Consider the following 121896-nt stretch of genomic DNA (forward strand, 5'->3'; position numbering starts at 1 on the left):
TCAGAGATTTGTTCTGTGCCGTGGTCGTGGAGACTGCATCTGCAATCTGGCTTTCTGGCTTTTCGAATTACAGAATCCCCGACCATGAAATGAGTTATAAAAAAAAAATTGAAATAGGGGCCTATTCAAATAAAACTCCTCCAGTAGGACGAATTTTTCAGTCTAATGCGTAGCCTGCCAGCCATGCTTCCATTTCTGGGAGTTCAGAGCAGTGGCATGATGGCAGTGGCTCAGCTCACTGACACTGGGCCGGGCATGGCCCGTCTCCTGCAGCATCACTAATCGAGGCCAGCACTCAGCAGGCAGTGCATCGACTGACTGCCCGCGCCAGCTCCCGCCCGAGCTCCAGGCACATGGCACACGTGAAAAAATGCATGCAAGCAGCAGGCACAAGCGCCGAGACAACGCAGCCATTCCAGCTTCATGTCAACACTAACAACAGAACGCAAGTCTACATGTCTTCAGACATCAGTATAACATAAATCTAACATTGGAGAAGTGCAGGAGATCTTCAGTAATGAAAAACAAAGCCAAGGTAATTATCACATTAACTAAGTATACCATAATTTAGTAAACTTACTTACGAACCAACGCCGAATCCAATGAACGGTACGTACAGACGACTGTCCGTAAAGACGTGTGTTACTGGTAGTGTAGTGTACGCCAATTTCTCTGTTCTCGATTTGGTGTACGCATTCAATACGTATTACACGAACACATGGCAAATATATACACGGTGTAAATTGATGCACCCGATCATACACAACGATCACCATAAACCTGCCGTACATACAGTGTATGTGGCACGGTATCGTGTAGAGGCTCGCTGATTAGATTGCACGCAGCGCACAATTTTTAACTTTACGTGCGGTGTGTAGGGCTCACACGGGTAACACCCCCAATTTTTCCCCCGAGAGACGTGTGTTAAAATTAAAAATTCAAAACATTCTTTAGAATAGCCGGGAGAAATGAGGTTTCATCTTCGGTAACCGGAAAAAATGAGATATACAATTTCATCCATCAAATTTCCAAAGGGGGTTCTTCAGCTCAAACTCTGTCCAAAAGGGTTCGCAAAGCCAGACAATATAACTTTTTTTTTCTGTAGGCACCTATATGCACCCAATACTTATCAATAGGCCCTATATAGTCCCTTCAAATTTCGTGAGAAAGGCTTTCATCTTCCAACCAAAATGCAGTTTGTAGAGGAATTCATACTCAATATCTCCAGCTATTCAGTTTTTGTTTTTTTGCCAAACTGCATTTCTGATTTTTGATTGATTTTTTTTCTCTTCATTTATTTTATGCGGTCAGGTATATTCCATTATACTAGTATTTGTGGTGTGAGCCCTCATGTTTGTGGAGGACTGTTCACAAAGAGAAAATCTCTTTGGGAGGACTGCACTATTTGGGCACTTGAAAATAATGCGAGGCACCATGTTTAAAAAAGAAAATGTTTGTATTCAAATATTGAGGCATTTATGCATATTTATGACAATTGTCATGGTTAATGATATATTTCGCTTTAAATTCATAAACTGTGCCCACCACTGCGGTTGCGGCCTATAATATTTGCATAATCATGTTGCTATATCATAGTTATGCACATTATGCTTATTTTCTTCATTTTCTCCTCTACAGCATTCAATATAGACTGATATCTGATCCGATTATGAAATACACTAAGCCACATTACGAGATGATTCAGACATGAATCACAACAAAAGTCTGGTAATAGACCGTCTCTGTATATAGTGTATTAGAATTCATGGATCAGGACGGTGTCCTTTTCTACCGCTGCTTTCACCATAGGAGCGAACTTATTCGTCAGTTTCTTTGACAGGAATTCGCTCAGCATTATTGTTGCTAGATCTAAATTGTACGGGAAAAGCCTCCGGCAAGCTTATACTATGTATCATCACGAACAATATTTATATGCATAGATTATTTTCTCCTTTTTCTCAGTTGAAAATTTTCTCCAAAATAAAGGCAGTGAATGCAAAGCGGAAAAGAAATAGACGGTGTCACTGGAAAAATAAGTTTGAATCTAAAGTGGACATTTTATGAAACTCCTATTGTAAGACATTTATCTCTAATGCATGATTATTGCAAGTATATACTGCGCCACAAAACTCAGAGAATTGAGACACTTAGTATTCAAAAGTAGCGCGCAGATCATTTCCGGGGATCAAAGTCAATGATAATTTCAGTCGGAAAGATTCATAGAGAAAATATTAATGTTTTGACGCCCATGCATCAATCTATAGATGGCAACCTGGGCACTACATGCACCAGGCCACAATAGGTCTATATAATTACGACATCTTTTGCGAAGTCTGAGTGACAAGCCCGATTATACCAGTCATGGTATATAGGGCCTACATGTTATGCCTAAGTATTCTGTAGGACAGCAAGGATAAAGGCTTACAAAAACTGTTTTGTGTGTGTGTGTGTGTGTGTGTGTGTGTGTGATTACTGATATATAGCCAAATAGATTGTATGCTCATAATATGCAATCTCGTTGTTGCTATACAGCATTCCAACTAGGGACGTGGAAGATAATCTCTTCCATCTCTCCGATTCCAGTATGAAAAACACCGAGGGCGCCCTCACGATTTATACAATAATTTAGAGTTGTTGAAATAGAGAGGTTACAAGTATAATATCTGTACCTGTTCGTGTTCTGGTGAAAAAAAAAAAAAAAAAAAAAAAAAAAACGACGTTGCTTCCGGCAGAGACGATTGAGTGGTTACTGTACCGCGAATAGTCAGGCTAAAGTAATTATGAAATAACGGTATTATTCCCTTCATGCTGTGCATTCCTTGCTTGATTGAAAAACTTCAAAAAAAAAAAAACTATAAATAATTGGATTTTAAAAATTACGCTCTCTCTCTCTTACATTTTACACAAGGTCAAACATAGATGAGATTGAAGTTGCGAATGTATAATTGAGAATGATGATTAATATAGGCCTAAATATGCTATTCATTGCCACTCGGTTTTATCGTGAAAATGTATGCACGAGAAACCACTGTATACGTGTATACATGAACTGCTGACATCATGTTGTTTCTACATTGCACTACATAACACACGTTTATATAAACAAACACTAAAACATATAAGAGAGGATCATTTGACGTTCCTATCCTAATGTTTTGTGTTTATCATCGAGCAACAGCAAAGAAGAAAAAAAAAAACAGAAAAAGGAAACATGCTCACTTCACATGCTCGCTCGCTGCTATAGTGTCCTCCTTACAGTGTTGTCTGGTTGACTATAATGAATTCCAGAATAATTTAATCCGAGCCGCATGACTCCTTGTTCAACTCCAGTGATCAATTATTTATCAAAAAAAAAAAGAACTTTATACAGACGGGAAGAATCTCCGGGTGGAACTTTCAGAAAGTCACGGATTTTGTTCTTTTTTGATATTTGTAAAATATTTTGCATTTTTGTACTCTCTTAATTTCTAGGACTTAAATTTTAAATCTTTCTTACGACTTAAAATATTTTAAGTCTTTAAGACTTATTTTAGGTGGCTTCGATTAAAAGTTGAGTGTCGAAGCTGTTCGCAATCTAAATCTAACAAGGGGCCCGTTGCATAAAACTCCAACCGGATTTTTTTCCGGTTGAAATCACAAAATTCCGGTTGGAAGCTCCCAACCAGAGTTTTTATGCAACAGATTTTACATTCTTAGGTTAGCAACCTTAAATAATTCAGGTTGGGCGAATCCCAACCTGAATTTCTCAAGGTTGCTAAAAAAGTTTTATGCAACGGGACCCTGGACTTAAACTTTCAGCCAATCAGATGACTTGTAAATGACGTCATGCGCTATCTTGAACCGCCTAAAACCGGAATTGGCGCTGGCCGTCACTTTGCTTCATGCGATGCTAGATAGCGTAGTCATACACACACATTCAGTGCACAATATGTGTATGTATGGTTGAGGGGTCTAGATATCGCGCACGAAAATTTGAAATGCTCTTACAATAGAAGTTATTCCATAATCGTACCTGAATTTCTCAATGAATATCACGAAAATGCAGAAAAATCACCTCCCAGAATCTCCTGATGATACGATGACGGAGTAGTGCGCTGTCGCCGTTTGTATGTCGGACTTTTTTTTATGCGTTCACCTTCTCGGGGTATGTAAAGATCGCGCAGCTGCCCTATGTAGTTTCATGCGTGAAAGTGTCTGCCCCTCTCTGCGGCTGTAGCGTGTTTCGGCTTTCGTAGATTATCAACGATCGATCGAACAAATTACGAATTCTATCGGCTACGATCATACGAACGAGACAAGCGAGACGACCCGTCTAGGCTACAACATCCTTAAAAAAAAAGATTTTAAGCTAAGGTAGGTAAATTATAAGGTAAAAAATTGGAAATTTAGTGAAAAATTTGTTCCAAAAAATTGGAAATTTTGTGAAAAATTTGTTTGAAATCAAAATTTCTTACCTGCTTTCTTCTCATGTTTAGCGGTTGTCAGGTATTTTTATTCCATGGGCGTATCGGCAAATTTTGCGCTTAGTCCTACGCGTAATATTGCTTGCTATACGCAGTTACGCTATGCGCGATCATTAAGTCCCTGCGCGAGACCTAGTACCCTTACTATACTTGTACCTTCCATGTTTGCAAACAAACGCTATTGACTCGAACAGTTGAGTTGGTCTTGAAGGCAGAAGTCATGCAGGCCGGAGTTTTTTGAGGGCATGATCTGACGGAAGCTTGACCAAGTTGCTTAAAGGTGAGCATATTACTGTATGAATGCTTAAGAATGTGTTTGATAACTCTGGGACTCAGTAACCAAAGATAAAAGATGTTAAGATGTGCACGTACTAACCGCCCTACATTTTTGGCGAGTTTGAGCCTTGCCGCTGTATCCAGCGGGGGTCGGGCTAACTCGGCCCACGGGACATCTCGTCCCACCCGTCGAGGGTGGGCCGAGTTGTCCCACTCGTTGGTATCGATAGTGATCGTGAGCGCTCGTCTGTGTTTGAGTTTATTTCGTCTTTATGACGTCTTTTCTAACCGTAATTTTTATGAAATTGTGCTCAGTGGTTTCTGTAGAGAATATTTGCCAACTTTTGGGGGATACAATGACGTAAAAATGAAATTTCAGACGTTTTTATCGCGGTTCGCGATCCCCATAGGTTCACGTTCATTTCGCGCGGTGGGCTAACTCGGCCCAGCTAAGCTTTGGCTGTTGTTTTGTCAGTAAATCTCCGTAAAACTGTCAATTTCATCATGTATGAAGGTGTATTCAGGGTTCCTTCAACTAATTTCATCTTCGAGGGAATTTAATTTTGCACATGTTTGGTGAAATGATGGATATTTGTTTGCATGATTTCATCTTTGCCGTGTCCGCACCGCTCCGGTCTCGCCACTGCAGCTCGCTCACACACACAGTGGCAGAGCTGAGCTGGCAGCGCCATGCCCACTCGGGGAGGCGCGGCGGCGGGGCGCAGCGGGGCGCTGCGCGTGGGGCGCGAGCGGCAGAGGGAGCAGCCGGCCACTCCGTACCCGTATCCCCAGTAGAGAAGAAATCAAATTATGTAGCAGATCATTCAATGTGAACTACATGAAGGTCATTATATGCATTTGATTTTAACTGTTAAATGTTTTGTTGTTGCTGTTGTTGTTGCTGATTTTATGTATAGATCTGCGTTCTACTCAAAAGTTATTTCTGTCCAATAAATGTTACCTTTTTTCTTAATAAAAACAAACAAGCAAAAGTCAAAGGGGTGAGTCTGTTTATGGGCATTACCGTGGAAATTAATAAATTGTTTGATATCCAGTGGTCAGTGATTTGACCTGTAGATATGGATGGTTTGGTTGAATGGTTGATATCATGAAACCGGTAATGAAATGTAATGCTAGCTAGATTGGCCTTGTTTATGATTGTAGGGCCTACCTTTTGTGTGTACTTTCAAAAATAAAAAGGAATTGTTTTTGTTTCGATGACATTGCCATTTTTGCCATGGGAATCCTTACCCTAATTCAAGAGAAAAATCCTCTGCCACCTGTACCTGCACGATAATGGCCAACCGTCAAGTTCTTTTTCTTTTTTGTAATTTTCTTTTTATATATGTACTGTATATACAGTGTATATCTCTCTCTCCCTCTAGCTATGTTATGTATACTGTGATGATCTATTGAACCAAACTTGGACTTCATTTCTTAATCTTTTCCATGCCTTAGCCCTGTTATATGTGTTAATCTTTTACATTTTTATTTATTTGTACAAAACAAGGCTGATTATAAAATTCTCAAATCCTTGCTTGTCCTGCACTCATACTGTTGAATTCATGCACATTTTTTTTTTTTTTTTTTTTTTTTTTTTGACAAGCAGCAAAGATGAATAGCTTCTCAAATGGTCTTCCTTCTCAAGCACGGTACTCAAAGTGTTACATAATTTGCAGTCATGGAGGGTCACAAAAGAAACATTACAACATGCACTGGTAGGCATTTTGGTAAGGTCATGCATATAAGCTCTCATCTTCCTTCACAAAAGAATCTGTTGTTTTGTGGCCATTGCATCCTTTCGATTGTTGCCCTGCCTGCCCTTGATTACAATGTACCGGTACTGCTCTTTCCAAGACTGCAAGATCACAGCAAATGTTGAATAATATTAATGTGAGCATGTAAAGTACATTTTGTTTTGTTTTGTCATTTTAACATCTATTACTTTATTATTTCCTCTCTCTTTTTTTTTTTCTTGAATAACAGAACATTCTCATTTGACTTGAAATAATACCGGGTACCTGGTAGTAAACTTGTTGCTTTTTTCCTTGTCTATTCTTCTACTCCGGAGGGATCCTAACCAGGAATGCAGGTATTGATCAGCCTGCCTGTTACATTCCACAAGTCCTTCATTATTGTACCTGATTTCAGAATTCTTGTACGTGGCAGCTTGCCGGTTACCATGGTCACACAGTCTAGTTCTAAGTAGGAGCCCTGCTGGAATGTGACTCCTGATGAGCTTATTCTCCATGTATAAGTTGCAGCTGAACAAACTTGCTGGTATGTATAGGCCCCCATCATATTTCTAGTACCATAGCCCAATTCTAAACTCACCTTTGACTTCACGCCAAGACAGACTGCTGTACATTTTTATTTTGTCTGTACTATTTTCATGAGAAATATGAAAATACATGTAAATTGAAATTGAAATTGAGAGTAACAGGAATGGAAGAGACCAACTAAAATGTAAAAATCCAACTCACTATGACTACAAAAGAAAATAAACTGGACGAAGGTGTCAACAAGCTGAGGTGAGAACTCATTTCTTCTTTTTCTATGTCACTGTCGAACATCCCAATGTAGAGGCCGACTGCGGACTACCGAACTTAAAGGGGCTGTACAGTACTGGTTGTGGTAGGGATTCATGTTTTGAACATTCCTAAGTGAAATGATGAAAAGCCTCTTATGAAATATGAAAGAGCATGTAATTTTAAGAAGGATTCAACGTTTATTTGATGAAAATTGGTTTTCAAATGGCTGCGATATCCAAAAAAGTGCTAATAATAAAAGGCGACATGCCCCAACTTTATTAGTATCTCTTTGTTTCACCTTGTTTTTGGATATCTCAGCCATTTCAAAACCGATTTTCATCGAATAAACTTTTGATACCCCTTAGAACTGCATGCTCTTTGACATCTCATAGAGTGGTTTCTGAATATCTCACAAAACGTTAAAAGCTAAATCTTTACCTCGTCCAGAACTGTACACATCCTTTAATATGGAATGTTAAACAAAAGAGTAGGTGTGGTGTGAAAGGGATGAACACATGAATGGGAAAGGAATGAGGGCGATAAAAAGAAACAGCATACTGGTCAATGAGAATGTGTGTCAACCTATGAACCTATACAATTACAAACTGAACAAAATATAATGATCTGAGATTAAAAAGAATGAAATAGCCAAGAAGCTCAACAAATTCAAGTTTGCTGTCTTACCGTGGGCCTACAGGCCATCATAATACAATTTTAGGCGCAGGTAAGAAAAAATGTGAAATATTAGCAAATGTTAAGCTTTGTCGAAAGTTCTAGGTGTTACCAAAAAAAAAAAAAAAAAAAAATTCCACTTTTGATCTTTAATGCAATGTAGTTCCAAAACTCTAACTATACACAGCCCAGTCGCTGTACATGGTACGTCGCGTTTTCGCATAGCGTAACAGTGTCTGGTCGGGCTATTCCAAAACTAGTACTAGAGTACAATCTCAGAGCTTACCTGGTCATATTTTCCCCTACCAGGCCCTACTACTACTAGCAGTATCCATCCTGCACAAGTCTGCATGCAATTCAATACCACAGAGTTTACTGGTCTATCCTGCCACAGAAGTAATACCTGGTACTTGGGTGTAAAAGAAAGAAAGAACATACCTGTATTAAATGTAAAATTAATTTCAGGGCCAATAGTATTCATTGTTAGTAGCAAGGTGCAGTCTATATGACAATTCAATGATAAAGTGATGAGTTAGGTTGCTACATAGATGTTTTTTAATGCAAGTGATTGACAAATTGCCCTACATCGACCGACGATGTCAATAATTATCTCTATAAATCATCATATTTACATAAACATTTATATCGATGTTGTAGGGCAATTTGTCAATCATTAGCAGTGACAACAGTATTTCTGTTAGCAATTATAGTACATTGAATAAATATCACTTTGAAAACAGACTTCACCATAGTACTAGTAAATCATTTCAGACACAAAAAGGTGACATTTTCACATATCAAAACTCGTATTATTTCACAAATGTTACATATTCGTAAATTAAGGAGCAGTGTCCCAACATAGCGAATAGTGTCATCCGAGTCACGTGATAATTGCCAACAATACAGCATGCATCCAAATTGTTATTTTATGTGTGTGTGTGTGTTTTTTTTTTTTTTTTTTCAGTATCAATCATTAATAATAATAATAACGTTGATGCTGGGGGATAGACAGAAAAACAGCAAAATGACAACTGCAAACTGCATGAGGTTGGAATACATATTATTGAGTCATCCTGGAAAAAAAAAATCAGAAAAAAATAAAAGACAAAAAAAAAAGAGTCGAGCAACCCCTATATGCCCAGCCTTTAGCAGAAACCTTGCCCTTTCACCTTGGCATTGGCTGGCGGTAGCACACCAGCTCAGCCCAATTCACGCAACGTTGCAGCAAAAAACACAGTTGAGTTGAAACAAGTTGCTCCCTCTCCAGCTCTCAGCTCAAAGTTCAAGACAATGGATAGGAAAATGGCAACTGACTACTGCATAGAATTTAGTACTCACGCGAGAAAATTGGGAAGTGCAGCAAATGACGCCTTTTCCTCCAATTTCAACCACCGCCCGTATCCGTAGCGACGTTTACGGAGTGGCTGGCTGCTCCCTCTGTGCCGTTCGCGCGGGTGCCCCGCGCCGCCGTACCACCCCGAGAGTGGGCATGGGCATGGCGCTGCATATGCCACTGTGATGTGTGAGCGAGCTGCTGGTGGCGAGACCGGTGCGGTGCGGATACGTCAAAGATTAAATCATGCGAACAAATATCCAACATTTCCCCAAACATGCGCAAAATTAAATTTCCTCGAAGATGAAATTAGTTGAAGGTACCCTGAATACACCTTCATACATGATAAAATGGATATTTTTACGGAGATTTACTGACAAAACAACAGCCAAAACTTAGCTGGGCCGAGTTAGCCCACTGCGCGAAATGAACGTGAACCTATGGGGATCGCGAACCGCGATAAAAACGTCTGAAATTTCATTTTCACGTCGTTGTATCCCCCAAAAGTTGGCAAATATTCTTTACAGAAACCACTGAGCACAATTCCATAAAAGTTACGGTTAAAAAAGACGTCACAAAGACAAAATAACCTCAAACACAGACAAGCGCTCACGATCACTATCGATACCAACGGGTGGGACAACTCGGCCCACCCTCGACGGGTGGGACGAGTTGTCCCGTGGGCCGAGTTAGCCCGGATCCATACAGCGCTGTCCATCCCTGAAGCGCCAGTGCTAACGTTAGCTGTTCATGGCTAATTAGTAATGTGTCTATCCAAACATTGTAACAAGTTACATGAAGGCTAACGTTATACTAGTATTGTGGGGGCTCTATTTCGGTGAAACTGCAAGTACAAGTGTAATAATACAGGGACTCTTATAAAGCGCCCATTCTACCTAATGATTTACGATGTTCAAGGTGTCTTGACTGAAAGGTAAAGCTATGGGCATAACAGGCTACTGTAGCGTAGGCCTAACTGTCGTCTAACACTGAGTAACAGTAACAAGTTAGTGTCAGTTCACCCCTTCCTACACTCTTGTAAGGTTTAATTTATCAATTTCTACGTAGAAAGGCACAGTTCTAGGCCTTATCATGCCCTATGCTGTGATAAAATGTAGGGCATATGCTGTTAGATGGGTTTTATTTTTAACGTTGTGTTTAGGCCACCAATAGTACGTAGACCCTATATGGGCGCTACAATAGAACTGCGACCAGCCCAAACACGAAGCCCCCTGTGTGATGAGCGCCCCAGGGTTTAGGGCGCCAATGTTGCAATGCCAGTGCAGTGGCGTCAAGCTCTGAACTTTAAAAACTTCTATCGCATGGGCCGTATTGGCTGACATCACCAATTTCTATTGACTCCCATGTTAAAATAGGGGGTCTACAATTAATAAACAGTTTCTGTTCCACTGCATGACTAGGTCTACTGAGTCTGATGTCACAATGAACAATTACCTTTGGCGTGTGCACTCAACACTCTTACTATCAAGCGTGCATCATGTCACTCATTTTACTGGAATAATCAACTTCAATGCTACTTGCACTCGGCTGCGTACATGTGTATGTAATGTGAATGTGCTACTGATTTGCATTCCATGAAAATACTTCTACTATTATTACTACCACTCAGTAGTAGGCCTGGACACCTAGGCCTTATGGTTGCCATTTCTGCACTGAAATCAAGACTCTTTCTTGAACTAGTAAGTCTGTTAGTGTTATTGTTGAAGGCGTTGTATGAAACAAATAATGTATGGAATTAACTCGTGCAATGGAACAAGATTTCGCACCTGGATAAAGGTAATCTACTCCAGTCTTTCTCTTTGTAGCATAATCAATGTGTGATCTGTGTTTGAGTAGAAGGATCTAGACTTAAAAATTCTACAGATCTACACTTCTGGCTGAGATGTATGCATTAAGCATCACATACACCAGTGAGAGAATGTAGTGAAGTTTTACAATATATAAGGCCTTTTTTTTATTTTTTACTTTTAATATTTTTTAAGATAAAGGGAATGCAAATTACCTGTTATTTGTATAATTTGTACTCCAAGGAGTACTCTGTCAGGACTATCCCTTCTTGGTGTTTAGATATGCAAGACATCCCTGGTATTTCTAAAAAATTGATTTTAACGATAACATCTGAAACAAAAATCAGAGATATCGGTCTCATTTTTTCCTCCAGCATGAAATACAACCCTCGAGACCAATAAGAAATAATTAATTACATAAAAATCTAGAAGTGTGGCTATGACGACCGTTTATACCCCGAAGCATATTTGTTTTCTTCCTTTTTTTTGTCAAGCGTTTCTGTTTTTCATTTTCCACTTCCTTATCACTGATATTTCACAGTTTTTGTGTTTATTTTCAGATCAATGCGGACTTTGCCCAGTTGTACCGAGAAAAGTGCAGGAGATGGTGAACAGATGGGGGCCATTCTATGTCAATTTTATGTTATTTTATGACATCGTAAGAAGATGTGAAGACATGGATGGAGACAGTAAGTCCTTCCGCCAATCCTCATAGATCTTGTGGCATTGATTATAATTACTGGAACAATTTCTGTCCAAAGTGTAAGAGTAAAACTTACTCATTTGTTTATGCTTCATTGCTATTACACATTTCAGGAAAGTGAATGTGCACGAGTTTGCTCTACATAGACTGATATTGATAATAAGTCGAAAACTGAATGTTAGGGATTGTCAGAGCTGATACAATACGTCATATCTAATATGTTAAAGAGAATGGGTGAAATACTTAAAGTTGAAAAAAAAATTGTATTGTGTTCCATTCTATAGGAATTTTGTGGAATGTCACTACTTGCAGCGATGCTTCACAGACCCAACATCCCCATGTAGAAGAAAGGGAGAGGACCTCTCATGTTCCCGAGGGATGCCCAGCAGTACCTGGTGCAGAATGACTATGTGCCTGTAAGTACAGTATATGCTTAATGTTTATAGACTTGAAATCAGTTCATGATCAAATCACTGAGCTTCCAATTTTGAGAATTATCAATATGCATGTTTCATTGGGCTTTTAAGTACCAGCTCATGTTTAGAGAAGAATATTTGAGCTTCGTATCTTACAAAGCAAGACTCGTGTAGAATCTGCATGTACTCAGTAACATGTGGAATTTAAAAATCTGAATTTTCATGCTGTCGTGAGAAATGCAAAGTTTTCTTCTCTGATATATCAGTTTTTTTGAAGCAATTCTTCTCAAACAAACTTTAGAACATTCAGCAATGAGTATTGTGAAGGGGTATCTACCGTGTTTTGACAGTTTTCTTTTAAATTCATTAAATTACGAATTAAAAATGCATGCTGACTTCTATTGATTTGTAATAATATGTACATCAAATATCTTATGAGTCTGGAACATGTAAATATCAAGTAGGCCCCACCCCGATGATGGCAAAAAGTAATCTGATTTCTGGGAATTTTTTTCAAGGCTTTGAGATTTACCAGATCAGTGAGACAAAATGTTTTAAAATAATATGTTCCAAAATATATCAGAAATATTTACTTGTACATCACAAACTAAAAGTTATGTGATGAATATGTTATTAGTACATTGTATTTAAGATCAATATGTAGAGTTATATTTTAATATTTTTTTCCCTCCAGAGTGCCCTCTCACTGAGAACTTAACTTCCCTCTATGTGATGCAAAGTTTATTTGATAATAATTGCAGCCTTTGTCATTTGCTCAAACGATTCAAGTGAAATTTAGTTCGAAATATCAGTACTGCTATACATGTTTAATCTCTTTTCAGGTAGGAACCAATGTTCATGGCATTGCTGATGCAGAGACTCCAACCCCAGCCCCAAGCATCTTCTGATCTGGAGATTCTCCCACCTGAAAGCCCTAACAAACGGGAAACGCCAAGTTGATCCGCGCGAAACGTATACATCACGAGCGAGAAGCGCAAAGTTCAGTGATGCTAAAGATGCCACCTTCAGCCAGCCCTGCTTAGTCAGATAAGGGAGTGACTAGACGTACATCCAGTATTTTCTCATCCTGGACAAGACCATACTAAGTCCAGGCTGGAGATGACCGGAAGCAAGAATTTGACAGACTCTTTAAAGCCCACTGTGTCTTCATCGTCAAATATGCTTGGGTGCTTGAAGCATTCTTTGATTTTGTGGCGGCATATTCATGTACTGCTACAATCCCGAGTGAGGGCTTCGTTCTGGGCATTAGCCACGAACTTCAAGAACACGTCAGTGTATGATGCTAGTAAGATTTTCCGACATTGTGCCACAAACCCATGCACACAAGAAGCATATCTGACTTGCCCTGATGTGCAGCAAAGTTTTCTTAATTTTCGGTGAATTCTTAAATCAAAGTAACACAGGTAAAATGCTGCAATGTTTCCTTTGAAGATACTATCATGCATAATGTTTGACTCATGGATATTGAGTTATGTTATGTGTGCCTCACTTTTCCATTTATATTGAGCTACAAATCCATGCACACAAGAAGCATGTCTGTCATGCCCTGGTTGTAGTAAAGTTTCCTTGTAATTTTTTTTTTTGTGTGCATTTTTAAATTAAAATAACACAATAAGGAAAGTTAATGCCGCAATGTTTCCTTTAGAGGTGCTATCATGTATGTGTGTGCCTCACTTTTGCATTTGCATTGCTACGTGAACATTTAAACAATATTTCAAGTTTTTATACATGTCCAGTTTCAATTTATTTATTGTTCATCTTTGGCTTGTTTTCTGTATATTATGTCTGGTTGATGATGAAAAAAAAAAGTAATGCCAGATCCGCATTGATTTAAATTGAAAGAAGAAAGTTTAAGTTTCCCTGAACAATTTTGTAATTATTCAACGATTACCTAATTTTCATCACTCCCACAGTGTTGTTGAGCCATTGTCCATCACATTTATTGAGCGCTGATTTGTTGCTATTTTCATTATGACATTGTGGCTAAACACTTTAATATGAAACTCTCTATTTATAAAGAAATAAACTTTGGTTTTCCAGCCAAAGTATGTGCTTGAACCCACGAGGAAGGATAGATTCAGCGCAGATGGGCACCTTAAACAAATTTAGAGCATTTGACTTGAAATTTGGCACACATGACCATTATGGTATATAGATATGGAAACAATGTGGTGAGCAATGCGTTGCCATGGTAACAGCTTTTTTTTAAACCAAAAAACATACAAAAATATTGTGGATTCAGCTAACTTCCTTTAGTCTTCGAGCATTTAGCTAGAAATTTGGCACAAAAGACCACTGTGGTATGTAGATGTGTAAACGTATTCTTTCGTAAGTGTCGATCAATGTGTTGCCATGGTAACGGCATATTTTGAATGAAAATCATACAAAAATATTGTGGATTCAGTTAACTCCCTCACTCTTTGAGTAATTGGCTTGACATTTGGCACATGCAACAACTTTAGCATATAGATGTGCAAACTTAATCTTTCATCAACGGTGAACAATGCGTTGCCATGGTAACAGCATCTTTTCACTAAAATGCATACAAAGATATTGTGGATTCATGGAACAACCTCAGTCTTTGAGCATTTAGCTTGAAATTTGGCACACCTGACCACTATGGTACGTACATGTGCAAACTTAACCTTTCGTCATTGTTGATCATTGTGTTGCCATGGTAACAACATAGTTTGAATGAAAATCATACAAAAATATTTTGGATTCAGGTAACTCCCTCAGTCTTTGAGCATTTTGCTTGAAATTTGGCACATGCAACCATTGTAGTTCAGAAATATGCAAACTTCATATTTCATCATTAAACAATCTGTTGCCATGGTAACGGTGCATTTTCCATGAAAATCATACAAACATTTCGATTCTCCTGTCTCTGTTTAGAGCATTTTGGCTTCAAATTTGGCACATGTTACCTCTACATTACCTAGATGTGCAAAAAATCTTTTGTCAGTGTGGAAAATGTGTTGCCATGGTAACAGTATATTTTGCATGAAAATGATACACGAATGTGAATTCAACTAAACCCCTCACCCTTTTAGCATTTAGCTTGAAATTTGGCACATATGACGGCTATGATATAGGGCCTATAGTTGTGCAAACTTCATTTTTTTCTTAATGTCCAACATTGTGTTGCCATGGTTACACAATTTTTAGTAAAAACCATAGAAATCGTCAGTTTATCTATCTTGCTCACTCAGTTTTTGAGCAATTGATTTGAGAGGTGGAACAGTGCATTGCCATGGTATTTTTTTTCTTTATTAAAAAGTAAGAAAAAATAATCCTGGTTGAGCTAATTCCCTCATTTGTGGGTGGGGGTATATTAATCACAATGAGTGATAATTCTAGTTAAAAATTCAGATTGCATCACTTCAACATAGTGCTTTGTTACGAGATATGACATCAAAGTAATTAAGAAACTAGTGGTCCATCTCACTTGAACAGTCTCTTGAGATGGTTCCCTGTCATCAGTTGAGATTGATTCTTAAATATCAATAGATTAAGCAGGAATTTGTATATTCTTTTGTCAAACATTTTGTCTACCAAAATGCAGTATGGAAATGTACTTATGTAAATCCATTTCAGACAATCGATATTCAAGGAATTTTAGAAGTAAGTTTAGAATGTTAACTGTTATTTGAGCTTCTTAATGTTTTAAGGTGAATTTACTTCAGAGTTTACATAGATCTTGCTCCCTACTGTTATATGTAATACAGTTTGGATTCAATTGTAAATTTTCCCTACGGAATAGTGGAAAAATTAGGGAAGTCTGGTAAGAAATAAGGAAATGTAACACGTTTTCAGAAAACATTTCTTGACTAGTCCGTATGAATATGCAAATACATGCAGGTGAAAAGTGTAAAAATTTTGAAGGAATGACATCATCAATTCCCTCATTTGGACGTTCATAAAGACTGGACAAGATCTGTTTTCTGGAAATGTGTGAAATTGAAAAGAGGCATATCTTCCTTATTTCGTAGCTGATTTTCATAGTCTTTACACCATTCTGTGTAGGGAAATTTCTTCTCTTTTCTAATTTGATTACACTAATTTTGGCCTTTACTTCCCTCTTGATTAAATTTATACTATGCATCATTCCAAAAAAATCAAATAATTCTTTAAATTGCATGCATGGGACGTACAAAGCGTGTAAATCTAAACGTCAACTTAATGGAGGCTGTATTGTTTATTACACAGCATCATTTCTAAAATTTAAGTTATTAGAATTCATATATAATCTTACATTTGTTCATAGTTTCCATCTTACGACTTAACGATGCTCACCAGGGAAAGAAATACATAAAATGAAAGTGAATCAAGTCGTATGGAGTCATCTTGCAAGATTTAAAAAAAAGTGAAAAAAGTAATCTATTTGGCAATGAAGGTTACAGTCGTCTAGTAACTTGTTTACAGAACACAGTGAAAGAAGCATCAGTAACATGAATGTGAAGATGTGACCATCTGAGACTATTGCAAAATATGCTCTGTTTTCATCATGTCGTATTTCATTTTTTCTGGAGCCTACATGTGTATGACAATCATCTCTATATTTTGTAACTTATCGATGTTTGTGAAAAATGCATCAGTTTGATTTTGTTGAAATAAATAGACCTTTACATGTGAAGAAAGTGCATCAATTGGCTGTCATTTTCAGTAGTCTGAGTTTAAATCCATGATGGATTTATTTGAAATAAATCCAAGGAAGGCTTAAAATAAGTCTTTTATCGTTTAAATCCAAGCTGGATTTATTCTAAAAACAAGTCTAAGAAAGATTTAAATGTAATCTAATAAGACTTAAAAAATAAATCCTATAGACTTGAAATTTAAGTCGAACATAGACTTAAATTTTGAAATCCTAGCTAAGACTTACTTTTAAGTCCTAAGGTTTTGTCCGTATCTACAGTCCGCTAGGACTTAAAGAAATAAATCCTTAGGACTTAAAAATAAATCCTAGAAATTAAGAGAGTATTTGTTTTTGTTTTGCTTTGTTTTTTTTTTAAAGAGAGATCTGTAATAAGTGTGTTCTGTGTGATATTGAATACGTGTATCACACCCTGATTTGCTTTGTAGCATCAAAATACCCTATATATTTTGTTCTGTTTCTAATTGAATATACTCACTGTTGTTATTTAAGCACTTCAGAGAGGGAGAGGGAGAGAGAGAGAAACAATCTCTCACTTTTACATACGACAGCTAGACCATCAAGTTCTTCAGATGCATATTTTAGAGGCTCATTATCACTTCGAATTTGTGTCTAAATCAAAACGAACACTCACACGCACACACACATAATGGCTATATCTATGTATAAATTATCATACACACGTACTACACACACGTCGTTATGGAAGTAACACAGTTGATGCCAGTAAGCAAGCTCACATGATTTGTAATTTATATTTTCTCTTATATTTTTATTTGAATAGACAATATACAGAAGTATTACATTTTATTAGTTACACCTTCAATTATTCATGACAACACGTACTACAGAAGATAAGTGTACATTGATTTTCACTGTATAGTTACAACTTGTATTATTCATGACGCTCACGCAATACTATTGAAATAGCGCTTTGACAACATAGAATTAAATAATTCTTAGACAGAGAGAAAATGCTTCATCATAATGTTGCTGTGAATAACTAGGAAATAAGTGAAATACAATATGAATTATCGAAGTCTGTGAAACAACATCATTATTTTATATAAATACTCGACATCAGCTTCCCATTAGCGTCATTCAGTATATAATTAGGAAAAAACACATATAAACATTAATATATAAAACATGTATAAACATATTGTATCAATTATGACAACAGTAAAAGTGGAACCTGAATTGCGTAAAACTCGAGTTCAGTTAACCATATTCATGCAGAAACAAATCATATACTGTAGTTACGATGAAACGTTAAGATAAATTCGTTGCTGTCATTACATGAAATTATAACTAATAATTGGTCAATTTAAACAGGTAAAGAGCTATGTGCAGCAACGATTTACAATGCTATAAGATACTATAGTAATAAGCACTTTAAAAAATATTTGCATGTACACGGCAATGAGCTCGAAAACTGTTGTGAGAGAAGAGTTCACGTTGAGTCATTAGCATAATAGACTCCTAGCTTCTTATCCTTCCTCTTCCTCTTTCTCCACTTCCATTCCAACATCCTCCCCGACGGTGTTTCCCGTGTCTGTGGCACTTTCACTGCGATCTTTTCCCTCAGAGTCAGTCGGTGAAGTATCGATACTGTCATTGACGCTTGCTGTCGTCTGCTCCACCTCATGTTTCTTTTTTGGTGATGTCTTGGCCGACTCTACTGCGTCTCGAATCTGGACTGGAACCTGCCTCGTAGAACTGCCTGTCTTCGATGCGGTGATCGACAGCACGCCCCTTGTGTCATAGCTCGACGTCAACGACCCTTGTGAAAAAGTACTGCAGTAGTACTGCAGTACAAGTATTGCAGTACTACTGCAGTACACGTACTGCAGTAGTACTGCAGTACTAGTACTGCAGAAGTACTGTAGTAAATTGGACACTTTACTGCAGTACTAGTACTGCAGTACTGCAGTACCAGTACTGCAGTACTACCTCACTTCTTCCTTGCAGTACTAGTAGTACTGCAGTACTGGTACTGCAGTAGTCATTGCATCAGTAGTACTGCAGTACTGGTACTGCAGTACCAGTAGGCCTACTGCAGTACCAGTACTACACAGCAGTAGTACTGCAGTACCAGTACTGCAGTACCAGTACTGCAGTACCAGTACTGCAGTACTACTGCAGTACTGGTACTGCAGTGGTACCTCAGTGGTACTGCAGTACTACTGCAGTACTACTGCAGTACCAGCACTGCAGTAGTACTGCAGTACCACTGCAGTACCAGTACTGCAGTAGTACTGCAGTACTACTGCAGTACCACTGTAGTACTACTGCAGTACCAGCACTGCAGTAGTACTGCAGTACCAGTACTGCAGTACCAGCACTGCAGTAGTACTGCAGTACCAGTACTGCAGTAGTACTGCAGTACCACTGCAGTACCAGTACTACAGTAGTACTGCAGTACCACTGCAGTACCAGTACTGCAGTACCACTGCAGTACCAGTACTGCAGTAGTACTAGTACTACAGTAGTACTGCAGTACCACTGCAGTACCAGTACTGCAGTAGTACTGCAGTACCACTGCAGTACCAGTACTTCAGTAGTACTGCAGTACCACTGCAGTACCAGTACTGCAGTAGTACTACAGTACCAGTAATGGTACTGCAGTACTCAGTACCGGCACTGCTGTAGTACTGCAGTACCAGTACTGCAGTAGTACTACAGTACCAATAGTGGTACTGCAGTACCGGTACTGCTGTAGTACTGTAGTACCAGTACTGCAGTAGTACTACAATGGTACTGCAGTAGTACCAGTACAGGGAAACCTGGGAAAAGAGGATATCTTATTGGTCTCATCTGAATTTGAAAATATTGAAATAGTAAACATACAGTATGCCTATGTTTACAATGAGGTACCGGTTATAACGAGGAAAAAATGGTGGTCCCACCAACCTCATTATAAAAGGGTTACCCTGTACTTCATTACTGCAAATGAATATACATGTACAATTACAACGATAAACAAGTGACAATCTATATCCGCTTTCATAGCATACATAAACAATCAATAAAATATAATACAATGTTTGTTTTCTTCTAGAATTCAAGTACTGAGTATACATGAAACCCATGTATGTTTTTCCCTGTAGGCCTACACCCCATCTGGGGCCCATATGGGCCAAATGGGCTTTGCCAATTTAGTTCCATATTTTCCCCATATACAGCACATGGGGCCCACATTGGTTTTGTCAGGGCAGGCATGTAATCTAGAAGATATTCTACAGTGTAAGTGTAGCTAGGTTGAAAGGGAAATTTGTTTTCCAAGGTGGAAACACAGATTTCTCTCATGTGAATGTTTGCAAAGTAATGAAATAACAAAAAACATACAGTAAATGTATGAAGATGAATTACAACAGACCGCTTCTGCAATTTAGTCAGATTTTATGCATGCTTTCTTCATAAAATTGAACCTTAACAACCACAAAGCTTGACTGAAGGCTTGCCCAAACCAGCAACAGCCAGGGGAATTCATGTCTGTGGAACTCGGTGGAAGGGAGCAGGTGAATGATATGCTTCATTTCTAGGCTGTTGGAAAAGAAATATCCGTAAGTTGTTATGTAATACATTACAGAAACGGTTTGTTGGCACAAGAGATGACACTTCAAGCGCTGACAGGAATAATGATCAATATGATGTACATGTATTACGAAAACATGCAATCCTGATGTAAAGTTAAGTTGAGAGGAGTAGAGAACACAAAGAACTTAAATCTGAGTAGACTTGATGTAGCATAAAATTTAAACTATTTATTATGGAAAGTCCAGCAAATGAAGGAACATATTCACAATGCATGCAAGAAAAAAAAAAATTGTAATGTTCTGTCAATATCTTGACACAGTACATGTATAAGGAATTATATGTATTTTCAATGAATAAAAATGATGCATGAAAAAATTTCCAATACTTGGTTTGATTTTACAGTCCAAGTAGTAGTACGTAGCCGACTTGATCCTGACACTTTTCCTTTTCATTCAAGAAAACACAATCAACATTCTCCTCATTTATAAATAAAAAGAGAGAAGAAATGTCACTGAATGTGATAAATGTCCCACCATAGTCTACAATCACAAAGGCGACAGTCAATCTTTTTCTTAATTTCCAGCTGGAGCCTCTTGCACACTCTTTGTCCTCCTCCTCGTCTGCATGTTTCCTTTATGATCACGCGAGTTGGAAATCCAGTGGCAAGCCCAGTTTGTGGTCTCTTTCTCGCTGGTATCTTGCATCCCTTTGCTTGTGCATACGAATGTATCATGTCTGCAGTAGAAAAGATGATAGAAAAAGAAATGCTAAATTGTCAGTACATACCTGTGTATACATACATGTATTTCAAGATTGAAAAAATGAAACATCATGGAAATTTTATTCCAAGTATCCAGATATTGAATCAACCCCCTCCCCCTCCACATTTTGGCGACTACTCCGCCACATGAAATTTTTTGACTGCATCGTTCCCTGACTTTTACTTTGAAGTCTTGCACATGTTTTGATACTGTCATGACGCTGCGTGACGTTTTATGTATGCCTGTCAGACTGAAAATGGCTCAAAACGTTTTTCTCATTTTATGTGACATTTAATTTCATATAAACACTATGTTCACTGTTATTGAATTGATTTGGTTAAAAACTAACAACAGATTACAGAGGACAGAGGTCAAGGGAAAGAAAAATGACACGTATAGGCAACACTTTCGAATACTAGTATTTTGCTCACCAATATCTTTCTACCAGCATAAGAAATCTCCAGAAGCTAGAAGGCTGTCGAGCTCCTGGAAAGCTGCCTTACTCTCGAGGGGGTAATGGCGGCATCGTAGTCTCCTCAGCTCACCAATCTCCATGTTTACTGGTAAAGCAACCTGCTGTGGTGGCGCTCTGCAATTTGAATGTACACCTGCTCATGTTGGTCTAGCCTCTCCAATACTTCAAGCCTATGGAGAGTGAACATCCTCTGATCTGAAAATGCAGATGAAGAAAAGCATTCAAAAGATTAAAGACGTACTGTCGTGCATACTGTCGTGCATATTTTGAATTGATTGTAAGTGCTTTGGGCCTTGTGGGAAAAGCGCACTATAAGTAATAATAATAATAGTAATAATAATGCTTCACAATGGATGAAACAATTAACCACTGGACTGCAGCAGGCTTTTACGCACACTGAACACCTGGGTGCTGATGCATAATAATGCATGTGTATCTCAAAACATGCCTTTCAGAAGGCGAAAGATTGGCCAAGATTATATTGCTTGAAATATGAAATAGTGAGGCATCATCCTCTCCTGATCTGCGATACCTCCACAAATCCTTCACAAAGAGCAGCTTTACTTACTATCATCAAAAGATTCATCAAAACCCTTCTTCCCACTGTAGGTCGCCATTTTGAATTGAGACTCTATAGAAACTTTCACCTTGGAGACCAATCAAAACCCTCACAAATCACAGCTAAATCACTGATTTTGGGGGGCACCTGTTGCCCGTACATTCAATCATGTCATAGGGGAAGGGGTAGCACAGCGCTGAGGCTTCAAATTGCACATTATATGAAGACGTAATATTATATTACATGCTCAGCACACAATGGAATGTTGCCAAGGATATTACATCGTACGTGGTCCGCAGCCAAGTGGTTAAACCCACAAATCTCACAGAAAGTTACTTGCAAAATGCTTGTGATGGAGTGAAGAGGTGTATCCTAATGGTTAGACTGAGCTTTAGCCTTTAGTTGACAAGAACTTTTGTCACAATCATAAGGAATTTGACAAGGAATGTCTTAAATCTAAACGTATGTCTCCTTACAGTTAGCTGCACGCGTAAGGAAGTGCAAAATCAAATTCTGAGCCTCTGTGTCCAAATTCTCATTTTTGAAAGTAAAATGAGGAAAAGGTCAACTTAGGTCTGAACGATCTAATAGTACAGCCAGGTTCCCAGTCAGTAGTTGTGGCTATGGATGTGACATAGGTTTTTAGGTGGTTACTATTCAGGATATCTGGGCAAAGGTATGATGCAAAGTTGATTGTCGAGTCTCGAGGCGGCTGAAAACTCCCCCGGCTGAACTTAACATACATGTAAATAGATTCTAACGTTATATCTTATGGTAAGGGTACCACCTACATTGTATCAGCAGGGTACCTGCTTGACATCGGCACCCTGGCTCCCTGCGTATTTATCATGGCTGTTTGCGTACGAACGAAAAAGTATGCGCGGGATTACAGTACGTGTCATTAGCTTTGAAAACAATAAAAACGAAGAAACGCAAATCAAACTCACATTGAGTCACAAACTAACAAACCAAACTAGTAGTAGCCCTAGACATGTTTCACACATTACACATGCGCTCAGTAACGACGCATGGCTGTGAAATTGACGTGTATTACCTATGGAGGGAGGGTTGCCGATCGCTAGAACTAACGTTGCGCGAAGAAAACGGATTGCGTGCACTAAAATTGCGCTATTTTAAAACGGAGATTTAAAACCAACAAGACGGTCACGACATTCGAAACTGTAGTATTTATGGCATATTTGAGTTCAGATTTAGGCGAATTTGTAATATATTTTTGGAATAAACAAGCTACAAATCCAATAGGGTGACGATAGGTGGTACCCTCAATCATACACACAATCAACATGTAGGGTATATACAGTTGAACGTAACTTACCATTAGCTGCAAGCAGCTTTGCTTGATGTGTTGATGCAGATTTTCCGCTGCCCCGTTATACTACAGTCACTTCCTCATGGGAACAACAACTTGAATATTGGGCATTGTCCTTTATCCAGTCCACCACAGGACCTTTTCCAACGCTGTCATCACAGTCACAGGGCATAAAATTTCTTCGTTCTCTGCGCTGCCATTTTGCTTTGTACGCGTAACGTTTTTACAGAATTTGAAAATGCAACTCAACGGCGGTACTCGACTCGTTGCGTAATGTACATACACTGTACTCGCATCGCGAGTGTGCGCGCACGCACGCGCGCGTAGCTACTACATGTATAACCCCACTCAGTGGTCATAGAAGCAATATGTGCGTGCGCGCGGGCTGGCGATCACACGTGCACTCGATTGGCGCCACAAAATACTAAGTAGACACGAATGGGGGGGGGGGGGGGGGCTATCAGAGATCCGGTTAGTACATTTTCGGCGCATCATGATAGAATAAAACATAAGAAATTTGATCGGATTTCAACTCCTTATGTGCCATGGTGGAAATCCCCTGTGTGCCACGTTATTCTGAGACACGGAGGTAGTCATGCTTACAAAATTCTGTTAGGATGAGCATAATAGTAGGCAAGGTGAACGAGGTACCATTTTGTAGACTTGCCGCTTTTCAAACACGGAATTTCGAATTTACACCACCCATGTTTTTCCCATTTTGCAGAGACCGCGTATCCTTCCATGTTTCTTTGAAAAAAAGTGCAATAAGATACCATCAGATCTTCCTACTATTAATTATCAAACATAATCATTTCGTGTGTGTAATTTTTTAGGTCAGCCCACAATGCAACAAGCAAAAAAAAAGCACTCCAACTTTTTATTAGGCGACACTCGTGGCTAATATGAAAATTGGAATGCGTGTAAAACTAAACATTAACCTTTCCATTTCAATTCAATTAAATTCATTTATTTTCCATACTTCTCATGAGCATTGTAACAGAAATCAAACCAGTTCTTAACTTTTTTTTTTATAATGTGTGGAACACAAAATACATGGTGTTAACACAATAATTACATGTAGTGATAACTGGTCAAAATCGAAATCGAAATGGGGTTGATTAAAGAGAAGTATGACGGGACCTATATCTTGTTTGGCTGTAAGCCCCGAGTAATCAGTGTTTGCGCAAAAGAAACGGAGAACGGATAGAAGTCAAGACCAGATTATGTCATGGTGCCAAATAAGAAAATGGAGGTAACATTTGTAGTCCCGACTTCCAGTTCTTTTGCTGGTTAGCAAAAATATTGTACGAATATATGATTATAGCTGAAATAATTAATACAACTGCGATCTCTCCGGTTGACAGTAGCGTAAAAAATGTTAAATAACGCAATCCTGTCGCATTTCTATTTAATTTAATGGATGTATACAACGCGAAGGGATTTTCGGGAAAAGATAAAGAAGCATCTTTGATCCTGGGCGCAACGATATGTGTGAGATTATACAGCCAAAATGATTCATGAAATCATCGCATTCCCGCTGCATGGGCACCAACAACGTATACAACCGCGTCGCACGTATACTCTGAAATCATCGCGATCTCGCCGGATGGCAGTAGCGTATACCTAGTTGAATAACGCATGTTAAGCTACGTAATCGGTGTTCAGAAGAAGAAACAAACGCATTTAACTATTTGAATAGATCTGGGTTTGTTTATTATCACAATTTTAACAACGCAGTTTACAATGCAGATATTTCTTTCCTTCAGAATGGTCTACGAAGAACAGATTTGCGTAAAATGGATCACAACTTTCTGAATTAAATCATGTCGCATATTTTTCAAGAAGGGATGTACAAAACGCGAAGATATTTTCAGAAGAAAATGAACAACGCATCTTCAATCCCTTCGGGTGCAACGATAATAGGCCTACATTGTATGAGATGACAGCCGAAATAATTTATGAAATTATCACATTCCCGCTGGGCACCAACAGCGTAAAAAAAAAAAGAAATCCCACAAGTTACGATAAACGACACATAATGTTATGTTACTCTAATCATCGCGATCTCGCCGGTGGACAGTAGCGCAAAAATAGTTGAATAACGCATGTTAAGCTACCTAGTCGGTGTTCAGAAAAAGAAATTAACGCATTTAACAATTTGAATAGATCTGGGTTTGTTCATAACCACAATTTTTAACAACGCATTTCACAATGAACATTTTCTTTCTTTCAGAATGGTCTATTATAGGAACAGATCTGATGTGTAAAAAGAATCACAACCTTCTAGATTCATTCCTGTCGCTTATTTTTCAAGAACGGATGTACAAAACGCGAAGAGATTTTCGAAAGAAAATAACGCATTTTAATCCTTTCGGGCGCTACAATCATAAATTGTATAAGATTTACAGCCGATGTGATTCATGAAATTATCCCATTCCCGCTCGAAATCAGCGTAAAAATGCCTCGCAAGGTCCGGTAAACAACGCATATGATATATACTTTATTTGCGCTGATGTTTAGAAAAACTTAAACACATTTTATGCAATCTGATTTTGATAATAATAATATAAGCCTATGTTTCTCAAGAATGTAACGTGCTCTATTATATTCGAAGAGATTTTGGAAGAAAAATATCCATTTCAACCCCGACTTTTTTCGCCTTATTCACAAATAATTTACCTTTATTCTCTCGATAATAATTACCCATCCATGTGTGATAACAATGCAAAGGATGTTCTAAACTTTCATCGATGGGTATATTATGACGTCGTGCTTATGTTTTTCTTTGTTTTTGATGCGTACGGTTATAACGAGGTACCGGCTGTAACGAGGTAATATCGCCGGTCCCACGGACCTCGTTACAGCGGGGTTTCATTGTATCAATATTTCAATGAAGAATGTTGGTTTAGGTAATGTGCTGTTTCTGCCATTTACAACAGAAATTTCTGATAGTGTGTGAATATTGGGTTGTTTTATACTGTCTTTTTTTCTATACATGTATAGTACTTTGCTGTTTCAGCCATTCACAACAGCAATGGGTTGACTTATCAGTGTCACCCATAGGGTGTGAATCCTTGATTGAGACCAATACATGATTATGATATATTGAATAGAAAGGTGATTTTGTTTTTGAAGCAAAGACTTTAAGGCCGTATGGAGTCAATGATAGCAATGTATTTAGATGAACATTATGTATCTTGACTTACAACTCATGATTTTATAGTCGCCTATATAGAATTTTCAAGTGTATTGTCCATTGTTTTATTTAACATGACATGATAATTCAAAGTATTTTTTTTTAAGGGTGAACAAGAGAATTTAGATATTGGTATTAAGTCAAGGAACACACCAAATGAATTGAGGATGTCCAAATGTTTGAGGATGTCCAAATTGTGATCTTAAGACTTAGGGTATCCATTACATCCCTGAATAATGGAACTATTTAGACAGCCACTCTGCTATTTGAGATTTAGGTAAATATGAATGGGGCTTGGTTAAAAATACTGTACATTACAAGTTAATTTCCTATGCGGTATAATAAGGTTTGGCATGTTGATGAATATTTGTTCTAAGTATTTGAAATGTCTATGGTTAACCTACGGTATGGTATTTTGTGTAATAACTCATGTATGAGCCATGCATGTGAAAGGTTAGATTTTGATCCAAAGGTTAATGTCATGTATCACGTAAATTACCATCAAGTGGATGGTGCAAGATGTCTTACAAGGAAACACAGTAACCCTGAAAGTAATTTTCTGATGTCAGTTTACTGACGATGTTATCATCAAAAGCGAGGTTAGAATACAATAGAACATAACAGAGCATGTTTGTTTTCATACAAAGAGCTATACAGTATAGTTTTATAAGCATGTGTAATTCTATTTTTCTTTGGGTGGGGGCCAATAATGGCATGTACAAATTACAGTGCTATTGTAGAATGTTGAGTATTTCAATGCTGCTATGTTAATGAAGTCAAACATTGGCAAGAATAAAGTCTCTTAAGGGCAGGAACCTCACACTAGTATAATTATGTCAATGTGTGATTTATTTTGTGACAATGTAAGAACAGTAAAAACCAATTTGAGCTAGAATATTTACCTTACGGTGTGATTTTGTGCTGCATTAAGTCATTGATTATAGGTTTAAGACATTGAAATGGGCACTTCTTGAAAAATTACTAAATCTGGAAAAATTAATAAATCATGCATCCAGAGGTTGGCAGCTCTGTTTCAGTCAAAATATGATTTCTTGCATAGATTGGAATATTTAAAAATAGATAGCGAATTCTTTTTTTTTTTCTAATGTGAAAGTTAAATTGCCCCCGTCAGTAAAGATCTGGTCTGAGGTTAAAATAGCGTTAACCACAGGTACTACCAAGAGGTTTGAGTTTTAGTCCATTGTATGATTTTTTTATAGCAGAAATAAATACATGCATGAGCATCACTTAGCTTCTACATAATTATTATTGCAATAGCTATACTTAAACAGTAATGCAGATTTACTTATAATAGTAGTACCGACAATAAGCCACTTCAAAAAAAAAAATCAAAAGTACTGCAGTACTCCAACTTATAAACTGCAGAAGAATCATCAATAAAACTACCTCTCAAGTACTGCAATACTACTACAATGTATTGTGCTGCCTCAAAAAAGTACAACAAAATTTAAATGAGAATGGCATGAGTACTGCAAGTATTTCGATGTAAGGTGCTGCGATTTACTGCCGTATATATACTACCATAGAAGTACTGTACTACAATACTACCTCAAAAGTACTGCAAAATAACGAGAATGGCGTGAGTACTGCAAGTACCTCGAAGGTACTGCGATTACTGCCGTACTACCATACGAAGTACTGCCGTACTACCATAGAAGTACTGCAGTACTACCTCAAAAGTACTGCAAAATTACAATGAGAATAGCGTGAGTACTGCAAGTACCTCGAAGGTACTGCAATTACTGCCGTACTACCATAGAAGTACTGCAGTACTACCTCAAAAGTACTGCAAAATTACAATGAGAATAGCGTGAGTACTGCAAGTACCTCGAAGGTACTGCAATTACTGCCGTACTACCATAGAAGTACTGCAGTACTACCTCAAAAGTACTGCAAATATACTATGATTACTGCAAGTACCTCAAAAGTACTACGAGTACTGCAGTAGTTCTGCCGTACTACCATAGAAGTACTGCAGTACTACCTCAAAAGTACTGCAAATATACTATGATTACTGCAAGTACTTCAAAAGTACTACGAGTACTGCAGTAGTACTGCAATAATACTGCAGTATTTCCTGCAGTACTTGAAGTACTTTTTCACATGGGGAGTCAACGGATGCGTTCTCAGGGAGCTGAACGTTGTATCTGAAGTGCTTGCGTCGCACCCAGCCACTCATTTCATCTCGTTCGTCAAAATGTGCACGAATGTTGAGCTTGCGATCGGTCACGCTAACCTGGACGTTTTCTGGCGGGAAATCGCCGATTGGGAGGGATAGTTCGAAGCGGTCGTCAGACTTTTCAGCTGGTGTGACAGCAGACGATGACGATGTCAAGCATTCAGGTGATGATGCAGAGTCGTGCTCCTCCTGACCTTCGACTGAGAGAGACTTTGATGTGTCACTTGGTTTCTGATCACCAACTTGTGTCTTGTCCGAAGTGGCACTTTGTGTTGTAGTTTTAGGACGTCTGTTCTCTGTAGTAGAGGAATTGTCTTCAGAACATGGGTCCTTGGTACTTTTCGCCATATCTCCCGATCCTGCCAGATGTAGAAGGAAACTCGTTAAGTCGACTGGAGAACATGGGAGGCTCTCGTCAGGGTGACTGGTAGCCAAGAGATGATCGGGAACGAGTCCGTCGAGAATTCTCTCTCTTCTCGCTCTGCGGAGCGGATCGTGATATCTTCTCAAGGGACGAGAAGACAACGAGAGAACTGGTCGACGACGTCTGACCGGCATCATTGAGCGGTAAACTTGGTCCAGACCCCAAGGGTATTCCTGGATGCCTGCCTGCATCGTACAGTCACAATCTGCAAAGACGGGAACGAAAGCTTGACTCGGAACGATAAAAGTCACCATCAGTACAAACACTGAGTAAAACGGTCTGAATTATGTCGATTGAAACGCAAGATGCTGCTTTCTTTCGTTTTCAGGAGATAATGATGAATGGTTGAGAAATCCGGCGATTTTATATCTTTGCAGCCACGCTCGAGAACCCGCAACAGCGTTCTGGAATGTTTCGGTTATTGTGCGCATTGACTATACACGGTATTCGATGACGTCATTCTGCGTACAAAGATAGTCGCCCGCGATCCGTGTGGCAAGGTCTTGAACGATCTGGAATGATCGATCACACAATTGACATACAGCGCCCTCTACAGTTAGTGATCACATTTTGTGGTGATGAGTGAATGGAATTCATTACGATGCCAAACTCTTTCTTTTTGGTAAATCGATGTCTTCGTTTCTCTTTTCTTTTCTTACTCTTTTCTATCAAGTCCAACCAAAATTCCCTCTCTTTCTAACCTCACACTTTCTGTAAAATTTCTTTCGGAATAAACCACTGGCATTTACCATCCACCAAGCATCCACCATGTACGCCTATAGATATAATTATCGTATAAAAATGAGAATTTTTGGAAGCCTTACGATAGTTTTCTTTTATGGTTTCTCTTTAGAATAGACTTTGAAACCGACTCTACGTTAGAACGTTAGAAGGAGTCCATCTGTGGCACCTTTTAAATCAACTTAGGTTAGTAAGAGAATTCACGACGATGCCAAATTCTTTCTTTTTGTCAATTAATCTATTCGTTTCTCTTTTCTTTTATTTTCTTTTGACGTTTCTCTGCCAAGGTTAACCACTTGTTCTCGCTCTCTGACTTAATATAATCTGGAGAGACTCTTTTGGAATAATCCAACAGCAGTTACATTAGGTATACGCTTTGAAAGAAATCCTGTAAGTATGTGATTAGCGTATAAAAATGAAACATTTTGGCAGCCTTACGACAATTCAATCTTATGGTTTGTTTTTAGAATAGACTTTGAAACTGACTCTACGTTGGAAGAAGTCGATCTGTGGGAGCTTTTAAATCAATTCTTGGAGATGTCATACTAATGACTTATTTTATCAAAATATTATTTTTAGAATTAATGATTTGTATTGTTTAAATTTAGGACAGTTTTTGTACAAACTAATAAACCGCTTACTCCCTCTTGTGTTTAATTCTATGTTATTAAAAAAACTGTACATTCATACTCCACCAGACAATCTAATGAATTTCATTTGCCATCGTGTAGGACGATCTTTACAAAATCTATATTCTCTTTTTCCGGACCCAAATTCTGAAATTCCCTTCATGTAAGTAGCAAAAAAGAAGCTCCAAGTTTCAATACTTTTACTTTTAAATTAAAGATTTTTTTTTTTTTTTTTTTTACTAATTCCTATATCAAGGAGGATTTGTATCTTTGAAAGCCTTTTAATTTTGTTCGATTCATTTAATATAACACATTTTTTTTTTACACAGTCCGGGTACACAGTCCATATCTCGGTAAGCCTAGTCTCATATGTGCTTTGGCATTGACCCTTGAACTCTTCCTCCTTTATCTGTCCTCCTCTTCCTGTCCCCTTTTCTGTCCCTTTCTCTTTCCTCTTTTTCTGTCCTCTTTGACCTCCTGTTTATTCTTTTAATGTGCATGTAAAAGAGAGCTGCTTTGTTTCTGTCTGTGTGTGCGTTTGTGTGGGTATGATTTATTTTATATTTCCTCTGTTTCTCAAGCAATAACGTATTGTCATATATATCGTTTGACTATTACAACTATATCACACTTACTGCTCACGAGGGGACTGCATTCTACAATCTATGCTTTTTAGCACTTCCCTCCATTTCCGACATCTCTTCTCTGATACAATTCAGCTATACAGTTTGCATATGCATTTAATTATACTGTTTTTTTTTTGTTTTATTGTAAAAAAAAAGAACTGTATTAATTTCGCTTGAATATGCAAACGTCATATTGTATTATATACTTTTGTCGGAAATGAAATGAAATGAAATTCTAGAGTTGTGTTAGTTCATAGCATCATGAATAACGTTTTTTTTTTCTTCTTTGTTTTGCATTTATTATAACTATGCTATGCATTTATTTGAGTTGATATTTTCTTTGTTAATTTCACTTTGCACTTAATGTACACATGTATATATATATATATATATATATATATATATATATATATATATATATATAATTACATGCATGTATATGCATTAATTTGCCGTGACCCCTACCTCTGTTTCACCTCCCTCGTTCTTTTCTTTCCAATTTTCCATTGATTATCAAAAATCCTATAATGACTTCGCCCGATGTCTGTCTCTACATAATTACAAAATGAATACACTTTCCTTAAATGTTTATTAATCACGGTACTGTATATCATCAAGCGTTCGATGCACTCCAAAGAAACATATTTTGAAGGAGTTCATGAATATTTCAACAAGCCGTCCTTTATGCCTTATATGCCTCACGTGAAATATATACAAACATGACAGAATCGCTTTTGGAAAACGAGAGTAACAACAGATTTGCTTTGTCCAAAGTACTTTCGTTGGTATGAAACTTTTTTTGCAGCACTTTCCGACACCAATTTCCTTAATCACGATCTAAATTAAGCTGTTTCGTTCTTCCCCTCTGTTGTAAGGTTGTTCTGTCTAAAAATCGTATCATTCTCACTCTTTATACAATCACAGCCATGCATCAACTTTAAGATACAATAAGGATATTGCTTCTGCGAATCTGCGTCAATATAAAAAGGAATACGCACACACACACACATGTACACATACCAGACGCGCACACACACATAAACATACTCTCACACACGAGCCAAACACACACAGGTTCCACTTTTTATATAACATATAAAAAAATTGTAATTGATTCAACCCAGACTATGAACACGTATGTAATATATAATTGATACTCGTTTGGGCTTTGTTATTTCAGAACTACACTCAATATAGGGCTTTATTTTTTTATCTAACACAACAAACAAAATGAGTTCAAATATCATTTCTAAGAATTAAATGTGACGATTACACTTACGATATATGAGACATACACATTCTGGAACACAATATTCTTTACGAAATCATTAAAAGTAATTTAATCATAATTCTCCTGAAAATGATCAGCATTTCTCATTAGACATATTGTATTTTGAGGTGAAATATGAATTATATAGCTTTCATAGACAAAACAATACTGACAAACTTTTATAGGTCATACATCATCAATAGGGTACCCACAATATAATTCCCCCCCCAAAAAAAAAATGGACACAAGATTTGATTTTCTTATAACCATTCCATGTGACATATGAGGTGAATCGCCACCGTCGTAAGTTCACTTGCACAACATAAAAAAGTAAAATTTCCAGGGAGGTATACGTATTGAAACAATACACACTCCACTGTTGAATAGTACATGAAAAGAACAACATCATACAACATCATCAATATGGTACCCACAATTTACTTCCAAAAAAAAATGGACACAAGATTTGATTTTCTTATAACCATTCCATGTGACATATGAGGTGAATCGCCACCGTCGTAAGTTCACTTGCACAACATAAAAAAGTAACATTTCCAGGGAGGTATACGTATTGAAACAATACACACTCCACTGTTGAATAGTACATGAAAAGAACAACATCATACAACATCATCAATATGGTACCCACAATTTACTTCCAAAAAAAAAAATGGACACAAGATTTGATTTTCTTATAACCATTCCATGTAACATGAGGTGAATCGCCACCGTCGTAAGTTTACTTGCACAACATCAAAAAGTAAAATTTCCAGGAAGGTACGTATTGAAACGATTACACTCCACTGTTGAATAGTACATGAGAAGAACAACAATAGATCGTCATATAGGCATGATACTCAGAAATTGGCCAAAATTTTAGTAAAGTATATGAAACATACAGTATGCCGGAAATATTTTGTAATTGTCGTAGGTTACAAATACGTCATCAATTTGATGGAAATCATTTTGATGGAAATAAATGAACTAAAAAAAGGTACCCATACAGTGCGTACAAAATTATACATGTACTCCGACATAATTCTTTTAAAAATTGGACAGAATAATTAGCTACATTGTACTGTTTTTTAAATAACCATGTAACATGAGGTGAATTGCGATTGTCGGAAGTATCCTTGCACAACATTAACAGGAAGGTGCGTATCAAAATCATTATACTCCACTGAAAAACACACACACACACACAAAACCCCAACATCATAGGTACCGACGCTAGACCTGAAAGGATGCAGAGAATGACCAGACTTCAGTAACTATAATTGTATGAAACATATTAACCGTCGTACATGTCGTATGTATACATCCACAATAAGGTATACTCACACAGAGTATTTTCAACATAATAAAAATGACAATATATAAAAATGACATTAGAGTTACTTTTTTTTTATAAACATTTAATATGAGGCGAATCACGACCGTCGTAAATTCACTTGCGCATAACATCAACATCAATCCAAGAAGGTACCTATAATACAACAATTACACTCCACTGTATATTATTTTCAAAATTAATGATTTGTATTGTTTAAATTTAGGACAGTTTATATACAAACTAATAAACCGTTCTCTCAGAACTGATCACTAGTCGCACGTAAGTTGTTCGTAACTTTACGAACAGCTTTATGAAACAGGGCCCAGGTCTCATATGTGCTTGGCATTGACCCTTGAACTCATCCTCCTTTACCTGTCCTCCTCTTCCTGTCCCCTTTTCTGTCCCTTTTTCTTTCCTCTTTTTCTGTCCTCTTTGACCTCCTGTTTATTCTTTTAACGTGCATGTAAAAGAGAGCTGCTTTGTTTCTGTCTGTGTGTGCGTTTGTGTGGGTATGATTTATTCTATATTTCCTCTGTTTCTCAAGCAATTGTCATATCGTATCGTCATAACATCATAAATAACGGTTTTTTTCTTCTTTTTTTTTCGTTTGCATCTATTTTAACTATGCTGTGCATTTACTAGTATTTGAGTTAACATTTTCTTTATCAATTTCACTTTGCACTTAATATACACAATTATACTAGTAAACATGATGATTATCCATGCATGTACATGCCATACTTTGCCGTGACCCCTACCTCTGTTTCATCTCCCTCGTTCTTTTCTTCCCAAATTTCCATTGATTATCAAAAATCCTATAATGACTTCGCCCGATGTCTGTCTCTACATAATTATAAATGCACTTTCCTTAAATGTTTATTTATCCCGATACTGTATATCATCAAGCGTTCGATGCACTCCAAAGAAACATATTTTGAAGAAGTGAATGAATATTTCAACAAGCCATCCTTTATGCCTTATGCCTCACGTGAAATACAAACATGAGAGAATCGCTTTTGGAAGACGAGAGTAACAACAGATTTGCTTTGTCCAAAGTACTTTCGTTGGTATGAAACTTTTTTGCAGCACTTTCCGACACCAATTTCCTTAATCTCGATCTAAATTAAGCTGTTTCGTTCTTCCCTTCTGTTTCATCGAGTGTAAGGTTGTTCTGTCTCAAAATCTCCAATCGTATCATTCTCACTCGTTTTACAATCACAGCCATGCATCAACTTAAAGATACAAAGGATATTGCTTCTGCAAATCTGCGTCAATATAAAAAGGAATACACACACACACACACACACACACACAAGTCATGCACACATATAAATTACCAGACGCGCACACACACATAAACATACTCTCACACACGAGCCAAACACACACAGGTCCCATTTTTTATAAAACATAAGTGATTCAACCCATACAATGAACACAATTGTATGTAATATATAATAACATTATTGATACTCGTTTGGGCTTTGTTATTTCAGAGCTACACTCAATATAGGGCTTTATTTTTATCAAACACAACAAACAAAATGAGCTCAAATATCATTTCTGAAAATTAAATGTGACGATTACACTTACGATATATTGAGACATACACATTCTGGAACACAATATTCTTTACGAAATCATTAAAATCATAATGCTCCTGAAAATGATCAGCATGCATTTCTCATTAGTCATATTGTATTTTGAGGTGAAATATGAATTATATAGCTTTCATAAACAAAACAATACAGACAAACATTTATAGGTCATACATCATCAATATGGTACCCACAATTTACTTCCAAAAAAAAAAATGGACACAAGATTTGATTTTCTTATAACCATTCCATGTAACATGAGGTGAATCGCCACCGTCGTAAGTTTACTTGCACAACATCAAAAAGTAAAATTTCCAGGAAGGTACGTATTGAAACGATTACACTCCACTGTTGAATAGTACATGAGAAGAACAACAATAGATCGTCATATAGGCATGATACTCAGAAATTGGCCAAAATTTTAGTAAATTATATGAAACATACAGTATGCCGGAAATATTTTGTAACTGTCGTAGGTTACAAATACGTCATCAATTTGATGGAAATCATTTTGATGGAAATGAATGAACTATAAAAAAAAAAGGTACCCATATAGTGCGTACAAAATTATACATGTACTCCAATATAATTCTTTAAAAAATTGGACAGAATGATTAGCTACATTGTACTGTTTTTTAAATCACCATGTAACAAGAGGTGAATTGCGATTGTCGGAAGTATCCTTGCACAACATTACAAGTCAATAATATCCGACAAGGTTTGAGAAATTTTTTAATCTGATTGGCTGATTTCTCTGAACTTGTCGGATATAATTGACTTGTCGGACATTTTATCCGACAAGTTCCTTCATGAAACGCTCCCCTGAAAGGATGCAGAGAATGACCAAAATTCAGTAACTATAATTGTATGAAACATATTTGTAACCGTCGTACATGTCGTATGTATACATCCACAATAAGGTATACTCACACAGAGTATTTTCAACATAATAAAATGACATTAGAGTTACTTTTTTATGTATAAACATGTAATATGAGGCGAATCACGACCGTCGTAAATTCACTTGCGCATAACATCAACATCAATCCAGGAAGGTACGTAATATAATAATTACACTCACTGTTATGTATAGTGCATGACATGTAAAACATCAGAAACGGTAGACATGATAGAAAAATGACCAAATTTCAAAAACTAAATGTAAAATATAAAGTTGTGTTATAACAATCGTACTTGCTTTAGATTGCTACTAATAACTTCCAAATATAATGAGCTAGAATATTGGCATGTTTGCAGACATTATTATTATTGGCAAGGTGCACTCATCAGGTTTCTTGACACGATTCATGTCTTTCACTTCTCACCATCTTCTTCCTTCTCCGCCATTCCAGTGTCTTTGGCACTTTCACTGCGATCTTTTCCCTCAGAGTCAGTCGGTGAAGTATCGATACTGTCATTGACGCTTGCTGTCGTCTGCTCCACCTCATGCTTCTCTTCTGGTGACGTCTTGGTCGACTCGACTGCGTCTCGAATCTGGATTGGAACCTGCCTTGTAGAACTGCCTGTTTTCGATGCGGTGATCGACAGTACGCCCTTTGTGTCATAGCTCGACGTCAACGAGTCAACGGATGCGTTCTCAGGGAGCAGAACGTTGTATCTGAAGTGCTTGCGTCGCACCCAGCCACCCGTCTCATCTTGTTCGTCACAATGTGCACGAATGTTGAGCTTGCGATCGGCCACACTGACTTGGACGTTTTCTGGCGGAAAATTGCCGATTGGGAGGGACAATTCGAAGCGGTCGTCAGACTTTTCAGCTGGTGTGACAGCAGACGATGACGATGTCAAGCATTCAGGTGATGATGTAGAGTCGTGCTCCTCCTGACCTTCGACTGAGAGAGACTTTGATGTGTCACTTGGTTTCTGATCATCACCTTGTGTCTTGTCCGAAGTGGCATTTGGTGTTGTAGTTTTAGGACGTCTGTTCTCTGTAGTAGAGGAATTGTCTTCAGAACAGGGGTCCTTGGTACTTTTCGCCACATCTCCCGATCCTGCCAGATGTAGAAGGAAACTCGTGAAGTCGGCTGGAGAACATGGAAGGCTCTCGTCAGGGTGGCAGGTAGCCGAGAGGTGATCGGGAACGAGTCCGTCGAGAATTCTCTCTATTCTCGCTCTGCGGAGCGGATCGTGATATCTTCTCAAGGGACGAGAAGACAACGAGGGAACTGGTCGACGACGTCTGACCGGCATCATTGAGCGGTAAACTTGGTCCAGACCCCAAGGGTATTCCTGGATGCCTGCCTGCATCGTACAGTCACAATCTGCAAAGACGGGAACGAAAGCTTGACTCGGAACGATAAAAGTCGCCATCAGTACAAACACTGAGTAAAACGGTCTGAATTATGTCGATTGAAACGCAAGATGCTGCTTTCTTTCGTTTTCAGGAGATAATGATGAATGGTTGAGAAATCCGGCGATTTTATACCTTTGCAGCCACGCTCGAGAACCCGCAACAGCGTTCTGGAATGTTTCGGTTATTGTGCGCATTAACATTGAACGGCATTCGATGACGTCATTCTGCATACAAAGATCGTCGCCCGCGATCCGTGTGGCAAGGTCTTGAACGATCTGGAATGATCGATCACACACTTGAGATACAGCGCCCTCTACAGTTAGTGATCACATAAATGTGGTTAGTAAGAGAATTCATGACGATGCCAAATTCTTTCTTTTTTTTTGTGTCATTTAATCTATTCGTTTCTCTTTTCTTTTCTTTTCTTTTGACGTTTCTCTACCAAGGTTAACCAAGTGTTCTCGCTCTCTGACTTTATATAATCTATAGAGATTCTTTTGGAATAAACCAACAGCAGTTACATCAGGTACAGGCTTTGAAAGAAATCCTGTAAGTATGTAATTAGCGTATAAAAAATGAAAAAATTTGGCAGCCTTACAATTCAATTTTATGGTTTGTCTTTAGAATGGACTTTGAAACTGACTCTACGTTGGAAGAAGTCGATCTGTGGAAGCTTTTAAATCAATTCTTGGAGATGTCCTACTAATGACTTATTTTATCAAAATATTATTTTCAAAATTAATGATTTGTATTGTTTAAATTTAGGACAGTTTATATACAAACTAATAAACCGTTCTCTCCCTCTTGTGCTTGATTCTATGTTATTAAAAAAAAACTGTACATTCATATTCCACCTGACAATCTAATGAATTTCATTTGCCATCGTGTAGGACGATCTTTACAAAATCTATATTCTCTTTTTCCAGAACCAAATTCTGAAATTCCCTTGTATATATAAGTAGCATATAGAAGCTCCAAGTTTCAATACTTTTACTTTTAAATTAAAAATATATATATTTTTTATTAATTCCTATATCAATAGGGATATATAATTATCTTTGAAAGCTGCAAGTTTATTTCATAGTTCTATTTGTTTTAATTTTGTTCGATTCATTTAATATAACACACATTTTACACAGTCCGGGTACACAGTCCATATCTCGGTAAGCCTGTGGGGTGTTTCATAAAGCTGTTCGTAAAGTTACGAACGACTTACGAGCGACTGGTGATCAGAACTTGTGATGAATTATGGAAACTTTGATAAGTATAGCACATCAGAACTGATCACTAGTCGCACGTAAGTTGTTCGTAACTTTACGAACAGCTTTATGAAACAGGGCCCAGGTCTCATATGTGCTTGGCATTGACCCTTGAACTCGTCCTCCTTTACCTGTCCTCCTCTTCCTGTCCCCTTTTCTGTCCCTTTTTCTTTCCTCTTTTTCTGTCCTCTTTGACCTCCTGTTTATTCTTTTAACGTGCATGTAAAAGAGAGCTGCTTTGTTTCTGTCTGTGTGTGCGTTTGTGTGGGTATGATTTATTCTATATTTCCTCTGTTTCTCAAGCAATTGTCATATCGTATCGTCATAACATCATAAATAACGGTTTTTTCTTCTTTTTTTTTCGTTTGCATCTATTATAACTATGCTGTGCATTTACTAGTATTTGAGTTAACATTTTCTTTATCAATTTCACTTTGCACTTAATATACACAATTATACTAGTAAACATGATGATTATCCATGCATGTACATGCCATACTTTGCCGTGACCCCTACCTCTGTTTCATCTCCCTCGTTCTTTTCTTCCCAAATTTAAATTGATTATCAAAAATCCTATAATGACTTCGCCCGATGTCTGTCTCTACATAATTATAAATGCACTTTCCTTAAATGTTTATTTATCCCGGTACTGTATATCATCAAGCGTTCGATGCACTCCAAAGAAACATATTTTGAAGGAGTGAATGAATATTTCAACAAGCCATCCTTTATGCCTTATGCCTCACGTGAAATACAAACATGAGAGAATCGCTTTTGGAAGACGAGAGTAACAACAGATTTACTTTGTCCAAAGTACTTTCGTTGGTATGAAACTTTTTTTGCAGCACTTTCCGACACCAATTTCCTTAATCTCGATCTAAATTAAGCTGTTTCGTTCTTCCCTTCTGTTTCATCGAGTGTAAGGTTGTTCTGTCTCAAAATCTCCAATCGTATCATTCTCACTCGTTTTACAATCACAGCCATGCATCAACTTAAAGATACAAAGGATATTGCTTATGCAAATCTGCGTCAATATAAAAAGGAATACACACACACACACACACACACACACACACACACACAAGTCATGCACACATATAAATTACCAGACGCGCACACACACATAAACATACTCTCACACACGAGCCAAACACACACAGGTCCCATTTTTTATAAAACATAAGTGATTCAACCCATACAATGAACACAATTGTATGTAATATATAATAACATTGTTGATACTCGTTTGGGCTTTGTTATTTCAGAGCTACACTCAATATAGGGCTTTATTTTTATCAAACACAACAAACAAAATGAGCTCAAATATCATTTCTGAAAATTAAATGTGACGATTACACTTACGATATATTGAGACATACACATTCTGGAACACAATATTCTTTACGAAATCATTAAAATCATAATGCTCCTGAAAATGATCAGCATGCATTTCTCATTAGTCATATTGTATTTTGAGGTGAAATATGAATTATATAGCTTTCATAAACAAAACAATACAAACATTTATAGGTCATACATCATCAATATGGTACCCACAATTTACTTCCAAAAAAAAATGGACACAAGATTTGATTTTCTTATAACCATTCCATGTAACATGAGGTGAATCGCCACCGTCGTAAGTTTACTTGCACAACATCAAAAAGTAAAATTTCCAGGAAGGTACGTATTGAAACGATTACACTCCACTGTTGAATAGTACATGAGAAGAACAACAATAGATCGTCATATAGGCATGATACTCAGAAATTGGCCAAAATTTTAGTAAATTATATGAAACATACAGTATGCCGGAAATATTTTGTAACTGTCGTAGGTTACAAATACGTCATCAATTTGATGGAAATCATTTTGATGGAAATGAATGAACTATAAAAAAAAAGGTACCCATATAGTGCGTACAAAATTATACATGTACTCCAATATAATTCTTTAAAAAATTGGACAGAATGATTAGCTACATTGTACTGTTTTTTAAATCACCATGTAACAAGAGGTGAATTGCGATTGTCGGAAGTATCCTTGCACAACATTACAAGTCAATAATATCCGACAAGGTTTGAGAAATTCTTTAATCTGATTGGCTGATTTCTCTGAACTTGTCGGATATAATTGACTTGTCGGACATTTTATCCGACAAGTTCCTTCATGAAACGCTCCCCTGAAAGGATGCAGAGGATGACCAAAATTCAGTAACTATAATTGTATGAAACATATTTGTAACCGTCGTACATGTCGTATGTATACATCCACAATAAGGTATACTCACACAGAGTATTTTCAACATAATAAAATGACATTAGAGTTACTTTTTTATGTATAAACATGTAATATGAGGCGAATCACGACCGTCGTAAATTCACTTGCGCATAACATCAACATCAATCCAGGAAGGTACGTAATATAATAATTACACTCACTGTTATGTATAGTGCATGACATGTAAAACATCAGAAACGGTAGACATGATAGAAAAATGACCAAATTTCAAAAACTAAATGTAAAATATAAAGTTGTGTTATAACAATCGTACTTGCTTTAGATTGCTACTAATAACTTCCAAATATAATGAGCTAGAATATTGGCATGTTTGCAGACATTATTATTATTGGCAAGGTGCACTCATCAGGTTTCTTGACACGATTCATGTCTTTCACTTCTCACCATCTTCTTCCTTCTCCGCCATTCCAGTGTCTTTGGCACTTTCACTGCGATCTTTTCCCTCAGAGTCAGTCGGTGAAGTATCGATACTGTCATTGACGCTTGCTGTCGTCTGCTCCACCTCATGCTTCTCTTCTGGTGACGTCTTGGTCGACTCGACTGCGTCTCGAATCTGGATTGGAACCTGCCTTGTAGAACTGCCTGTTTTCGATGCGGTGATCGACAGTACGCCCTTTGTGTCATAGCTCGACGTCAACGAGTCAACGGATGCGTTCTCAGGGAGCAGAACGTTGTATCTGAAGTGCTTGCGTCGCACCCAGCCACTCGTCTCATCTTGTTCGTCACAATGTGCACGAATGTTGAGCTTGCGATCGGCCACACTGACTTGGACGTTTTCTGGCGGAAAATTGCCGATTGGGAGGGACAATTCGAAGCGGTCGTCAGACTTTTCAGCTGGTGTGACAGCAGACGATGACGATGTCAAGCATTCAGGTGATGATGTAGAGTCGTGCTCCTCCTGACCTTCGACTGAGAGAGACTTTGATGTGTCACTTGGTTTCTGATCATCACCTTGTGTCTTGTCCGAAGTGGCATTTGGTGTTGTAGTTTTAGGACGTCTGTTCTCTGTAGTAGAGGAATTGTCTTCAGAACAGGGGTCCTTGGTACTTTTCGCCACATCTCCCGATCCTGCCAGATGTAGAAGGAAACTCGTGAAGTCGGCTGGAGAACATGGAAGGCTCTCGTCAGGGTGGCAGGTAGCCGAGAGGTGATCGGGAACGAGTCCGTCGAGAATTCTCTCTATTCTCGTTCTGCGGAGCGGATCGTGATATCTTCTCAAGGGACGAGAAGACAACGAGAGAACTTTTCGACGACGTCTGACCGGCATCATTGAGCGGTAAACTTGGTCCAGACCCCAAGGGTATTCCTGGATGCCTGCCTGCATCGTACAGTCACAATCTGCAAAGACGGGAACGAAAGCTTGACTCGGAACGATAAAAGTCGCCATCAGTACAAACACTGAGTAAAACGGTCTGAATTATGTCGATTGAAACGCAAGATGCTGCTTTCTTTCGTTTTCAGGAGATAATGATGAATGGTTGAGAAATCCGGCGATTTTATACCTTTGCAGCCACGCTCGAGAACCCGCAACAGCGTTCTGGAATGTTTCGGTTATTGTGCGCATTAACATTGAACGGCATTCGATGACGTCATTCTGCATACAAAGATCGTCGCCCGCGATCCGTGTGGCAAGGTCTTGAACGATCTGGAATGATCGATCACACACTTGAGATACAGCGCCCTCTACAGTTAGTGATCACATAAATGTGGTTAGTAAGAGAATTCATGACGATGCCAAATTCTTTCTTTTTTTTTTTGTGTCATTTAATCTATTCGTTTCTCTTTTCTTTTCTTTTCTTTTGACGTTTCTCTACCAAGGTTAACCAAGTGTTCTCGCTCTCTGACTTTATATAATCTATAGAGATTCTTTTGGAATAAACCAACAGCAGTTACATCAGGTACAGGCTTTGAAAGAAATCCTGTAAGTATGTAATTAGCGTATAAAAAATGAAAAAATTTGGCAGCCTTACAATTCAATTTTATGGTTTGTCTTTAGAATGGACTTTGAAACTGACTCTACGTTGGAAGAAGTCGATCTGTGGAAGCTTTTAAATCAATTCTTGGAGATGTCCTACTAATGACTTATTTTATCAAAATATTATTTTCAAAATTAATGATTTGTATTGTTTAAATTTAGGACAGTTTATATACAAACTAATAAACCGTTCTCTCCCTCTTGTGCTTGATTCTATGTTATTAAAAAAAAAAACTGTACATTCATATTCCACCAGACAATCTAATGAATTTCATTTGCCATCGTGTAGGACGATCTTTACAAAATCTATATTCTCTTTTTCCAGAACCAAATTCTGAAATTCCCTTGTATATAAGTAGCATATAGAAGCTCCAAGTTTCAATACTTTTACTCTTAAATTAAAGATATATATTTTTTTTTTATTAATTCCTATATCAATAGGGATATATAATTATCTTTGAAAGCTGCAAGTTTATTTCATAGTTCTATTTGTTTTAATTTTGTTCGATTCATTTAATATAACACACATTTTACACAGTCCGGGTACACAGTCCATATCTCGGTAAGCCTGTGGGGTGTTTCATAAAGCTGTTCGTGAAGTTACGAACGACTTACGAGCGACTGGTGATCAGAACTTGTGCTGAATTATGGAAACTTTGATAAGTATAGCACATCAGAACTGATCACTAGTCGCACGTAAGTTGTTCGTAACTTTACGAACAGCTTTATGAAACAGGGCCCAGGTCTCATATGTGCTTGGCATTGACCCTTGAACTCATCCTCCTTTACCTGTCCTCCTCTTCCTGTCCCCTTTTCTGTCCCTTTTTCTTTCCTCTTTTTCTGTCCTCTTTGACCTCCTGTTTATTCTTTTAACGTGCATGTAAAAGAGAGCTGCTTTGTTTCTGTCTGTGTGTGCGTTTGTGTGGGTATGATTTATTCTATATTTCCTCTGTTTCTCAAGCAATTGTCATATCGTATCGTCATAACATCATAAATAACGGTTTTTTCTTCTTTTTTTTCGTTTGCATCTATTATAACTATGCTGTGCATTTACTAGTATTTGAGTTAACATTTTCTTTATCAATTTCACTTTGCACTTAATATACACAATTATACTAGTAAACATGATGATTATCCATGCATGTATATGCCATACTTTGCCGTGACCCCTACCTCTGTTTCATCTCCCTCGTTCTTTTCTTCCCAAATTTCCATTGATTATCAAAAATCCTATAATGACTTTGCCCGATGTCTGTCTCTACATAATTATAAATGCACTTTCCTTAAATGTTTATTTATCCCGGTACTGTATATCATCAAGCGTTCGATGCACTCCAAAGAAACATATTTTGAAGGAGTGAATGAATATTTCAACAAGCCATCCTTTATGCCTTATGCCTCACGTGAAATACAAACATGAGAGAATCGCTTTTGGAATATAAGAGTAACAACAGATTTGCTTTGTCCAAAGTACTTTCGTTGGTATGAAACTTTTTTTGCAGCACTTTCCGACACCAATTTCCTTAATCTCGATCTAAATTAAGCTGTTTCGTTCTTCCCTTCTGTTTCATCGAGTGTAAGGTTGTTCTGTCTCAAAATCTCCAATCGTATCATTCTCACTCGTTTTACAATCACAGCCATGCATCAACTTAAAGATACAAAGGATATTGCTTCTGCAAATCTGCGTCAATATAAAAAGGAATACACACACACACACACACACACACAAGTCATGCACACATATAAATTACCAGACGCGCACACACACATAAACATACTCTCACACACGAGCCAAACACACACAGGTCCCATTTTTTATAAAACATAAGTGATTCAACCCATACAATGAACACAATTGTATGTAATATATAATAATATTATTGATACTCGTTTGGGCTTTGTTATTTCAGAGCTACACTCAATATAGGGCTTTATTTTTATCAAACACAACAAACAAAATGAGCTCAAATATCATTTCTGAAAATTAAATGTGACGATTACACTTACGATATATTGAGACATACACATTCTGGAACACAATATTCTTTACGAAATCATTAAAATCATAATGCTCCTGAAAATGATCAGCATGCATTTCTCATTAGTCATATTGTATTTTGAGGTGAAATATGAATCATATAGCTTTCATAAACAAAACAATACAGACAAACATTTATAGGTCATACATCATCAATAGGGTACCCACTATTTACTTCCAAAAAAAAATGGACACAAGATTTGATTTTCTTATAACCATTCCATGTAACATGAGGTGAATCGCCACCGTCGTAAGTTTACTTGCACAACATCAAAAAGTAAAATTTCCAGGAAGGTACGTATTGAAATGATTACACTCCACTGTTGAATAGTACATGAGAAGAACAACATCATATAGGCATGATACTCAGAAATTGGCCAAAATTTTAGTAAATTATATGAAACATACAGTATGCCGGAAATATTTTGTAACTGTCGTAGGTTACAAATACGTCATCAATTTGATGGAAATCATTTTGATGGAAATGAATGAACTATAAAAAAAAAAGGTACCCATATAGTGCGTACAAAATTATACATGTACTCCAATATAATTCTTTAAAAAATTGGACAGAATGATTAGCTACATTGTACTGTTTTTTAAATCACCATGTAACAAGAGGTGAATTGCGATTGTCGGAAGTATCCTTGCACAACATTACAAGTCAATAATATCCGACAAGGTTTGAGAAATTCTTTAATCTGATTGGCTGATTTCTCTGAACTTGTCGGATATAATTGACTTGTCGGACATTTTATCCGACAAGTTCCTTCATGAAACGCTCCCCTGAAAGGATGCAGAGAATGACCAAAATTCAGTAACTATAATTGTATGAAACATATTTGTAACCGTCGTACATGTCGTATGTATACATCCACAATAAGGTATACTCACACAGAGTATTTTCAACATAATAAAATGACATTAGAGTTACTTTTTTTTTATAAACATTTAATATGAGGCGAATCACGACCGTCGTAAATTCACTTGCGCATAACATCAACATCAATCCAGGAAGGTACGTAATATAATAATTACACTCACTGTTATGTATAGTGCATGACATGTAAAACATCAGAAACGGTAGACATGATAGAAAAATGACCAAATTTCAAAAACTAAATGTAAAATATAAAGTTGTGTTATAACAATCGTACTTGCTTTAGATTGCTACTAATAACTTCCAAATATAATGAGCTAGAAAATTGGCATGTTTGCAGACATTATTATTATTGGCAAGGTGCACTCATCAGGTTTCTTGACACGATTCATGTCTTTCACTTCTCACCATCTTCTTCCTTCTCCGCCATTCCAGTGTCTTTGGCACTTTCACTGCGATCTTTTCCCTCAGAGTCAGTCGGTGAAGTATCGATACTGTCATTGACGCTTGCTGTCGTCTGCTCCACCTCATGCTTCTCTTCTGGTGACGTCTTGGTCGACTCGACTGCGTCTCGAATCTGGATTGGAACCTGCCTTGTAGAACTGCCTGTTTTCGATGCGGTGATCGACAGTACGCCCTTTGTGTCATAGCTCGACGTCAACGAGTCAACGGATGCGTTCTCAGGGAGCAGAACGTTGTATCTGAAGTGCTTGCGTCGCACCCAGCCACTCGTCTCATCTTGTTCGTCACAATGTGCACGAATGTTGAGCTTGCGATCGGCCACACTGACTTGGACGTTTTCTGGCGGAAAATTGCCGATTGGGAGGGACAATTCGAAGCGGTCGTCAGACTTTTCAGCTGGTGTGACAGCAGACGATGACGATGTCAAGCATTCAGGTGATGATGTAGAGTCGTGCTCCTCCTGACCTTCGACTGAGAGAGACTTTGATGTGTCACTTGGTTTCTGATCATCACCTTGTGTCTTGTCCGAAGTGGCATTTGGTGTTGTAGTTTTAGGACGTCTGTTCTCTGTAGTAGAGGAATTGTCTTCAGAACAGGGGTCCTTGGTACTTTTCGCCACATCTCCCGATCCTGCCAGATGTAGAAGGAAACTCGTGAAGTCGGCTGGAGAACATGGAAGGCTCTCGTCAGGGTGGCAGGTAGCCGAGAGGTGATCGGGAACGAGTCCGTCGAGAATTCTCTCTATTCTCGCTCTGCGGAGCGGATCGTGATATCTTCTCAAGGGACGAGAAGACAACGAGGGAACTGGTCGACGACGTCTGACCGGCATCATTGAGCGGTAAACTTGGTCCAGACCCCAAGGGTATTCCTGGATGCCTGCCTGCATCGTACAGTCACAATCTGCAAAGACGGGAACGAAAGCTTGACTCGGAACGATAAAAGTCGCCATCAGTACAAACACTGAGTAAAACGGTCTGAATTATGTCGATTGAAACGCAAGATGCTGCTTTCTTTCGTTTTCAGGAGATAATGATGAATGGTTGAGAAATCCGGCGATTTTATACCTTTGCAGCCACGCTCGAGAACCCGCAACAGCGTTCTGGAATGTTTCGGTTATTGTGCGCATTAACATTGAACGGCATTCGATGACGTCATTCTGCATACATAGATCGTCGCCCTCGATCCGTGTGGCATGGTCTTGAACGATCTGGAATGATCGATCACACACTTGAGATACAGCGCCCTCTACAGTTAGTGATCACATAAATGTGGTTAGTAAGAGAATTCATGACGATGCCAAATTCTTTCTTTTTTTTTTTGTCATTTAATCTATTCGTTTCTCTTTTCTTTTCTTTTCTTTTGACGTTTCTCTACCAAGGTTAACCAAGTGTTCTCGCTCTCTGACTTTATATAATCTATAGAGATTCTTTTGGAATAAACCAACAGCAGTTACATCAGGTACAGGCTTTGAAAGAAATCCTGTAAGTATGTAATTAGCGTATAAAAAATGAAAAAATTTGGCAGCCTTACAATTCAATTTTATGGTTTGTCTTTAGAATGGACTTTGAAACTGACTCTACGTTGGAAGAAGTCGATCTGTGGAAGCTTTTAAATCAATTCTTGGAGATGTCCTACTAATGACTTATTTTATCATTTTCAAAATTAATGATTTGTATTGTTTAAATTTAGGACAGTTTATATACAAACTAATAAACCGTTCTCTCCCTCTTGTGCTTGATTCTATGTTATTAAAAAAAAACTGTACATTCATATTCCACCAGACAATCTAATGAATTTCATTTGCCATCGTGTAGGACGATCTTTACAAAATCTATATTCTCTTTTTCCAGAACCAAATTCTGAAATTCCCTTGTATATATAAGTAGCATATAGAAGCTCCAAGTTTCAATACTTATACTTTTAAATTAAAGATATATATATTTTTTTATTAATTCCTATATCAATAGGGATATATAATTATCTTTGAAAGCTGCAAGTTTATTTCATAGTTCTATTTGTTTTAATTTTGTTTGATTCATTTAATATAACACACATTTTACACAGTCCGGGTACACAGTCCATATCTCGGTAAGCCTGTGGGGTGTTTCATAAAGCTGTTCGTAAAGTTACGAACGACGTACGAGCGACTGGTGATCAGAACTTGTGCTGAATTATGGAAACTTTGATAAGTATAGCACATCAGAACTGATCACTAGTCGCACGTAAGTTGTTCGTAACTTTACGAACAGCTTTATGAAACAGGACCCAGGTCTCATATGTGCTTGGCATTGACCCTTGAACTCATCCTCCTTTACCTGTCCTCCTCTTCCTGTCCCCTTTTCTGTCCCTTTTTCTTTCCTCTTTTTCTGTCCTCTTTGACCTCCTGTTTATTCTTTTAACGTGCATGTAAAAGAGAGCTGCTTTGTTTCTGTCTGTGTGTGCGTTTGTGTGGGTATGATTTATTCTATATTTCCTCTGTTTCTCAAGCAATTGTCATATCGTATCGTCATAACATCATAAATAACGGTTTTTTTTCTTCTTTTTTTTTTCGTTTGCATCTATTATAACTATGCTGTGCATTTACTAGTATTTGAGTTAACATTTTCTTTATCAATTTCACTTTGCACTTAATATACACAATTATACTAGTAAACATGATGATTATCCATGCATGTACATGCCATACTTTGCCGTGACCCCTACCTCTGTTTCATCTCCCTCGTTCTTTTCTTCCCAAATTTCCATTGATTATCAAAAATCCTATAATGACTTCGCCCGATGTCTGTCTCTACATAATTATAAATGCACTTTCCTTAAATGTTTATTTATCCCGGTACTGTATATCATCAAGCGTTCGATGCACTCCAAAGAAACATATTTTGAAGGAGTGAATGAATATTTCAACAAGCCATCCTTTATGCCTTATGCCTCACGTGAAATACAAACATGAGAGAATCGCTTTTGGAAGACGAGAGTAACAACAGATTTGCTTTGTCCAAAGTACTTTCGTTGGTATGAAACTTTTTTTGCAGCACTTTCCGACACCAATTTCCTTAATCTCGATCTAAATTAAGCTGTTTCGTTCTTCCCTTCTGTTTCATCGAGTGTAAGGTTGTTCTGTCTCAAATCTCCAATCGTATCATTCTCACTCATTTTACAATCACAGCCATGCATCAACTTAAAGATACAAAGGATATTGCTTCTGCAAATCTGCGTCAATATAAAAAGGAATACACACACACACACACACACACACACACACACACAAGTCATGCACACATATAAATTACCAGACGCGCACACACACATAAACATACTCTCACACACGAGCCAAACACACACAGGTCCCATTTTTTATAAAACATAAGTGATTCAACCCATACAATGAACACAATTGTATGTAATATATAATAACATTATTGATACTCGTTTGGGCTTTGTTATTTCAGAGCTACACTCAATATAGGGCTTTATTTTTATCAAACACAACAAACAAAATGAGCTCAAATATCATTTCTGAAAATTAAATGTGACGATTACACTTACGATATATTGAGACATACACATTCTGGAACACAATATTCTTTACGAAATCATTAAAATCATAATGCTCCTGAAAATGATCAGCATGCATTTCTCATTAGTCATATTGTATTTTGAGGTGAAATATGAATTATATAGCTTTCATAAACAAAACAATACAGACAAACATTTATAGGTCATACATCATCAATATGGTACCCACAATTTACTGCCAAAAAAAAAAATGGACACAAGATTTGATTTTCTTATAACCATTCCATGTAACATGAGGTGAATCGCCACCGTCGTAAGTTTACTTGCACAACATCAAAAAGTAAAATTTCCAGGAAGGTACGTATTGAAACGATTACACTCCACTGTTGAATAGTACATGAGAAGAACAACATCATATAGGCATGATACTCAGAAATTGGCCAAAATTTTAGTAAATTATATGAAACATACAGTATGCCGGAAATATTTTGTAACTGTCGTAGGTTACAAATACGTCATCAATTTGATGGAAATCATTTTGATGGAAATGAATGAACAATAAAAAAAAAAGGTACCCATATAGTGCGTACAAAATTATACATGTACTCCAATATTTAAAACTCCAACTTTAAAAAATTGGACAGAATGATTAGCTACATTGTACTGTTTTTTAAATCACCATGTAACAAGAGGTGAATTGCGATTGTCGGAAGTATCCTTGCACAACATTACAAGTCAATAATATCCGACAAGGTTTGAGAAATTCTTAAATCTGATTGGCTGATTTCTCTGAACTTGTCGGATATAATTGACTTGTCGGACATTTTATCCGACAAGTTCCTTCATGAAACGCTCCCCTGAAAGGATGCAGAGAATGACCAAAATTCAGTAACTATAATTGTATGAAACATATTTGTAACCGTCGTACATGTCGTATGTATACATCCACAATAAGGTATACTCACACAGAGTATTTTCAACATAATAAAATGACATTAGAGTTACTTTTTTTTATAAACATTTAATATGAGGCGAATCACGACCGTCGTAAATTCACTTGCGCATAACATCAACATCAATCCAGGAAGGTACGTAATATAATAATTACACTCACTGTTATGTATAGTGCATGACATGTAAAACATCAGAAACGGTAGACATGATAGAAAAATGACCAAATTTCAAAAACTAAATGTAAAATATAAAGTTGTGTTATAACAATCGTACTTGCTTTAGATTGCTACTAATAACTTCCAAATATAATGAGCTAGAAAATTGGCATGTTTGCAGACATTATTATTATTGGCAAGGTGCACTCATCAGGTTTCTTGACACGATTCATGTCTTTCACTTCTCACCATCTTCTTCCTTCTCCGCCATTCCAGTGTCTTTGGCACTTTCACTGCGATCTTTTCCCTCAGAGTCAGTCGGTGAAGTATCGATACTGTCATTGACGCTTGCTGTCGTCTGCTCCACCTCATGCTTCTCTTCTGGTGACGTCTTGGTCGACTCGACTGCGTCTCGAATCTGGATTGGAACCTGCCTTGTAGAACTGCCTGTTTTCGATGCGGTGATCGACAGTACGCCCTTTGTGTCATAGCTCGACGTCAACGAGTCAACGGATGCGTTCTCAGGGAGCAGAACGTTGTATCTGAAGTGCTTGCGTCGCACCCAGCCACTCGTCTCATCTTGTTCGTCACAATGTGCACGAATGTTGAGCTTGCGATCGGCCACACTGACTTGGACGTTTTCTGGCGGAAAATTGCCGATTGGGAGGGACAATTCGAAGCGGTCGTCAGACTTTTCAGCTGGTGTGACAGCAGACGATGACGATGTCAAGCATTCAGGTGATGATGTAGAGTCGTGCTCCTCCTGACCTTCGACTGAGAGAGACTTTGATGTGTCACTTGGTTTCTGATCATCACCTTGTGTCTTGTCCGAAGTGGCATTTGGTGTTGTAGTTTTAGGACGTCTGTTCTCTGTAGTAGAGGAATTGTCTTCAGAACAGGGGTCCTTGGTACTTTTCGCCACATCTCCCGATCCTGCCAGATGTAGAAGGAAACTCGTGAAGTCGGCTGGAGAACATGGAAGGCTCTCGTCAGGGTGGCAGGTAGCCGAGAGGTGATCGGGAACGAGTCCGTCGAGAATTCTCTCTATTCTCGCTCTGCGGAGCGGATCGTGATATCTTCTCAAGGGACGAGAAGACAACGAGGGAACTGGTCGACGACGTCTGACCGGCATCATTGAGCGGTAAACTTGGTCCAGACCCCAAGGGTATTCCTGGATGCCTGCCTGCATCGTACAGTCACAATCTGCAAAGACGGGAACGAAAGCTTGACTCGGAACGATAAAAGTCGCCATCAGTACAAACACTGAGTAAAACGGTCTGAATTATGTCGATTGAAACGCAAGATGCTGCTTTCTTTCGTTTTCAGGAGATAATGATGAATGGTTGAGAAATCCGGCGATTTTATACCTTTGCAGCCACGCTCGAGAACCCGCAACAGCGTTCTGGAATGTTTCGGTTATTGTGCGCATTAACATTGAACGGCATTCGATGACGTCATTCTGCATACATAGATCGTCGCCCTCGATCCGTGTGGCAAGGTCTTGAACGATCTGGAATGATCGATCACACACTTGAGATACAGCGCCCTCTACAGTTAGTGATCACATAAATGTGGTTAGTAAGAGAATTCATGACGATGCCAAATTCTTTCTTTTTTTTTGTCATTTAATCTATTCGTTTCTCTTTTCTTTTCTTTTCTTTTGACGTTTCTCTACCAAGGTTAACCAAGTGTTCTCGCTCTCTGACTTTATATAATCTATAGAGATTCTTTTGGAATAAACCAACAGCAGTTACATCAGGTACAGGCTTTGAAAGAAATCCTGTAAGTATGTAATTAGCGTATAAAAAATGAAAAAATTTGGCAGCCTTACAATTCAATTTTATGGTTTGTCTTTAGAATGGACTTTGAAACTGACTCTACGTTGGAAGAAGTCGATCTGTGGAAGCTTTTAAATCAATTCTTGGAGATGTCCTACTAATGACTTATTTTATCATTTTCAAAATTAATGATTTGTATTGTTTAAATTTAGGACAGTTTATATACAAACTAATAAACCGTTCTCTCCCTCTTGTGCTTGATTCTATGTTATTAAAAAAAAACTGTACATTCATATTCCACCAGACAATCTAATGAATTTCATTTGCCATCGTGTAGGACGATCTTTACAAAATCTATATTCTCTTTTTCCAGAACCAAATTCTGAAATTCCCTTGTATATATAAGTAGCATATAGAAGCTCCAAGTTTCAATACTTATACTTTTAAATTAAAGATATATATATTTTTTTATTAATTCCTATATCAATAGGGATATATAATTATCTTTGAAAGCTGCAAGTTTATTTCATAGTTCTATTTGTTTTAATTTTGTTTGATTCATTTAATATAACACACATTTTACACAGTCCGGGTACACAGTCCATATCTCGGTAAGCCTGTGGGGTGTTTCATAAAGCTGTTCGTAAAGTTACGAACGACGTACGAGCGACTGGTGATCAGAACTTGTGCTGAATTATGGAAACTTTGATAAGTATAGCACATCAGAACTGATCACTAGTCGCACGTAAGTTGTTCGTAACTTTACGAACAGCTTTATGAAACAGGACCCAGGTCTCATATGTGCTTGGCATTGACCCTTGAACTCATCCTCCTTTACCTGTCCTCCTCTTCCTGTCCCCTTTTCTGTCCCTTTTTCTTTCCTCTTTTTCTGTCCTCTTTGACCTCCTGTTTATTCTTTTAACGTGCATGTAAAAGAGAGCTGCTTTGTTTCTGTCTGTGTGTGCGTTTGTGTGGGTATGATTTATTCTATATTTCCTCTGTTTCTCAAGCAATTGTCATATCGTATCGTCATAACATCATAAATAACGGTTTTTTTTCTTCTTTTTTTTTTCGTTTGCATCTATTATAACTATGCTGTGCATTTACTAGTATTTGAGTTAACATTTTCTTTATCAATTTCACTTTGCACTTAATATACACAATTATACTAGTAAACATGATGATTATCCATGCATGTACATGCCATACTTTGCCGTGACCCCTACCTCTGTTTCATCTCCCTCGTTCTTTTCTTCCCAAATTTCCATTGATTATCAAAAATCCTATAATGACTTCGCCCGATGTCTGTCTCTACATAATTATAAATGCACTTTCCTTAAATGTTTATTTATCCCGGTACTGTATATCATCAAGCGTTCGATGCACTCCAAAGAAACATATTTTGAAGGAGTGAATGAATATTTCAACAAGCCATCCTTTATGCCTTATGCCTCACGTGAAATACAAACATGAGAGAATCGCTTTTGGAAGACGAGAGTAACAACAGATTTGCTTTGTCCAAAGTACTTTCGTTGGTATGAAACTTTTTTTGCAGCACTTTCCGACACCAATTTCCTTAATCTCGATCTAAATTAAGCTGTTTCGTTCTTCCCTTCTGTTTCATCGAGTGTAAGGTTGTTCTGTCTCAAAATCTCCAATCGTATCATTCTCACTCGTTTTACAATCACAGCCATGCATCAACTTAAAGATACAAAGGATATTGCTTCTGCAAATCTGCGTCAATATAAAAAGGAATACACACACACACACACACACACACACACACAAGTCATGCACACATATAAATTACCAGACGCGCACACACACATAAACATACTCTCACACACGAGCCAAACACACACAGGTCCCATTTTTTATAAAACATAAGTGATTCAACCCATACAATGAACACAATTGTATGTAATATATAATAACATTATTGATACTCGTTTGGGCTTTGTTATTTCAGAGCTACACTCAATATAGGGCTTTATTCTTATCAAACACAACAAACAAAATGAGCTCAAATATCATTTCTGAAAATTAAATGTGACGATTACACTTACGATATATTGAGACATACACATTCTGGAACACAATATTCTTTACGAAATCATTAAAATCATAATGCTCCTGAAAATGATCAGCATGCATTTCTCATTAGTCATATTGTATTTTGAGGTGAAATATGAATTATATAGCTTTCATAAACAAAACAATACAGACAAACATTTATAGGTCATACATCATCAATATGGTACCCACAATTTACTTCCAAAAAAAAAATGGACACAAGATTTGATTTTCTTATAACCATTCCATGTAACATGAGGTGAATCGCCACCGTCGTAAGTTTACTTGCACAACATCAAAAAGTAAAATTTCCAGGAAGGTACGTATTGAAACGATTACACTCCACTGTTGAATAGTACATGAGAAGAACAACAATAGATCGTCATATAGGCATGATACTCAGAAATTGGCCAAAATTTTAGTAAATTATATGAAACATACAGTATGCCGGAAATATTTTGTAACTGTCGTAGGTTACAAATACGTCATCAATTTGATGGAAATCATTTTGATGGAAATGAATGAACTATTAAAAAAAAAGGTACCCATATAGTGCGTACAAAATTATACATGTATACTCCAATATAATTCTTTAAAAAATTGGACAGAATGATTAGCTACATTGTACTGTTTTTTAAATCACCATGTAACAAGAGGTGAATTGCGGTTGTCGGAAGTATCCTTGCACAACATTACAAGTCAATAATATCCGACAAGGTTTGAGAAATTCTTAAATCTGATTGGCTGATTTCTCTGAACTTGTCGGATATAATTGACTTGTCGGACATTTTATCCGACAAGTTCCTTCATGAAACGCTCCCCTGAAAGGATGCAGAGAATGACCAAAATTCAGTAACTATAATTGTATGAAACATATTTGTAACCGTCGTACATGTCGTATGTATACATCCACAATAAGGTATACTCACACAGAGTATTTTCAACATAATAAAAATGACATTAGATATACTTCTTTTTTTTTTTATAAACATGTAATATGAGGCGAATCACGACCGTCGTAAATTCTCTTGCGCATAACATCAACATCAATCCAGGAAGGTACGTAATATAATAATTACACTCACTGTTATGTATAGTGCATGACATGTAAAACATCAGAAACGGTAGACATGATAGAAAAATGACCAAATTTCAGAAACTAAATATAAAATATAAAGTTGTTTTATCGGACCGTACTTGCTTTAGATTGCTACTAATAACTTCCAAATATAATGAGCTAGAAAACTGGCGTGTTTGCAGACATTATTATTATTGGCAAGGTGCACTCATCAGGTTTCTTGACACGATTCATGTCTTTCACTCCTCACCATCTTCTTCCTTCTTCGCCATTCCAGTGTCTTTGGTACTTTCACTGCGATCTTTTCCCCCATCAGAGTCAGTCGGTGAAGTATCGATACTGTCATTGACGCTTGCTGTCGTCTGCTCCACCTCATGCTTCTCTTCTGGTGATGTCTTGGCCAACTCTACTGCGTCTCGAATCTGGACTGGAACCTGCCTCGTAGAACCGCCTGTCTTCGATGCGGTGATCGACAGCACGCCCCTTGTGTCATAGCTCGACGTCAACGAGTCAACGGATGCGTTCTCAGGGAGCTGAACGTTGTATCTGAAGTGCTTGCGTCGCACCCAGCCACTCATCTCATCTCGTTCGTCACAATGTGCACGAATGTTGAGCTTGCGATCGGTCACGCTGACTTGGACGTTTTCTGGCGGGAAATCGCCGATTGGGAGGGACAGTTCGAAGCGGTCGTCAGACTTTTCAGCTGGTGTAACAGCAGACGATGACGATGTCAAGCATTCAGGTGATGATGTAGAGTCGTGCTCCTCCTGACCTTCGACTGAGAGAGACTTTGATGTGTCACTTGGTTTCTGATCACCACCTTGTGTCTTGTCCGAAGTGGCATTTTGTGTTGTAGATTTAGGACGTCTGTTCTCTGCAGTCGTAGAGGATTTGTCTTCAGAACAGGGGTCCTTGGTATTTTTCTCCACATCTCCCGATCCTGCCAGATGTAGAAGGAAACTCGTTAAGTCGGCTGGAGAACATGGGAGGCTCTCGTCAGGGTGGCAGATAGCCGCGAGGAGATCAGGAACCAGTTGGTTGAACATTCTCTCTCTTCTCGCTCTCCGAAGATCGTGATATCTTCTCAAAGGACGAGAAGACAACGAGAAACCTGGTCGATGACGTCCGACCGGCATCATAGAGCGGTAAACTTGGTTGAGACCCCAAGGGTATTCCTGCATCGCAAGTTCATCGTCTACAAAGACGGGTGCGAAAACTTGTCTCGGAACGAAAAAAGATGCCATTGTACAAGTGTGGACTGAAACAGTCTGAATTCCGTCGATTGAAAAATGCAAGATGTTGCTTTCTTTCCCTTTCAGGAGATAATGGTGAATGGTTGAGAAATCCGGCGAATTTATACTTTAGCAGCCACGCTCGAGAACCCGCAACAGCGTTCTGGAATGTTTCGGTTATTGTGCCCATTGACGATGTACATAATGACGTCATCTGCATACACAGATCGTCGCCCGCGATCCGTGTGGAGAGATCTTGAACGATCTGGAATGATCGATTACACAAACACTGTTATTGAGATACGGCGCCCTCTACAGTATTAGTGATTACATTTTGTGGTGACAGGTGAAGAGAATTATTCATGACGATGTCAAACTCTTTCTTTTTGGTAAATTGATGACGTCGCTTCTCTTTTCTTTTCTTTTCTTTTCTTTTCTTTTCTTACATTTTTCGATCAAGTCCAACCAAATTATCCTCTCTTTCTGACTTCACACTCTCCATAGTTTCTTTCGGAATAACCCACTATACAGCAGTAACATTAGATACGCTTTGAAAGAAATCCACCATGTAGGGCCTATATACGCCTATGTAATTATCGTATAAAAATGAAAATTTTTGGAAGACTTACGACAGTTTTATTTTATGGTTTCTCTTTAGAATAGACTTTGAAACTGACTCTACGTTAGAAGCAGTCCATCTGTGGCAGCTTTTAAATCAATTTTGGAGTTGTGTTAGGTTACAACATCATAAATAACGTTCCCCCCCCCCCTTGTTTTTGTTTGCATCTATTATGCTATGCATTTCTTCAATCGGGGATTTTCTTGGTTAACTTCACTTTGCACTTATATGCCTTACTTTGCCGTACGTCCCCTTTTTCTGTTTAATCTCCCTCGTTCTTTAGCTTTCCTGTTTACAACTGATAATAGAAATCCTATAATGACTTCCGTCTTACAACAATTCAAAGTTTGAGGAAAATCTGACAATCCGTTCAGAAGTTTTTGAATTTTTGAAATGTTGTTGATAAGACCACTGAATCAGAAGACTACTACAGATCATGACATATATGAAATATAATACAGAAATTTCATATTATAAAGAAAACTCCACAACATGTCATTTCATTTCAAAAGTACACATTCCCTGGACTTGTATACTGACTTATGTCAAGGGCAATTCGTATCCCCCTAATTTCTGAAAGAGCTAAGTCGAGTGCTCTTTCATTATGCAAGAAAAGTAAAAATATGTTGAATTTTCTTTATATTTTCCTTATATTGTAGTTCATATTATGTGATGTCATGAATTTACTGTTCAGGTCTTTTGATCTGGCGGTCTCGTCACCAAAACTTTAAAAATTCAAAACTTTTGAATGGATTGTCAAATTTTCCTTAAACTTTCACTGATGTGTCCTACTATCATAATATTACTGCATTCACTCAGTCCACATGCATATTTTGGGTAAATCCCCTCTAAATGTTTATTCATCATTGTACTGCATCACCAAGCTTTTGATGTACTCCAAAGAAACATTTTTTGGAGGAGTGCATGAATATATTAATCAGCCGTCCTTAATACTTTGTATTCTCTCACATAGTTGTCGTAAAATACAAACACGACTGAATCGTTTTTGGAAAACGAGAGTACCGACAGATTTGCTTTGTCCAAAGTACCTTCATTGATATGAAACGTTGTTTTTTTTTTTTGCATCAATGTTGTATTTCCTACACCAACTATACCTTCATCAGGATCTAAATTAAGCTGTTTCGTTCTTCCCCTCTGTTTCATCGAGTATATTTAAAGCTGTTCTGTCTAAAAAAAAAATCTTCTTATACAACCACAGTCATGCACCAACTTTAAGATAAGAAGGATATTGCTTCTACAAATCTGTGTCAATATACAAAACGGAACACACACACACACACACACACACACACACACACACACACACACACATACCAGACGCGCACACACACATAAACATACTCTCACACACGCGCCAAAAACACACACGTCCCATTTTTAGAATAACATACATGTAATTGATTCAACCTAGACAAGGAACACAATTTTAATATAATTGACACTCGTTTGGGCTTTGTTATTTCAGATTTACACTCATTGGGGCTTTATTTTTTTTCAAACACAACAAACAAAATGAGCTCAAATATTATTTTTGAAAATCAAATATGAGGATTATACTAACGATATTGATTTTAACATACACATTGTGGACCACAATATTCTTTGGGAAATCTATTAAAGATAATTATTTCATCATAAAGCTCTTGAAAATAACCATCATTTTCCATTAGTCATATTGTATTTCTATATGAAATATTACAAATAAAACATTCCAGACAAACTTGGTAGGTCATGCATTATCAATAGGGTACCCACAATGAGTAGGCCTATATACTTCAACACAATTTTATATTAAAAACGGACACAAGATTTACTTTTTTATAACCATGCATTCCATGTAACATGTGAGGTGAATCGTCATCGTCAAAAGTTCACTTGCATAACATAAAAAAGCAAAATTTTTAGGGAGGTATACGTATTGAAATAATTACACTCCACTATTTTATAGTGCACGAGAAGAAAAACATCAGAAACGCTAAACACGATACTCGGAAATTGGCCAAACTTGAGTAAAGTTATATGAAACATACAATGAGCGTGAAATATTTTGTAACCGTCGTATGTTATAAGTAAGCCATCATGAAGGTACCCATACTGCATACAAAAAGAAAAAATAGCATGTTTATGGGTAATGTCCATGTAACATGATGTGAATCTCGATTGTCGTAACTAGGCCCTACCCTTGCACAATATCAAACAGCATGATATCCAGGGAGGTATACGTATTATTACACTCCACTGAATGACACAAGAAAAATATCATAAACGCTACACAATGATATTCCAGAGATGACCAAAATTCAGTAACTTGTAAATGTTGTATGCTCTCTTTTTTATAAACATGGAACATAAGGTAAATCACGGTCGTCGCAAATTTACTTGCGCAACATCAATCCAAAAATATACACTGTTTAGTGCATGACATGTAATTGTAAAACATCACAAGCGGTAGATATGGTAGAAAATTACCAAATTTCAGAAACTTTCAAATATACAGCATAAAGTGTTTGTGTGTGTGTGTGTGTTTTGTTTTTACAAAACGATCGTACCATTGCTACAGATAATCTAAATAACGGTTATAATAATGAGTTAGGAAACTTGCGTGTTTTCAGACATTACATTGGCAAGATGCACTCATCAGGTTTCTTGGCACGATTCATGTCTTTCACTCCTCACCATCTTCTTCCTTCTCCTCCATTCCGGTGTCTTTGGCACTTTCACTGCGATCTTTTCCCCCAGAGTCAGTCGGTGAAGTATCGATACTACCATTCACGCTTACTGTCGTCTGCTCCACCTCATGCTTCTCTTCTGGTGATGTCTTGGCCGACTCTACTGCGTCTCGAAACTGGACTGGAACCTGCCTCGTAGAACTGCCTGTCTTCGATGCGGTGATCGACAGCACGCCCTTTGTGTCGTAGGTGGACGTCAAAGAGTCAACGGATGCGTTCTCAGGGAGCAGAACGTTGTATCTGAAGTGCTTGCGTCGCACCCAGCCACTCATCTCATCTCGTTCGTCACAATGTGCACGAATGCTGAGCTTGCGATCGGCCACACTGACTTGGACGTTTTCTGGCGGGAAATCGCCGATTGGGAGGGACAGTTCGAAGCGGTCGTCGGACTTTTCAGCTGGTGTGACAGCAGGCGATGACGATGTCAAGCATTCAGGTGATGATGCTGAGTCGTGCTCCTCATGACCTTCGACTGAGAGAGACTTCGATGTGTTACTTGGTTTCCGATCACCACCCTGTGTCTTGTCCGAAGTGGCATTTTGTGTTGTAGTTTTAGGACGTGTGCTCTCACTCGTCGAGGATTTGTCCTCAGATTCGGAGTCCTTGCTGATACTTTTAGCCACATCTCCCGATTCAGGTAGATTTAGAAGTAAACTCGCAAGGTCGGCTGGAGTGCACAGGATCATCTCGTCGGGGTGCCAGGTAGTCGAGTAGAGATTGGGAACGAGTTGCTCGAGAGTTCTCTCTCTTGGCGTTCTACGGAGATCCTGAGATCTTCTCAAAGGACGAGAAGACAAGGATAGAACTGGTCGACGACGTCCGACCGGCATCATAGAGCGGTAAACTTGGTCGAGACCCCAAGGGTATTCCTGCATCGCAAGTTCATCGTCTACAAAGACGGGCATGAAAGACTGTCTCGGAACGAAAAAAGATGCCATTGTACAAGTATGAACTGAAACAGTCTGAATTCTGTCGATTGAAATGCAAGATGTTGCTTTCTTTCCCTTTCAGGAGATAATGTTGAATGGTTGAGAAATGCGGTGGTTTTATACCTGAGCAGCGCCTCTCGAGAACCCGATACAGCGTTCTGGAATGTTGTGTTATTATGCGGATTCGTACGATGACATCATTATGCAAAACAGAATGTCGCCCGCGATCCGTGTGGTGAGGTCGCGAACGGTCTGGAATGATCCATGAGCGTTATTGATACAGCGCCCTCTATAGTTTTAATCACATTGCGTGTTGATAGGTGAAGAGAATCCATGACGATGTCAAATTGTTTCTTCTTTGTGAATTGATTTATTCGTTTTTCCTTTTCTCTCTCTCTCTCCTTCCTTGTTTTTTTTTTTCGGTATCTATTACGCCAAATTTTCTTACATTGTGGCTACACATGGCTTATAGAAAATTCTTTTTGGAATAAACCTCCAGCAGTTACTGGAGGTATACGGTTTGAAAAAGAAATCCACTATAATTTGATTTGATTTTTATTGGTTCCTGCATTATATCATTGCTTATGCAGATACATACACATATATACACATATATCATAATGAATTAATCTATTATGAAGATGAAATTTATGACGGTTTTATGACAGATTTATCATATGACTCACTTGTAGAATTTACTTTGATACCGACCGTACATTCTAAGCAGTCCATTTGTGAAAAGTCAAAAAGGAAATCTAGATAATGTTTGTTCAGAACATAAAAAATGATTATATAGCGTCCTGGCTTTGTTCTACCCTTTTGTTTTCGTTTACATCACCATTATTACTTTAAGCAATTTTTAAAAGAATATTTCCACTATACACTTTATAGAAATACTGCCCTTTGAGCAAAAAGTTCGAATGATTACAGGGGTTTTACAAATTCTCATATCACTCTAAAAAGTGATTCCATACTATATAATGCAAACTATTTGTCATTCGAAATGATCAAGATTTAATTTTAACATTATTATTTTCTAGTATAGAACAATAACTTTTTCAAGTCCGCAGAAAACGGGCATTTTCTTGATTTCTGTATAAATTGAATTCTCTAATCAATGGAGAATTTCCGCATTGTTGAATGTTGTTTGAATGCCATTATTATTTATCCCTCTTTATTCCTTCTATATTTTCTTTTATTTTTCTATGTAGGCATAGGACTTCTATCGTCTTCCTGAAATCTAGTTTATGATCATTTGCATTTGCAGGTGATGTGACGTCAAGTGTCATTCCCATTGATTTAACTAGGGGATTTCTTCTAATTGTTCATATCAGAGGTCTTTTCAATTTCACAATTTTGTTTTAGTAATATCGTCTGATTGTTGCAAATGGGTGGTACAATCTGTCAGTACAATATAAGACTTTAAAACGTTGTCTATGACTTCTGTCGAGAATATTTTCCTTGCTTGGTAACTTTCTCTCTCTCTCTCCCCCTGTTTTTCCCCGTCATTGTTTATGTTCTCTATTTTCCATTGGCAAAGTTGTTTATCAAAATCCCTGTAATGATTTTCTGGTTGTATTTTTCTGTACATATACACACTTTCACTCAATGTTTGTGTACCACATACTGTACTGTTTATCATCATGCGTTTCATGAACTCTTCCGTAACATAATATTTATGTGCAATATTATGAAACATACAGTACACTGAAATTATTTTGAAACCAGTTATTCATTATCAATAAGGTACCCACACTGGTTAATGTATTATACTTCAAAAAGAAAAAAAAGAGAGGTTTTTTAATTTTTTATAACCATATATGAGGTGAATCACGCATGTCGTAAATTCACTTGCGCAACATCAAAAAGCATAATATCTAGCGACGTACTGCAACAATTACACTCCGCTGTTTACTGCATGACATGCAAAACATCAGAAATGGTAGACATGATAGAAAATGACCAAATTTCAGAAGTTATCAATTAATATAGTATGAAGTCATTATACTATTGCTATAATAATAATAATAATAATAATAATAATAATAATTATAACAATAATAATAATTATCATTATTATTGTTATCATCATCATTATCATCATTATTATCATTACTATCATATCTTTTCGCTTTTTTAACGTGTTAATGATTATATTATTTCAATCTATGTATATGAAATGATTATTTTTTATTATTATTATTTGAGGGGCCCACACACTACAAGCTCTGTCTTTTTAGTGGGTCCCTCCATTTTTCGCACGGTATACATGTACTTCACTTTGATCACTTCTGTTGCTTTTTTACTATACAATGTATGATTACTATAGGTCCTCAATTATTGCACAGTCTATTCATGTCACTATGTTCTATTTACCTTGTTCTCTGTTATCAAAAGAAGTGAAACATATGTTATGTCGAAAAATGAAATAAACTTTGAATTGAATTGAATTTTATGTCACTGTATACTACAATGTATGTATATATCTAGCATTGGTTGCGCCTGGCTGTGTAAACTGAAATTCAATACCTCAAATAACTCTTGCACCCTGGAATACCGGGAGTATTTTAATGACGTTTGTGCACAAATCGCGAAACCAAGCGCCTATTTCAGGTTTGTGAATTTTGATGTTGTTGTTTTATTTGAATTCGCCAAAAATTGAAACTGAATAAGTACAAAGTTGACCTCAGAAACCTATAGGTCCTACTTTCTATTTCTTTATTCCATAGGCCTAATCGAACAAATATTTTTTTTTAGGAGAAGAGGTATGTATTATCCCACCAGCTGCAGATGGCGCTTCGATTGTAAACAAACTTTCATTGTGTGTCAGAGGTGACCGTTAGTTTTGTGTAAGAGTTCTGTGGGAAGAACGCGTAGAAATACGCACAGTATACAAAACCACATAGAATCTCACACCATACACAAACCAAACCAATACGCATCGTATGCATGCGTGTACTGTCATGTGCCAAGAGCACACACTACACACACACACACATACAGTAAACATACGCACTATCTAGAGTACGTGTGGTTATGCATGGACGACGTGCAGTGGGTCTCTTTCTATCCCTATTGTGTGTGTACGTCTATGGATCAACAAGGATCCGAGCGGTGGAACATCGTATTAGAGTGGGTGAAGACGTGTTTCGTAATTTTGTGAGTCCAATGTCAGCGTAAATGTACGTGAAACTGACTTGTGAAACCTTACATTCTGTTATTTATAGTTCACCCATAGAAATGGTAATTCAAAATGCCGACTGTAGCCCATTAGAGTCACAGTTTGCAACAAGAGAAGAAATGACATAGCAGTCGACACGTTTGTGAACGTCTACACAGCTAGCGCAGTTTCGTCTGCAAGACCAAGGAGTCATACCAGCCCCAAGCTCCCCTTTGCCCTTCGTCGCTTGGTGGGCTCTCTCTCCAGGCCAACCTACCTACACAGACGTAGACTGTGTACGTTGCAGCCGCTGTATACAGTGCAGTGCAGCGCAGTGTGTACAGATCTCTGAACTCCAGAGCAGAGTGTCTCTGGCTCTGGCCCTTGGAAGCTAGGTTCTGTGTTCGTAGGATTTATTGCTTTGCAGAAATTCGATGTTACACAAGACGTGAAGACGACCGAAAATGGATAATGAACAACAGTGGGACGCAAGAGAGCAAATGTTCCATGATGCTGTCAGGGAATATTTGGTAAGTAAGAAGATGTTTTGGCTAGTGGTAATTTAGTAAACTTAAATAGTGCAACATGCTTAGTGGTAATACTATTATCAGTAAAGTTTAGTCTGTAATATAGAAATTCTATGCTTACTTTAGTGACCTGCATCTCGTCGTAGTTAATGTTTAGATCTGGTCGAGGTTTCTATGCATGTTTCAGTCGCACTACATCACTGAAATTCTATGAAATCTCACTCACACAAAGGAAAAATGCTGAAGATTCAAGTCAGTTCGGGAAACCCACTCACAAGGGGGGCCCCTCCTTATAAGTAACCCGTCCCCCTTATAAGTAACCCCGTCCCCCTTATAAGTAACCCCCGGGGCACCCCTTATAAGGAGTCTCCACGCTGTTTTGCAATGCAACGCGAAAATGAAAGGACTGCGGCAATTCGCTTGATTATGTCCATAAAGCTTCACAAGTTTCCTAGTTACTCACGAAATTTGAGCAAAATCGGTTTGAGGCATCATATCTAAAATCATGGATTTAAATGTGATGTCAAACGACCCATGCGAATGCTGAAATGCGAGCGATTACTGGCGTGAGTGTCGCCAGGCGCGGCGGCGCGGCAATGCTTGAGTGCAGACGTGGCGACTGAGTACGGAGGTCAGTCGCCACGTCTGCACTCAAACATTGCCGCGCCGCCGCGCCTGGCGACACTCACGCCAGTAATTGCTCGCATTTCAGCATTTGCATGGGTCGTTTGGCATCGCATTTAAATCCATGATTTTAGATATGATGCCTCAAACCGATTTTGCTCAAATTTCGTGAGTAACTAGGAAACTTGTGAAGCTTTATGGACATAATCAAGCGAATTGCCGCAGTCCTTTCATTTTCGCGTTGCATTGCAAAAAAGCGTGGAGACTCCTTATAAGGGGTGCCCCGGGGGTTACTTATAAGGGGGACGGGGTTACTTATAAGGGGGACGGGTTACTTATAAGGAGGGGCCCCCCTTGTGAGTGGGTTTCCCGAACTGAAGTGGAACCACGGCACAACTTCAATGATCAGTACCAGAAATTTGCAGTTTATCGTTGTTAAACGTGAACGATGTGGAATTCATGTGCGCTTAAGTTAAGGAAGGGGCCCGCAGCTTGCCACCCCGCTCTCCCATAGACAAAGCATGTACTCGTAAAGACGTGTGCGGGTGACCATGATGATAATTTCTATTATACGTATTCCTTACATAAATGTAAGATTTTCACGAAAAACTGTTTAGTTTTCACCTCAGTTTGCGTAGAGTCTAGTTGTGGTAACCCTGCAAAGTTTCAAACATACTGAACACGGTCCCGAGCGTAAATTTTTGTTCAGTGCACTTGTAGCAGTTTTACTCAGGGTGATGATATTCGGGCCCCTGACGAGGTACGGGTGCCTCACGTCATTATATGGACTATTATCTAGATAAATTTAAAAAACTAGACCAACAAGAGTCTAGAGTAGAGGTCTACTTGGTATTTCTGTTTCTCAATTCTCATGATTCTACTATTTTCTATTCTCTAGTCAACAAAAAGTAAAGTTCTACTCCTTTTAGCTTTAAATACGTGTACAAATTAACCCTGATTACGTGGAGAGTGCTGTACTGTGGGAGCGTAGGAGTCATTATGTACAGTACAAGCATTACATGCTACCTATTGATTGGGTCACTGTCTCTTATCAAAAAAAAGGTTTAAGAAAGCAGAAATTGATACTTACAATTATTGTATGATGATTGGTAATTTTTTCATTCATGGAAGGACAAAAAAAAAAAAAGACCCTTATTGAACTGCTCAAAGCATTTGCAGAACTTGCAGAGTTTTACTGTGATCAAGGAAATGCACATTACATAAATAAATCCATGATTATAAAAGGAAAGAAAGTGTTCCTAGATACTTTACATGTACATAAATTTGTACAGTATCCACAACTGTGTACACTACAGTGTATAATGTGCATTTCCTCCTTTTTAGGCTGGAGGGAGAAAAATCCAATATAAAAGCGAGTGACTCCTACTACACACTATAATTAGCTAAAATACATTGTATTAATCTGGGCAATATATAGTAAGAGATCGTGACTAGTCTGTTGCCAAAATGCTTTTTAAAGATCTCAGTTCAACATTTTGAGTACATGTACGTACATTCATTATTATTGTACAATATGCATGGTTTTGACATCGCAATTTTGCATTGAGGAATTATAATGTAAAATGTACACATGTACCAGGGAGGTGGGACAATTTTCCCACCTCCCTGCATGTACTCTGTACTACACTTGTCTGTGGTCTGAAGTTCACATATACCACACATACAACATAGGCTGTCACAGTATGACAGATTAGAGAAGGGTTTGCAGGCACCAGTCTCACTTGATACTGGTACAAGTGTTATCTAGGGGTAATTCCATGGGGTTGGGACTGAAATTGTGACATACAAGTTGAAAATTCAAGTTGGGTAAATTGAAATTTCCTTTTTCCCCCTGATTTGTTACTCCCATTCTTCAACATATTCCACTAGAAATCTGTTTATTACTTCGCACACTTTCAGTCAGCATGGGTAAACAGGTATGGCAAAATACCTATGTTACACGGACTTCATTTGTTGACATCCTTCATCATTTTGTGTTCTGAAATGATAACAATGAACACATTCACGTTTTTTTCGTCCATAGCACATCAACATGTTATTTAACAGGCGCATGAGATCATTATTAGTAAGATTGTATGTTCTGATGTCAACTGCAAGCCACTTTTATTAATATTTTTTTTCTACAAACCATTAACAATTTCAACCAAAGGTTTAACTTTTTCATCAAGAGTGACACAATGACAATATTCTTAAAAGCACCACAATTGAAGCAAGTGATTTGTATGGGTATTCAAGTGAAAACATGATTTTATTGTTATAATCGGGGGTTTTCAGACAACAACCTTGCCCACGGTGTACTACCTATGTTACACGGACAGTATGTCTTTGTAACATAGGTACACTACGACATATCAACTGATTTCTTTTATTGTGGTGTGAGATGCTAAAACCTACACATATAGACTTTATGTATGTTCCCACAAATAACACTATTGTAACAGTTCTTTGGAATTATATCTACTGCACACCTGTGGAACAATACCTATGTTACACAGACTTCAATTCTTTGTATCTCTGATATGAAAGAAGGCAGACTTAATCAGAAGAAGAAGAAAGTGAAGCTTTACACAATTTGACCTAATATACACTAACAACATCATCAACTAGTTGTCAACTAACTAAGAAAACTAATAAAGAGAAATCAGACAAGTCTTCTTGTCTTCTCCATGTTCTTTGTTTGAAATTAATTTCTGCTCTTTTGTCCAATGTCCATTTAGCCCTCGATTTTTGTTTTTCTTCTGTCCATTTTCCCTCTGTGCAGTTTTCTTCTTGTCTAGTTTGTTACATTTGCTCTTCTTGGGTGTTGCTTTGTCAGCTTCCTCTCTGTTTGTGGAGTGCTGTGGATGTGTTCTTTTCACTCTTTCATGTAGTTTAACACGTAGCGGTGGCAGAGGAGGAGCCATGGCAGATTCATCAACAAACTGAACAAAAGGTGTAAATAGAAATAGAATAAAAAAAATTAAAAGAAAATTTTTGTCAGGGTTGACTATATATTCCTGTTGATGTATCTGTGTGTTTATGAATGGAATTAAATAATTTTAACAATTTTGCTTACATTTCTACCTCTTGGCATACCCATTAGCAATAGAGTTCCATGTGTACTTCCCACCAAAATTGAAGAAAAAAAATGGGTTATGCTTAAAATGATGTAAATATCAATAATAATAATATAGCATGTAAAACATAGGAAAATATCATTTTCATACTCTATGCTAAAAACTTGTTTTCGGATGCAAGCTACACTGTAGGATGGGTAGGTCGCTGCCCCCAGTGTCCTAGCTAAGGTTAGGGCTAGGGTCAGGGTTACGGTTACGGTTACGGTTATGGTCCTTAATAGACTCCCAAAATAATACTAGGCCCTATTTTATATTCATCCCCCATTGAAATTGTCGCCCTCTTTTTGAATGATAGTGTAGAGCAATAATAGTCCAATTTTGATTGGGGTTCATAATTTTATTGAAGCCTTTCCTACCCACTACCCACCCAAACTGAATAGGACACTGGCATTTTAGCTTTGGGACTTCACAGTGGGTGAACATGGAATGGAAATGGTGAATCCTTGTGAAATGTTAACAACTTCATCAGAGCATCTAACAGGTCAGTGAAATCTTGGAAGGAAAACATTGACATTTTCAAAGTAAATCTGTTAAAGAGAAAGAATTTCACAGCTCCTAGTTCCCTCAATATCACCAGCAAAATAAGGCAAACTCTATTTCTCTAGTTCAGATGCAGTCTGGACATCTACGTTTTCCAACTAGTATATAGTGATTAATACTAACTCTAGCACGTCTACCTTGGTAGATACCTAATGACAAAAGGGTCCAAAAATTCACAATAATCGGGAGGTAAAACAATTTTATTTTGCAGTGAAGATACACTGATATACTTTTGTATGGTTTTCTAAGAGAGGAATATATGCTCCTTTTGCAGAGACCGGCATGGACGGAAAATTTGGCAATCAAAATTATGAACATGAACCTGTAACAAATATCTCAGTATGTGGGACTACAGTATCATCGTCCACAGTATTTTTGGCCAGTTCAGAGGTTTAGATGTCGTTTTTTTTCCTCTAATATAGTTACAGAATATGACAAATGTTATTATTTTCGTAAAATAGCGTAAAAGCTTACCAATTGACATCAGAAACATTAAAACTCCTGTACCTACGTTACATGGACAACGGCAGAAAAACAGATCTTGCGCTGTCCAGGTAGGTGTATATTGGCTGTGAGTAGTTTTTCTGCCGTTGGGGGAGGACTGCCAGTGACATGAATACGATTGCTGAAGTTAGTAGCTCTTCTTTTTATCGCGAGACGCGTCTTTCCTTACCTATGTTACACGAAGAGGCCGGACATCGCACTGAAGTACAGTGATATGTTCCGTATTTTCTCGTTTATTTGGAGGATTTTGATGCTAATTTTTGGATAAGAATAATCCTGAAATATAAGTCTCATTATAGAAATAAAGTTTCTAATCATATTATGATTGGAAGTGTATGTAAAACCATGCTATACCTATGTTACAGCAAAAATTGCCATGGACATCGTTTGTAACATAGGTATGAGGTTGCTTGAAGATGCTCTGGTGTTCTTATTTTGTTACAAATGTTTATGTGCCTTATAGTCTTTGTAGAAGTCACCTTGCCTCTCTTAATTATGATAGGCATAATGCTGAAAGGTTGTATATTCCTGTTTTACATTGCCATGAAAATGGCATATATTTATGTCACAACATAAACCACAAAAAACCATGGGACATCATTAGTGAAACAGTCATAGACAAAATACATTTGTACACAGGCTTGTTTTTTTTTCATCAAATAATTCTTCACACATTTCTCTCCAAGAATAACTGCAAACCACGGACAATTATTTGATAAATTTTTCAGAATATGACTTTTATTCCCCACACAACATGAAAATCTAGAGAAGACCCAACCCCATGGAATGACCCCTAGGCACATTGTGTTGCAATGTGTACACGTACAGTACATGTAACAAACTAACGTAACACACACAATCACATGGAATCCAATGTGGTATCATCTTGTATATACTACACTGTCTGATTAAAAGGGGGTGATTTAAATGCAAACACCTAATACTGTTATGTAATCATTCTAACTTGGTGCAGTGTCATTGTCAGAGAACCTGACCCTGTAGAGCTCTTTGGTCCCTGTTGTAGAAGTTGCATTGCTCACAACTTCATCATGTAGTGTGATTGGTAGTTTTTGTCCATCCATGGATGATTCATCTGTAGATTTTATAGAAAAAAAAAAGAAAATTATGTCATTGGGTAAAAGCTCCCGATTAATCCAACAGATTGAGATAGTGCTGTCTTTGACAATTCTTGCCCAATTATTTTTTCTTGTTTTATAATTTTTTTTTTTTTTTTTGCTGAGCCAATTTCTGCAAATGTCGCTTTTTAATTGTCTCCAAAGTGGATGAGAGTACAATGTTCTGGTAAATGGTAGTCACCCAAATGTTCAGTGGAGCATGAAATTTGAACAATACACGTATTTCACACACAAAAAAAAAGTGTTCCACATTTCCAGTTACAGGTACAATGTACAATGTAGTTTATGTACATTGTACATACATTGTAAATGTACATGACTTTAAAGGGATGGTACAATATTGGTGGAGATGAGACTTGGGCTTTTAACTTTTTGCAAGATACGTCAAGAAAACACTTATGAAACAGTGCAGAGCATACCATCTTAAGAGGAATTCAAAGTTTATTTGATGAAAATCAGGTTTGGAATGACTGAAACATCCAAAAACAAAGTAAAACAAAGTGATCGTAATAAAATGTGGGTCCCACACTTTATTAGAATTGCTCCGTTTTGGATATCTCAGCCATTTCAAAACCAATTTTCATCAAATGAACGTTGAATTCCTCATGGAATTACATGCTCTTTCATATTTCATAAGAAGTTTCTCATTATCTCACCAAAATATGTAGAAACCTGAAATTACATTGTACATTGTAGGTCTCAACCAAAACTATTGAGTGTATGTGTATATCTATGTTAACATTGCACAAGTTTACATTTTATAGTACATTGTATGTACAATGTACATGTACAGTAGCATGCCATTTTTATGGATGCCTCAAAGCCACTTTTGTGTCTTCAAATTCAGTCTTGTTAAGCCACTTATTTGCAAAACTGTATCATCTGGCTACAAATTAGAAACATACTTTGTACCACTTGGGATAAAAGCAAGCTGTTGTATTGACCATCTCTCCTGCCATTCATGTATTGCGGGGGGGGGGGGGGGGATTCCTACAATGTATGAGAGCAAATGGGAGAATGTTTGGAAGCTTATTTATGGACAATCACAGGCCAGTTAAAAGTTAGTCTGATTTGAATAAAAAAAGAAAGAAATAGAGAAGAGTAGAATTCTAAGCACTCTACGTTTCACAAAAGACACGTGGTTTATTGCACACCTATTCACTACACATACAAAAATGTATGCAGTGGCCCAAATGAAGTGAATCAGCAGAGCTTCTCTACAGCTGTAATTCTTGCTGATTCTGTGGAAGACTCCTTGAAAATTGATTACTTCTTCATGTTGTGACAATTACGGTACTGTATGTATACTGCAAGTCTCCCAAATTGGGTGGTTATGTACTTTATATCCACACTACAGCTGTACAATTGTACAATGTATTTGTACAACGTAATGTACCTACCATGTACAGTATTGTACCATGAATATAATCTGTCCCACTTCACATTGGATCAAAAAAGTACTACTCGGTGGCTACCGTTGGCTATTTATTATTTTTTTTGTGATAATTCATTTTAAATTCAGGTATTTTTATACATGACTGATGTCTCTGTTCAGTTCTCAGTGTCACTAATAAGGGATGGCAAAGAAAGTAAATTCAAAGAGACAGGGAAGATGGAAAAGACAATGAAGTTCATGACATACAATGTATACTGTCCTGTGTAATTTGGTATCACATTAGTACAGTTTCAGTTCCACAAAGTACACATGTGGTCTTAAATACAAACATGAAATTGTACTGAGAGGTACAATTCATGATTAATACAAAACTGAGTGATAGTTGTTTTTTTTATGTTGTTTGGAAAACATGTCGAGACAATGATTTGGTAGCAATTATGCAGCCACCTGTACTTACATTGTGTATTTGTGCATTCAAACCAATTTTTGAAGTACAATGTACACTGTACACTGCAATTACAAGGTTTGCTGGATACACATTTGTTACAAATTTTGTAATTGCAGGGGCGGATCCAGGAATTTTGTAAAGGGGGGGGGGGGGGTGCAACTAATACTGTACGAGCTGAAATTTTCGCGAATTTCGCGAATCACCTTTGAACCGCGAAAATAAAAACGCGCAAATAAGTAAGTTCAGTTAGACCCTCACAACCGCGAAATTAACAACACGCGAAAATGTCCTTCAAGTATAACCTGTAGCAATTCGCGAAAATATCTGTACGCGAAAATTTCAGCTCATACAGTATTTCTGGTGCCACTTCCAGGTTTCATTTCATTTTTTTCTGTTTATTTCTTTTGTTTTTTTAACAAAAGATAAAGAGGGTGTGCGCCGGTTGCCCCCCCGGTTCCGTCACTGATGTGTTCACTCGATGAGACTAAAGGCTTTCTTGTAATCTACTGTACATGTACTGTAGTTCCAAACACCACTTGGGTTCCAGGTGCTTTGCATAGTTTGCAAGATACTCGTTGTCTGTTGAAGATGTTAGGGCCATGTGTGCTTCAGCGATTGGTTTTCCCACTAATGCAAGAGATGGCGAGAGATGAAAAGAGTTGACTTAAAGGACAAGTCCACCTTCATACATGTATGTGTGGATTAAGTGAATGCAGCAATATTAGAAGAACACAATTACTGATCAGTGAAAGTTTGGGGAAACTCAGACAATCTGCTCAAAAGTTATGAATTTTAAAAGTATCTGTGCAGTCACTTCTAGATGAGAAGACTTCGACAGTGTATGATGTCACATGCGTAGAACGATAGGAAAATACATGTTAGAGAATTTCACTTTTTTTTTTTAAGTTCACATTTCCTTGACTTGTCAGTGGTGTATGTTGAGGGTAATATTAATCCCCCCTGCCGCCTGAAAGAGGCAAGTCAAGTGCTCTATGCGAGAAAAGTAAAAATATGTTGAATTATATTTATATTATTCTACACATGACATCACAAACTGCAGCCTTAGCCTTCTTGTCCAGCAGTGACTGAGCAGAAACTTCAAAATTCATAACTTTAAGCAGATTGTTTGATTTTCCTCAAACTCTTACTGATGTGTTCTACTAATGGTGCTGCATTCAATCAATCCACATGTCTATATAATGAAGGTGGACTTGTCCTTTAACAAGCTTCTGTTGTGTTGTTTGCCCATGAACGGTGTCAAAGTGATACAGTATTTGTGTGCCTCTGAATGACGTTTGATGGAGGGGCTCAAAAATTTACTCTGTGATGTCAGTGTTACCATGACTACTGTACATCCTTGCTGTTAGGAACAAGTTGCTTTTGATATGATCACCATGCGCCACATGCTTGAGTCCTACAGTCCTCTGCGTTCGGCTTTTAAAGAATTTATGTGCCTTAAAATGAATATCCCTGCCCTAAACACAAAAAATTTTGACTGGATGATAGGCAAAATGTGTTACATGCACATCAAAAACAACAAAAAGGACAGCACATTTAGATGTTTACTGATTTTTATATACTGTTCCCCTTGTATGATTTAGTGATATGTTTAAATTTGCATTTTTTTATAAATTTAAGAAGAAGTTATAGAATAGAAGAAAAAGAAATGGAATTGTTAGATTAAAAAAGTGCAAACAAAGGTAAACTGACCAGAAACAAGTATGATTTATTGGTGAAAAATTGAGCAAAGAAAATGGGATTCCATTGGAATATATACTTTTGTACAAAATTAAAAAGTAAGTGAATGTGTACAACAAGTAAATGTGCAGGTATCATTGCTACTCGTACACTTTCAGCTCTTTTAAAATGAGTGTTTTTGGGTTTTTTTTTTAATGAGATATTGTGAATATCATGAGTACTGTGTGTGTGTGTTTGTGTTTGTGTGTATTTACAAATGTATGATGATATTGATAACATGCACATCTTATATTTGTATTCATTTGGTATGTACAGTACAAATTTGTACATAATGTAGATCTTGCACAATGAATACTTACAACCGTACAATGTACAACTGTATGTGTTTCCATCATAGGAAGTTAGTGTACAACTAAATCAATTGAAGTTGGGAGTGGAGGAATTGTCACAAAAAGCATTATCAGCCACTCTTTATTTTCCTTTATCACCAACATTTTCACTTTCCTAGTCTCAATGAGACTGTGTCAATGTGAAAATGTTTAATACTGAAGGGATGTCATGTGTTATAAATTTATGCCAACTGAATGTTTGTTGTTCATTTCACTGTGTCTTTTTTGCTGTATGAAAATGTAATGATTCACACTTTAGATGTTCGAGTTGGTAGTGATGAAATGAAATGAAATCAAAACAGAATGATAATGTTTTTCCTAGAGGGAAATTTATGCAATTTTGGATCTTTCCAACTTTTTTTTTTTTTTTCACTGAACAGTGATAGTGGTCACAACTAAACTTTGGTGAGGTGAGGATGTTTACTCATTTTGATGTTCCCAGTGGTTACTAAAAATTATCTACTTGAGTCCAAGTCATCTTTCTTACATGTACGCTTTTGAAACACAACAAATACTGATGATAAATGCTTTTTGAATTTATGACCTAAAAAAAGGAAGGAATTAGTGAAGCTTCTACGGTAGGTACAAGTGGATGAGGGACTTATGCAGCTGGACTTATGGCATGTACTGTATAAGCTGTGATTTTCGCGTACAGATATTTTCGCGAATTAAAGGGACACAGACGTTTTCGCGAGATGTTGTTTTCGCGAATTGACACTAACGTTATCTTACATGCATTGTTACCCTAGTGCATGGCGACATTTTCGCATGTTGTTAAATTCGCGAAAATCAAATCCTCGCGAAAATAACCGCTTATACAGTAATAGGAAGGTTATGATCATTACTTCATCTAATAAACTTACATTGTTTATCTTTGTGATCGCATATTTAGTCCTTCACTCAGTCATTGTGATTTTTCTTTTATTTTTCAGATTGATTTCCTGTTTTTTGGCATCCTGTACCTGTCATCATATTTGATAATATGCCATTTCAAAAGGAGAACGGACAAAGAAGATCTCTACTCTGGTTTGTACACATTCCTTTAATATTGCACCTTTAACTTTATGTTTCCCTACATGAAGGAAATGATATAAAGATTGATATTAATATTGTCATGGTATACAGTGTATCCTCGTGGATTATTGAATGTGAGACCATTCATTAGATTTGCCCATATCGTCTGTTGAGAATGAGAAGGGCTTTAAGTTGTCTCGAACACTACATGGGTTTAGTGGCAACTTAATGCCCTTATCCTTCTTAACCGACAATTTTATGTTTGATATCAATACATTGTGAAGCATTTTTTCCAGCTCTAGGAGCAAAAAAATCGTAATATGAAAATCATATTTTTGTCAGTAATTTGTTTTTGCCAATTTAAGATGACAAAAGGGATGAGAATGTGATCAGATGTGTAGGACTAATAGTGATTATTTAAATGTCTGTTTGTATTGAAAGTAGCCTTTTGTCTGGAAATGCACATGCCAGACTTGTTTACTGTGCTGTGCAGAACTGTAATGACTTACACACACTGTGATTTGAATTGCAGCTGATTCGGAGGATGCCATGGTCTACAGCATTGCACTCTGGCTCTGTACCTTCACGACGGCCGTCTCTGGGGGCGCTGTTCTCCTCCTTCCCCTCTCAATAGTCAGCAACGAGGTCCTCCTCCAGTATCCCAACAGCTTCTACATGAAGTGGCTGAACGGATCCCTGATACACGGTCAGTTTCCGACTGTGCTATCTAGTGAATTTGTGGTTTTACATCTTCACATTCAAGACAGGTTAAGTAATGGAGTTGTTGCAAATCAACTCATGCCCACCAGACCATAGTCGGTCAAAGGATTTGCAAACTCATGTCATTTGAATGTTACATTAGAATTGCACTGTACTGTTTCTACACAAGATGCACAAATTCAATGTTGTTTTGAAATGCCTCATCTTCGTGAAACTGCCCACAAACGAAATTCCAATCCTCCATAATCACTCTTTACACATTCATTAATCCTCCCGATGAATTCAAGTTAGACGTACATGTACATACCTGGTAGTTTCATTTTTATGTAGAAAGCTATGAAGAGTGTTTAGATGGTATCCAAGATTTTAGGATCATTATCACATATTTGTGTCAACATTGTCTGTGAAAGAAAAAAAAGAAACCCGAAACAGAACAGCAAAAAAAGTTTAAGGAATATGGCATGAGTGTGACACCAAATTTATACAATAGGGTGAAATGGCTGTGTTTTCTGTTTTCATGTTGTTTTGTATTGTTTATGTTTTGTTATCTTTAACCAACAGGTCTGTGGAATTTGATCTTCCTGTTTTCCAACCTGTGTCTTTTTGTGCTACTGCCATTTGCTTACTTCTTCACTGAATCAGAAGGATTTCCGGGATCAAAAAAGGTAAGAAACAGAATGTACCAAAGTACATGTACATGTATTTTGGTAGCTTCGGAGGGGACTGGATTCAAGCGCTTGCTGTTCTTTGACTGTGAAACCATAATATCATTAGTGATGAAGCCACAGCATGCTTGGAAAACATGTATTCTACATAGTAAATTGGCACAGGTTAGTCAGTGCGGTTTCCTATGCTCACTTATGCCCCCAGGCAGTCTGTTGTGCAAACATACATTATATTCATAATGAGGTATTGCAAATCAAGTGGTGTTGTGCTTGTGGAACAGGTGTCAAAAAAGAAAGGAAGAAAACAAAACAAAAGAGATCCCAGACTCTATTGCAAGGCTATTTTGGCAGACTAGTAGTGAAAGGCTAGTTGGGGAGAAGATACTACGATGATTGGCTGTTGGACAGACGGTGTCGATCCTGTCTACATCATCATGTCTTCACCGAATCAGAAAGCGCTATCCCAGTGCCTCTAATATGCCCAGTTGAGTGACTGTACTATTCCACCTCATTTTGACAGGAATACACAGCCTTCATGATAGTCTTGATGCTAGGACTCAGCGCGACAAAATCAGTGTGCTTTTGAAATGTGATATCTGAAATAAGTAACCATCTGTGTACTACACTTATGTACTGTTGCACACCTGGCATACAAAGTGACAGAATAGTAACTGAAACGAAGGATAGAGAGAGAGATTAGCTGAGAAACTTTCCATCTTTGCCTTTAAAAACCCCACCTTTTGCAAAGAAGTACAGTACAGGCAGGCTGTTGCATCAGATTGTCAGGTTGTAGACTACTTACTAGCAATGGTTTTGTGTTGCACCAGTTTGTCTCTGGTGACCAGACAAGGATTGGTCAGTCAGGCATGGCCCTGTTTTCTATTTGTGGATGAGGAGGCCCCGGGGATTTTTGTGGACATACAATTGTACATTATACGTACACAATACACAAACAGTTCTAAAGTCAACTGATCCGAGGAACAGTTATGTGTTGTTTGAGGGACAGTTGTTGTTTTCAGTGCCAGTCTCTAGAAGGCATTATCCGTAATTCTAAAAAGGGATGCACCCATCCTTGCATGTGTGCATGTGTTCAGTGTTCTAGTGTTCAGGTGTGGTCTCTTCTTCAGTTTACTCACTCATGAAAACAATGGATAAATTGATGAACACACCAACCAAATCTTATACTTTTATGCATCGGGTACCTTTTAATTGGGATATCACTGCTTTCTAGTTCTGTGAATGAGAAATGGACATGATCTCTAAAATTGCCTTGGTCGCGTGTACACCTCGTCCCATGGAGGTTACGACCCAGTTAACTTCCTGTGGAAAGCACTTGTGTAACATTACTCTTACGCTTTAAGTATATCACATACAAGTATGTTGGAACTGTTGTCTGATTGTACCTACATGTAGTGATGTCTACATGTGTTCTTTTCTTGCAGTACAATGTAGGCCTACATAGTGTGTTGTACACTGGCAGGTGCCTGCTTGAAGTCATATAATGGATGGACATATTCTTAGTCTCCTCTGCATAGATCTCCCTTAGTCCTTCCAACCTTGTCTTATGAATGTCTCCACATCCATAAGTGATGTTTAATAGAATTTACCGGTATCTAGATCTTAGCCATCTCTAGAAAGTAGAGAGAAAGAGAATTTGTCTTTTTAAGGGTCTTCTGTTTACCATGGTCTCATACATTTGTACCGGTACATGGACAGTATGTAAGGTAGAATACTGCTTGTTACAAAGCCTGCATATCGTATTATAAATGGCATATTGGAGTGCTTCATCCATTGCTCAGTGTATGTGTACTGTACCTTTGGACAGGTTTGCACATTTACAGTTTGCTTTTGCTCACTTTGTGGCTTTCATTTGCTTAGCGAGTTAAAAGGCAAGATTTTATAAATAGAATATTAACACCATGTCTGAATGAGGGGATTCAACCATGAAATTTGATTTGTATGTGTGGTTGCTGAAGGAAGTATCACAACCAAGATACAAGCTTATTTTCTATGTCACAGAGAACTGTGGAATTATTTAGTGGAATGTTTAGATATGACCAATATTTTACCTCAGTCTGTACAGTTGAATAGATCTATAGAATTGTTTAATACCTGTCACCTGCACTGTACAAGTCAGGTGATTGCACTTTTGCGATTGCACTTTTGTGTTCGAATATAATGGCTTTAGTGGTGGTGGAGGTGGGGGGGGGGGGGAGGGGAGTAGCTTGAATTTACATTTTGAAATTTCATGGATATGGTTTACTGGCTTGCTCGCAAGTAGATGTTTGGAATCCACAATATGTGCTTCAGTTGAACAGAAGGAAAACAGTTCATGCTGATGATCTAGGTGATTGACATCCAGTCAGATATATCACCAGAAGTACAATCATGCCAGACTTTGTCTGTTATTCCGCAGGTATGGTCGTAGAAGCCTTTGTACACTGAGTACATTAAAGGCACATAAGTGTAGACCCGGTGGTTGTGGTGGCGCTGTTGGATGATACTGCCGATCAGCCTTAGCATTGATACGAAGATTGCCGAAGTTGAGCTGTCATTACGAAACGCGTAGATGTTGCTAGGTAACGTTGCCTTCGTTGTCTTCTGGGCGTCATGCAGTCTGTAGTGATGCCAGGGTGCGCGCTTCTTAGTATGATGTCACAGAAGAAGTTGCTAAAGCTGTCATCAACAGCTCTGATCACAGTTCACAGTGAACTGTGATCAGACCACTGACTACAGTGGATTGGACTTCTTCGGACTCATGGAAATGGGTCGTGGCATAAGCGCAAAAGAGGAGTTGATAGCATGGGTCTCTGTAGGAAACTTGCCTCATGCGCCCGCGTATGCACTCGACTAAACCACCGGGTCTACGTGCCTTTAAGATCAAGAGTGGAGTGGAGAGGATACTAGTATAACAGTAGTGTGTAAACTGATTCAGGTACAATTTATATAACCATTGTGTTATCATTATTGATATTTGATTATTATCATTACTCTATTACTTGCAGTAATATTGTGTGATGATGATGATTACTAATTTTGTTGTACAATTGATGATTATCAGATTGCTGTAATTTACTGAAACAGTTTACTACTTTGCCCAACGCTTAAAACAGTAAACAGTATATAGAAATGTGACATGCAAATGCCAAAGGTAATCAAGCAAAATAAAACAAGGTGAAAGGGTGAAAAAAATATGAGCCAGGATTCACAAACGTGAAGTTCGTCATCGATGCCCCAAAGCATGTGGGTCCAAACAGTGATCTACGTGTATAATGATGATGATAAAGATGATACTGTAGTTTAGATTGTGATGAACATATTGGAATGAAGTCCTATATACAGGTACAATCGTACCATCTTTCATGTTATGACTGTAGGACCTTTGATATGTGGAGTTAAATGGCAAGAATGTCATCCCAACCAGCAATAATTGACCAACGGAGGATGCAGCATTTGGATTTCTGAGCGAGACTGTGGACTAATGGAAAAAGCCATGGGCATCGGGAGTGGAGTCATGCCCAGTAATTGGTTTTCAATTTGTGCCCAGCAGCATGGCATTTAAGGGTGTAGTAATTGCATAAAAACATCTCTGAGTAGACTTACCCATGGTGCAAATGCAGATCTCCCCCAGATAGGCAGCAGGAAATTACCTTCTCTGACATTGATCAATGATTGTTTTTAATGTTGTCACATTTTATGAACTTACATTTTGTGTTTGGTGAAAGCAAGTATTGAAACTACAGTATACCATTCCTGTACTGACTGTTTTTGGTGTTCAAGTGAGTGCATTTGAGGTTGTGGTGGCTACAGAGGACTTTAATGCTTATAATTTGCATCAATCATCAATTTATCAACAAAGCAGCCTGAAGCTAGGCTAATATTCTCCCCCCCCCCCCCAAAAAAAAAAAAAAAAAAAAAAAAAAAAAAAAAATCCAACAGTCATCTATTCAAATTACCTGAAGGTTGCCGGCTGTCATCAGTAAGGTGAGATCTCCACCTTCCGCTAATGGGGATGGGGAAGAGAAGAGCATGGTGTTAGAAGTCCTGCCTTTAACCCATCACCCACTGGGTTATGTTTAACATTTGTCGGAATTTGAGAATACAAATACGTACATGTGTAGGGAACAGCTTGTATGACACTTCTGACTCATGACTGCTCTCATTAAGGGTGATCTTTTTTGGATGGTGCCCACCCCCTCCCCATTCAAATTTACATTGGTATATAGTTGATATGAATCATTATGCAGTAATGTGATCTTGGTCTGTGATAGAGCCAGTTGTGAGGTTGGTGGAGTAAAGTCAGCAAAGACAAGAAAGGAAAAACACCCCTGTACCTCAATGAATAGTTGGTAAATTTTGCTTCAGGAAGAGAGAAAACTGGGATGATGATGAGCATCTTTCCCACATAAGGATGAATGGCTGATGGGGAAGGGATTCAATACTAGTGTGATTGTATTGTAAGAGGAAAGTTGGAGCGATACAACTGGGGAAGACTAAGAACAGGAAAGAAGACGGGGGGGGGGGGGGGGGGTGAGGTCTGAGTGCAGTGAATGAATGAGCTGTAGTACTACAATGTAGCAACTTCATTGATGTATCCTCATCTCTCCATCAAATTTGACATGTTGACTATTTTGCAGGGATTATGATGAATGAGGGATAATCCCCACATCTAATCCTGCTGACAGAGGTCTTTAAATGTCGGGTTGTTTGTCAAGGGAGGTTGTGAGCGTGACACGATGCACTTGTATCAACATATAAAGATGACTTGAAATCACACATCATTTATTTTCCTTCCAGACAAAGTCTCTGGAATACAAGTGGATTTTCATCTCCTTCACATCCTCTGCAGTCCTTGCAATTCCTGTGCAATTAAGTTAGAATTGCTTTTGGCATAGTGTAATACTTATGTTTTGTTTTTCTTTTTTTTTTATAGAAAATGTTCCTCTTCAATTCTAATTTTGCTCATATCAAAACTTGAAACAAATAAGCAAAGAATGAAAAAAAAATAGTAGTTGAATGAAATTTGACAAATGTTACTTTCTGGGCAGATAAGATCTGAACAAAATAATAATTATTCTGTTAAACAAGGAATTGATTAGACTCCTTTTTTGACAGCAACAATTGCACTCATTTTGCTTACTGGTGATACCATAATTTGTTGCCAGGACACTGTATATTACACACATATTACATGATCTTGCTTTTTTTATTCCTTTTTAATCAGCAAATAATAGATCTTTGCCTCATGCAGATCGTTCGTTGATAGCAAATAAAGAACAGGAGAGTTTGACCCCGTTTACAGTGCAGGGCTCGGCCCGAGCTTTTAATTCGAACCTTTCAATATTTTGTCGTAGTGGCGCTCTGCTTGTAAACAAACGACTATTATTGGGAGCGCTCCGGTCGCAATTTGGTACCGCATTTGGCCCAGTTTGCGTTTACAGTGAGAAAAGGCCAGGCCGAGCCCGGGCCAAGCTGCGTCCGAGCCATGACCGAGACTTCCTCCAGAGCTTGGCCAAATGTGCGGCCGATTTTGGTACTGCATTTGGCCTTTTGCGCGTTTACTGTGAAATGAAGGCCAGGCTCGGCCACGGCCGAACCAGCCCTTTCACTCACTGTAAACGGGGTCTTGGATATGAGCTATCTATGGGAGTGTGTCTTTATAGGTTGGACTGACTTTCAAATCTATGTTTGCACACTTCTGTGGTGAATTCCTAGAATGGTTGGCAGGAGAACATGTGTGAGCTCCATTATTTACATAATCATGTGTCAGTGTGCAAATACTAGTCTGAGGTAATGAGCTCTTTGATGGATGGATGAACAAGCTGTCAGTTAGATTTGCTGTGATATGTCATGACCCAGTTTTGACAGAAGAATTATGCCAAGTATTCACACTGTGGTTGAGGATTTCACTTTTGATGAAGAGCCAGGGAGTTTAAAGCTCTGTAGGACTGATGTTATACAGTGTTTCAGTGCACTCAATCCTTCATTGATGAAATCATGCTGTGCCGACGTTCTGTGATTCAGACCGGAATTGTACCCACAAAGCATCACGTCTTTTGGGCGTGTGATGCAAGACAATATGGTCCAGCTTTGAACACAGAAAATGTGTAGCGGAAGGAGTTGAAAACTTTAGAAAACATGATACATTATCAGAGAATATTGTAGGATGATGTGCTATACTGAATTATATCATCCTGCTCTTGAGGAAAAATTGCTAGGTTTGATGATAAGGCTTGGGAAATTAGATATGAAGGAATGAGTGTAAAGTACACAGTTGGCATTGTATGCACATCTTGCATGCAGATCTCACATATAGATGCACACTTTTTTTTATGCACTTGATTATTCATCAGGAATTTGAATAAAGAATTGTGAATAATTTCAAGAGATTATGTTTCAGAATGCACAAGTGTAATTACTTTTGATACCAGTTATATATGATTTATGTACTGTGTACACCACTCTCGCGTTTTGCACATGTACTTGCTTAGCCATAAATTGTAAAAGCAGTTTGAATAATGTTATTCTCCCATCAATCTCCTTGATGTATTGTAGGGTATCAGAGGGCGTGTCTACGAGACAGTCCTGGTGCTGGTGATGCTGAGCATTCTGGTTTTTGGACTGGTTTTGGTGTTCAACGCCCTCCTCGATGATACAGATTCTAGCAGAGAGACACTGCAAAGTGAGTTTGTGCTTCCTGTACATCAAGATGATCCTATAGGAATTCTACCTAGGGTCTTATTTTCAATCATTTATTAAAATGATTATCCCTGTGAAATGAGCAGAATATATGTTTCTAGCATTCTCTGTTTGTCAAATACACAATGGCAAAACTCTCTCACTCTGTCTGTATCAAATGTATATTGTATATGATTAGTTGTTATTTGAGTCATGAACAATTGATGTGCATTATTGCAGTAAGTAATTTTATGAGAAAGTAATCAAGATATAAAAGTACTGGAATTGGCACAGACAACAAAATTTGGGTGAGTAGCAAACTGGATTTTGTTATTGTACAACGCTTAATTGGTAATGGAGCATAGCCATGCAATTTGATATCAATAAGTATCACAGTTGTCAATAAATCATGTGAAAGGGTGCTTTGGATCACATTGATGCAGGGAATGAAGTAACATGCTCATGATTTACGGTGAACTGTATCAAGCCTCAAAAGTTGGGGCATGTCAATTTTGTGATTTATCTTCTTCTCGGATGAAGGATTAGTCAGCTTTTGGGGTGTGGGATGCATGTAGTGCCAAATGTTGGCAAGAGGCACAGGCCTGGATGCATATAAAGACTGACAATGTAAGTATGCGCTAGCCAGTACTCATGATGTATTTTCTACAACTTGTTTTTTTGTTTTTTTAACTGTTGCCTTGATAGTCTGAATATTAAAGTAATTAACTTTGATATCTTGACACAATGTCATTGAAGGTTTGGAATGGGACTCCAGAGGTCCGTGCCATCAGGAGGTTTGCAATTTAATATTCTAAGTTGAAAATATTAAACTGCAGTCACTGGACTTAAATGGAATGTTTGAGTCATTGCTGTGGTTACTATAATTATTTCATCTTATAAATGATTGCAAGTATTCCCATGAAATGGTCCCCTCAGCTTTCCATTGCTTGTCAAGATCATAAACCTTGGGGAAATGGATTATGACATGAGATCCTTTCATGTTGTCACCTTCATTATCTAAAAAAAACCAAAACACATTCTTATGCTGCTTGCTAGGCACAAGGTGCAAGGCGCACGCTTGTGGTTAGTTAGAAATAATCAAATCCAGCACACAGAAAAATGCTCCAGACTCTGACTGTAAATGAGGGTGTCCTTGAAGCTAAAGTGCTTTTGAGGTTTGGCAGCGTACAGTTTTATTTCATTTAGCATGGCATGTACTCCATAAGCCATGGGGATCATTTGGCCCAGTGGTGTTGACTTTTGCACTTGACTGTGTTGTTAAAGCGGTTGGTGTACAAATATACAATTCCCCGCAGAGAAGAACTAAGGCAGCAAGCAGTCTCATGAGATTTGTGTGTGTGGTTCCTCATTGATACGTGTCATTTAGTGTCAGGACATCATCCAAATTCATGGATTGGACTTCATATCATGGTAGAAATGATGGAGTGATGGTGATAGTACCACTGCATCTATTATTACTCATGGTAACAGTAATAGTAGTAATTGTAGCAGACCAGGTAGTGGTAGTAGCATTTATATTAGTGATAGTAATAATGATGACATCAAGTATGATAATGATAATAAATTGAATATGATAATAGAATTGATAATGATTGTAATAGTAATGATAGTGTTTCACTGATAGAAGAGAAAGTGGAAGGGAAGGAGGTAGAACAATTATAGCTACTCTCAGTGACATGGATAAGAAAGTATTGTTGGCTTACGAGAGATTATAGTAAGTATTCAGATATATTACACTTCTTAACCATAACCAATGTCTTAAAAAATCTCACCAGTAATAAACATGTATCTCTCGCTCAATAGGCCCGTTCAAGTGTGATTTAAAAATTGATTTTCTTATCGCGATCAAAATTTCGAAATTTTTTCCAGTGTGGACAGAAAAATCTCACTAATTACGGCGATCCTTATCGCGATCCAACTCGCACTAATAGTGCGATTTTTCAGAATAATCGCGATTATTTTGCCAAGCGTGTGTTCGAGGTTCGGAAATTGGTATTTTTAGTCCCATCGTTCGTAGCGCGTGCGAAACTCTATTGGGACTGCGGGGTCAGTCTTCGGTCATGCAAGATTCGCACATGCGCAGTTTGGCCACTGATCGTTCTTTCCTTGCTGCGAAGTGCGATTTTTCCCTGTGTATGAACGGTCGAAAAAAAAAATCGAAATTTGGATCGCGATTGAAATTTCAATTTTCGTTGTTTGTGAACGGGCCTAATTAGATGTGAATTCATTATACCCATGTTGGGTGAGTAAAGTGGGAGGAGATTAGGGAAGGTAAGGCAGGGGCTTCTGGGCATGGGTGCCAGCACATTGAAAGATATCTACTATTAGGATTGAATTTCCGATTCAAACTGTAACAACAGCTTGTTTATCTTTGAGAGCAGACATTTATCAACATACATGTAGATCAGATTCAATGTCTGTTATGATGCAAAGGTAAAAAGACAGTGTGGATAGTACTGCTGTCAGAATTATTTCGATGACAACATCGTTTACGATCAGTGTTTTTTTAATCTGAATAAGAATGTGTGGAATGAAGTATAAATGAAAGGACGACATACATTTTGTTCACAGACATGCATCAACAGTGATCAAATTTGGTATCTTTCCTGACAGTCCCGCATCTTTAGGGAAAGTGCCAAACAAAAGAACACAAATGAACAAGAAACAAACAAACCAACAAAGAGTCAGAATTATACCTTGTATAGAAGACTAGGTTAATGTGTCAGGTTTAGATACTACTTGTGTGTGTAGTTATTAAAAGTATTAGTAACTTGAAATTGTGAGCAGTGATTCAACATGTTCAAATTACCATATTTGATGTGTATGTATCATTCAATTGTATCACAAAGCACAATATCATACAGAAATTCTGCCACAATGTTACCTTGCAAAGAAGGCTTGGTTAGTGTGCGGAGTTTGGGTATTAATAGTGTATTCACACCTTTTTGAAAACACTATCTGCTGTGAATGGATCTATATGCTGTCAGTGCAGATAAGTCAGTGACAATTTGAGTTGTTTTTATTTCTTGTTTTTCTTATTTTACCCTCTCTCTCACTCTCTCATTTTTCATTCTGTCAATTTTCTTTCTTTCTGTTTTTCACTCTATTAATTCCAACAGGAGTGTGGACTTCATACCTGCCCTACCTGTATTCCTGCATGGCGTTCTTGGGTGTGCTGATGTTACTCAGTAAGTATATTAAAAGCTGGGGAAAAAAAGAAGATAGAACAAATCAGCATTATGATGTCGCTCTGCTCTGCGCTAGGCATTGCATTTCATCAGAGTAAAATCTTTGCACCAATGCAAGGTGTATTCAGTGTTAGGCTAGTGCCAATTGAAGTAGAAGATTCAATTTGACAGGCATTATTTTCATCAATTATTCTGTGTCATGATGAACTCAATAAAAGGGAAAAATTTCCATTCTGTTTTGATACTGTTCTTTGAAGTTTTACTTATAGATGGATATCATATGATATGAATGAGCAAACATGTTGAGGAGAATGCATTTAGACCCCCAATTTGTAAATTATTCCATTCTTATAGAAGGCATTTCTTGTGGCTGACTTTGTACATGATTTGCAGGAATGTGTCTTGATGACTGATCTTGTTGAAGCCTTTGTGATGAAACAACTAGGCACACAAGTTCAAACTTGAATTTCCAAAAAAATGCACAATCCCAACTTATGCATAGAAGCACACTTTCAAGGCCATTTTGCTCAAGCAGTTGAACAGTTTTTAAACTTTGCACTCCACTCTCTCTCTCAGTTTCAACCCCTGTGGGCTTTGGCAGGTTGTTTTCTGTCATCGGAAAGCTTGTGGTCAAACCACAGTTCATGGAGAACATTGATGAGGAATTTCACACAGCCAAGTTTGAGGAGGAAGATATTATCAGGAAACTAGATGGTGAGTATGTGATGGAACACAAGTGATACATGATTGTTGTATATAAACAGCAAAAATAGACAAAGAGGAATAAGATGCCTTCTGTAAGTATTTTTGTTGTATTTTTCTGATTTACTTTAGTATGTTTCTAATTGGACTAGTTTGTTTGTGTCCGAACAGATCTTTATTTTTTGTCATTGATAACTTAAGATTGGAGGTCATTCAGAAGCATCCATTTCGAAAACGGTGCTGACAGCTCAGTGCATATGTGTAGATGTCACCATTTATGCAAAAGGTCTTGTCCAAATGGGGAAACTTGCTGACCATATTTTCATTACCTCTGTGACCACTGTTGTACTTATTTCCTTCAGGCTTATGAAGGCTCTAAAGCTACTGCCAAGGCAAGAAGCAAAGCAAAACAGAAAACAAAAGAAAACAAAAATGTGTCCAAGGGAAAATTGGAAGAGATGGTAAAATTATTTGCCAATAAGACTCAACAGATTAGATTAACACTCAAGGAAGTCAAGTCTTGGAGCAAAGCTGGTTTGAGGGAGAAAAGTACAGGTTTCGGACAAGCTAAGCAAACAGCTTTTTGCAAAGAGATGATCTTTGTGGTAATGAAACTCTGTCAATGGGGTTGCATTTATTAAGAGACCTTTGTGCCTCCTTATGCACACACACACACAATGTTAATAGCTGATTGATGGTAGAATATCAGCAATTTGATACCTATGACTCCTCTCAAAATTGATAGCGTGTCGTGTTGAGAGCCTCCTTTTGGCAAGTGTAAAAGAGTGATCACTGGCTCTTGTATGTTGGCAGAGCTGATTGTTTTACACCTTTGCCCACACAGTGTGCTGAAGATAGGATTTTGGGTTGTCTCTCTGTCAATCCATCTTTTCCGACATCCCAGATCTCATCAACACACACAAGACAAACAAATAAATATTTTACACATGCATTACTTTTCAAATAATGCAAATTCTTAATTGTATCCATTATTGTTCTGTGAGTTTGTTGTTCTTATTGTTTTTGTTGTTTTTGGAGAATGCCAGTACTTCTCTGAAATTGAAATGCTGTGCATCAACTATTGTAAACATCACTGTCTTACCCTACAAGGAATTTGTTTTCTGCAAACATATATTTAGAGAAAAAAAGAAACTTTCCCATCAACGAATCATTTCTAGGCATTCACTCACATATGTTCGTTAATTCATGATACAACGCAATGTGAGATTTGGAGTTTATTCTGGATGCCTTTAAAGAAAGCATATATACCCTTTATAGAAACCACTAAGCTTTGATTGTGGTTCACACTGGGGTATCAAATCTCGGCCTGGGAGAGAAAGGGTGGTCTGAAGATGACCTGAAATGACAAGGCCAACACCTCCAGCCGATACGTGTGTGTCTGTCACAGCTGCACGTAATGGCTTGTAGCACCTTGCATAGAACGAACCTTATCTAAAGGTGTGCAAACAGTGGGAAAGGGGCAAAGACCAAGGCATTGTTGCCAGTGTCTGGATGCTCAAGTTCACTTTGAACTGTGGTAGAAGTTTCTCACCAAATTTGGCAGGCAGCATCCCTAGAGTTATGGGATCTCAGTTTGTTCAAATGGGCACCATGCCCCAACTGAGTCCCCCAGGGAGCCCCAGAGTCCCCAAATTAAGGAATTTTTAGATGTCCTCTTACATGGAAACTAGAGTGCAGGACCTTCGTTGGTGCTATGAGCAATTCCATTGGTGCCTGCCATTTTAAGTACATTCATGATCTAGAATTCACCCGTGGGGACCAAGTTTGGGTCAAATTTTCAAATTTTCAGCAGCTTCTTTGAAATCTCCATGGTAGATTTTTACTAAACTTAACTAGGGAGATAACATCGTAGCTTCCCTAGGGTGGTAGGATCTTACGTTGTTCAATTGGGCACCATACCCTCCCCCCCCCCCCCCCCCCCCCCCGCAATACTCAGTTGAGCATGAGACCCTCAGTTGTCTTGCTTTTCTTTTGAGATAAAAATGTCCTTTTTAAGAGTATCTTATTAGATATGAGACAAGTTTAGCAATTTCACAAGTTAATGAAAAGCAAATTTTCCCCAGATTTTCCAGGTATGGCAAAACTTCAAGTCATCGGTACCATAATATTTAAACTCTGTGTCACCGCAACAAGTATATCCCCCTAGTCAGACGCATGCCACTTCATACCAAAACTCGATAAACGAAACGACGTATAAAGAATCATTGTATAGCCGACAGACCGTTCAGACAATAATTTCGACCGTTCTGGGAAACGTATAGATGTGCAGTTTCCCCCACTGCACATGCTGTTATAGTCATGAGTGACAGCTGTGGGGTCACCTTTCGTGCACGCTCCCATCAAGCCCCACCCAGTTATACCGTTCTGTGGTCGCCATACGTTCAGACGCACACAGAATGCTGATTCGTTATCGAGTTCTAGTTCGTAATGATGCTCAGACCGTCGTCTCGCTATACGTTGCTTTTTTTATACGTCGTTTCGTTAGTCAGCGTTCAGACCTATAAATTCATCAAATAGCTATACCGTTTTGGTAAAGCTATACTGTTTTAGTATAAATTTTTTGCATCTGAATGCCCTGCATGTGTGTTTTTATGTAGGGGGGGGGGGGGTGAGGCTGGGGGGGATGTGGTAGCAGGGGTTTGGGCAGGCACCATCTAAATCTCTTGCTTTGCCCGGTGTATGGTGCAAGTAGTATGACTTATTGAATGCTCACCACAGAGTGGGTCACAAGTTATTTTGATGGAGGTCACCTTCAGCAAGGTTAGAATAAAAGCATAAATGGAACACAATTTGGTATACTAGTAGAAACTGTTGTATGTAGGCATAAACCATTACGGCAGTAAGAGCAAAAAACAACAACAAAAAAGAAACCAAACCAACAAATCACTCCAAACATGTGATATAAACAGGAATAAAACAAGAGGAGATGATGATAATGTATGTCTGTGGTTGATGTTCCATAGTGTGTTCACCTATTAAAAAAAAATAAAACTTTCTGGCACTTAATCACATGATACATCCCATTGATGCACAATCTATCCTGTCAAACTGCTACTTCCTGTTTCCTGACGTTCACTGAAACCTGGCAACGAACTCTGCTCTGTTTACACCAGAGAGGCTGTGTGATTAAAGCTTTAGTCAAGCTCTTAGGGCATGATATGACATTAGCACAGTTTTCACTGCATCTTCCGCAAGAATTGATCTTAATTGAGTCATTTGTTTCTCATTTGTCATTATATCATATCATGATGAAAAGATTATAGGGAAAGTCTACTCCAGTTGTTCTGTGAATGTTTGGGAAAGGAAATTACATTCTAATTGCACTGTACAGGTTTGTTTTGTTGTTGGGAAGTCATCATGCCTCGGAGCTGTCATCTTTGATGAAAATGCGAATGAGATTATTTTATTCAAACTGCATACTCATATTTGGATGATGCATTAAAAGGCTTCAACATTGAAGTACCAGCCTTTCACTAGTCGGAATGGTAGACTTATTGTGTGCTTGTCATTGCTACTTTTAGACCTTGAAAATCAATCTGGGTACCTGTCTGCCTTGATATGATTTGATATGATTTGATGGGCCCTAGTTTAATCTGTGCAGAAGATAGCCTTGTTGATTTGTTCATGAGAGACAATGCACAAAATTTCATGCCAAAGTTGTGTCAGGATATCTACTTGAAAAATTAGTTCTTGGCAATTAAAAATTTTTTACTTGCTTTTCTCAACCCACTAATATGAGTCGTGTGAAAGCAAACTTTACATCTTATTGAATGTAAAAATTTAACCCGTCTTGGTTCATTGTAGACATGTCAATCTTGAGCAGCATGAAAGATGCCCTAATTTTGGTGAGCAGAAAAAGAGAAACAGTCAAGAAAATTGAGATGTAAATACACCGCTTTGATATGGCACTGCTGAAGGTATTGGTAGGGTGGAACTGTAATGTGAAACGCCTTATCATCATATAATGCCATTTTCAGAAGAAATCCAGTGTTGTTAAAAAAAAAAAAATTGTGAGAGGAAGCGGTTACCTCTGTGTACTACATGTGAATGACAGCGATGAAGCATTGTCACTAGCATGCTAAAATTCTGCCTGTTTATGAAAATGATGTTAAATGTTGTTATGACTATGCAAGCTTGCTTACATGCCAAGGAGGTCCTCATAGATTTTTAATGGAACTGGAACAGAGTGTAGCAAACTCCTTGCAAAGATGGTGAATAAGACAATGGCACCTGAATAGATTCCACTCATGTGACAACAGCTTCTTCTGCCCCCTCCCCCGCCCCCAACAGGCAAGCGAGCAGATCTGGTCAATGGGAACGGCCATCTGTCAGATCTCCACCTGCGTCTCAGAGAGGTGTCGCGGGACCGCCGGGTCCTGGATCGGAGGCGGAAGGCATCGTCGTTCCAGCGCAACTTGGGCTACCCGCTGGTCTGGATCCTCCTCTTCCTGCTGACTGTACTCTCCCTCTGCGTGGTGGGATGGAACATCTTTAGACTCCTCTTTGGCATCGGTGCCCTGCCTGTCAACATCAAGGTTAGACCGGTCTTCCCTCGTTAATCTTTTTATAAAGTGTCTGCCCCACTGTGCAGTGGCTGTAGCCATGTGTTATCAAACCAAATCAAGCCAAATCAAAGTAATAAACCTGTATTCACAGATACAAACATCACTCACTTTGGATTCTTACATATGAGCTCCTCGCACTCCTCTTTACACCTGTTTCTCAAGGTTACTCGTATCAGCCATGTTTTCCTCTCTGTTTTAAAGCATTCTTAAATGTCTGACACAGAGGTGCCAAGTCTTCCTGAGTCTGCAGGAATCTCCCTGAAAATGTAGAAATCAGGGAAATAAGAGAATATTAAAATCTCCCTGATTTGGGAACTATTTTCGCCCATTGACATGCATGTAACACACAGACATCTCCCTGATTGCTGTGTGGAATCTCCCTGATTTGGATGTGGGGATGTTGGTAGACCTGCTGATGTTACCAGGATGATTTAATGGTGGTTATATGTCTGAGATCTCTGTTCAAAAGAATGATAGCTGTTGATGCTCTTTAGTCCAATACATATGTGTGCCATGAGTAAATATATAACATTTAAAGTACAATATACCATTTACTATGTATTTGGAGATTTTTTTTTTTTTTCATTGTGTGAGATCTCTAAAAGATGATTATTGGGAGTTACTGTAGTTGTAATACAGATACTGCATTTAATTTTCCTGGAATAGACTTGTCTGAGTATAAAGAATGCTCCTGCAATGTCTTAATACCATGATTATCCAAGAACAAAGGAAAATTAGATGGAATTGAGTGTGCAGCATGTTTTAGTATTGGATGGATTGTAAGAAGTTAAAATTTTTATGAATTTCTCAACGTGTGAGTGTGTGATATGCCATCATGTATTGTACATTTCTTCTATCAGCAGTCCTGCTCCTTCTTTTATGATCTTTAGAAATGATAACAGGTTTGCCACTTCAGCACATTTATATTTTGCCTTAAATGAAATGTAGATGATAGTATTTAGGCACAAGCCCAAAACATTGTCATCGTACCCGAGGATCTTGCCCGTGTGTCACCTGTTCCCACTGTGAATATTTCTCATTCCCCATATTTCTCAACTTACAGGAAGCTGGTCTTGGAAAAGTGTCCCTCTCCAAGTTTGGTGCTTTTGGAGCATTGCTGGAAGTCTGTCTCATCTTGTATCCTTTTACTGGTTCGGAAAGAGACATCGGTGCTTTTTGAGCATTGCTCCAAATATACTGGTGTTGCATCATAATGCAGAGTTCGACACTTAAAGGACAAGTTCACCTTAAGATTCATAAACATAAGGATTGAGAGAATGCAGCAATATTAGTAGAACACATCAGTGAAAGTTTGAGGAAAATTGGACAATCGATGCAAAAGTTATCAATTTTTAAAATTTTTGTGTTGGAACCGCTGGATGAGGAGACTACTAAGGCTCTTGATGTCATATGAGTACAACAGTATAAAGAAAATGTAAAGAAAATTCAACATATTTTCACTTTTTTCGCATAATAAAAGAGCACTTGACTTGCCTCTTTCTAAAGACAATGGGAATAATATTACCCATAACATATGTCAGTAACGAGTCAAGGGAATGTGTACTTTTTTCAAAAGATGAAATTTTGTGAAATTCTCTTTATATTTTCCTTATATTGTTGTACACATGTGACATCATACACTGCAGTAGTCTTCTCATCCAGCGGTGACTGCACAAAAACTTCAAAAATTCATAACTTTTGAACGGCTTGTCCGATTTTCCTCAAACTTTCAATGATGTTTTCTACTAATATTGCTACATTCTCTCAATCCTTATGTTAATGAAGGTGAACTTGTCCTTTAAAGGCATTATGTGCCATTTGCAGATGAAACAAAAACCCAGCTATATCGTTCAAAATAGTTCTAAAATGTGAGTTAGGGATAGAAACAACCAATGTAAAATGTTAATTAGTATAATCAATGTTAAAGGAAACCCAAAGCCAAAGAGCAATGTAGATTGAGTGAAAGCAGCAACATTAGTAGAACACAGCAGTGAAAGTTTGAAGAAAATCGGACAATCGTTGCAGAAGTTATGAATTTTTAAAGTTTTGGTGTTGGAACCACTTGATGAGGAGACTACTAGAGGTTATGACATATGTATTGACAACAATATAAAGAAAATATGAAGAAAATTCCACAAAAATTCAATTTTCTAGCATAATGAAAGAGCACTTGACTAACTGCTTTCAGAAAGCAAGGGGAATAATTGCTACCCTTAACATATGTCAGTATCAAGTTGATGGAATGTGTAATTTTCATGAAAATGAATTTTTGTAGAATTCCCTTTATATTTTCTTTTTATATTGTTGTCCACACATGACACTATAACCTCTAGAGGTCTCCTCATCCAGCTGTTCCAACACCAAAACTTTAAAAATTCATAACTTCTTCATCGATTGTCCGATTTTCTTCAAACTTTCACTGATATATTCTACTAATGTTTGCTGCTTGCACTCAATCTACATTTCTCTTTGGGTTAGGGTTCCCTTTAAGTAGAAAGTATTGTTAAATATACAAAATGTGAACAATAGTTATGATAAAATAGTTTCTAGAATAAACCGTCTACAGTTGTGGTTTATCAAGAAAAATAGTTATATCTCCTTATAATTTAGGCTTTATTGCAAAATTTTTTACATAGTAGGATGTTTTGTGATACAACTGACCTACACATATGCATCAAATGTATTAACTCAAAATTTTTTTTTTTAAATCACTGCTCCCAATGGGAAACAGTACCTTTACCTTGGTTTTGCTGGTGGCATGTTCTGGCCTCTCAAATCTTTGAATTTTAAACTGTTGTAGCCCGAAAAAGAAATTTGGCAGCCCGAAATGAAAAGAAATATGAAAATATATTTTGAATATTAGCTACCCGATCAGATCACCAAAAGATAGCCTTTTTAGAGGCCTAGTGGGCTGACATAAATTTTTGGTGGCCTAGGGCCTGGGCCGCCACAAATGTTGAGCCCTGAAATGATATCTGGTGTGTGTACAAAAGTAGGATTAGTTGTCAAAGAATCCTGTGTCAAAAAATTATATAACTCGTGATCAAATAGGCTTCATTATCACCAGAGAAAAAGAAAAAAGTATGTCATACTCGCACTTCTTATTCATGAATTGATTCAGAATGCGCTGTAGCAAATTGAAGAAAACTGTAATAAGATACATGTATGTACATTTTTATTGCCCCCGTCCATCATGTTTTGGTTCCCAAGACACTGTGCAATATATTAGAGGTTGTCCTGTTGTCAGTGGAATCAAATTCCCCCCCCCCCCCCATGTTGCACTTACTCCACTCCGTGAATAGTGTTTAGTCTAGTTGGCTCTTGCAGGAGCACCTATGGTGACTCTATCTGCAATCACGGCCAGCTTCCTGTTGGGATTACTTTTGTAGAAAGGAGCACTGTGAATGACATGTCTTACTTCAGGATACAAGCACTGCAACACAGCTTTAAACCCCTAGCTTTCCTATGAAAATTCAGTTGGCAATCTACCAGGCTACAACACCACACCTCTACTGATCGTCCCAAAATCGTCCTAAAAAGTGCTTTTCTTTCATTTTCCTTGACCCATGACCTCCCCCTATAGTTACCTGATGCTTGCCTCCATCGTTGGTCTCTACAGCCTACCCATCTTCAGACACCTCATCCCCAAGCGAATGGACACACCCATGACCAAAGTCATCGGCAACTGTCTGGTGGTGCTCATCCTCAGCTCCGCCCTTCCAGTCCTATCCAAGGTGCTCGGTAAGACACTGCATGCCATCACTGTCATCCTTACAGTGAAATGTCCCACCATATCCGACTTACTGTATACGCTGTTATTTTCGCGAGGGTTTAATTTTCGCGAATTTCGCGAATCATGGCTGGACCGCGAATTTAACAACACGCGAAAATGTCGCCATACACTAGGCTAATAGTGCAATAACGATAGCCTCGGTGTCACATCGCGAAAACAACATCTTGTGAAAATGTCCGTGACCTCATTCGCGAAAATATCTGTTCAAGAAAATAACGGCGTATACAGTATGACACTGTAGGAAAACAACTTTATCAAAAGTGTACGCTGTGCATGCTGCTAGATTTAGTGATTGTCTACTCTCCACGGTTACCTGCAGCAGTTGCTGAACATGCCATGCTGCAAACTCATTGTAAATGACACACATTGTTTAAGTCTTTAGATGTTATTAGAAGAATTTGTTTTGTTGATATTTTTGTTTGAGCAGTGCTTCCCAACATACACAATGATTTCAGTCCATTCTTTTGTGCTATTTTTCATGTCACTTGTTTTTTTTTGATAGGAAATGTTGCAGAAGCCAGTGAACTAAGATTTGTGTTGCTTTGTGTGTGTGTGTATGTGTGTGTGTTTTGGGGGGAGGGGTCCTTTAATTGAATGCTTTATAGTTATTAAATGCGCCTATCTGTATTGTCAATTTTAATAGTGCCAAATTTGTAATTTTTTTTTCCTTGACTGGAATTATTGCCTGTCATAACTGAAAGTGCACTTAACCCCCCCCCCCAAAAAAAAAAAAAATAATCCAACAAAACAAAACAACACTTCAATGGGAATGGGCCTCTATAATCACTATGGATACTGTAATGGCATTGAGTATTAAATGATATGTCAGTAGTTACCTTTAGGTGTATGCTAGTAGTTTCTCATCTCTGTGTCCCCTCCTTTTTTTTTTTTTTTCTTTTCGTTCTTCTTTTACTCCAGGCATCACAAACTTTGATCTTCTTGGTGAATATGGCCGACTGGATTCATTACTTAACTTCTACATGGGGTTAATGTACAACGCAGTGTTTGGCAGCGCGACAGCGTATTGCCTCGTCAACAAATTTACTGCCTCTGTGCGGGACTATATCGTCAACAACGTGCGTGTTTACGTGTACAAGATGCGCAAATCATCAAAACTGCGACCAGCGTGGAAAGCAGTCAATGTTGTTGGGACAGCAAATGCGACATCGACAGTCAGCCAAAATGACTGATACAGATACGCTCTCTTTCTGCATGTCAGTCTCTGGAGAGTAATGCTGATATAAATGATAAAGCATCAAGAACGGAACTACTGCACTCAAAGCATGAAGGCTGAATGTGTGTGTGAAACAGACTTGCATTTGCTCTGAATGTGTGTGTATTTTGTCAACATCCTCCTTTTATTTGTCCATATGTTTGTTCAGTTTGTTAGTAAAATTTGGACAAAAAAAAATCTTGTGTATCAACAACAACACAAAAAAAGATATTGAGTGTATCACATGTGCTTACTACTTGATCATATGAAATGCGTGTTTTTGCTACCAAGGAAAAGTACTATGTATATGATTGATCTCCTTGTCAACTCAAATGTGAAATATGAAAAAAATTTCTGAAGTAATAAATTCTTTCTAAGTCTTTGTAAATAAGTATTTAACGTCCAGTGGCAATGATGAGGAGAGCCAAGAACAATGTTTCTGATGCAAGAAATGATTCTGATTGAAGGAACAGTGACAGCGGAATATGTTTTCCATGTTTTTCTCAGTGTGAACAGAATTTGTGTTTGTAGATACATTCAAACAGGTTTATGCGGTCTAGTCAAAACCAGCACACTCCATTTTCCAGCCATGCCATAGCTGTATCATATGAAAGTACAGCATTTAGAGAAGTGTCATCAAATTTTTTTATTGGAAAAGAAAAATAGGATAAAAAAATCAACTAAAACAAATCCACCGACAACAATAACAAAGCAACCTCGTAGAATTTTAGCTAAGACAGTTGTTCAGTGTTGCATTGCATACTTTTCAAAGAATGTCATAGCAAACTACTGTTTCTTGCAGTTTTTATTTCTTTGTACTCAATGGCCCGAGTTCTCAGAGCTGGAATAACTATTCCGCGGAATAGTTATTCCGGGGAATAAGTTATTCCACCTTTGAGAATAGATCCCGGGGAATAAATTGCGTCATTTTACGTCACGAGGGCCTGATTTGCATAAGAGGCGTAATAAATTGGCGGAATAAGCGGTGTAATAAAGTTATTCCACGTTTGAGAATTCGGGCCAATGTGTTCCCAGAAATGTGTCATGGGATACTTGACTCATTAGGCAATGTATATAACAGAATTCTCATTGTTTGAAAGACCGATGAAGATGTCACGTATGACAAACATGTGTCCAAGTCTGGTACATTCTCTTGTTGTGATTTTGTCTCTGGTACTGCACACATGTTCTAGAGTTTGATTTGTGTTTGATGTTTTCTCTGTGTTTAGTCACAGTTTTGTTTGTGCATTTGTTTGTTTTATCTTTTTGGTAATCTGCTGTTTGCAGAAGCCTGTTCTAACAGCAGTGCAGAGTTTCTGTCTCCACTGAGAAGTGTTTATGCCTGTGCTTACTCTGAAATTGCAAATATTTTTGTGCAAATGAACTTGCAGTTTTGTAATGCCTGCAGTTTCTATGTTGTGCTTGAAGATTCGTCAACAGCTGTACACTCTTGGACTCTGGGACTGCACACACCTTTCAAATATTAAATGAGCCAATTGACGATCAATACCGCCACTTTTCTGCCCCAGTGAACAGTCAATACTGACTGCCTGGAATGAAATCTTCAAATGTGAACTGTGTATATGAGATCCAAAAGAGTGTTCACACAATTTTTATGAAGGTCTAAGCCATATGCTTCGCACGGGATGGTACTTGTATTTAAGCAAGCGAAACAGTGGAGTCACACATGTGTTTTATTACTGTTGTTTGAGGATTCTCTTTATAATTTAGAATTCTTTTGCAGAAAGAAAGTATTTGGAGGTAATGATTAGGAATACTTCATAATGTTAAAGATATGCTCTGTACCATTAAGGCCCTCTTTGTGTCCCAAAGTGTATGGTGAATAACAAGTTTGCGATTGGATGAGTGTATGATATGATGATATGAATGTGGGTTTCATCGTCCACAGGTAAAGGATGCAAACCTTTTGAAGCTAACATTCTAAAATTAGCGAATTTTAGAAGAACAGTCATGCCGCCTTTCACAATGATCCCAGCTTAGACTGGGAGCAATGACCATCCAGTGTCTTGTGTGACAAAATCAGTCACGGAGGGTTGAAGAAGTCTAAATGTGTATATATGTGCCAAGCAATGCAATGGTTGAAAATATCATAATCTGAGCCCAAATTGGGAGGAAGAATGGAAGTACTTTTTGAGTTTGCATGTGTGTTTTTGTTTTTGTTTTGTGTGTGTGTGTGTATGTTTGCATATTTAAAGAAACCAAGAAAGAAAGAAAGAAAGTAGACCTTCTAATGTGTAGATTTTGCTTCTTGCTTGCCAGTTTAGACTATCAATTGTTTATTTGAGTTATTCCCGACATTTGATTGACTGTGATGCAGTGAACACAAAAGCAGGTCATACTGAAACCACATGATTTTTGGTAGTTTTAAAAGTCATTGATGTTGCATTCAGAGACACTGTCGATGTATTGCTTTGGGTGAATGCACTCATTTCTGTCAGGCATTCAGTCTCGATGCGCTGATCCAGAGCTATTCCATATCTTTGCATCACATCTCTGTAACTAGGAAGACTCCTTCCTGCAAAATGTGTATTGTTTTTGTGGCAAAAGGTGATTGAAATCAGTGTAATTCATTGAGTGTATTTTGTACATGATATCATTTTTATGCTACATTATATTGGCATGCAAGTGACAAAGGCAAGGGGGAAAAAAAGAGTTAGTAACATTGAACACTGACAAAAATGTAACCAACTACGATACCTTCAATAATATATAATATTTGATAAGTTATTTTTGATGCAGAGGGATCTGAGCACATTCAAGGTTGTTGATAACTGAAAGGCGATCATCTTGGAAACTTCTGGAAATCTTTGGATCGTAGTCGATTTTGTGTTCCCTTGCAATGTCTGGAGCACACTTGAATGTGTGCTGGGATATGTTGTTCTAATTTCAGGTCTGAGTAGGAGAATATTCTGACCTGTATTTTCAGTAGACTCTACATCATTTTAAAACTGATCGTTATTCATTCCTTGATGACAGTCTGGTCACCTTGACTTTTATCCTCAGTTCACCAATAGCGTCGATACCAAATTTGCTTCTGGTAGATAGATTGATTAATTAATTACGTATTTATTGAGATTCTGTTGGATTTCTTCTTTCTCTTTCTTATTTCATTCTGCAGTACATAGTAAGAATGTCAGGTTCATACTGTTGTTTTCTATCTGTTTTGTGGGAGAACTATTCTTTGTGATTCCAGTGGTAGCTCTGAGGTGAAACAAATGGGGCAAAATTTTGCTTGTTATCTTTTTTTTTTTCAATCCACCACCTTCTTCAGAAGAGGAAATGAATACAGTTCATGCACTCTCATACCCTTGCTCATTCAAGAGGTATGCATAATTGCCAAATTCTGACAAAATGAATGTTTCATCCCCCCAGATTTGTGTTTAGATACACTGCCCACAGAGGTGTCACTACAGTCGATATCCCGATCAGTATTATTGAATTGCTTATATTATATTGCAACAATGTACATATTTTCAGCCGTATCAAATGAGTATAATGAAAATGTAACTTTGCTGGCTTAGTGAAAAAACATTCACTGTGGATTGTGGATTACCTTGGGTGATATTCTGAAAGCTCTTTTCTCTTTTCTTTTCTCTTTGTTGTCTAAGATAAGAGACTGCTAGAACAACTTTTAATTGGTACAGCTGTATTCTGAAAGTTGGTTTGGCTGTCCTTTTTATCTTGTACTGGGATATACAACGTGCCCATCACATATTGGATACTCGATAAAAAATTCTGTAAAGCAACATATCTTCATGACATGGAATTTTTGCAAATTGCCACTGGCATTCAGTGCATCATAGTATAGGCATGGAGCTACCAAGTAGCTCCATGGTATAGGCAAGAACTTTTGCGTGCATTGCCATTTTGATTTTCGCAAATCTTGCCTCTGCTTTTGTGAAATTCATGAAACTAAAATGCACGCAAACATTTCTGGTTCTAAAGTATATCTATTTTCATAATGTGGCCTTGCCACACCCACCGTAATTTCTTGTATACATTAAAACCATGTCAAGAAACAAATCTTTATTTGACAAAAAACAACATAAAAAACCCTTTTGCTGCCTATGTTAAAAGTAACAGTTTCCTGGATTCTCTTTTAAGTACAGTCAACCTTACATAAGTTGAATCTATTTGGACTGAAGAAATAACTTCGACTTAGAGAAAATTTGACTTATGAAGGGTTAAAATCAGTAGAATATAAAGAGAAGAGGACTTGAAAAGATCTTCCACTTGGGCGATTATTCAACTTATGCAAGGTTGATTTGAGCAAAGTTGACTGTATTGACATTACTAACAAATTAAAGAATGCTCAAACAATGAACATTTCAATCTTTTCTTCCTATTTTGTCGCCTTTTTGTTTTTTGTGTGCTTTTGTTATCTTGTTTGGCAATGTTTTATTATTTTTTATTATCATTATCAATGTTGTTGTTGTTTTGCATCCTTCCCTAACAAAAGGACCAGATGCTTGCATAATTTTGATATGCTTTATACATGCTGCGCACTATTTTATATTGTCATGATTTAATTTTCCATTTTGGGTTTGGATAAACCACTCTTGTGAATTGATGGTTATCAAATAATTAGGCTTTATTGACTGCCAATTTCTGTTAGTAATGTGTGTCATCATTGTTACTAGTATATGTTGAGCATTTGCTTTGAGTGCTGTAGTCTATATGATACACTCCTCATAAATAGGGTGATAAAACTGTGTTCAAAATGATAAATTTGATTGTCTCAGACAGTTTATAAGTACCATTGCGATTAACTGGATACCTGTGTTAGAATATGGATATGACAACTCAGAACTGCCACCATTTGTACATTTTTTTTTTTCAATCAAAATGTTTACGCAACTCTTTAAAGGCATTCATTTTTTTTTTCTAAACAGTTGATTTTTGATCATAATGGTTACAGAAACAAGAATTTTCCTCATGACAATTCACAAAATTTGTGATACTGAGAGTCAAAAGCTGGAGTTGGTGTTCAAGACAATGCTTTTTCTGTGTATCACATACAATTTGTAGCTAATGTTATTATTTTTTTTTTTTTTTGGGGGGGGGGGTACAAAGGGCTACAGGGGGGAAAATACCTCTCATTTTTCTTTGAAGATCAGAAACTTTAATCAGTACCCTGTGTATGTGCTATACCAGTAAGTACTGTAGAGTTAGCATCATAAGTGTGTAATATTTTTGTGGTGTTGATACATACCAGATTTCCGGTGTCACACAGTCAGTACGTTAGGAAAGCTTTCGAGCGTGTGCCCCTCTCTCTGCATGGCCTGTATGTGTTGATGGAAATAAAGATCACAATGTGTTGGGGTGGGTGGATCGGTGTGTGTGTGTGTGTGGGGGGGGGGGGGTTATCTGACATCTCAGCCAAAGTTCATAGTGTTTGTGGCACTTTTTGTTCGCCCGCAGATGACCAATATTCCCCATGTACACTAAATATCATATAGCTTCCTAGAGTTGTCGGTGAGTGATATGCATCAACTTGACATCTCATTTGGTTACTTTTTGATAAACCTGTGTCCTAGACTCTTTAGAATGCTTCTCATACTGTTTCAATCTCTTCTGGCATGTGATGTCAATGATATTTGAATATAAAAGCAAATATTACTTTGCTCACATTCTGTAGAATTTCTGTTTCCTCGCCCTTTACTATGGCCCTTCCCTTCAATTCCCTAAAGAGGTTTAACTGGGACAAATACCTTCAGAATGTGTTTTGAAATACATGTATTCAGTGGCGGATCCAGAGGGGGGCGCAACCGGCGCACGCCCCCCCTTTATTTTTCGTAAAAAACAAGAGAAATAAAAAGAAAAAAGATGAAATGAAACCCGGAAGTGGCACCAGAAATATTAGTCACGCCCCCCCCCCCCCCCCCCTTTACAGAATTCCTGGATCCGCCCCTGGTATTGATACTTTGTGTTGTTTGCTTTGTTTTGTGCATATCAATGTTCTGATTATTTATACTCACTTTAAAATTTTATGAGTAAATGTGATGCTTTTGTATTAAAAGATGTAATCTTTGTTACAAATGTTACAATGTACAAGATACGAAAGATCGCCACCTAATTTATATTGCATTAACATGTATATGACTTGTGAAAATATAAAACGAAACAATGTAAAAAAAACCCACAAAATGTTGCAAGGTGAGTTGGTTTCTAGATTCTGTACAAGTGTGGAGTACCCTCTTTGATTTGACAAATGAATAGTTTGCAAATGCATACTTTTGTGCATCAAAGGCCACATTTCAGCAGCAAAGGTACTTAGCATTTCAGAGGACCAAGTGATATTGAACTCTGCATTTAGTATGTTACAATGTATGCACTTCACGTTGGTCAAATGTGTATCACTGGTAATGATGAAACCCGCTATGTGTCTTATATTCTGTAGATGGCATGTACAGGTAAGCACTGGTCACCTGCCTGTACCACACATTTAACAGCTGTGTGAAGATCACTAAGTAATACATGTATAAATGTTTTGCATAGTATCTCTATCCACTATGTAATTGGAACGCAAATCTTGCAATAAAACAAAACAAAAAAAAAGTTGTACACAAATGCATGACTTCTTGTCTTGTGCTCTGTGTGGATGCGTCAAAGGGTCAACAGCTTACCTGTACCAAACCTGTATAATATGCTGTGCATGACTCCAGTAAAAAGCAGTGTTGTGATTACACAAATTAGGCCACTGAAGCCCAGCTAATTAACACATTGTTCATATTGTAGACATTCATCAGGGAGGTGAGACGAAATCTCACCTCCCTGCATTCATCTAGGAACAGGTTTGTTCTGGATTCCGCTAACACCTGCTGCTTGTAAACTGGATTCCAAGCATTGCTTTGTATTTACCAGGATCAGCTGCATGGAATAGCACAATGTAAATTTCACCAAGAAGAAAGATCAACACCTGTAGGTCCTACAATAGTAGTTTACTGATGTATCAATATTCATGTCAATACATAGGCCTGTGTGAACTTCTTGTCTCCCCTGTGCAGCTACGAAGTCCAGTCCATCACTTCCTAGATAGAGTTTGCATGCATAAGTTGTGGATATACAGGGCAAGTTGCAGGCAAGCTTCTAGTAGTCATCAGAATATTCTTTGGAGTGATGACATGCACAAAATGGCCCGAATTCACGAAGGTGGTACAAATGAAACCATGGTTTAAACCATGGACAAAAACCATGGAGCGCCAAGTGTCGCACAGAATATTTTGTTACAAAATTGGTCATTTCGTTGACAAAATGACCGTTTCGTTAACGAAATTATCATTTCGTGGACGAAATGTTCATTTAGTTGCAAAATGTTATCATTTCGTTACAAAATAATCATTTCATCGACGAAATGACCAATTTCGTAACGAAATTTTCCGTGCAACACTTGGCGCTCCATGGTTTTTGTCCATGGTTTAAACCATGGTTTCATTTGTACCACCTTCGTGAATTCGGGCCAATGAGGCTGGTGGAATACCATGTATTCATCACACACTGTTTGCCATAACTTGTATCCATCGAGGTGAAGTCTCTGATATTTACAAAATTTCAACTTCAAACAATTAATTTTCATTATGTATTTGTATTTTTGTAATATACATGTTTTCATACTTCATCTAACAACACAGCTAGCAACTATTTGCTCATCACTGAAATGCAATTATGTTCTTGGGTCTTACCAATCCATTTGAATTCACATTTCATACATTACTAGTAATTGATTGGGTGATCAAGCCTCAATTAATGGTCCTGTATACCTTTGGGAGCAGTGATTTAAAAAATGTTCAAGATATCACATTTCATGCATATGTGTAGGTCTGTCCGGCGTACCACAAAACATCCTACCACACAACATATTTGCAATAAAGCTTAAAATACATCGTATAAGGAGATACCAGTATTTTTATCAATAAACCATGACTGTAGACGGTTTAGACTGGAAACATTTGTTATTGCAACTGTTGTTCACATTTTGTGTATTTAACAATACTTAACATCAATTTTACTGATTCAAGTTTTGACCAGGGAGGTGGGACCCACCTCCCTGTTTTGACAGTGGCTGCTTCTATCCCCAACTCACATTTCAGAACTCACTAATGCTGGGTTTTTGTTTTGTCTTCAAATGGTAAATTATGCCTTTAAGCTTCAGTATGAAGGTTTCTATGGGGTAATGACTGTCAACAGATGTGTATGTAAGAGTTTTGTGTAAAGACACCTGTTGTGTGTGTGTGTGTGTGTGGTGTGTGTGTGAGTGCATGCATGTCCATGTAAAAAGAGAATAACTGTGATATTCCTTTCAAACCACACAGACTGTGTATACTGTAAAACAAGGGATGTTCACGTGCATTTAAATTTCGCAAATTTCCCCGAGCCAAATTCACAAAATTAAATTGTATGTGAAACTTCTCATCTGCACTAATTGCATTGAATGACGTTGGCAATTTGCGAAAATTTAATGCCGCGAAAAAGGCAGTCAGCTCCAATTTGCGAAAGTTTAATGCTGCAAAATATCTCATTTTACAGTTCTGTATATAAGTGTATATGTACAGTGGACTCATTGCAAAAAGCTCTATGGGATAAAGAATTATTTGTTCATTACTATATCTTTAGCTGTCGTAATGTCAGTGAGGCAAAAACGATGAAAACAATGTAAATTTGAAATTCGGGATTAGATAAAAATGACGGTTATAATGAGAGTTTGTTATATCATTGTTTGTATGTCATTACATTTTACTAGTTGATAATCTAGGTTTTCTTTGTTTTTCCACATATTCTGTGTACTGGTATGTCTTTCCCAGATATTTCCAGTAATCTTTGTTTTTGTTTTTTTCCCTGACATACAGAGAGATCTGTTTTAACAAGCTCGCATTATATAACAAGGTACGAGGTACTGCTTATGACAAGGTAAAATTGCCAGCCACGTTGACATTGTTATAACAGGGTTTTTCTATGGTAAGTTCACAAATGTGTTACGATTATAAAACATCACAAGTAATTCAGAACACACCGAGGCACTCTTGATTTTTACACGTACACAGACATCGAAGACATACTGTAGTTTTAAACCATTTTAATGAGGTCTGACTAGCTGTCAAATACAAAGAACGTAGTTTATACAAACATAAAACATCTTCCTAAATGTTGCCTTCATAAGACACTCATTTTCTCAGGACACTCTTTTTCTTTGCAGGCATAGAATTTGTGAGACTTTTTCTTTATTTGTGCATAATTGTATAAACACAAGTTGTGAACTTTTCACACTATGAAGAATACCAGTACAGTAGGCCTATGTCTTGTTTCCTTGGTCTTGTCAACGAATGTCCTAGCTTCAGTGGAATAGACCAGTCAATGGACTAACACTGGTGGTAATTTTGAATTCACTTTAAGCTGTGGCATCAAATATCTGTGGAGAGAATGCAGTGTATAAGAATGTATCATGGCATGATTTTTATACTGGTGTTTCACAGTAACATCCAGATCCATGTAAGCTAACTCTGCCCTTCTCCCACTGTTGACAAGAGCGATAATATCAGACAAGTCCACGGAGAAGAAAATATTTTGCATATGAAATCAAGTCTACTAGGAACACTTTAACACTGCACTGTTATTTTCAAAATATGAAGAGTACACACACCCGATTATTGTGATACATGTACACTGGCTTGTAAAGATGTTATCACCTTGCTTCATGATGAGCGAGAAGGATTCAGAAATTATAAAGTCCAATGTGAGTAGAATACCTCAAATGGCTCAAAACAATCACACAAAATCTCATGAAGAGTAAATTACCCTACAATTGAATAAATTCCAAAGACTGCTTCTCATTTTGAAGATCTACATGTACCTACCAAGGTATCTAGTGATATGATTATGTAATTCCCTTGTTAGATAACAAGGAAAAATGGCAGTACAAACCTAGATCAAGAAATGAATCATTTTGTTCTGACTTATGCACGACAATGTTACATTCTGACTCAAAGGTGACAAAACTAAGTATCATTTTACAAACCCTAACATATTGGTTGACATTCTGTCATCTGATTGTATATTTCAAATCAATGCCTTGTATTACTTGCATTATACATGTAGGTTGCCAGTTATTACCTGTAAGCAAACACTATGTGCAAACATTTTTGTCACCATGACAAAGAAGAAATAAATATCATCAATAAAATCAATATTGAATAAAATACATTCAGGTCATGGAAAAGGTTGAAAACCAAAATGCAACCAACACCATGAAAAAAAAAAAATTGTTGAAATATCATTTGCGATGAATCTATCCCCATCACACTCCTACAAGATGTACCTTACATTAAAATGATGTGCTTCAGTTACAACCAATCCATTCTCCTCACTCGAAATTAAATGACAGGAAATACAGTACATTTGCATCATCACATGATGCTACTGTACTATGCCAAGAACAGTGCAGTAAAATGAGGACTTCGGTGACAGAATTGCTGCAGCACCATCCCCATACATAGCACCTCTCAATCCATTCTATTGTGACGCTTAGTCCCACAAGTTTAATTTCACATCATCAATTTTTGCAAGTATACAGAGTTGTGCCATTCGAGGATTTGGCAGCCATAATATCCACAACAATCGCAAACCGAAGGACTCTTGATATGTATAAATTGCACATGCTCTTTTGCTCAGTTCCCAGCTGGAAAAAAAAAGTAGAAACTCTGGAAAATAACTTTTCCAAAAGATCTAATGTATCACATCGTCCAAGGCAGCTTAATCAACCACTGACAGTTGGCAAGTGTGCTCATTCACAAGCACAATAACGAGACAGAAAAGACACTGAGTAGTGTGTGCACTCACAATTCCCTATGTGCTGCACAATGACATTATCATCTTTCCTAGTTCTAATTCCATGATATTTTGGTCATTATGTAGAAAATAAACCAAATTTGACATTAATCATTTTCTAGCAAATGAGAGGAATGCCATAACTGCAAATGGTCAAAATGTCCTTCTTTCAAAAATGCATCATCAAATCTTGAAAAAGACAAGTAATAACACATCAGGGCATTGCCAAAATCACTTCATACTGTCGAGTCCTAGCTCATATTACTTGACCACATGCATTTTAATTGCTCTGAGCTAGCTGGCAGGTGAACCGCACCCTAAATAGTCTCAATCTGACATGTGTGACAAGATTCACAAGTACATGTACATATGTATGTACTTTCTATCCGTTCCTTTACATTTTAATTTGATCTAAAACTGTTAAATCTTTTCCACTTAAAGGTATTTCACTACTGAGTATTCTATTGTTTCAGACTCACATTCGACAAGTCATATGTACATAGAAATGAGATGTAAATTATACTTCTGTCCCAAACGCAAGTTGGAAAAGTTTACTCTCCATTTCATTGTCATTGCAGCCTCTTTTAACAAACCTCACTGACTTAACAATTCAATGTATTGACCAGGGAATTAGGTCAAGTGTAACACCCACTATAAATAAAACAAAACCACAAATACAATCACAGAAACAGGGTTTAACAGCTTCATCCTAAATCCTTGAATTTCAAAAAGAACTCTCAACAAACAAAACTAGAAATGTCGCTACGGCGACTGGTGTATGCCTCCGCCATAATACATGGTTCTCCTAATAGGTCTATAGTACAATGTCTTGACAATGTGTGATGACAGTTTCACACAATTGGCAAAATATTAAAATGACAGGTTTGCCACAAATGTGCTGAATGTTCACTTTCCTAGAACTAGGTTCAATTGGATGAATGATTAAAACATCAAGAGTGCAGGTATTTGGGGGAACTGATGATTTTCACTTGACTTTTGACCCTTTTACAAGTTTATGCATTGAGTAATTTTCAAGGTATTGAGAAAAAGTATAATTTCAGTATCAAATGGTAAAATAGTATTATCGAAACCTGGCCTTTGACCTTTGACCCCACAGTTCCAAAGAGAATCACTGTTAGGTAGAACATGCATAAATATGTAAGTTTCATGACAATACCTTGAGTTATTTTTGAGATATGGAGGAAAAAGTGCAATTTAGCACTTTCACTTGACCTTTGACCTTTTGACCTTTGACCTTTTGGCAAGAAACTTCCCACAGAATATATATTGGGTTATACATGCATACATCAAGTTTTAAAAAAATCCTTCAGGCACTGCATAAATATAAGGAAAGTAGTTATATTTTGAGGAGTTGACCTTGACCTTTGACCCCTGACCTTTGACCCATGACCCCCAACTTCCCTAGATAATCACTGCCCATCGGTACAAGCATATATACTAAGTTCCATGAAGATACCTTGAACCATTTGCGAGATATGGAGAAAAACATGAAATTTCAATTTTTTTTCACAAAATAACCTGTGACCTTTGACCTTTGACCCTGTGACCCTAAAATCCACACAAAGTATCATCCCCCAAGGATATACCCTCATACCAAGTTTGATGCAAAACCACCACACGGTTCTTGAGATATCGACAAAAACAAAACGGGACGGACGGACGTACGGACGTACGGACGTACGGAAGTACGGACGTACGGAAGTACGGACGTACGGAAGTACGGACGTACGGACGGACGGACGACCCGAAAACATAATGCCTCCGGCCACTTCGTTGGCGGAGGCATAAAAAGATCTAAATAGCCATAGAAATTCTGTTTTTGTTTGTTTGTTCTAAGCACACTGACCAACACTTCTATTTGCCTAAGCACAGACGCAATGGATCATTTCTTGATATATCATAAACAGGCAAACTTTACTCTCTGCATTTGCTTGTCTTGGTAGTCATGTCTGCCTACGTAACAAGAAGCACTTGCATTACACAGGCATTCATCTTTCTGCACTCAATTCCTCTGCATGTGTGAGAATATGGCCAACTGTACTTACAACGATCCCAGCCTCACTGTGGCATTATTCTATGATCAGACTGGACATGGTGCTTCCCTCCATTGCCTATGTGTCTCATTATATTGGTATATCATGATGATTCACGTACGGGAGAAATCCTGCTTAGTGGCAGAGTGCAACAAAAACAAGTATTTGGACAATCAATGATTTTGAAAGGGTGTTAATTTGTATTGGACAAAGGAGAGCAAAAAACACTTGAGCATTACTTTCATTAATGCCATTACAGATATTTTTTTATCTGTTTATTTGGATACAGATGTTGCGTGTAAGGTAAAAAGACGATTTTAGGTCCATAATTATTCTTCTTTTGACACATTTTGCTACCATGGTTTAAAGGAAGAAAACAGACACACATTGGATAAACATAGGTTCCTAAGGAGCTTGTTACACACTGGATTTCCTGAACAGGCATATTTCTCTCTCATGGCTAGGACATACAAAGTGTTCAATTATTATTATTATTATTTGTGTGTGTGTGTGTGTGTCAAATTATCAATACAATGCTACAGTGGAAACTCAGTATAATGCCTTGGAACCACAACAATCTGTTCTTTTGATTATACCAGATATTTTGTTGTTTCAGCAGTCAACAAACAATATACAACAAAGGAAATAAATTCATTGGGGCCGGAGGAATTAGCTTGTTGTATCAGGTATTTTGTTATATCAGATCTCTGTATATCAAGTTTCCACTGTATAATGTCTTCATGACAAATGATTTCAGCAATCAATGTGCCAAAACCATCCTAAAGGTCCTCACAAACCTGCCTAGTGTGAAACAAAGACAAAGAAAGCTAGCTCCAGCAACTGAGACACTGCGTCATGAGCTGGGGCTACTTCCACCAAAGTATGTCACAGCTTGATTCAGTCCTATGGTAGTCATGGCAACCATCCCATACTTAAGAGCCCCTAGCATGTAGAACAGAATAACGTACGACCTTGGCAAGTGGATGCTCTCGATCACTTGTGCTGCTGCTACCGTCAGCAGCGTAGCAGAGAGTCTCCTGGGGTAATGCCCCCGGACTGAGTCATAGTTGAGTGTCAAACAGCTGCACATCATCCCCGCAAAGAAGAAGGCACCAACATCCCTTGAGATGGCATAGAAAGGTGATGTGTCCATGTGCACCCACTCACGAAACACACATCGTTTCAATGCCAGTTTCATCGACCAGTCAGGATTGAGTCCGGCATAGCTCAGGACATAATATTCTGAGATCACGGATATGATAGCAAACAGCCCTCCGAGGAAATATCTGCCGAAGCCGTAGTTTTCAACAGGATATTTTCGAACTGTAATCCCAAGCAGAACCCCTGGTGAGAAAAACAATCAGAGAATTATGATTGTGGCAAATAGGATGGGCATTTCAACATGCTAGTTAGAGATTATGAGTCAGTGATATTCTTCACGTACAACTGTAGTGGGGGTGTACTCTGCTGTCAATTTAAGAAAATAAAGAGAAAGATTAAGCATAAGTTTCATCATTGAATACCGGTAACTGTATTCTCAAATGCATCTCTAAATAGTATCTAGTCCCTCTGTCTGTTTGGAAGAACATTAATGAACATTTCTTCAAAGTAGACAAATACAATGCGTATCAACCTCGTCAAAGGAGTAATTTTTTCCCCCTTTTACAGTAAGCTCACAACGACAGGGATCTGATATGTAATTACATCTTTACACTGTACTGGATCAATTATTACCGGGGTACTCATTTATCACAGATTAAGAGGAAAGATGCTTCATCACACAGTAAATCCAAAGGCCCAAAGAAGAGAATCTATGAGCAAAATCTGTACTAGAGCCACATTCATAAACTCCAAATGATTACATATTCAGGACAAATTCAACCAGTTCCCTTGGGTTGCTATTCTACTATCAAAATCATATTGTATTGGTAACTTCTTCGTGTTGACTTATTTCATACTGGATCAACCAACAATGCAATCTGAACGTGTCAATTTTTCCTATAAATGCATTATCCTCATCCCTCAAGAGTCATTGAATTCTTTAATACAAATAACATTCCTTCAGCCAAATGTGACAAAGTACAGCATTACATTCTTAAGAAAAACAAGTATAGAATAGGGTAAAACAAAGTGTAAATTGTGATTCATATTGACCAAATGCATTTAATGAAGTGAGTTTGCTTGAAATGGGCAGAAGGGAGCTTTAAAAACAGAGCTGCTGCAATGAATAAGGCAAATGACAACTTGGGATATAATTCATTTCTAACTTGGTATTTTTGTATCAGAGTTTCCTTTTACCTTTGGGAAAGCACAATTACTGGCATGTATCGCATCCAAACAAGCAGCCCAAGTACCTGTATATTGAGAAATAATATCAAATAGGTAAATCAATTGTACCTACCATTAACTACACCAAGAATGACCTGATGTGGAAAGTGCGTTGCTATGAAGACTCGAGATATTGAGACGACTGTTGCCATGAGAGCAAAGAGAAACCACATCAACCTCTTCACTGTTGCGATGTGGTGAGAATATTTAGGTGTGGCCTCGGAGACAATGACCTCATTGATAGATGATATCAGAACAAACCAGACTGCAGAGGTGACCATCGCATGGCCTGACGGACAGCCTTATGATTGCACAGAAAAAGAGAGAATAATTCAAAGTAATTTGAAGAAATTTCATCAATTGTACAACACTTTTTCATTGTGTACATTAATGTCCATTTACTAAAACTGACATGGTAAATTTCCCCCACTGGCACCCCTATTAAAATTCAATGAAGTTAATCTAAAAATGACATGAAAAATATAATCAAATATTGAGTTCTAAATTCAAAACTACTTAAGTATGATTTCATGAATTCCATCTCACATATAAACAATTATGGGCAGGGAAAATTACACATGGACATGTGGCATAAATGTATAAGTTCATATGATATAGGAATGTGGTTATATAGCCTAAAGTAAATGTAAAAACAGCATTCAAACACTGTACGAGCAAACATTGACTCAACAAAAAGAACAGAAAAAAAAATGTAAGTGCTAGAGAATTGTAATATTCTTGTAGAACAATTGTCCCTGAACAACAAATATCATGTTTATGACTAAATCCTGGATAGCTCTCTGAGAGGCTTGTTGTTGTACCAGGCAGCGGCGAACATAAAGTCGGCAGTAAAATAATTCAAAAACTGATATCAAGGGAAACAAGAGAAGGGATATCAAAACACAGACAAAGGGCATAAACAATTTATGTATCTATGATTTACAGTGCTCTGTAAAAGTGTTGGTAAAAATGTCCATGACACTTCAAAAGAGTATACTGGTACAGCTGTAGCTCCTCCTATTTACAAGCTGTTCATGACATGTGCAACTTAAAGAAGAAGAACAAGAAGAAGAAGAAGAAGAAGAAGAAGAAGAAGAAAAGAAGATTATATGACATGCACACCTGGTCCAGTTTCACAAGTCAGCCTGAACTGCTTTATGAAAGGACGCTCTTCTCCAAAAAAGATTGGACTTTCCATGACCCACCAGTAGGGGCGCTGTCCAATCAAGATCCTATCATAGAAAATTGAGAGAAAAACAGGATGTGTAATTTGCAATATTAACCATCCAAACACACATTTTACATATCAAGAGAAAACAATGAGAATGACTAAAAGTCTATTGTAGGTTTCTGGTTGGGCCCTACCATTATCATCATTTTGTCCTGACACTGATGCAATTTATCTTTTAATTCTATGAGTATGAGATGACCATACAACTTGTAGCGGTTTTCTATATCTATGTATCATATTGTCTGGCACTCTGGCTGTTGTAAATTACGCTGTCTGGCGGCCACAGTATTTTGTCAACATCCACGCGAGCTTTCTTTGTGCGCCGACACATGACAGGTGCGCACTACATTCTTCGCTTTTGTCATCGTGCCGAGGTACGCGTATTTCACATTCCAACAGTAGTCGGATTTTCATAAACACACCCCTTGTTTTGCTGTCACGGAAACAAGCTACCAATTAGTGACGAGCTGCACATCTTCATCAGCCAATTAACACTCTCAAAGCTCCTGTCCGTGACATGTTTTCTCCGACTTCGCTGTTTCATTTTCCACGCTTCCTCACTTCACGATTAGCTTTCATCCCGAGAGCACGTCCTAATCGTCGAAGTCACGTCCGCATATCACCTTTACTTACGGATTATTCTCAATTCGGAATATCACACTTTCCCGGATTTTATACTTCGCGACTTTCGCTACTTTTTATACCGCGATTCGCCCTTTCTTCATACTCTACACTCCAACCTGGGGATTTTTACATCGCTTTGACATTCAACGCGACCAGCGCTTCGTTACATCGCTTCATTCAACGCAATCTACCTGCGCTCTACATTGCACTGCATCGGTCCTGCTAGCGTACTGTTCGTGGTGTGCAGGCTCTACCAGGGACCTCGCAGTTTCATCTATCCAGCGCCCCAGCGGTGGACTCTACCCTCGCTTGTGCTAGCCGCGGCCCCGGAGGATACTCCACGCTTGTGCTAGCCGCGGCACCCGGAGGATACTCCACGCTGCTGCTGGATATTTTGTACATACTTCTATGGGACACTGTCGTCTTCGGACACCCTAAGTGCATTCGGAGTTAGTCCATATTCGTTCTTATCATTTCGGGAAGTGCAATACATCCTACAAGGACACTGTTCACCTCTACTGGTGCCCTGGTGCTTTCTACACTACTCTAAGTGTCATACGGTCGTCTACCCTTCCTGTTGGTGGTACCCCCAGTCCTGTCGTCCTGTTCGCCATTCGGTGAGTTGTTAGGTATTACATCATAGGCCCGCACCACAATACCTACATTGGTGACCCCGACGTGATAGTTTAGGGCCAACTTCACGTTTCTCATCCTCCTTCCTTCACTCCTACAATGGCCGACGCCGACGAGGGTAACGCCACCCCGGCTGCCACGACTCCCACGCCAGCGGTCACGGCGGTTAGCCTCAAGCTCCCCCCCTTCTGGCCCAACGACCCCGCCCTCTGGTTTGCGCAGGTAGAGGCGCAGTTTACTACCAGGAGCATTACTACTCAGCAGACGCGCTTCGCTTATGTAATCTCCTCCCTGCAACCGGAGATTGCGCAGGAAGTGAGGGAATTTATCATCTCCCCTCCCACCACCGACGCTTATGACAAGGTGAAGGCCGAGCTCATAAAGAGGACCACCGTATCGGAGCAGCGGCGGCTCCATCAGCTGCTCACGGCAGAGGAGTTGGGCGACCGCAAACCTTCGCAACTCCTACGCCGCATGAAACAGCTGCTCGGCGACGCGACCTTAGAAGATAGCATCCTTAAGCAGCTGTTCCTTCAACGCCTGCCACGCAACGTCCAGCAGATTTTGGCCTCCACGTCCACGGAAGTCACTATCGAGCAGGTTGCTGAACTAGCGGACAAGATCATCGAGGTCGCCACTCCACTATCGGTCGCCACAGTGGCAGCGCCGCCGTCCATCCCCCAGTCTCTCCCCATCCCGTCGGCTACTCTCCCACCGACGTCTCCCAGTCCTCCGGCGGCAGATCCCGTAGCGCACCTCACAGCACAGGTCGCCATGCTGACGACGCAGGTGTACGCGATAGCCTCTCGTCTCGACGAGCGTGGGCACCAGCGGTCCCGAGGCGGCAACCGCGGCCGTGGAAGCGGGTCGCGTGGTTCTTCACGGAAGCGAGCTGACTCCAAACAGCGCCACGCCGGTAGTGAGTGTTACTACCACTGGAAGTTCGGCGATGACGCCCAGCAGTGCCGTTCACCCTGTTCACGGCGAAAACAAAAATCGCATCCACCACAACAGCAGGGAAACGGCTCAGCCAGAGATTAGCGGCGACGAGTCCCTCTGGCAGTGATACCACAAGTCGCCTATTTTACATCACAGACAGCCAGCAAGGCACACGTTTTTTAGTCGACACTGGAGCCGAAGTCAGCGTTCTTCCTCCTTCAGTAGCTGATAAGATGAATTCTTCGTCTACATTTCACCTACAGGCGGTGAACAAGTCTTCTATCACCACTTATGGAGAGCGCTCGCTCACGCTCGATTTTGGTCTCCGTCGCACCTTTCGGTGGATTTTCATCATAGCTGATGTGCCTACACCCATCATCGGGGCAGATTTCTTGCGACATTTTGGTTTGTTAGTGGATGTCAAACACCACAAGCTCATTGACTCCACTACACACCTTTTTGTCAACGGTGTCTGCGCCCACAACTCTCCCTCCATCGTGAGTCCGATGTTCTCTCGGCCGGACGATCATAGGTACGATACTATCGTCCAACAGTATCCTATCACTCGCCCTACCTATGATCAGAAGGCCGTGAAACATTCGGTAACTCATCACATAGTTACCCGTGGACCACCCGTGGCAGCCCGACCACGTCGCTTGGCAGCAGACCGCCTCACCATCGCCAAGGCAGAGTTTGAACACATGTTAGAGCTGGGTATCATCCGTCCCTCCAGTAGTAACTGGTCATCTCCACTACACATGGTGCCCAAGAAGACCCCGGGAGACTGGCGACCGTGTGGGGATTATCGCGCCCTCAACGCTAGGACCATACCCGACCAGTACCCAATTCCTCATCTGCACGACTTTACTGCCCAACTCCAAGGCAAGTCCATCTTCACTAAGATAGACTTGGTTCGTGCATACCACCAAATCCCAGTTCACCCAGACGACGTCCCAAAGACTGCCATCACCACACCATTTGGGATGCTTGAGTTCACTCGTATGCCGTTCGGTCTACGGAATGCGGCCCAGTCCTTCCAACGTTTCATCGATGAGGTTACCCGAGGCCTGCCTTTCGTCTTTGCTTACATCGACGACCTCCTCATCGCCAGTGAGTCCCCTGAGGAACACGAGCGTCACCTCCATGCTCTGTTCGCACGGCTAACCGACTACGGTGTGGTCATCAACCCAGCCAAGTGCGTATTCGGTGCGAACGAGCTGGATTTCCTCGGTCACCACGTCGACCAGCACGGCATCAGTCCACTACCCGAGAAGGTGAAAGTCATCCACGATTTTCCTCGTCCTTCGTCCATCAAGCAGCTTCGTCGCTTCCTTGGGCTCGTCAATTTTTATCGACGATTCATTCCCAGTGCTGCCGCAATGCTCACACCCCTCACGAATGCATTGCGTGATCACCCCAAACGCAGCAGCAAGCCCATCCCATGGACACCGGAGTGTGAGACTTCATTCACTCGTGTGAAAGCAGCTCTTGCCAGCGCTACCATGTTAACACATCCTTCATCTGGTCTACCTACCAGTCTTATGGTAGACGCTTCAGACACGGCTGTAGGTGGCGTTTTGCAGCAGTTTTCTCACGGTGAGTGGTATCCCATTGCCTTTTTTTCTCAGAAACTCAAGCCAGCTGAGACACGTTACAGCGCTTTTGGTCGTGAGCTACTAGCAGCCTACTTAGCGGTGCGGCATTTCCGTTATCTGCTAGAAGGACGTCCTTTCATCCTTTTCACAGACCACAAGCCTCTTACCTACGCTTTCCAGGCCAAGCCAGATCGTCATTCCCCCCGTGAAGTACGTCACTTGGACTACATCTCACAGTTCACTACTGACATACGCCATGTTAGTGGTCACAGCAACACTGTAGCCGACGCACTTTCACGGATACACATCGATGCACTCCATACATCCTCCGTCGTCAATCTACGGCAGCTCGCCGACGATCAGGAAGACGACGACGAGTGGACGACAACTCAGCAGTTACCATCCCTTTCATTCAGGCATCTCCCCCTGCCTGATGGTGCTGGTGAGATTTGGTGCGACGTTTCTACTGGAGTTCAACGTCCTTATGTTCCCATGTCACACAGAAGGACTGTTTTTCATACACTGCACGACATCTCCCACCCTGGAATTCGTGCTACTCAGAAGCTCGTTTCATCACGCTTCGTATGGCCTAACATGCATCGAGATGTACGCCAGTGGGCCAGGTCATGTGTGGCTTGTCAGAAAGCCAAAGTACATCGCCACGTCAAGGCTCCACTGGGCACTTACACCACCCCAGATGCTCGATTTCAACATGTCCACATCGACATCGTCGGACCCCTCCCTCCATCGAGTGGATATCAATACCTCCTGACATGTGTAGACCGGTACAGTAGATGGGCTGATGCTATACCAATCCGTGACATCACAGCAGAGACCGTCGCCAAAGCCTTCATACACCACTGGATAGCCAGGCACGGTGTTCCATCTACTGTAACCACAGACCGAGGTCGCCAGTTTGAGTCATCACTCTTCAACGAGCTCACTAACACACTGGGCACGACTCACATTCACACCACAGCATACCACCCAGCTGCTAACGGCCTTGTCGAGCGTTTTCATCGACAGCTCAAATCATCGCTGAAAGCCCACGACCTCAGCGACAAGTGGTATGAACTTCTCCCCATCGTTCTGCTTGGTATTCGGTCTACCATAAAGGAGGATATTGGATGTACACCAGCTGAGATGCTATATGGCACGACTCTAGTCCTACCTGGTCAGATGGTCACCCCAGCCACCACTACCACCCTAGTTGATCCTGCCAACTATGTACATCGTTTACGTGAGTACATGTCTACTTTACATCCAGCCCACTCACGCAAACAGAACACCACATCTCACATCCCTACACATCTCCACAACTCCACGCATGTTTTTGTCAGACGGGACGGTGTACATCGACCTCTACAGACACCATACACTGGCCCATACAAAGTGCTGCGTCGATCTCCCAAGCACTTCACACTGGAGGTCAACGGAAAGAGGGAGACTGTCACAATCGACCGCCTAAAGGCCGCCTTCTTAGAAGCCGCACCGGTCCGGCAGCCTACACCTGTCCCCACCAGAACTCCGGCGACCACACCGAGCGCCCCGCTCACTACACCACGGCAGCAGCAGCAGCGGCAGCAGCAGCCTACGCCAACACAGCCAGCACAGCCGCAGCAGCCGACACGGACGACCCGCACCGGTAGGCAAGTACGCTGGCCAGCACGTTACGTTCAATACATGTATTTTGATACCTGAAATTTTCAACCTCTACTTTGTTTACCTTTCATTCATATCGATCGCTTGTTTTTAGTCTTCACTTCATTGGCTTTTCTACTAGCGATCTGGAAGGGGGCTAAATGTAGCGGTTTTCTATATCTATGTATCATATTGTCTGGCACTCTGGCTGTTGTAAATTACGCTGTCTGGCGGCCACAGTATTTTGTCAACATCCACGCGAGCTTTCTTTGTGCGCCGACACATGACAGGTGCGCACTACATTCTTCGCTTTTGTCATCGTGCCGAGGTACGCGTATTTCACATTCCAACAGTAGTCGGATTTTCATAAACACACCCCTTGTTTTGCTGTCACGGAAACAAGCTACCAATTAGTGACGAGCTGCACATCTTCATCAGCCAATTAACACTCTCAAAGCTCCTGTCCGTGACATGTTTTCTCCGACTTCGCTGTTTCATTTTCCACGCTTCCTCACTTCATAATTAGCTTTCATCCCGAGAGCACGTCCTAATCGTCGAAGTCACGTCCGCATATCACCTTTACTTACGGATTATTCTCAATTCGGAATATCACACTTTCCCGGATTTTATACTTCGCGACTTTCGCTACTTTTTATACCGCGATTCGCCCTTTCTTCATACTCTACACTCCAACCTGGGGATTTTTACATCGCTTTGACATTCAACGCGACCAGCGCTTCGTTACATCGCTTCATTCAACGCGATCTACCTGCGCTCTACATTGCACTGCATCGGTCCTGCTAGCGTACTGTTCGTGGTGTGCAGGCTCTACCAGGGACCTCGCAGTTTCATCTATCCAGCGCCCCAGCGGTGGACTGGACTCTACCCTCGCTTGTGCTAGCCGCGGCACCCGGAGGATACTCCACGCTGCTGCTGGATATTTTGTACATACTTCTATGGGACACTGTCGTCTTCGGACACCCTAAGTGCATTCGGAGTTAGTCCATATTCGTTCTTATCATTTCGGGAAGTGCAATACATCCTACAAGGACACTGTTCACCTCTACTGGTGCCCTGGTGCTTTCTACACTACTCTAAGTGTCATACACTCGTCTACCCTTCCTGTTGGTGGTACCCCCAGTCCTGTCGTCCTGTTCGCCATTCGGTGAATTGTTAGGTATTACATCATAGGCCCGCACCACAATACCTACAAACTGTATCTATCAATTTCAATAATTTGGGGTTGCAGTACAACTATCTACAAGTACACCAAAAAAAAAAAAAAAAAATACAAGTACACAATTACAAGGCACATTAAATTACGGGATAATACTGTACGTTAAGGTCCAGGGTTACCGCAAAACACACACGTAAGAACTCTGGAGCCTATCACTAGAGTTAGCCACCCAAACGAAGAAATGAAATCTCTGAGGTCTTACCATTTCAAGACTGCATTCAGCCATTCTGACACGACGGCAACCCACAACACCTGCAGCCCAGCTTTGGCGTTGATGAAACAGAAAGCTATCGGGAAGTACAGCAGAAACGCATTGCGGGGGTCGCCTAAATGTGATATGGTCAACATCACTCCTTCGTAATTTGAGAAGCTTTCTTGAAGCCTCTGAAGAAAGTGAATCTCCGATTTCTGAAGCTCTTCCATTTCTTACTAACAGATGATACTATCTATAGATGCAATTAGCTAGGAAGATATATGGTAGGCCTATACCGTGACCAAAGATCGCAGGATCTTTGCCGTGACCCACACGTAAGAAACGGCGTACGTTTGTACAGTACTAACCTGTGCACTAAAGTGTACCGTGTACACACGCGGAACACACACCGCTGCGCATGCTGTGCAGTGACTTCGTACTTCGTCGGAATGCGCGCTATCGCACAACAGACAACACGTGGGTCCAAGACAAAATCGGTCAACAAAGATTCCGGAGGTGAGACGAATTGTATGTTTACTTGGTTGTTGTAAACGCTGATGATGATCATGAT

General features: G+C 38.5%; 4 protein-coding genes and 1 long non-coding RNA gene across 5 annotated transcripts in view; 2 read left to right on the top strand and 3 right to left on the bottom strand.

Moving 5' to 3' along the window:
• Positions 1-643, bottom strand: part of LOC140238266 (uncharacterized) — a 54424-nt gene extending 53781 nt beyond the window's left edge. The window contains exon 1 of the mRNA XM_072318202.1: positions 581-643. The gene's annotated coding sequence lies outside the window, so the exon portion shown is untranslated. The remainder of the gene's footprint in view (positions 1-580) is intronic.
• Positions 644-20624: 19981 nt separating this feature from the next.
• Positions 20625-23762, bottom strand: LOC140238042 (uncharacterized). Its single transcript, XR_011901880.1, has 3 exons — positions 23549-23762; positions 21610-21848; positions 20625-21152 (listed from the first exon to the last, which is right to left on the bottom strand). It is a non-coding gene; the product is annotated as an uncharacterized lncRNA (long non-coding RNA).
• A 41586-nt stretch (positions 23763-65348) lies between these two features.
• LOC140238141 (protein LMBR1L-like) lies at positions 65349-98850 on the top strand. The gene is made up of 11 exons (XM_072318077.1): positions 65349-65559; positions 76361-76454; positions 76975-77148; positions 77724-77827; positions 84383-84509; positions 87646-87714; positions 88291-88428; positions 92728-92972; positions 94066-94139; positions 96586-96743; positions 97714-98850. The coding sequence occupies exons 1-11, from the start codon at positions 65494-65496 to the stop codon at positions 97983-97985; spliced, it is 1521 nt and encodes a 506-aa protein (XP_072174178.1). The 5' UTR covers positions 65349-65493; the 3' UTR covers positions 97986-98850.
• Positions 98851-111757: 12907 nt separating this feature from the next.
• On the bottom strand, positions 111758-121555 carry LOC140237943 (glucose-6-phosphatase 3-like). Its single transcript, XM_072317872.1, has 4 exons — positions 121335-121555; positions 114355-114464; positions 113306-113533; positions 111758-112248 (listed from the first exon to the last, which is right to left on the bottom strand). Exons 1-4 carry the CDS (start codon positions 121553-121555, stop codon positions 111758-111760), a joined length of 1050 nt encoding a protein of 349 aa, XP_072173973.1.
• LOC140237944 (uncharacterized) lies at positions 115820-116761 on the top strand. Its single transcript, XM_072317873.1, has one exon. It carries the CDS (start codon positions 115820-115822, stop codon positions 116759-116761), a length of 942 nt encoding a protein of 313 aa, XP_072173974.1.
• Positions 121556-121896: the final 341 nt, after the last annotated feature.

The sequence above is a fragment of the Diadema setosum genome, chromosome 14 (assembly GCF_964275005.1).
Source record: "Diadema setosum chromosome 14, eeDiaSeto1, whole genome shotgun sequence".
Taxonomy (NCBI): Eukaryota; Metazoa; Echinodermata; class Echinoidea; order Diadematoida; family Diadematidae; genus Diadema; species Diadema setosum.

Excerpts from the sequence above, each read along its gene's own strand:
- LOC140238141 (XM_072318077.1), top strand. The coding sequence starts at position 65,494 with ATGGATAATGAACAACAGTGGGACGCAAGAGAGCAAATGTTCCATGAT. Across the intron at positions 76,455-76,974 it reads CAAAGAAGATCTCTACTCTG|CTGATTCGGAGGATGCCATG; the intron begins GTTTGTACACAT and ends TTTGAATTGCAG. Across the intron at positions 87,715-88,290 it reads GGGTGTGCTGATGTTACTCA|TTTCAACCCCTGTGGGCTTT; the intron begins GTAAGTATATTA and ends TCTCTCTCTCAG.
- LOC140237944 (XM_072317873.1), top strand. The coding sequence starts at position 115,820 with ATGGCCGACGCCGACGAGGGTAACGCCACCCCGGCTGCCACGACTCCC.
- LOC140237943 (XM_072317872.1), bottom strand. The coding sequence starts at position 121,555 with ATGGAAGAGCTTCAGAAATCGGAGATTCACTTTCTTCAGAGGCTTCAA. Across the intron at positions 114,465-121,334 it reads CTGAATGCAGTCTTGAAATG|GATCTTGATTGGACAGCGCC; the intron begins GTAAGACCTCAG and ends TTTCTATGATAG. Across the intron at positions 113,534-114,354 it reads GACTTGTGAAACTGGACCAG|GCTGTCCGTCAGGCCATGCG; the intron begins GTGTGCATGTCA and ends TGCAATCATAAG.